This window comes from Dipteris shenzhenensis, chromosome 2, assembly GCF_047967505.1.
Source record: "Dipteris shenzhenensis isolate YYH24624 ecotype China chromosome 2, Dip_SZ_1.0, whole genome shotgun sequence".
In the NCBI taxonomy this organism is placed as follows: domain Eukaryota; kingdom Viridiplantae; phylum Streptophyta; class Polypodiopsida; order Gleicheniales; family Dipteridaceae; genus Dipteris; species Dipteris shenzhenensis.
Window position 1 is genome coordinate 3,334,168 of NC_141597.1, and position 144,179 is coordinate 3,478,346.

The 144,179-nt window shown below is 44.6% G+C and overlaps 2 protein-coding genes across 2 annotated transcripts in view; both read right to left on the reverse strand.

Annotated features, from left to right (window-relative positions):
* Positions 1 to 18,451: 18,451 nt before the first annotated feature.
* LOC147904243 (elongation factor P (EF-P) family protein) lies at positions 18,452 to 87,560 on the reverse strand. The gene is made up of 7 exons (XM_087393689.1): positions 87,385 to 87,560; positions 86,794 to 86,871; positions 86,441 to 86,547; positions 62,285 to 62,362; positions 25,346 to 25,447; positions 19,102 to 19,183; positions 18,452 to 18,980 (listed from the first exon to the last, which is right to left on the reverse strand). The coding sequence occupies exons 1-7, from the start codon at positions 87,509 to 87,511 to the stop codon at positions 18,862 to 18,864; spliced, it is 693 nt and encodes a 230-aa protein (XP_087249815.1). The 5' UTR covers positions 87,512 to 87,560; the 3' UTR covers positions 18,452 to 18,861.
* Positions 87,561 to 111,030: 23,470 nt separating this feature from the next.
* LOC147904244 (ABC transporter E family member 2) overlaps positions 111,031 to 144,179 on the reverse strand; it is a 33,624-nt gene continuing 475 nt past the window's right edge. Inside the window, exons 2-11 of the mRNA XM_087385462.1 lie at positions 143,295 to 143,380; positions 143,065 to 143,162; positions 142,616 to 142,733; positions 142,392 to 142,481; positions 141,930 to 142,234; positions 135,898 to 136,093; positions 135,594 to 135,779; positions 135,111 to 135,380; positions 134,726 to 134,971; positions 111,031 to 111,777 (exon numbers count right to left, since the gene is read on the reverse strand). Of these exons, the coding sequence (XP_087241588.1) occupies positions 111,658 to 111,777; positions 134,726 to 134,971; positions 135,111 to 135,380; positions 135,594 to 135,779; positions 135,898 to 136,093; positions 141,930 to 142,234; positions 142,392 to 142,481; positions 142,616 to 142,733; positions 143,065 to 143,162; positions 143,295 to 143,380 (1,715 nt within the window). The 3' untranslated portion in view covers positions 111,031 to 111,657. The remainder of the gene's footprint in view (positions 111,778 to 134,725; positions 134,972 to 135,110; positions 135,381 to 135,593; positions 135,780 to 135,897; positions 136,094 to 141,929; positions 142,235 to 142,391; positions 142,482 to 142,615; positions 142,734 to 143,064; positions 143,163 to 143,294; positions 143,381 to 144,179) is intronic.

The following is a 144,179-nucleotide window of genomic DNA, read 5'->3' on the forward strand; positions in this document are numbered from 1 at the left end:
GCGCTTGTCCTTTCCCATGTAGATGTGTTGCACCTTTGCAAACCATCCTTTCTTCCCAAGCTTGAACTTCATGATGCGGCCCTTCCATTCATGCAAAAGATCACCTCTCTTGCTCTTGGGAAGCTTATGTGGACCCCTCGCAGATCCTCTCATGACTATCCAATCATTCAAGATGTAGGTGCAAGGGAGTGCATCTTTGCTCATGTTGGACACAGTGGACATGTATGGTCTCCTCACCATGCTTGTACAGAGGTCACAATAGCAACAGTGGACCTGAAAGTGCAGCTTGGAGGGAGAGAGCAGCTCCGATAGAGGGAGAGAGAGGGGGGGAAGGTATAGAGGGTGCATTGAAGGTGGAGAGAAGCTCTAAGAGGTGTTGTAGCTAGGAATGGAGGGAGAAAGAGCAGAGGGGGATGAGCACCTGCTCCAAGAGGTGTTGTAGCTAGGAATGGAGGGAGAAAGAGAAAAGGGGGCCCATTATAGGAGGTACTGTATAGCTAAGAATGGAGGGAGAAAGAGCAGAGGGTGCTGTAGCTAGGAATGGAGAGAGAATGAGCAACTGCTACAAGAAGTACTGGAGAGGGAGAAAGACAATGGACCAGAGCAGGAGGGTGCAGAGAAGCTGCCAAATGAGTTCCCATATTTGAAAAATGGAGGGAGAATGGAGCTGGACTAGAGAAGAGGAGGGGGCAAGCCTACAACAAGCTAAGAGGGGGGGGGGGAATTTCGCCCAGAAAGGCCCACCACCTCTTGAATGACTTGTAAGATTGCTCGGGGGAGGTGCATATGGGAGGAGGGTCATGGGTTGGGGTGGAGTAGGGGGGGGGGGGCGGGGATGTTTTGAGTGGTCCCCGATGTAAGAGTAGTAGTCAATAGGCCCACCCTCGACCTCCACCTCAACATGGCATTGCCCCACAAAAAGGATGTGAAAATCCTTGATCTTTAATTTCCATCCATGATAGTTTTCCTTTCTGAGCTTCTTGCCTATAATTGAACTTACATTTGCACTCTTCGACAACATGTTTCACCAAGCGACATGCAACAAAAAATGAGTAGAGTATTCCTAGCGAAAGAGGCAAAAACCTCTATGATGGCCATGATTACGTTGTTAATTTTGATGTTGATATCCAATTCTTTGAAATGATCTAACTTTGCCTTTACCTTTCTTTCATGCTTGCTCAATGAATTTCTTGCTTTTGTGGCTTACAAATTGAGTTCTTACCAAGTAAGACTAATTGCATATCATCAAATGATGGAATTTGATTTTGCATAGCAATATTTTGGACTAGCCTCTTATATCCTTCATTAATTCCATTGAGAAGGACTTGAACTATCTTGACTGGCTCCATAGTCTTTCTTGGGGGGCTGCTAGTTGATTATTGATGTCCTTAATTCTAGGTACATAGACACGACCAAATTCATTGCTATTGTGGAAACTTCGATTTTTTGAGTGTCAAAATTTTGGAAGTATTCTTGGAATCACAGAGTAGAGGACGTATTCCATAACGCCTTTGATGGTTTGACTATGTTCAATTTTCCAAGCATGACATCCTAAAAATTTTGTTGATTAAGTGATAGGCTTACTTGTCTTTCTTATCCCATGTTGCTTGTTCTTGGGCAACGTCAAGATCCATTGTGGGGTTGCCAGATGGTCTAAGTGTAGACCCATCTACAAACTCCAATGTATCTTGAAAAATAAGTATGGTCTCCAACTAGCATGCTTCCAAGTACCATAGTTGGGGTCTGAGTGACATCACGCCGACATTGAGTCCCACCGTAGTAGGGGATACTCATTGGTAGAGCCCATTTATGCTTCCTCGAATGTTTTCATGTGCGAGAGAAAGAAAATGCCTTGATCAATGGTATCACAACCGATGGTGCTCCCAAGCCCTTGCATCTTGTCAAGGCACTAAGCCCTCTTTCCATGAGGCATCCACCATCTCCGAGCAAGAGATTTATGAAGTTCATCTTGTGTGAAAGAGTTTCCAAAAGAGAGAGAGAGAGAGCAAGTACTTGCTCTATCAAGGCGACAAGCCCTTGTTTGTGAGGCATCTTCCTCTCTTTTTGAGTTCTTCGTGTAGAGCTCATTCTTCTCTCCAAATTGCATTAAAAAGCTCGTCATTTCAAGCTATGGAGAGAGATGGTCATTTCAGTCTTGAGGTCCATTTCTGTGTCTTGTAAGGTCCATTGTCTTCAAGATTTTTAATAAGAGAGAGTATTGTCGAGGTCTTAGTCCAGTCATCTCCAGTTACTGTGTAGAGTTGTCCTCTCTAGTACCTCTCACAAGCTGAGAGTACAGAAGCTAAAATCTAGCGCGACTCTCCAACCTGCAAAGACCTCTACGGCTTCAAGCGGCCTCTATCTACAGTGCAATAGCCACTGCTAAAGCGATCCCCAAAGCCTTCATCAACAAAGTAGGCGACCGAACTATTGCAGCAGTGCCTTTAACAACTTCTCAGTGCATTTCAGTGCTAGCTAGCTGCCTTGTGTGTCTGGGGCTTTTGGAGACACGCTCGTAGATGCTTCTCTGCATGCGTGCCTATCCGCTCCAGGAGTAGCGCCATGGCCCCATCTCAACCAAACGACCTTACAGCCAATGCAGCTCGACTATCCATAGACAACGCCTCCTCAACGCATGACAGACGCGCGACCAAGTGACAGCGTCTCGACAAGCGAGGGATCCACCGATGCCAGACCCAAGGCTCCGACCAACATTCCGATGGATTGCACTCAAGCACATACCATTCTTCGTCAATCGCAGTAATCGCCCTGATCCAGGATCAGTTTCCAGAGCTGTAGGGGTGGAAAAAGATCTAGCGGTAACCTTGGAGTATTGGGATTATGGCTTGACTGACGCTCCAGCCTCCACGACCAGAAACTACAGTGCCGACCGACAACCAGCAAAGCTCATGCCAACGTCAAAGCAAACGGCTTCACCCTTCAACGCCGTCGACGAATGCCTCAGCTTCTCCAATAAGCCGCCGTGCACAGACTACGCAAAGAAGCCTCCGACTGCAGCTACGCTCGCCTTCCACGAACATCTCCTAATGCAAGGGACTGCTACAGCTATAGGCACATGGAGCTAGCAACCTAAAGCACATGGCGGCATCTGCAACCTGCAACCAACAGCCATCAACTGACTTGCTCTCAAGCAACTAAAGCGACAGCCACGCTAGATGACTACAGGCGCACCTCCAATGCCGAAGCCATTCGAACAATGAGCTAGACTGTAACTACAATGCTCTAATAGTCGCCACAGCAAACTGGCTCACAGAGCTCCAGATCCACACGCAGCAAGTGAAACTCCAAACCAAACATACAGCGGCGAAATCGACGGAGCAATCAACTAAATCTTGAGAGATTCTGATTGAATCTTCTCAAGATTTCGATAACCTTATCTTCAAGGTGATCACGAGGTTACCATGTGGCACCACATAATTCTAGCACATGACATCCCGTCCATACTACCATGTCATCAGGGCCGGCCCCTCTTGCCATGTCACGAAGGAAGCCTTATCTCCACATTACCATCTTGACATGTCATCACTCTTGCTTGTGCCACGTCAGCAAACCTTCTTCCATCTACAATGTAGGCCTTGTATGCCACACCATCATGTTGTGTGCCACATGGAACCTCTACCAATCATCAAAAGTGCCATCTCATTAGTCACATTAGCTAACACATGAGGAATTGCCACATCAACTAGCATCGACTGACATGTCAGTAGCTATTTGCCACATCATCACTATCAATGCCATGTCATCAGCATGCCAGGCCTCAACATACCATGTCATTAGTGCCTCCTAAGCACAGTGTATCACACAAGCACAATTTTTCATTATGCATGTGACCTCCCACTGCCACATCACCCTCCATCTAGCTCATCATATTGATCACTCTCTTGGGATCAAAGTTTGGCCATTATTTAGGGAGCCATAACGATCCAAGTGGAATTTGGAGGTGATCCAGAAAGCAAAAATGATCGCCAGATTCTGCTTTACATGATGAGCACCTCATACGTATAGTTTGACTTATCCAGAGGTCAGAAACTTAAATCCTCTTCATCGGAACCACATCTTGATCCATTTTAGCCCATCCAACACATAAAATGAATGAATTAAAATTCATTTTGCTATGTTTGATGCTTCGATGTGTAGTCTAGCACTAGCATAGCCATTCTAAGATCTAACTCCACCAAGCCAAGTAATCCATTTTTGTATCACCTGATTAGTTCCCACCGGCGTCAATCCCTTTGGATCTATCATCGATTTACACATTCACACATTTGACACCAGTTTAGTACATTTAATAGTTTGGCATTTTTTCACATTAGGGAACACTTGGTAGTGATCTTCCTCGGATTCAGGATTAACATTCTTCTTGCACACATACACGCCACCCATGTACAATCATATTTATTGACTATTTTTTTGCATAGGTTCCTACACATACACATCATATTTTTACATCCTCTTGCGGCTACTCTCGACACACAGTTGTCACCATTATGTTACAGGATTGATCGTTGGCATACACACGTTGTTCCATCACATGACTTGGTTTTTTACCATTCAGTGTAAGCCCCCAACAGTAGCTTGAGCATAAGCCCCACAGTGGCAACTCTCACATGGTGTTATCATGAGTAGACACTCTCACCGGTACACAGGTAAGCCTCTAGCACAGAGCACCAGACTGCCTCCAGCATGGAATTATCTACATCACACAATTGATGATATACCATCATGACTCTGTATGAGATCTGTGAGTGGAAAGAGAACCTACTTAGACCATTCATTTCCACACGGTATGTATCAATCTATGACGGAGACTCAAGCCTCATTGGTAGAAATCAGATGCGGATGTACCACATGTTAGCATGCATCAGCACATACTTTTTTATCATGCACATTAGATGGTAAGCCCTCAACATGAGGCAGTCCCATCTACATCAACACAGCCTAACTCTAGTGATGTATAGCCATCACATACATGCATGGATTTGACTCCATCAACTATCACTTCAAATGCAAATACACAGCAGGAGTTCAGTGATCATGCAGTTATTCAGCAGGTAAGTCCTCAATACAGTGCACTCACATCTCCAGAGGTTTGAATACATATGGAGATATATGCCACAATGTATTCAGCTCTTCAGGTGATTCCATTCTAGCATCCATCACTAATGCTTTCACCTCTAACACAGAGCATGCCTTGGACATAGTTTCCACGAGCAGTATAGATCAGCACATCAATCTTTAAGACATCTCAGTTAGGACATCTCAGCATTGGCTCAGTTATGCCACATTGTACCACCCTTGGGTCCAATTATCATGACCTCTTTTGATCAATCGGATCATCCCTCAGTGTGAGGATATTTATGCATCAGTACAATCTTGCCCCAGAGCAGTGGACATCATCAAGTTTAAACATAGTGCAACCTGGGGAGACTCAATGTTTCAGCATGCACTTATGGTTATTGTATACAGTCCATACTTGATGAAGATTAGCAGTTGGATCCATGATTACAAATCTATCCCAACATCAGCATTCGGCACCTCCTATGCCTCAAGGATATCTTATGCATTTTTTGGCTTTATTCCAGGCTTCTAGGCCTTTATACTCTCCTTGACGATCCTATGGCACATGCTAAATCCCATGCCGATGGATGTTTAGCCATGCACATAGCAGACAACCTTCAGCTCATGACAATTGTGAGCATACAGGTTTGACAGGTTGTCATATCTTGTCAGTTTTATGGGCTTCTTCATGAGTAGAGCAGTGTATCACACTTGGACCTTCGGCGCTAGCTTTTATTCAACCCCTGGATCACTCTGTCCACATTGACTATGTGGCTTTCTTTGACCCCGCATCATTTGATAGAGATTATAGTTCTATTGTAGCATACCTCTACCATTGTTCTTGTTTTTGGGTTGGTGACACTCTTGACCTATGGGATTCTTTCTCCATAGCTACACTGACTAGCCTCAGATCCAGGTGCCTCTTCTACAAAGCAGATGCATATCCCAAGGTGACTCATGACATGTTTAGCTTTGACATGTTGGCATGCAGCCATACATATCCTTCTTCATGTAGCCATCTTTTGACTGACTAGTCTTTGATCCAGGCGAGCATCTTATTTTTTGGATTTCCTTCCTCTTCCCTTCGACCTATGTTCAGGGTTTAATTCCAAAAGATGAAGGATAACCCTCAACTTAAGAGGGGGAAATGCACATTATGTACAGGATCTCATAAGTTGTACTCATTGTATATGCTTCCGCTGTGTAGTAATTGTGCTCGCATATGCACATACTACTTTGATTCTTTTCTATTTTCCTTTTTCAGTTTTGGATGCATCAAATGCACCAAATGAAATCCATAAAAAGACCTTGTACATGCACCCTCTACTTACCCAGTACAATTTAAGAGGGGATGTTGAGGATGGTGTAAATTGAGGATGTAGATAGGGCATTATGGGCGAACCCTAACCCTAACCCTAAGGGTACTCAGGTATCTATTCATGTTTGTGTTCAATACAACATAGTGTATAGGTAGCTATATCGTGTGCACACCTCTCTCTCTCTCTCTCTCTCTCTCTCTCTCCCCCCCTCCCCCACTTCATCAATAAATGCACGTAGATCTATCTCTATATATGCTAACAATGATGGATTTGAGTTTAGACCAAAAAGGTGGTTGAGGAGCAACATGCCACTGTAGCACACTCTCCACCCATAGTTTTGGCCATTCTTTTGCTCCACTAGTTGGCATTTAATATTTTCCATTTAGTCTACTAAGTCATCTTTTTGACAGTGCATGACTACCTCGACGGTAGATATTAACTTTTTTGTACATCTGCACATTATATATATAATAGAAATTAGAATGGTTACTATATAGTATACTTAGTGTGGGCATTGCATAGGATACATAAGATGGATTTTAAAATGATTCAAGTGTATACGTAATGTGATTGACAAGCACACATACAAAGTAGTGCTAAAGCAGCGAGACCCGCAAAGTACTCCATGTGATTTGTGGGTCTCACTGCTTTAGCACTACTTTGTATGTGTGCTTGTCAATCCTTAGCAGTGCTTTGTGATTGCTTTACCACTACTTTCTCTTGTAAAACTACTTTCCATGTAAACTTCTTTGCCACTGCTTTCTCTTTTAAAACTGCTTTGTGTGTTCTCTGTTAGGTACCATGTGTTCTCTAGTAGTTAGCATTTATTGTCTGCTATTTATAATATATTTTCTACCTATTAGCTTTTTTGTGTGTCAAGCAACATTTGTTCTATGCTAGCGATATGCTAACTAGCAAGGCTCCAATATCTAGAGGTAAGTCTTTAGAATAGAGATAAAAATTATGCTCCTTTCTAGAGATAAACAATGGTCAATATGGCCCTTGCCCCTAAAGGGGACTCCTCAAGGGCCATGTTGACAAACAAATTTATCTCTAGAGTCTTTTCTAGAGATAAATTTGTTTGTCTCTAGAAAAGACTCTAGAGATAAATTTGTTTGTCAACATGGCCCTTGAGGAGTCCCCTTTAGGGGCAAGGGCCATATTGACAACGATACTGACATTGCTCCCTTAAGACATTGCTTTTGCACTGCTTGTGAGTGGTTTGGTAGTGCTTTGGCATTGCTTTCCAACTGCTTGATTTTGTCAGTGCTTTTGTGACTGGTTTGGCAATGCTTAAGCACTGGGTTTAGATTTTTGTTTACATTCCTTCTACTTTTGGACTTCTTTGCATATGCTTTGCATGGGATGTGATCATGTGCTTTGTGACGGTTTTCAAGGAGTGCTTTGTATATTTATTGGTAGTGCTACATGGCTGGATATATGACTGTGGCTGTATGAGTGTGTAGCATTGTGTGCACCACTTACACGATGACGGTATGTATAGCATGTGTGCACCATCCATATGATTTTATTCATGTGTAGCATCAGGTCCACCATGAGATGGTATGTGTTGCATGTTTGCACCATTCATCTGTGATTTATTGATTTCACGCTGCTATAATACTGAAAGGTTGATTGAAAAAAGTGATTAATTCCAAGGTTATCTTATGCTTGAAATATTTCATTACTATTGATTATGTGAATCCAGGGGAAGAGTAATTGATCGGGCGATGCCATCTAGCAAGCATGATCCGCCATATTTTGGGTGCGTAGGCGCAACTCTAGTGATGTGGGGATGAATAAGGCTTATGCCTAATTTTTTATATTACAAAAGTTTATGTACATATTGGAATTTTGGAATATTAGTGGCTTGGCTAAGTGAATAAACTAAAGTTACAAAAAGCTTTATTTTTAGAAAAAGCCAGCTATTCTAGAAGGTGGATGGGCTTTTTGTAAAAGAATGTATAGAGGAAAGCACAGAGGCTTTTTATATGATTTTTGCTCAAAAGCTTTTTTGAGAAATATACATAAATACATAGGATGTGGAAGGAGAGCACCACTCCTATGGGGGGAGATTGTACCTAGCACGCTTGTTCTGTCTCTTCTGTTTGTGAGTTTGGAGAGTTTGTGTGTATTTTCAAAGAGTGTTGCTATGTTTTTCAAGGATTTGTAGGTTCCACGAGTGTTTTCCATCGTAGTGGTATCAGAGCCAAGGTTTCGTCGTCCATAGCACTGGAAGCACACACACCCGCATCCTCGAACAAGAAACCGCAGCACGCATCAGATTGTGGACACCGTGTATAAGAGCACAACGAAGTTCGAAGCAGCAGAAGCGAACAATGCAGAACGGCTCGCAGGCAGAAAAACATACAGCGAAGAAACAAATCGCAGCAAAAGAAGTCGACCGTATGCAGACAGGTCGAAGCTTGCGAACGCACACCCGCGCCCTAGCTCCTTCAAGCGTACGATAAAGGCAGCGACCAAGGCATAGTCCTTGGCATACCTGGCACCGAAGGCACCATTGGCTGCGTGCGAGGAAGCCTTGGGAGATTGCTCTTAAGACTTCCCAGGAGATCCCCCATCCCGATACTGTTCTAGCTCAAGTCCGCTTAACAATTGGTGACTATCCACTAGATCAAGTCACTTTGGTGCTCTATTCTTTGAATTTCCTAGTCATAAAGATATCCTTCAAGGCAAAAGTGCAAACCAGGGAGCAACCCAACGGATTTTGGAATAGGAGAATCTCAAAAGCAAGTGTTCACAAGAGCAGGAGGCAGTCTTCTACAAGTGCTATCGGACACGAGCTTTGCTTTGTACCTTGCAACGTGGATTCACTTGTTGGAATCGTGTAACTTCAAGAGCCCACAGAGATACTATTCGACAAATAGCCGCTTTCAAAGCTAGGAAACTGAATTCAGATAAGTCTTGTGTTTGTGTGTATCTCCTTTCATAGTGATTTCTTCTTTGCACCGTGCACATACTTAACTATGTCTGGAAGGCGTATGCCATCAGAGATAGGTTATCTTGAATATCTACATCATGATGAGGATGTGGAAAATGATCACCATCGATCAAGAAGAAGTTCAACACCAATGACACTTACTGAGGAAGAATGGCGAGAACGCTATCAGCATGAGAAGCAACAATGTCAAGATATTGAAGATGCTCTACGCCAAGTGACGACAACTTGGAAGCCAAATATATCAATTGAGGACGAGGAACCTATGCATGCATTAGATTCCTTGGATGCACGAAAACATCATGCATGAGACCTTGAGCAGGAACTTGAGTACATGCGCAACATGTGTGACATGCATAAAGCCAACGGATAACGTGCAAATCGAGTGTTAAAAGAGATGACTGAAGTCACAAAGAAGCATATGAAGGACAAAGAGGATGAAAAAAGGGAAAACAGCAAATCATCAGACACCAGTGATAGTGAGTGTGGAAGAAGCAAGACGAGACATCAAAGGAAGAAGAAGCGACATGTGAAGACTTCACTACGATGACATTATGACACTACTCCTTCACATGAGTTCAGCGATGAAGACAACATGGAAAAGGTCATCTTGAAAGCACTCAAGCTTTGTGATAAGAAAAAGTTTGGTAAGATTAATCGCAAAACTTTTTCTTTTCCAAAATTTGATGGTAAAAGAGATGGACAAGCTTTACTTGCATGAATTAGTTCTTTCAATCAATACTTTTTGGGAGAACAGTACAAAGAGATCGAGAAGGTAAAACTTGCTGCAAGTCACATGACAGGCAATGCACAATTATGGTGGAGTGTGGTTGCTAAAAGCACTCATGTTCCAAAGACATGGGAAGCATTCAAAGATAAAATCAAGAAGCGCTTCCTACCTACACAATTTGAAGAGGATTTGAAGAGGATACTCGCAGGCAATGGCAAAGATTGAGGCAGTTGGATAATGAGAGTGTGGACACATACACCAAGAAATATCTTTCCTCTCTACTTCAATTGCAAACTATTGAGAGAGTGTCCCAAAAGGAGCAATGTCGTACCTTTGTTGAGGGTTTACGCCTTACTATTCGTGCTGATGTACATATGCTTTGACCATCTACAACTTCTGATCCTATGGATTTGACATTATAGTTAGAAAGAAAGCAGGGAAGAAGCTTTGCTACTCGCACCCCTCAAGCAAAGAAGCATACTTCATACTGCAAGCAAGAGGGTGTAAGAGGTAAAGTTGGTAGATATGATGGCAAGTCTAATTGGAAACCTACTAAGTCACGTATTAATCGAACGGTAATAGTCAGCGCAACAACTCCGCACGGATTAACTACATTGATGATGGATCCCATGATAAATCTTTCAAGCAAGAGGGCGAGGATGAGGAGAATGACACTGAAGATGCCGACTACACCCCTTCAGGTAAGTGTTATTCAGGTAAAAGTGCATCTTATTTTCGTACTTCTTTGTTACATATGACTGCACTATTGCACGAAAAAGAACATAGTGTCTTATTTGATGATGGAAGCACCCATGATTTCATTTCGCAACGTTTAGTTGAAAAGTTAGGGCTCGCAACCATCAAAACAAAATATAAAGTCAAATCAACTTTTCAAGGATCGAATTATAATTGTTTGCAAATGGTTAAGGATCTTGAGGTGACTTTAGGGCCATTAGTTGAGAGCCGTGATTTCTTAGTCGCTCCTTTGCATGAGCAAGATCTCATTCTAGGGATGCCTTGGCACGTCGATCATAATGCCAAACCTGATTATCTTGAATGCACCATTACTGTGACTCAAGGCACTGAGACTATGACTCTAGAATGCGACAAGAATCTTCCCTCTTGGCCTATATTGTCACATACCCAAGCTAAAAGAGCTTTGTGCAAACGTGAGAAGACATATCTGTTATGGTCAATAAGATTGAGACTAGTCTTGAGACTAAGAAAACTAAGCAAGAGCCTTTGGATCTTTTTCTAGCTACCTATGATGACTACTTTATGGAAGACTTACCCCCTAGCCTACCTCAATATAGACCTAAGGATCATAAGATTGACCTTATTCCAGGTAGCGCACCACCATGTATATCACCATATAGACACAATCCTACTGAGCAGCAAGAGATTCAATCCCAAATAGAAGATCTTTTGGCTAGAGGCAAATTCGACCTAGTAGCTCACCATTTGGCGAACCCGTTCTCCTTGTCAAGAAGAAAAATGGAACTTTTCGAATGTGCATCGATTATCATGCCTTAAATAAAATCACAGTGAAAAATTGATACCCCATTCCGAGAGTTGATGATCTACTTGACAAGTTGAAAGGATCCACAATCTTTAGCAAGATCGATCTTAAGTCAGGATATCATCAAGTGAGAGTGATCAAGCCCGATATTTTCAAGACTGCTTTTAGAACCCAAACTAGTCTCTATGAATTTCTTGTTGTGCCTTTTGGATTGACCAATGCACCTGCCACATTTAGTCGGATGATGAATTGTATCTTCCTCCCCTATTGAGACTTTGTGGTAGTTTTCTTTGATGATATGATTTATAGCAAGAATCAAGAGGAACATGAGAAACACTTGGATCTTGTTTTCTCTCTCTTACGTGAGAACCAACTATATGCCAACCCAAAGAAAAGTTCTTTTTTTCAGCCTGAAATTGAATATCTTGGACACATTGTTTCAGCTAAAGGCATTCGAGTAGATCCCAAGAAGGTAGAAGTGATAGTAAACTGGCCACAGCCTAAAGATAACCATGAGTTATGATCTTTTCTAGGTCTATGTAGTTTCTATCGCAGATTTGTTAGAAATTTTGCACACAAGGCACATCCATTGACCGAACTACTGCGTAAGACTTGTGCTTTCTCTTGGGCTGAGCAGCACACTTTAGCTTTTCAACAACTTAAGGGTGCAATGATGCACACATGAGTTTTGACCATGCCAGACTTTACAAGACCCTTCTTTGTCATGGTTACTGATGCTAGTGGACAGGGTTTTGGGGCTGTGCTCATGCAAGATAACCATCCAGTTGCATTTGAGTCACGTAAATTAAAACCAGCTGAGCTAAACTATTCCACGTATGATAAAGAATTAGCCATTGTGGTGCATGCCCTTAAACTCTGGAAACACTATCTTCTGGGTTCCAAGTTACTCATTAAGACTGATCACCAGAGTCTTAGACATCTCCTTACTCAGCCGGTGATCTCGAATCGGCACATTAAATGGGCTACCTTTATTGATAGCTTTAAATCGATGATTCAATATCAACCAGGCAAAGACAATGTAGTTGCTGATGCACTGAGCCGTCGACCTAGCATAAATAATATCTCAGTCATCGAGGGGACCCTTTCGAGCTTATGAAGGCCCACTATCCTACTGATCGAGACTTTTCAGAAATCTGGCATAAGATTAAGCAAGCTAATAGTATCCCTATGGCCTTGTATTCCATTCATAATGACTATCTATTCTACGAACAGCACTTGTGTGTCAGTGCACCATTTTGACGCTTGGTACTAGAGGAGGTACATCAGCCACCCTACATGGGACATAGAGGCATTACTACTACGTATCAGACTGTAATTCAAGATTTTTTCTAGCCTAAGCATGAAGTTGATGCTGCAACTTTTAATGCACAATGTCTTATTTGTCAAAAAGTCAAGAGCTACAAGGGCAAATATCAAGGTTTACTTATGCCTTTACCAATTCCTGATGGCCCATGGGAGAAGATTTCTATGGATTTTATTACTGGATTTCCTACAACTAGCTCAGGTTTTGATATGATTTGGACCATCATTGATAGATTTAGCAAATAGGCTTACTTTATTCCTTGTAAGAAGACATTGACTGCAATTCAGGCTACTCATTTGTTTATCAAGCACATCTTTATACACCATGGCCTTCCAAAAGTAATCATGTCAGACTGGGATAGTAAATTTTGTAGTAACTTCTGGACCACACTCTTTGACAATCTTGGTACGAAGTTAGATTTTTCCATTGCTTTTCATCCCAAGTCTAATTGACCCGCCTTAAGCACCAAGTAGAGGCTGTTGATCAATTAACTGAAGATTTCTCTAGCATTTTGGCTATTGTCAAAAAGAATATCGAGCATGCTCAACCTGTGTATACTGCATGTGCAAACAAGGGTAGAAAGAAAGTTGTATTTGCTGAAGGTGACCTAGTCATGTTATGTATTGAGAAGCGCAGACCTAAGAGTATTGAGACAGACCCTGTAGTTAAGTTTGCCCCTAAATCCTATGGTCCCTTTAAAGTTTTTGAGCGCATTAATGACAATGCCTATCAGCTCCAATTACCACCCAATTGGAAAATTCATAATTCTTTTCATGTGCACCTCCTGAAACCTTTCCATGGAGACCCACCAATTCGACCTATTTTAGACGATGCACCATTGCTTCAAGGAGAGACCTAGCTCTTAGAGCTAGACTAGCTCATTGATCAACAAATCACTCAAATGAGATGTGGAAACTCATATCCTATTTATCTTCTTACATTTAAGAACCACCCCGTTGAGGATGCTAAGTGGATGCCCGAGCGATATTTTCGCCAGTACCTTGATTTATTGACTACTTTTTTGTCGCGCAATTGAGGGCAATTGCGATTTCAAGCAAGAGGGATGTTACGAGAATTGGAATTATCTAGCATTTTTGTCGCGCAACTGATGCATGTGTGCTCGCTGTTCCGTAGTGATGCATGTGTGCTCCTACATGGCTAGATATACGGCTGCGGCTGTATGAGTGTGTAGCATTGTGTGCACCACTTACACGATGACGGTATGTGTAGCATGTTCAAGGATTTGCAGGTTCCGCAAGCGTTTCCCGTCGCACTTGTAGCTAACCTGAAAGCAAGAATGCACTGCCCACGGGCCCACAAGAGATTATAATTTTTAGATTTGGAATCTGGGTTTACCCCATGTAATTAAATGCCATCTTAATCAAGTCATTGGTATTGTGATGTCTCTTATTGTAGTCTAAATGTCCTCCAGCTATTATGCATGCTCTCCATCTGAACAAAGATCATAAACCTTAAAGTAATTTGATTATCATACATTAATCTTACACTGTCCTACATTTGAGGTTTGTCCTATTAAGCATTCCTCAAGGAGCATTGAGGCTTTTTACAGGAGCGTCGGCTTCTTATTTGTTGCATTGAAGCTTGGAGCCATCAGTGAGTCATTGGTCGATGCTTGGTGAAATGCTTTCAGTGCATCTGGTCTCTTGATTGTGGAAGCTCATTGCGTGCTTGAAGAGGCTGGGTCTGCCTCGTTTGATACACTGTGTTGAGTGCCCGAGTTGAAGGAGTCACACTATAGGTGGGAGTGTCATTGGTTGGTTGAGTCACGGGCCGTTACTAGAGTTGAGGAGCCAAGTAGGCTTGCCTTGTGGCTGGAGGTCATCTACAATACATTGGAGTTGCTTGCAATGGTCGATGGCTTCTCCGTTGCTTTTCGTGTTTAGATCAGCCATTGAGGGAGGTTGTTGTCATGCAGTGCCGTTTGTACTGTTGGTCATTGTAGTGCACTAGGGAGTTGTGTTGCTATCCACATTAAGTGTTAGAGTAGGTTTGCAGGGTTGAGTCGCTCATAGGAGCTTGTGAGTGTCACCACTTGGTTGTAGGGAAGGTCATGGCTATGTAGACTCTCTTTCTCAATGGAAGTTTGATGTGCCGACCACCTTAATCTTAGAGCTTGGTTGGATGCCTCTATGGAGAGGGTAGTAGAGGTGGTCGATGGAGCTCGTTGGGAGTTCTCTCTCATGGGCGGTTGTTGTAGATGGACCAATCGTTGTGTGAAGGAATTGCCTTGATTGCTTGATGAAGGTCAATTTCTTCTTGAGGAGGCCATTGCGGAGCTTGTTGTAGTAGTAGCTTTAGATCCTGTAGGGATATCTTAGTCATAGGCTACTATAGATAGCATCGTAGGAGCCACTTGTTGTTGTTGTAATAAGGATTCAAATTGTGTGCAACTTGTAGCTAAGATAAAATTCCTTCTCTAAGAAGATATCTATCTAAAAGAAGATACTGAGCAGAGCTTGTTGAAAGCCTTGAGCTGCTTCACAAAGACTAGAACCAGAATAAGCTACAGGACCAGAACTAGCTCAAGACGTGGAAGAAACCTAAAATGGCTTCATGAATTCAACCTTACAAAACCTCATAAAATCTTACAAACTTCATGTAGAATGACCTTAACATCTTGCATAAAGGCTTATGAATACTATATACAATGATATTTACTTGAACTCAATCGTTCGCTGTTATTGTCCCAACTAAAATGTGTAGATCTTTCAACTCTCTTGCCTTAATAAGATGTTGAGTACTAGAAGTCCACATTTGGATCCCCCTCCCTCTTGGCCTGCACATGGTTTACTTCATTCCTTGGTACCACGGGCTCACTGTGGAGGACATGGACTTGATGCACCACGTGCCCCCCTTCACAGTCTAAAGCAAATCACGATGCACCCCGTACTAATGACAACTGCTCACTCTCTTTCTTCAATGAAACATGATAAATAATATCCCATTATCTAGGCTTCTCTTGTACCTTTCGTACAGCCATATCCCATCTCAAACTATACCCACACTGAAGTTGTTTTCAAGGCATTCCTTTTGACCCTACAAATTCTTGTGACCCTACAAAGTTGTTTTCAAGGCATTCCTTATGACCCTACAAATTCTTTTTGAAGATAAGTCCTTGTTAGATTAAAATATGATATCCCACAGCCTCCCACTATGAGCAAGAGCACTGAGGCTTCACAGGATCAGAATGTGATCACAAATGCGAGAGCTCAAAACATATTCCCCTACATGAGCCCCCATAGGTGTTCCAAGAGAACACACTATGGGCTTTAGGTTCGGTCAACAAGCCCCTAGCTCATACACAAATCTTCCCACGTATCCCACCGAACTCTGATATTGACTTAATTGGGTGATGTTATCGTCACTACCTTTCGTTAAATTCCAATCCCCTCTTAGAACCCAATGACTATGCAACATCTTGGAACTTAAAAACTTCGAGCACTCTGCTCTTTGCTCGGACCCATTAGGTGTGTAAACACTCCCTACACTAAATCAAAACCATCAACACACACGGAGATTGCAATGAGCCACCCCCCTTAATGCCAAAACAACTTTCCAAGCACCATCGAGCACAGCAGTTGCACCTTTCCCTCGATAGGAGCAATTTGTAAAAACTTCATAATTGATCTGACAGAGTGCAAACCCAAAATTGTCATCCACACCCCACACTTAAGTTCTTTAGCAAAATGATCAGAGGATTCACACCACAATTTGTAAAAACTTCATAATTGATCTGACGGAGTGCAAACCCAAAATTGTCATCCACACCCCACACTTAAGTTCTTTAGCAAAATGATCAGAGCATTCACATCACGTAACATTGCTAGACTACTTTCTTACTCAGATTTGTCACAACATCCCCTCAAATTCCACAACAGAACCAAGATCAAAAAATCTTCTCAACCCCTTGCACACCCAAATCATCATTATTGCGAGGACACATTATAGGTATCTTTCGATAAATTAAGCCTATTCTCCTTACTTGAGCCCGTATCTCAAGCTACATCCTTGATGAGTTTTAAAACCCCTTAACTAGCGAGATCTTCTCCTATGACTTTTCTTCATGAGCCCTCTTATAATGATATGCTACTGGCATTTCTTTTTCACCATTGTCTTCATGGGAGAGACAAGATTGTCGTGAGACAACTTCCTTGCGTTCTGCATTTGACTGCACTTCAACATCCTGCGACATCTAGACTCGATCCACTTCATCACTCCTACCCAAGGTCATGGGATCTTTTTCTTGCCTTGAATCCGTCCATCATCAACCTTCATGGTGGCCTTCGCCTTCTTCCAGTTCTTCTCTAGATTGCTTGTCAATCTTTTCCTCGACTACCATCGGACACTTCTCATTTCGAACTGGTTTGAACCACCAATGGACCTTGAACGTCATATGCAAGGGCATTATCATGCTTTGGGACCTCTTTTGATACTTTCTTTGTGCTAATAATCTTTTCCGCACACACCAGGGCCATTTTGTGAGTCTCTCTGGACCTATTTTCCTATAGAAAAAACATGTGTCCAAGAAAGGACCTAAACAAACCTACTCAAAAATGACAAATCCATCCCCAAATATGATCTCAATATACTTGGCACCTCCTACTTGCAATCCCATGAGATCTATGCCTTTTTGAGCCAACACAGAGAACGATTAGGTTGTGGAATAAGCAAAACTTTTCCTAGTGAAGCAATGATCATTATAGAACAATCAGCTGATCCATATTTATAAAGTTTTTTCTGTGGAGAGCTACTGGAAGCGCTTGCTAAGATCCAAGAAAATAAGTTTAATTTGCTCCCGGGAAGTTTGAAAACATATCAATGAAGTGCACTTTGAGTGAAGTGTGTTTGCAAAAGGGGCTTTTTATTTTCATCGATGGAAGGCTGAGATAGAGACTATTTGTGAGACTTCCTTTTGGATCTAAAAATAACTTTGGCAATGCATCAAGTTTATATTTGTAAATTGGTGTTTATGAATGGATACATTTTTTCAAGGCAAAAGCGGGAGGATATTCATCACTATTTAAAGAGCAAGATTCAATGTACAAATATTTTCATGCAGCACATAAACTTAAGACATTAATCAAATCAAGTTCCGCCGCAGCAATCATGATTTCACCCGTAAGAATGATGTAGATTGAAATTTCGGGCATCATATTTATGCAACCCTCTCCTATGTTGAGGTTATCAGCCCCTAGGGGGCACGAAGGTAGTACTGGGAGGTGGGGCAAGAAGGGCGTTGCAATCCCTTAGTCCCGCGTGGGTGGGAGAGGCTACACGATGGGCTGAGACAGGAGGTGTAAGGTCTAGAGAATTCTACCAGGAGAGTTGGAAAGATAACACTTAAACTATTAAAAATGCTATTGTACCATTATAAAAATGTGACTGCAGGTAACCTTAGGGACTTAAAACCAGCCTGCCTTGGGAAGAAAGGAGGGGGGGGGGGATGGGATTGCACAGAGAGAGAGAGAGAGAGAGAGAGAGAGAGAGAGAGTGGTTGATAAACTATAACTCAAAACAGGCTGCATTATATTACAAGTTCCATCTCCCTGCTCACCTGAATCAAAATCATCTGCAGGTATCCACATGTGGATATCATGGAGTTTCATTCAACAGCATGATGCAATAATATATCCCCAAGATTGAACATTATGATATCGCTAATTGCTGCAGTCTAACACATTATTTTTATAATGAGGGGATACTCTGTAGAATGGAGAGGACTGTGTTGTGCCCTCAGTCCTCTCTGAAGATCAATAAGAGTGCCGACATTCCTCAGGAAAACTGGCTTTCCGAGCTTCTGAAAGCATGGAAAGGGCTCATATCTCTAATTACTTCCGTGGAGGAGAATCCATACTAAATGGGTAAATGTGAAAAGAAGACCTGGCATAACTGAGATTTCCATGCCTCACACTATCCACGACTCATGTAAGCACCTGTCCTTGTATCCACAATAATCGTATCTCCTGTGCTGACAAACAAAGGAACATTTACAACAGCTCCAGTAGAGAGAGTTGCAGGTTTTGTACCTCCTGCACCAAAGAACGCATTAACTCAAGTTGCACAAAAAGTAAACAGAAATCGATTGCAAGTGACCACTGGAATACAACCCTTGAAATTAACATTCAGGAGTAAAAAGAAGTTTTGCATTACCTTGAGCTGTGTCACCTTTTAGACCTGGGTCGGTTTGAACTACCTCCAGCTTAACTGTAATTGGTAATTCTACATCTATCACCTGTAAGCAAAAGAAACGCTTAATGCTAATTGTCAAAAAAATGCTAACAAAAAGCGTGCACAATTTTAAACTACAAATGACAAAATAAAAGCATCATTGATTAATTATTGGGAAACTAACTCTTAACAGATGTACCAATAGGCTGTGTATTTTTTCCGAGGGGTTTTGTTTTCATTTTACAGTGTTCGTATCACATGTCATAGAGTGTGCTAGACACCTCAAATTCCATTTCATGGGGTGTATGAGCATGATGTAATTAATACTTTGGTCTCATATGCCTTTTTGGTCTTTCACAAATGTGTAGTCTGTACGGTGACTCACATGTCATGGGGATCTTGAAGGAATGCCAATGGAGCCTCCACTCCAAGCTACTCCTTGTGAGAGCAATGCAAAGCACGCGCCGTCCGCAAGTGTCACTGAAGCAGCTCCCGGATTGTTGCAATGTGTTTTCACAAGAGAAAGAGGGAAAGGGGAGATGGGAGAAGGGAGAGAGAAGGGGAGAAGAAGAGGAGAATGAATGGGGGTGGAGTGGCAAATACAAAGGCACTACAAAGGAAACAAGAGAACACCCAAAGACACTCTTGAAAGAGAAGAGGAAGCTTGCATTCCAAACTTGTGCATACAACAATGAAAACCAAAGTCAACCACTTGGTCTTTTATACATGTCTCTTTATACCACTCTCTCTTCTCATTCTTTTGCCATCCTCTTAGGCCCATCTAGCTCCAAGACACAATCTTGGCTCTACAGACTCGCCACTGTCCATCAAATCACATCACTAATCAGCGATGGCATATTGTTAACCAATCGGTTGACAACAGGCGCTAATAACTCTCTCTCTCTCTCTCTCTCTCTCTCTCTCTCTCTCTCTCACCGTGACTTTTCTCCACAAAGTTTGGGCCATACCTTAGTGGAGATTACCGAGACTAGCATTGGAGTCATCCCAACAACTGGCAGAGAGAGGCTTTGATATAGTATGGTATGCGCAGGTGCCCACATGGTTTGATAGCCACAGTATCCAGATGGATAGGCTCCCTCCCTTTCAGTACAGCATGGATGCACCACTGGAGCTCATTCCACATGATGAGATCAACCGTATCATACGGTTAGACCTTCTCCATCTCCACGCATCTCAGGCTTGGGGGAGGTATCAAGAGTTCCCCACTAAGACCCAGCTCTACTATGACCACTTTCTGAGGATATCGGAGCATGGTCTCATCATCAGGCCCCAATACCTCGAGGATAGGAGAGTCTCACACGTCTTGCAGATTGCTATCGGACAGATACGAGTCTCATCCCACCAGTTGCGGATTGAGGAAGGGAGAGCGACAGGCATACCTAGAGAGCAACGGGTCTGTAGACTATGCACGATGGGGAAGGTCGAGACAGAGGAGCATTTTCTATGTGTCTTTCCGGCCTACTATGAGATCCGAGAGCAATGCCACGGTCTCTTTCAGGAGGGGCTCGGCTTCGGACCACTCACACGGCTAATACATTCGGCTCTACCTGATCGAGATGCAGAGACACAGAGATTCCCTTGTGTGGCAGGAAAGAGATCAGCTATAGTTGATGCCTCAAGACACCAAGCTAGACCAAGCGCAGACACGCGTTACTAATTTTTACACATCCGAGCCAGCAACAAATAAAATCATGTACTTGAAGCTCTGGTTCTGAGCAGTAATTGATTGCTCTTTTCCTACTGTTTTGTACTAGCTTTTTGCATTTTTAGCACTTCGCACTCAGCAAGGGCCTTAATGAGCCCTTTGCTTCAGCCCACAGTGGCTTGTATGGGTTACATATATTATGTACCTTGTCTCACCGCAAGGTCTCTCAAAGACGTTAATACATTATTCTTTCTTTCTTTCTTTTTATCTAAAAGGATATAGCAATATGGGACGAAAGGAGCAATGAAACTCAAGTGGAATGCAAGGAGGCAAACAACAATTGAGGGATCGAAGAGTAGTTGCAAATGGATAATAAAGAAAGTACAAGTGTGGCCAATATATGACCCCAAAGTCAACTATTGACCAAGGCTAGGACCAAATGTAGCCTAAAAGGTAGTACCAAGGCTGAGTGGTAACAAACCCCCCTTCATGGTATGGCTGAAGTGTCCTGGATATGGCTTAGGTATATCTAGATTCTATATCATGGTTGCAAATTTTCATCCAAGATGGATATAGTAGTACATGGAGATCAACATCACATAATAAATAGTGCCAAGAGAAAGGCATGTCAAAAGCCTCAAACTTGGTCCGTCGTGAATCTCCGTAAGAACATTTGGAAAATGTGTATCTCCAGCTAACAGGCACTCTCGAAGATAATGATAGTGCACCTCAATGTGCTTGGAAGTTGGTACACGCATGAAAGACAGGATTACACACAACGGCCAAAGCACTCTAGTTGTACTCTAGATCATGGTAAAAGAGATCTGGCGGACATCAAGATCTGAAAGTAACTTACGAAGCCAAATACACTCTAAGGTGGCTGTGAAGGCTGCCTTGTAGTCAGCTCCAAAACTCGAAGTAGAAACTGTAGGCTGCTTCTGGCTGAACCAACGAATGCATGAAGAGCCAAGCAGGAAACAGTTGCCACTATAAGACAGCCTCATGTCAAAACAGCCTGCCCAATCACTGTCCGTGAATGCATGCAAATCCAGTGAAGACAGATCACTATAGAAAAGTCCCAAATGCTACATGGCCTTTAAACAACGTAAGACACACTTCATTGCCTGCCAATACTGTGTGCTAGGCTTGGGCATACTTGTTTAACTAGGAAACGGCATATTGCAAATCAAGCCGCGTATGACATAAGTATATAAGGCAGGCCACAGCTGGATGATAAAGAGCAGCAAATGGGGCACTCCCATCTTCGGATGTTGGAACAAAAAACCTTGATATCATAGCATGTGTGTTAAGTAATCTAATCTATGAGCCAGATGGTATGATTGAGAGAATCAAGGAGTGATCAAGGAGTGAATTGTGAAGCTACATTATGATGTACTTCCAAAGCATGAGCAATGCAATGAAACAATGGTCATTTGATTTCTCTCTTGTCTGGGATCTACTTCTTCATATGAGACTATGTCATTGCTTAGCTTCATTTGCTACGAGCCTCCTTGAATCCTAAAGTCTAACATGGTATCAAAGCGGGCTGTTGCTGCCATAGCCTTCGTGATACTAGTGACCAAGCTCCTTCGTCACCATCTGCTACCTATGTGTTGAGTTCTACCAACAAGCGTGATCTTATTGTCAATTTTTCTGGATTTGCCTGCTATCTAAATGATTTTCACATACACTATGAAGTGACAACAATAGGCAGCCAAAATCTTTTCAACAATTGGATTATGTTTCCTGCAGAGCAATTCGTAGTAAAAGATTCAAAGCTCATGTCTGGAGCTGTGTGCTGCTATTCGCGATTGTCTATGAGATGGTGTGGGAATTGGAACTCAGATCTAGCATCCCCATAGACTTCAATTTGAGAGGCTAGTGAGGGAGATTGTGCAAGGCTTCTCTAAGGAGAGAGGGTTCCTCCAGAGGCTTTGACTTTTCAACTAAAGCGGGTATTTCTATTCGTGATGTTGAGCCGATTGAGTTTCTTTAAGGGAACTACATTTTCTAATTCTCTTTGTGCTTTAAATCTTTATTCCATATGCAACGCCAAGATACTCCCTCAAATTCTTCTTGTCTAAAGATATATATGACTGCCTTACGCTCCTGTTGTGTGGCAACGTGTCATTTCTCAAAGTTTGCCATTGTTTTGAAGACTTGCACCATCTTCAAGGTAGGCCACGCTAGGTAGGCTAGGGGGGGCTGTAGGTAGGCTGAGAGCAGGCGGGGAGGCTAGGAGGGGTGTCGCGACAGGGAGGGGGTGGCTGGAAAGCAGGCGAGGGTGGCTGAGGGGTAGCGGGAGTAGCTGAGGGGTGGCGAGGGGGTGGCTGAGGGGTGGCGAGGGGGTGGCTGAGGGGTGGCGGGGGGGCTGTAGGTAGGCTGAGAGCAGGCGAGGGGGCTAGGAGGGGTGTCGCGACTAGGACGTGATCTACCCGGAAGCCTACCTACCATGCCCCATGGCTCTGAATCCCCGAAGCTCTGCAACCAAGCTAACCTCTACCTCAAGTATTGATGCGTAGATCTTGGACATAACATGTCCAATCATAATGGTCCTGTAGTTTTCCAAACTCATGGGATCTCCTACATTGTGTATGGGTGTGATGGTGTTAAGGGTCCAGGTGTGTGGGAAGCCAGTGCAAACTACTTTATTGAAGAGTTTTGCTAGGATCGGGGCCAAGGTCTCTATCCCATATGCAATGAATACGGTCCATATCCCCTCCTAAAATTTTGCTCGACCATTGTGACGCTCCGGGGCTGCGTGTTTGACACCACTGGCAATGAAAAGCGTGCACGAAGTGAGGCGCGGTACTTACGAGAGATTAGGTGTTGGTTGATTAGGAACATCGTACAATGTGTGTGCGTAGGAGTACTAAGTTTGGTGTCTGTGAGAGGGGAAGGAACTCTCCGTTCCTCAGTGTCTATGAGAGGGGAAGGAACTCTCCGTTCGAGGAACCTCCGCCAAAAAATTTAGAGTTGTTAGTGAATAGAATGTTTAGTAACTCCTCTTCGTTACGGTAGACTTCTTCGGGCAAACCAACGGCAGTACTCACGTATCGTTTCTGCTTCTCTCGGAAGGTGATGCTTAGCCTCGAGTAGGAGTCGTCTGAGTGTATGGCGGCCTCATGGAGAGATCATGTGCCAGCATCCTTGCTTGGAACATATGGGTAGCCCGCTACAATTTGGTGATGGAAGGTCACCCAATCTCCCCGGTAGCCACTCTTATCGCCATCTAGCAAGATATTATTTACACACAATGCACACAATCTGGGAGCGCGGGACGTCAAATTCTAGAGCGACCACCGAAAGGCAAGAAAGTTTCCACAAGGCTTGGCTTGCATGCATTTTTATGTCCTCGCCACGACAAGTAGTCGTGGGATGTATAGTCCACCACCTTGGTCGTTAGCCCCTGTTCCATAGATTCCCTAAGCAGTGAGTTGGGTTCTCCAAAAACAAGCTGGCTTCTTTCTGACAACGAAGTTTATTTCTCATGACTAGCACCTTTCAGATTGCTTATTTGTATGGTGGGTTTTTGAAGCATTAATAGAAGTTTCTTTTCTCTATAAAAAAGAAAAGAAGCTGAAATGCTAGTGACAGTGTGTTGGAACACATTCCGAGAATGCCGGAACCCCCTAGAATTCCAAACTAGGTAAACGTTCCAAATGTTTTGGGACACCTGAACCCACATTACCCCCTACAAGATGGGGAAATGTTATTCGTTGGTTTAAAGTGTTGGAATATAAGGCCACGAGGTATTCAATCGAAAGCCTTCTCTATGTCACCAAGGGGAATGGTCGAGTATGAAACATGCATGTCCTTGTCCCTACACTCATTCTATCTCAGATGAACCCTAAAACATCTCCATGATGGTCCAATAGCTACACCACTGTCATGATGGTCCAATAGCAGCTACACAATTTATCAAACTTGGCTTTATGCATTGTTAGCCAATGTTTACATTCCAAGCTGTTTAAAGGTCCACCTATGTGACCTCTTAAAAGAGCCATGCTATCAAGCTATATACAAGGAGACTCCACCTACAAATCCTCAATCCTACATCAATCATAATCAAAATCTAGCAACTAAGATTTTCCTGATATCTCTTGCTTTCATCCAAAGTGACAAATGCAAGTCATTCAAGACAATTGCGTGTTTCCACAAGGCTAACAAAGAAGCTAGTAGTCTTCTCACAAAAGCTTGGTTTTATAAATCCCAATGACTCGTTAACTTTAAACCCTTTTTTCCTTTTATTCCTAATGTGCCCCCTAGCACTATTAGCCCAACCCTTAGCTTGGCCTAACTTTCTCCTTTATTACGTCGGCTACTAGTTCAACAGCTACTAGAACTTGGTAAGGAGTGCAACACAGCATCGCCAAAATACGTCAAGTTTATCCCAAGTAAAGGTTTCTTAACTCATACATGCTTAAAAACTAGAATTTCACAATAAAAAGAAAACATCTTAACATGTACTTGGATATTACACATATATGCACCACCTTGCAGTCCTCCTGATGTGTAAAGTTATCTAAGATATGAAGAAAATTGGTCTAGAGCACATACCTTTCCATTCCAAGAAAGAACATTGCACTCCATTCCTTCCTTTAACCATTTGTTCTTATCACCAATGTCTGCCTCGTTAAGTCTTGATTCTTCATATGAAACCTAAGGAAGGACAAGTTAGAAAGATATTTTACCACAACTAGTCGATGTAACATATCATATTACTCCATAACTGAAAGCAAGAAGTTAGGAAAGACTCAAAGTAGCATTTTCATAGAAAGTGTAGGAAATAGCTATCAATTGTACAACAAGTGACTTGATATTCCATAACTTACAACAAAGAGATCAAGTGTACAACAAGGGACTTAATATGCTTACAACAAGTGACTTGATATTCCATAGCTTACAAAAAGTGACTTAATATTCCATAGCTTCCAACAAAGAGGTCAAATGTAAGATTTTCTTGATTGAATGGAGCAACAATCGAGTTTTTTAAGTTTGAATGTCTTTAGCATCCTACCATGCACAAATGAAGATTAAGTTTCAAGCAGATTAGAACTTTGGCAGCATGAGACATATTCACAGAGGAATGACAACTTTCCTCATTGGGGTGGTCTCTCCAATACATGATACATAATATGAGAGGTACTCGTGTGGATATCCAAGACTCAATCCCTCCCTCTCACCAAAGACTTGTGTTCTCTCTAGGGGAAAGCGTCTAGGAGACAGCGGCAAGCATAACAGCCTGGAATATATATATAGTGCATTGTAGTATAGTGGATTGCAAGGTATGGCTTGTAGGCACTTTTTACATTCTTACAGATTGAGGAATCCACTGGTTGCATAGCTCCCCACATTCGTTGTTGGCACATGTTTCTAGGACTCTCTATGCTGTCACCATTTGATACTTCTCCCAAGAAAGAAGAATCTTTATTAGATTGTGACTCCGGTCAAAGAATGTTGACTTTAATTAACTAGAATAAGTTTTTGTTACTTTTTCTTTGCATTGGTAAAAGAGAATTGTGGGGCACCCACAAGGGACCAGGATTAGTCTAAGAACTACGAATGCATACATTTGACAAACCTTTAATGAATTAAAGTGTTGCTGTTTGTTTAATTAATGTGTAGGACTTGGAAGAGTGCAAAAAGGCTCACAATTAATGGAGCAAGTGCCAGAAAGCAGGTCCCACAAGGTAAAAAAGCACAAAAAGTGCTAGAAAATGGTGCCTATTAATGAGGGCCCCACGAGGTTCTAAAAAGGCCATTAAAGCTGCCCTAAAGTGGGCAAAGCTGGAAAGCTAAGCTATTTGTAAAAAATAGCTTTAGAAAGCAGGCCTAGCTTTTTGCGAGGCCAAGTTTATAAAAGAAGAGCCTTGGAGCTCCAAGATCATTCAAGAGTTGTACTCAGCTTCATGCCCTTCTCAGAGCCAATTGTACAAAGTTATTTTCTATTGCAATAAAGACCTTCAGGAGGGGGGGGGGGGGGGGGGGGGGGGGGAAGCCCTTCTTTCTAGACCCTTGTGCTGTGTATTGTCTCTCTTCCCCTTTCTCCCAGCTCTCTTTCATTGCTGCAGATCTAGTCTACTGTCCCTGCTCAGTTCCCAGATGGTTGTACCGCTGATTCTAGCACCATAACCCCAATCACTTAGCACGTGCTTGCTGTCAGAGGGAGAGAGAGTCTCCCGCGAACTGTATTGAAGTCACCAAGGGGGCACCCTATCTACTGCGATTTGGATTTCCAGCCCTCCAGGCCTGCTGTGAATTGTTCCAAGAGGAGGAACGTCTACCCATTAGCCCTCTACAAGCTGCAATTTTATTGCACGCAGAGTTTTTGAGGCCTCTGGAACTGTTTTCAGTGGTATCAAAGCCAAGGTTGCTTGGCAGCAATGTGTTCAAGAAGGCACATTCCATCAACTATTCAGCACAAGGCAAGTTTATCCACGCACAGCCCCAGCTATGACTACAGAGGAAGGCAGCTCAGCCACCAGATGACCACGTAAGAGTCATCCTATTGGACTCGATGAAGATCTTGATGAAGAAATTGAATACGAAAGAATCCAGGAGTACCAGTTCATGAAGTACATGCGTCGATTTTTGCACTTGTTCATGGAGATGATAACTAAGCAAGTTTCTTCTTCCCCCAAAGACAGAATTGGTCGCAAGCATTCGCCTGGTTCTAAACAATCTCCTCGGCACCGCCATGCTTCAAGCAAGAATCCCTAAAGTTCTCCTTCAGTTCAAAATATGCTAGTTCAAAGAAAAGAGGAAGGAGTCTAAAGCCCCATAGAAGATGGAGCAGAAAGCACAGAGGGAGATCTCCCAGCTCCATTCCATCTTCTTCCGGTTCTGGTTCTGCTTCTTCTTCTTCTTCTTCTTCTACATCTAGAGAGTGTTGTACTCATGGACACAAAAGGCAAAGATGGAGATCAAAAAAAGGGAATTTAAAGGAGGAGGAAAGTCCATCAAATTTACTACTTTTGATAGAAAGTGTGGGGCAAGTGAGAAAGCTTTGAACTTCATCCGATAGTTCAATATAGCTTTTCAGACAAGTCACTATCGTGAAAAGTCAAAATTGAAGATTGTAGGCCTCCACCTTACAAACCGTGCCAATGCATGATAGGGAGCTCTTCTTGTGGCAGATGAAGCACCTAAGAGGTGGAAGGACTTCAAGAAACAGTTTTTCGAGCAGTCCTTGCAAAAGAAATTTATGATGATGTCCATGTAGCTTGGGAAAGCGTGTCCATTACAACCTCAAAGACCCAATTCCTAGCCTTGATGCAGAGCATGCTTTTGAAGAGATCCAGCATTTACAGAAAGAAGTTTATGTTACCCACCATTTGCAGGAAGAAGTCTATGTTACCCAACCTCCTGGCTTTGAGGTTGAAGGTTCTAAAAGCAAGGTATTCCGCTTCTATGGATTAAAGTAGGCACCCCGGGCTTGGTATTCCCAGATATATGCTTGTTTGCTTAGTCTTGGCTTTCAGAACAGCCCTACTGAGGCTACCCTCTACATCCGTAAGAGGGGGACAGATTTGCTGATTTTAGTATTCTATGTGGGATGACATGCTTGTGACTGGGAGTCTCGGACACATGGTGAGCAAATTGCAGCTTTTAAGCTTGACTTGCAGAAGGCATTTGCTATGTCTAATCTTGGTCTTTTGCATTACTATCTAGGCATTCAATTTGCTAACAGTGAGGGGGGGTATTTTGATGTCACAATCCAAGTATATTGGACAGCTTTCGCAGCGTTTTCAGTTTGAGAATTGCAAGCCAGTATCCACACTATTTTGATGTCACAATCCAAGTATATTGGACAGCTTTTGCAGCGTTTTCAGTTTGAGGATTGCAAGCCAATATCCACACCATTAGAGCCTAGTTTTCACTTCTCATCTGAGGAGGGCAGCGATGCATGTGATGTTACTCTCTATCAGTAGGCAGTTGGTTGTTTGATTTATTTATGCCAAACTAGACCCAATCTTCAATATGTTGTCTCACAGTTGAGCAGATATATGCATAGCCCCTCTACTCACCATTGAAAGGCCGTGAAGCGTGTCTTCAGGTATCTCAAAGGCACTCAGCATTCGGGTCTCCTCTATGAGGCTGAGTCTTCAGTTGTTATGCATGGATTCACTGATAGTGATTGGGCTGGCTGTTCGGACACACATGTGTCACATAGTAGCAACTGCTTCAAGCTTGGTACTTCATGCATCTCTTGCTTCAGCAAAAGCAAACTACAGTTGCTACTTCTAGCTGTGAAGCTGAGTACAGAGCAGCTTTTACAGCTACAGTGGAGTGTGCTTGGCTCCGGAACAGTTATCTTTTTTTTTTCATGAAAGAGACTTCTATTAAGTATGAAAAAAAAAAAAGCGTGAGCAAGCTTGATGCAGAAATACATCATGCTGGACACGAGAAAAAACGCTCTAGAAGAGTAAGCAAAAACTCAAAAGGAGCTGAAGAGAAACCAAGGTTGAGGCTGAAAATGCCACCTCAACCTTGATGTAGTCTCTGAGAAAAAAGGAGAGCCCCTCCATTCTGTAAGGAATATAATCCTCCTGGAAGAGGCTTCCCTGGAGGACCCTTGCATGCTCGCCCAACTGCCCACCAGAGTGTGAATGGTATCAGCCCAAATATTAGCCAAGGTATGAGAAGGCCCAAATATTAGCCAAGGTATGAGAAGGGTGGACCTGTGATCCATTAATGGCCTCTGTGCATCTAGCCCTCTAGATTTTTCGAGCAGTAATACTAGCCAGTATCTCCCAAGCAGAATCCACAAAAGCATGCACTGGTCTATATTGGGAGATAGGCACATCCTCCAAAGAACAAGGCTCAACTAGGTGTAGTCGAATAGAAATGGCCCAAGAAGCATCCTGCCACTCGTAGAAAATCTGAGGACCTTATAAAGAGAGCCAAGCCACTGATCCCCACGTCATGAAGAAATGAGAGGGGGAAAAAGTGCTGAGAATCTTGGCAGCCCCTACCCAAATGACTCTCGCATGTCTGCAGTCCTATAAGCAATGATGAATTGACTCCTCTAAAGATGAGCACCTCGGACAAGTCGAATCTGCCCCAAATTTGGATCTCCACCTATTCACAGCAATCCCTCCATGTATAGAAAGCCAAAAAAATTAAGTAATCTTTCTATTTCTTCGTGATTTCTAGAGCCTTCTCCAAAAGACTCTCTCCAAGTCAACTGAAACCCGATAGCCCTCCCAATGAGGCGATCTGGAAGGTTTCCAACCTCTATAATTGATCTGGAACCTTCTAGCATTACTGACCGTGTAACCAAAGAAAGAAAGACTTCTCTCTTGGTTCCCTGCAATAATCCATTCTCACTCTCCGGGGTCCCAATGAAGATACTTTATGGGAACTCCTCCATAGAGCCACAACCATCATGAACCCAAAATAGAGAGACGAGGGCTCGGATCTATATGCCAAGAAGAATCCTTTGACTCTTCCACAAATGGCATGCCCACAAGAATATCATCTCAAAAAAAAGACAACATGCCACCTGACTGCACATCAAAAACCAAGGCATCCCCCTGTGCCCCCAAGAAAGCAATGACTTCAAGAGGAATACTTGTCCTAGAGAAAGCCCCCATCCAAAGTGAGCAAACCATAGGTCTATCATCTGTAACCACCCAATCATGGGGTAGGGCTGCATCTATCTGAAGTATCATCCCTGCACTTCCTCTGAGGTGACTGATCAACTGTTGTTGACGATCTTCTAGAAGCCTTTTGAAGGCTTTCCAAGAGCCAACCGAAGCGGCTGACCCTCTCTCCCATTTGGACCACTGCATATAAAAAGACAAACCAAGTTGCCTACCATGCTCATCAAGTATGCAATCATTCCCCTCGATAGACTTCCTGTCAATCTCTTAGAGAGAGGAGGGGTAACTCTCCGAAGGGTACTTCTAAAGCTTGACCAAGCTTTCAGAATAGCAACCAAAAGTAGGGAGGATAGAGATCTGAGACAAGTAAAGATCCATCTGGTGTTGTCTCTCCAATCTACACCTGAGGAGGGTCTGCATGTCCGAATGCCCTGAACGAATAAATTTTTCCAAACCACAAACTTGCAAAGCAGGGCCTTGCATTGCAAATCTGCATCTATAATTTTGAGACACCCCTCCTAGTGGGAAGGATCAAGGTCTCCCAAGCCACCCTGGCAATAATCTAGCCTACTTCATAAAAAATTCCTTATATGTCTTATGAGTTGAGTGATGCAATCCCTAGAGCTGCACCAACAAGAGCAAACCTACCAAGCCGTGGCCAACAGAACCTGGTTGACGACCACCACCCTAGATGCAAGGTCTAATCTGGCTGAACTCCAGAAAAGAAGTTTCCTTCTGATACTCTCCAACACCAGAGCAAACTGCTGCGAAGAAGAGATACTCAAACCGACCTGGCATCCTAAGTACCTAACTGACACACCCCTCTGAGTCCAAGTAAAGCCCAAATAAGGACCCCAGGCTAGAGTGTCATCATCACTGACCCAAAAGCCATTGGACTTGTTCCAGTTAATATGAGCACCTGCTGCCGTACAAAACAAGTCCAAGGCTATCCAGAAAGAGGTGAGAGTGTGAGGGGAGGCCTCCAAGAAAAAGCAATGTCATCTGCTAGCTTGCAATCGACGAGGTCCTCTTCCTGTCGGAGCGGTAATCTAAGCCCAAAAATGTCAGCTCGAATATGATAAAAATGCTCATAGCCTCAGCCACAAAAAGAAAGAGAAAAGGGGCAAGAGGGCATCCCTGACGGACTGATCTGGGAATCTGATACTTTTTCCCCTGACACCTCCTATAAGTACCTAGCTGTGGGCAGATCTATACAAAGTTGAAAACTCCTCTAATCCATGCATCTAACAACCCAAAATGATCAAGGGTGCTCTCCAAGAAATCCCAATCTACCCTTTCATATGCTTTTTCAAAGTCCAGGAGAAGAATGGCTATCTTTTGTCCACTGTGCATGGCCCACTCTGAAGCTTCCCAAAAAGAGAATATATTTTAAAAAATGCTTCTGCCATGTACAAATCCCATCTGCGTATCATGAATAAGATCTGAAAGTATGGGATGCAAACGCAAGCTGATTGCATTTGCCAAGATTTTATAGCAAGTGCGCAATAAAGTGATAGGTCTCCACTATGACACTAAATTTCTGCACCCTCCTTTTGGGGTTAGATGTATGAGACCCTCTATAATGTTTGAGATATCATAGCCAAAGAGTGTGTTGGTGTGATGTGTTGGTGTGTAGTACTAGGTGATCTAGTACCAGTTCATGTGTGAGTGCCACGTGTCATTATGGTACTTATCCCATATGCACTGGGTGCTAGTGTGTGAGTGAGTAGCCTATATAAGGCTTGTACTTCACTTATCTTGTCATACTTGATGAATGAATGAAAGCCTTCTTCATGTCTTCATTTGAGCATCATTTCCTCACACCCTAACCTTCTCTCTCTCTCTCTCTCTCTCTCTCTCTCTCTCTCTCTCTCTACACCATGTTTCTAATATGGTATCAGAGCCAGGTTCCAGAGCTGCCACGTCACCCTAGTCCTAACCCTAATTTGAAACCCTAATCCAGTTTTAGCCTCCATCTCCATCTCACCTCAGCCCTGCCTCATTCTACTTCTACCTACAGCCTTTAGTCTCTGTTTTCTGCCTCCTTCACAGCCAGCCACCGCCTCATCTCCTGCTGCCTCCTTTGTCCTCTCCGTGCGAGTATTTTTGGTGTTCATTTTCCTCTCCTTGCTTGCTGGTCGGCAGCTTTCGCGCTTTGAAGGCTAGCTGGTTGGCACTTTCTTCTGCACGTGAGGGTTTCCAAGGCTATTTTGAGGCTGTTTCAGAGCTTTTCGACAACCAAGGCAGCCTCAACTTGCTGCTGCTGCATACCAGACCACCTGCAAGCAGCTCCAGCGCCATAGTCGCCACCACCTCCGAGCAGTTTCCATGCCTCCAAGTGCTGCGTACTGGTCTGGCTCTGCATTTCGGAGAATTCTCTTGCCGCTGTGTGTATTTCAGAGTACACAAGACCTCCGAATATCTGATGCAGACGTCTACAACACATCTACAACAGCCGCCTTTTGCTTTGGTAACCTTCTGCAACAATTCGGACCCATCCTGTTGAACCACCTTCCATATTTCGGACCTATCTCTGCATTTTAAAGCCACTCAGCCCATCAACCAGCAGCTGGAAACGCCGTCTTGCATACGTGGAATTTGATGTTCCATTTCAAAGCCCTAGACCAGCCGACACACTTGCTGGTGGTTTATTTCAGCTGCTGCCCGCCTTCACGAAAGCCTCTTCCATCATGACTTCCTTGTCTTCAAGTTCCCTGCTCGTGGAGAAGTTCAAGGGGGAAGGCTTTCCCACGTGGCAAACCATGATGCAATTGCTGCTTATGCGTGAAGGAGTTCGGGATGTTGTTGAGGATGACCAGGTTGAGTTACTTGATCAACACCACCAAAGGATTTAGAAGCAGCAGAATGCTAAGGCCATTGCCCTCATTGGTCTTTGCTAAGCCGACTCTCTTATCCATCATGTGGATAAGTTTCGAGTCAACAGCTAAGCAGATTTGGAATCACCTCGAGACCTTGTTTGGTAATAAAATCACCAACTCTAAAGTCTTTTTGAAGCTCAAGTTTTATGATTTGAAAATGGAAGAGAGCGATGAGTTCCATGATCATCTAGCCCGGTTTCAATCTCTTGTTCAATAACTTTCAAGTTTGGAGAGCCCACCTAATGATAAATATAAGATGGCTGTCCTTATGAAGAGTATGCATGGAATTTGTCACTTTGAGCACACTCTTGAAGTCCTTCACCTTGCCACTACCACGTTTGATGATTTTGTGGCACTCCTCATTGAGAAGGACCATCGCAATAAGGAAGCCGCTCTTGTCTCTCGTGGTGATCAAGCATTTGCTTCCACAAGCAAATGGAAGACCAACAAGAACATTATTTGCAGGTTTTGCAAGAGGAAAGGACACATTGAATCCTATTGCTTCAAGAAGAAGGAACAGGAACAAGAGAAGCATCATGCCAATCTCTTGGCTGAAGAACAGCTGAACCTGAAGAGCCCCCGGAGGAGATACATGCAGCTACAGGCCTCTCTCTTGAGGACGATGATCCTTTCGACCAAGGTTGGGCTTTCTAGGCCCCTATGCTATGTGTGTTTGTGTTGAGTCAATAAAGGTTCTCAGCCTTGAGTTGTCCCTAGAAACTGCATGTATTTGGAGTCAATAAGATCTGCCCTGGGTTGTCCCCCAAAAATTAACTTATTGTCTTTTACTTTGGTTTGATAGTATTAACCACCCAGTTCAGAGTGAGGGGGAGTGACGAGTGATGGTCTACCCTTGCCGGTTGCAAGTTGACTGAGAAGTCGCTATCACACAGGAGGTGTTGGATAGTTGGACTTGCTCTTTGCAGTATTGCGGTGGATGGGGGATCGGTCTACTCTCGATCCCTACTCTTTGAGCGTTGGGTCTCATACTCTTGTTCTGAAGGGGGGTGTTGGAGATATCATAGCCAACAGGTGATCTATTACTAGTTCATGTGTGTCATGTGTGTCATGTGTGAGTGCCACGTGTCATTATGGGACTTATCCCATATGCACTAGGTGAGGGGGTGTGTGTGAGTAGCCTATATAAGGCTTGTACTTCACTTATCTTGTCATACTCATGAATGAATGAAAGCCTTCTTCATGTCTTCATTTGAGCATCATTTCGTCACACCCTAACCTTCTCTCTCTCTCTCTCTCTCTCTCTCTCTCTCTCTCTCTCTCTCTCCACGATGTCTCTAACATGTAAGTGAGTCAAGCGTCACCGGAGTCCCAAACACCCTGCACCGATGAGGTAATGTGATCCCCAATCATATCCCAAAAGATTAGAAAAAAAGAGGGTGTAAGTCCGTCTGAACGTGGGCACTTCCCCTTATGAAGGCTAAGAAGCGTAGACTTAAACTCTATGTTGGTGAAAGGTGCATCAAGAGAGAACCTCGTAACAGGTTTCACCAACCTAGAAATACACTACCAAATGGACTGCTTAGCATCATCAATGGCCTCGCTACCAGGATCTGCTGAGAGAAGGGAGGCATAGAAATCTGTAGCTACGCGCACGACGGCATCCGGATCTAACTGTCAAACCATGTCTGGAGTTAATGAGATGAGAAACAATATGTCTGGGGCCATGAGTAGAGAAAAAAAGCTTATTGACCCTACCTCCCATCTGGATCCAAAAGGATGCTGGTGCATGAAAGGCATAATCTGCTCTCTGATCTAACAAAATCTACTGATGAGCCCTTGCTGCAGCAACGCACTCCTGAATCCAAGCATCAAGTGGCCTCTTCTACTCTTCCCTCTGGAAGGCTGCCAACTGCTGGTGAACACCAATCTCTTGTCTAAGAATCTCACGTCTCCCGGTACTCGCAAGTAGATGGTAAAAGTCACTAATATCGAGGAGATGGCGCGTGCCAAATGTGGCGAGGAAGGCACCCCACCCTACAAGTGAGAAACCCAGATCTACAAAGCTACATCTATGAGGTCCTCCTCTGCATAAAGGGCATCATGAATCCTAATACTGGCGAACCGATCTCTCAAGTGCGGTTCAAAAATCATCACAACACTACCAGAAAGTGATCCGAAGTAGAAACACCAGGGGCAATGCAAACTGAGCCCCCTTTATCCAAGGCCCAATCGTCAACATAGAAACGGTCAATCCGTGCATGGATACGCATCTGTGGTCTCTTGCTCGAGCAAGAAAACAGAAGTGAGTGTGACTGAGTGTGAAAGGTATCATCAAACCAAGCATCTCTGCCACTGAAACTGAAGAGGAATGCATCCCAAGCTGCCCTCTCCTAGGAGTGAAGGCCACCCTCTCTGCCTCCTTTTTTGTCTGAGGGCAACTCCTCCATGTTGAAGTCTCCTCCAATGACCCACGAATCTACAATGGGGGCCCAGGAGAGTAACTCCTTCCAGAACAGGACACGATCCCCTCTATTACTGGGGGCTAGAGGTTGAGGAATCCAACCTTACATCCTCTATTAAAAGAAGAATCCACTGGGCTCTAGAGGGGAAGATAACTCCATGTCCAACAACCAAGGGGAGAAAAGAGTCTGACATTGAAATGCATGTACCTCCCCTAGTGCCCAAAGAAGGTGTCCAAAAAGTGTGGCCTGAAAGCATTTTACCTTACTTTATGCAATCTCTGTCATCCAGCTTGTGCTTCTGAATGAATATGACATCAATGGAGCCACCACTAAGACCTGGATGAAGCCGATTCATGATCAGCTGTCCACGAGAGCGATGAGGGACGCCACCATGTCCCTGTATGTTCCAACTAGCAATCCTCATTGACAGGAGGAAGTAGCATGGAACATCTTACTTGACCTAGTCGCGGAAATAAACCCCTCAATGGGGAAAGACCTCTTGCTCAAAGAGCAAGGGAGGAAGCCGAGTGGGGGATACTTCAGCCCCCCACACCATGGAGGGGGGTTTGTAGGCCATTCTATGGGCTATCCATAGGTGCCACTCATTCCTTGGTATGTGCCTTGTAGGCCTAGTTACAGTAAATTAGGTCCGTTGGTACAGTTAGTACACACACCACTTAGGACACTTAGGACACTTAGTCCAGTTAACACACTTTGCCCTAGGGTTCTATTGTATTGGCTCTCTCTTGTATTTTCACTCAGTTTTGCAACAACTCATTACAATAGCTCGTTTTTGCCTCCATTCCTTGCATTCTTGAGCTTTCTTTGCTTCCCCTAGCCTACAACTGAATGCTGCATCTAACTGCAGAGGAGATGCCCCAAGCTTAGCCCGGATGATCTAATGAGGGACAGATGGCTTGCTACATATCATCCGTGAGAGTAGGAGAACCTGTAATCTCTCCACTCAAGTTCACTCTGTGTCGGTCTGGTCCCCAACAAGTGCTACCATACATGCCCACAGGTCAGACCAAGGAGTCGAAAAGGAGAACCTTGGTCTGCGGGTCCTGAAAGTGCGAGTGGAAGCATTGTCTCTCCAATTGGTGGACCAGGGAAGCGTAACCTCTACTCAGGCAGGCTTGCATCGCCAGTCTCATCGTGAAGAAAACAAAACTTCCAAGTATGTGTATGATGAAGCGATCTCAATTGGTGCCCCATCAAATATAAATTGCTCTCTGTGTGCGGCTGCTCTAGAGGTGTTGAAGATCATAACCTTGGTCTTACCCAGGTTGACCCTCAAGTCATGAGACTCACAAAAAACCAGTAGTGCATCTAGTTGTCTCTGGAGCCCCTTAGCGGACGAGGATAAGAGCACCACATCATCAGCGTACAAAAGGATCCGTACAAAAGGATCTGAAGCAAGTAACAAGTGAGAGAACAACCAGCACCTCATAGTGTCCTCATAAAAGACTCAAGCTCGTCTATGTAGAGGCCAAACAAGGTCGACCTTGCTTGACCCCAGTGGTGCTCAGGATCTCATCTACCCATCTGCCCCCCATCCAAACCCTACCAGAAACCCTCTCATAAAGTGCCATAACAGCCCAAACTATCTCTGGCCCATATCCCAGCTCCTGTAACCTCCTGATGAGGCGTGCTTGAGGTACTGTATCAAAGGCTTTTGGTAAAATCCACAAAGCAGCAATATACCCTCTGTCTCAATGTCCTGGCCTCCTCTATGATGCTCCTAAGTGTCAGGATCTGATCCATGTCCCATGGTCACATCGAAAGCCTGCCTGTCCATCTGCTCTAAGTCCCTGCATCGCTACATAGCAACTAAACTCCATATCTAGCACCAAAGCATATAGCTTGGACATGACATGCTCGATCATAATGGTCCTGTAGTTTCTTTGGAATTATTACTGAAAAGAATGTTCAGTAATTCATCCTCGTTTCGGCGAACAAAGTTCCATTCCTTTTGGCGAACTAGACGATGATACTCGCGTGTCTGATTCACTTGGTAGGCCATGTTGGGATTCAAGTCAGAGTTGTTGGCAAAGAGCCTTACACTCATCATAGTACCACCTATTACATGGCATGGAACCTAAAGGCAGTGGATGGTTAGAACGTGTGGTGTATGGGAATGCGTGAAGGGCGACTTCGTGCAATGTTCAACTAATCAACGCGGTCCTCTAGGAGGGGTATGTGGTTAATATAGGTGAGAAAAGTGTAGATCCGTGCAGAGTATATGGGTGAGAGGCATGGTCGAAGTGTATGTCGTGATAGGTAGTGTAGGTGGGTGGTGTGGTGTGTAATGAAGGGAAAAAAAAGGCCAAGTTTAGGTGGAATATGTGGAGGGACTATATAAGTCTCCATCCACCCCCTACTCTTATCTACTCTCCCTTCCTCCTTCTTGCCAACGCTCACACTCTCTCTCTCCTCCCTCTCTCTATCTCTATCTCCTCATCCTTCTCTCTCTTCCTCTCTCCTTTCCCTTCTCCTCTCTTCTCTTCCCTTCCTTCTGCTATTCTCTCCCCATCTCCAAATCCGCCCCTTTCCCCTTCACTACATTGGTATCAGAGCGCCTTCCTAGGACCCTAAGCCTTTCTTCTCATTCCAAGATGAATCTCTGGAGTTGCTAGCAGTACTATGACGACAATAGCACTGAATAGCTACAGCAAGACCAAAGGAACACCATCGTACAACCGTTGAAGAAGCTAGACACCATCGTACAACCGTTGAAGAAGCTAGACCTCACCCTTTTTGTTTAGCATGCATATGGAATGCTTGGACGTGATGTAGCTTCTAGCAAGCTCTCCCAAATCAACCAAGGCTTTCTGCTGCCAGTCTTCCGTCCGTTGAGCCTGTCAGAGTCTTCCATCCGCTGAGCCACATGAGGCCGTTTGCCTTTCGTCTGCCGAAGACTTGTCTATTGTCCACCCTTCTGTCTGCTGCCGTCCATGCGCTCCCGTCGTTGCTGCTGTTGTTGCTCTTGTGAGGCTGTTCGCTCCCGTCGTTGCTACTCATCCATGCCACGCCACGTCCTGGCGCCAGCCCATCGCGGGTCTCCTACAAGCGCCATCTCCGTAGCCAAGCCCGCCTTGCCATTTCAGTTACCCACGCTGCTACCGTGTCGCCGTCGCAGTCACCCCAGCGAGCCCTTGGTCCATGGATCCTAAAAGTGCGAGCGGAAGCATTGTCTCTCTAGTCTGGCCAATGAAGCGTATCCCCTATCCAAGCGGGCTTGCATCGCAGGTCTCATAGTGAAGATGGGTCCGGAGAAGACAATCCCCAGATACGTGTATGATGAAACTATCTCAACAGGTGACCCATCAAACGTGAACTGCTCCTGGTACATGATGGCTCAAGATGTGTTGAAGACCATAACCTTGGTTTGACCAAGGTTGACCTTCAAATCATGAGACTCACAAAAGGAGTGTAGTGCGTCAAGGTGTCTCTGGAGCCCCTCTACTGAGGGAGACAAAAGGGCCATGTCATCTGGATACATCAATATTTAGATCAGAGTACTAGCAAACACCCCAATAGTACTCATGATCTCGTCTGTCTACCCTGACCCTGCCCAGACTCTGCCTGAGACTCTCTCATAAAGTGCCATGACAGCCAAAATGATCTCTTGGCCATAACCAAATCCTGTAGGCGGCAGAGGAGGCGGGCTCTCGGGACCGTATCAAATGCCTTGCGGAAGTCCACAAAGCAACAGTAAACCCTCTGCTTCCGTGCCCTCGCCTCCTCGATGATACACCTTAGCGTGAGAATGTGATCCATGGTCCCATGATCCCGCCGAAATTCAGCCTGTCCTGCTACTCTAAGTCCTCGACACTCTGCGAATCGACTAATCTCAGAATCAAACACTGATGCACAAATCTTGAACATGAAATGTCCAATCGTAATGGTCATGTAGTTCTTCGGGCTCATGGGATCCCCTGTCTTGTGGATGGGTGAGATCGTCTTAATGATCCAGGTGCGTGGAAACCCCAAGCAAACCGCTTCATTAAAAAGCTTTGCTAAAATCGGGGCTAGGAGATTAATCCCACATGCAATGAGCTCAGTGCATAGCCCCTCGCCATTAAGAAGTTTCATTACGGCATCCGTCACTCCCCAATAGTAAAGAGGGTGCAGGAAGTGGGACGTGGTATATGTGAGAGGTCAGGGGCTGGCTAATTTGGGATGTCATATAGTGTGTGTACATAATTATGCCAAACCTGGGTTCTCAGTGAGAGGTGAGTGAGACGTCCCCCTAGAAATCTCCACCAAAAGTCATTAGAGTTGTTACTAAACAAAATGTTCAGTAGTTCCTCCTTGTTCCGACGAACGAAATCTAGTTTCTTCCTACGTACCAATCGACAATACTAGCATAGCGTCTTTGGTTCACTCGAAAGATTATTTTTTGCTATGAATCTGAGCTGACGGCGTAAAGCCTTATACTCATCATCGTACCAACTATTACAAGGTACGGTCCCAGGTGGCGGTGGACAAGTAGAGCAAGTGGTGTGAGGAAAAGCGTGAAGCGCAGCCTCGTGTAGGTGATCAGGGCAACACGATCCTTTAATAGGGGTATGAAATCAATATAAGCGAGAAGTATCTACAGACGGCCTGAGTAAATAAGTGAGTAATCGCGGTCAAAGTGTATGTCATGATATGTGGAGTAAGAAATCAATCGGGTGGAGGGTGTTGTGCAACGGGGAATGGAAATACTAAAGAATAAGTAGGTATGATCAGCTCCTAGGGGGAGAGGTGCTACAGTGAAATCAATGATGCGAGATGTGAAGGCAGGGGATCCCATGATATAATCAACAACGCTAGAGCCTCCCCCATGTGGGAAGCATGTGAGACTACCAGAGGCAGGCCATCTATAAAGACCATTATAGATGACGGAAACATGCATCCTGCCGAGATCTAGAAGGGCTTGCCCATAAGATGTGATCGGCGTCTATCAGCCGAAACACGTAGCATACATGCACCCTCAAGGTCAATGTCTAGCAATAGAATGGAATCATCCCTGAAATCAAGGAGTGGTACCTGGCGGGCGTTTGTCCTCGCGTTGAAGTCCCCAACTAGGAGGACTTCTTCACGACTCAAGAAATCAACAATGGACTGCTAGAGGGCTGCAAATGGAGATGTCTCAATCTCATCTTGGATATCTATAGCAAAGTGAGAGGTCTCGGGCATAGTTAGGTCCGTACGCGTACAGATATTTTTTCCATATGGTATTCCGTACGGCCTTCCATACGAGGTTTTTTTTTTTTAGAGTTTTTTTTTTTTCCCCCCTATACTATCTCCTCGAAGGCTCTCACCCCTGAACCCCTGCCAGGGGGGCCAGCTGGGGCCCCAAGGCCCCAACAAGAATAAGAGGCTTTCACACAATGACCTTTCTACCATCAACGATCTCATTGATAGACCTCATCTGACATGCAAGTCAGGATCCATCCAGTGTCCCGAGCTCACACATGGCTTCTCCTCATATGGGGGCCTTATAACTTGAGCACCTTGGACCACTGGTGGTTACCAGGAGGGTGGGGCATTGAGCATATCTAACACCCCCCCTCAATGTCCACTCGTAGGTGAACTACCTTCTCGACGCAATGCCAAGTCTCTGAAGATGACCGTGAAGCTGATCCTTCGAAAATGCATTTTTTAGCACTATTCCGTACGCTGCTAATCCGTACTCCGTACATTGTTGGCCGACTTTTGCTCTGGTTGGCCTCAAGGATGGTCTTAAGGAGGAGGAGGATGGCACTGATGCAGATGATGATGAGGATGAGGATGAGCAAGAGAATGAGGATGAGGATGCAGCTTGAGGCTTGAGCCTCATCGGTTGTGAATTGTGATGCATTTCAATTTTCAATTTTATTTCCGCGTTGTGGGAGCCTTTTCTTATATGATGTTTTGCCTTTGATGTTTTGGTGTAGTACCTACTTTCAAGTTTCTACTGCCTACTACCTTTGATCATGATGTTTGGTGTAGTATTGATCTATCATTGACACTATGTATCAGAATCCAGATTCCAGATGACTCTGGTCTCTGAAGGCTAGACTCTTTGAACTTCCATGAATCATGATTCATGACTTTAATATTAATACAAGTTTCAAGTTGAAAGTTTTGTAGCTCTATGTCAATGTAATGTATATTTTTCAATATGTTTTTGGGTAAAATTAGGGTCACGTATGTTTCAGCCCTAGGGGCTGAACCATACTCCAATCATCTTCCATACTCGTATGACGTATGCGTATGGTAACGTATGCAAAAAACTATGGGCTCGGGAGGGAAGTAGCATACTGCGACAAACAGATCCCGACTGTCCATGTGTTAGATCCGGATCCAAAGAAACCTGGAATGTGCATCTCTCTGCTCTACTGAAATGGTCCCCAAAAGGTCGGATATATAAAGAACTACTGTAATGAAGGGGAAAAAGGGCCAAGTTAGAGGTCCTTTAGGTGGAAAATGTGGAGGGACTATATAAGTCTCCATCCACCACCTACTATGTACTTTTTGATGTGACATCTAATCCTATCTACTCTCCCTTCCTCCTTCCTGCCTACGCTCGACTAGGCACAGTGTGACGTCAGAGGCCAATCATCCATCGCAGGGTTTTTTCGACCTCCCATTTGATGGGCCCTCTATGATTGGCCTCTGACGATCACCACAGGCATATATATATATTTGTATCTCCCCCCTTCTGCTCCATTTTTTTGTGCCATTTTTTGTATCATCTGGAGATAGATACACATTTTTTGCACCAGGACTAGACACACCGTCCTTCATAACTTTTTTGAAGAAACGGTTGGCCGGACCGTTTTGAGACCGCCACCGTTATGCTCATTGTACTAGTTATCTTTAGTCTCATAGACCTTCATGGTCTCCCGAAGACTTTAATAAAATTTCTTTCTCTCTCTCTCTCTCTCTCTCTCTCTCTCCCCCTAGCCTCTCTCTCTCTCTCTCTCTCTCTCTCTCTCAGCTCCCCCCCGCCTAGCCTCTCAGCCCTCCCGCCTAGCCCTGCCACCTCTCAGCCAAGCCTCTCCGCTCCCCCCCCCTGACTAGCCTCTCTACCTCTGCCTACCGTCTAGCCTCGTGGCCCCTTAGCCTCTCTCTCCGCCTCTTCTCCGGCTCTGCTCCCCCTGTGCGCTGCGCGCTGCCCTGCCCCTGCTCCACTGCTCCGCCTCTCCCACTGACCCGCTGCCTCTCGCTGCTCCGCCTTGCCCCGCCTGCTTGCGCTGGAGCTAGCACCAGCAGCAGCCGCCTGGTACGCGCAGGGCCACCAGCAGCAGCCGCCTGGTACGCGCAGGGCCACCAACAGCAGCCAGCAACACTCAGCAACACCAGCAGTAGCCGCACCATCCAAACCCGCCCCCCCCCCCCCCCCAACCAATTCAGCTCCGCTTCACCCCAGGGCTCCCATCACTTCCTGACATACAGCCCCAACCATGTCAGTGAATGCCAGGAAAAAAACAAAATGCCAGAAATGCAGAAATGAAGAAGAAGATATGACAGCATGTAAGTCAATTTATTTTCTGCCTTCACAATAAAATACAAAACAGGGATTATAGTTGCAGCTATCATCATGCCGACACGAGGTTGTGTCGAAGACAAATGGGGAAAACAGGCCTTGGACAGCGCTATGCAGACATATTCATCTGGCACAACTTATAAGACAGCAGCAAATGTCCTAGCTAGCCTCAGTAAAATCTGCACTACTCTTATTGAGAAAATAGATGAACTAGAAGCAACTAATGTGGCCCTACTTAGTGAAAAGTCAGTCGTGGATAAAGTGCTAAACAAGGTGAAGAAACACAGCGGGAAACTCCATGAAGAATGGAGAAGAGAAAAATCTAAGAGAGACGAATGGGAGATAGAGAAAACATGCCTCACAGATAAGATGCAAGTAATGGAGTTGGAAATACAGCAGCTCAAAGAATTGAAAGGGATTCCTCGAGACACATGCAATGCAATGGATGAGCTGAAAAATGAGAATGCCAATCTCCGCAAAGACATAGCGGCTCTGCAGTCTGCTATGCAAGGGAAGCACACTGAATTAAAACTGCAAATCAGCAAAGGGGAAGCCAAAATGTTAGAATGGAAGGACGTGGTGAAGAAAAGCACAGCCGCCCCTAAAAAAGAGATCATCTCAGATGCCCATTGGGTGACACCCCTATGGATGATGCAAAATCTCTGTTTACCAAAATGGGAGTCAATATCACATGCGAGGCTGCTTGGAGGGTAGGCAAAGCAGATGCCCCCACAAGGCTGCTAGTGATCAAGTTCCGAACTAAAGGAGACAGGTCCACTTTCATGAGCATGGGAGCTACGCTGAAGGGCAGGAGGACCTTCCTAGACGATGATCTCACCATACTACAGCAGGAACATCGTAGGGAGGGTATGGTGAAGGTAATGGCAGCAAGACAGGAAGGGAAATGGGCGGTCTACAAAGATGGGAAAGTAATCATACGCGAGAGGACAATAAGATCAGATAGAGACGATGAGGAGGATAAAGAAGAGGGGGAATTATGACGGTTCAGAAATGATGCGCTGGGCACACAGAAGTTGCTGAAATTAGCAGTTTGGAACTGTAATGGCACTCTGTGGCCTGACCCAGGAGGGTTCTTGGAGACCTACGCTGACCGCAACATGATTTTCTACACAGATACACATGAGAGCCCAGAGAGAGGGCTACCCACGGTGACAGGATACACATGGGAGTCAGCCCACCGGATGGAGATGAGAAGAGACAGCGGGGTTCAAGGCTCAGGAGGGGTGGCTGTCCTCTTCAAGACGCATCTAATACCGCTTATATCGGTGGCATGGAAAGAGGAACATGCCCGACATGTGGATACGGATCCAGCTACCAGACTCCCGTCCTCTCTTCATTGCAGTCTGTTACTTCCCTCCCATGACGTCGACGTATGCATGTGAGGTCTCCACAAAGGGGAACAGCCCATTTGAGATGATTCACGAGGACATCATTGAGTTCTCTTGATTGGGTGACACACTCCTCTTGGGAGACTTCAATGCACGGACACGAGATAGACAGGTGGGCCTCCTAGACTTCGCACATGAGGGGGAGCCCCACCTAGTTCCAAAGCTCGATGCAGAGGAGCTTGGGATATTGAGGCACTCAGCAGAGACTAGACCTATGACAAGATATGGACAGCACCTGCTAGAGTTGGGCGCAGTAGTACACGTTTTGATCATCTACAATGGCCGGACAAGATCAGGGAATAGACAGCATGGTCACTTTCTTGAGTTTGCACTCCTTGCTACAGCTTGTCATGAAGAGCCTTTGTGCCATAAAGATGCTTTTGACAGCAAAGAGTGGATGGATGCAATGAAAGCTGAGTTACAATCTATTTGATCATCTACAATGGCCAGACAAGATCAGGGAATAGACAGCATGGTCACTTTCTTGAGTTTGCACTCCTTGCTACAGCTTGCCATGAAGAGCCTTTGTGCCATAAAGCTGCTTTTGACAGCAAAGAGTGGATGGATGCAATGAAAGCTGAGTTACAATCTATTGCCAAAAAATGACACATGGGAATTAGTAGATCTCCCACCTGGCAAGCATGCCATTGGAACGCGGTGGGTCTACAAATTAAAAAGGAAATCTGATGGCAGCATAGATCGATACAAAGCCCGTCTTGTTGCAAAAGGGTATGCCCAACAACAAGGCATTGACTTTGAGGAGACATTTGCTCCCACATCCAGGATTACTACCATTCGATGTGTCATTGCCATTGCAGCCCATCATCATTGGCAAGTGCACCAACTTGACATCAAGACCGCTTTTCTTCATGGGGATCTGCAGGAAGAAGGTGGAGGATCGAGCATTGTAGACTATATACTAGGGCCACTGGCCTTTGCGCCGAGGATAGTCGACTTTACAGTGCCTCTGCCCCCAATTGGAAGGCACAGGATCATGAAGGACTACGGACAGAGCATTTCTCACATGGGCATGAGGTCCTAGCCCCGATTTTGGCACGGATGTTCAATCACACAGTATGCCACGGTTTTCCACCTACCCGGAGCACCACCACCATCGTACCGATACACAAGGCAGGGAACCCCATGGATACCAGAAACTACCGCACCCTCATGATTGGTCATACTTTGGCCAAGATCTATGAATCAGTGCTGGAGAGGGAACTTAGCAGCCACACGGAGCTTCAAGGGCAGCGAGCACTAGGACAGGCAGGCTTCCGGAGACAGCACTCTACTTTGGATCACATCTTCACTCTGCAGACTATCATTGAGGAGGCTAGGTCCATACATCAGAAAGTCTACACATGCTTTGTAGACTTTCGGAAGGCCTTCGATACCATCCCGCAATCTCGTCTTATCACGAGACTTCGTGAGCTACATGTCTCGGACTCCAAGATCTAGGGAGTCATGAGTCTATACGAGTCTGTTCGAGGGAGAGTTCGAGCCCCAGCATTGGGTGGACAGTACTATAGGGGTGAAGCAAGGCTGCCCCCTCTCCCTGACGCTCTTTGGACTCTACATTGATGAGATCACATCTTTCTAAGACCATCTGGGGGGGGGAGGGTTCGCCACTGGCTGATCTCATGATAGAGATATTGTTATATGCAGATGACATAGTACTCATATCATCATCAGCAGAGGGCTTACAGAGACATCTAGATGCCTTGGAGGTGTTCTGTAGAGAGAGGGACTTGACAATCAACCTTGGAAAAACCAAGGTTATGATCTTCAACACCTCATGGGCGGTGCTTCACCGACACAATTTCACATACAGAGATGCCTCAGTTGAGATAGTGAAGTCCTACACATATTTGGGTGCGGTTTTCTCAGGACCCCTCTTCATGATGACCCACGCCGCTAGAGCACGGCTCACACGGGGACGGGGCGCATTGGCCCGTCCGGAGAGAGAGAGTTTCCAGGCCCACTTCCAAGACCCTCCGACGAAGGGTTGGCTTTTTACACCCTTGTCCGACCAACAGCCATGTATGCTGCACCCTTTTGGAGGTGTGACCTCCCGATAGCAGAATGGAGGACATTTGAGAGGCTGCAGGTTCTCATGGGCTCCAGGATATTCGGAGCAAGCCCTCAATCCCACATGAGATGAAACAGGCAGAGTTCACGATTACACCCCTTCAAATTGATGCCATCTTCCAAACAGTGACATACATCCACAGAGTTTGGGCCCTACCTCACTGGAGACTACCGAGAGTGGCCTTATAGGCTGCCATACGCTTGGCAAAGAGCGGCGCAAACATGCGGTATGGACGCATAGGCACATGGCTAGCGAGGCATGGTATTCAACTAGATAGGCTCCCCCCTTTTTAGTACAATATGGATGCACCCCAGAGCGACTCCCACGCGATGAGATCAACCGTATCATATGGCTAGATCTCTTGCAGCTTCACACATCACAGATATGGGGGAGGGGGACCAAGCGCTCCCCACTAAGATGCAATTCTACTGTGACCACTTCCTGAGAGTATCGAAAGATGGGATTATCATCAGGCCACTTTACCTTGAGGACAGAAGGGTCTCCCACGCACTCAGGATCACCATTGGGCAGATGCGAATCTCCTCCCACCAAGTCAAGATTGAGGCCGAACGTGCCGCACGCATACCCAGAGAGCAGAGGATATGTATGATATGTGATATGGAGACAGTTGAGACTGAGGAGCACTTTCTGTGCATCTGTCCGGCCTACTATGAGATACATGGACGCTACCACTACCTATATCAGGAGGGGACTGTGGATTTGGCCCACTCTCGCAACTTATACATTTTCCAAGACCAAGTGTTCATAGGGCTCTACTTGATGGAGATGCGCCAACACAGGGAGACCTTACTGAGGCAGCTTCGAGCACGGCAGACACCAGATGGGTCACAGGTTGTAGGGGCAGACCCCACCCAAAGGCAGGTCACGAATTTTTATACATTTGAGTCAGCCCCAGGACACAGTGGGATTGAGGAGGAGGAGATAGCTGATACGAGGACAGCATGGCTCAGCCACCGACGACCACACACGATGCGTATAGCTGCCAGACCACGCATCATTGAGATCCGACCCATTGCTGCCCTCCTAAGAGGGGACCGCCAGAGGTGTGGGATCACAGTAGATATAGCCCGTCGGGTCCTCAGATCGAGACGATCGTGTCCACCGCTGCCACGCGAGACTACTCGACAGATACAGATCCGCGACATCTTCACGACCCACAGGAGGGACGCTCTGATACCAGGCGCCGGATCTTGATACCGGGCCCCAGCTTGAGCTTCAACTCAGTTGGAGAATTTGAGCTTGAGTTCTCAGTCCGAGCTAGGAGTTCTGTTTAGCTTAGTTTTCAGCAAAGGGCCCCAGCGTGGCCCTTTGCATCAGCCCTTAGTGGCATGTATGAGTTTCTTTTTTATGATGCTGTATCACTCTCTCCCATATGCCCGCGAGGTCTTCCGTGGACGTTGATATATCTTTCTTTCTTTCTTTCTTTCTCCTACTCCCCTATCTCTCTCCCATAGTGCCCAAAAACGGCGTTTCTGGGCACCCGAAATGGTTCACCGTTTCTGAAACCAAAAGCGGCATTTCAGACATGTCTTTTTTGTTTTTTTGGGTGGGGGGGTGGGGGAGGCTTTTGAAGTGCCTCTGAAATTTAAACAAGGAAACGTATATATAGAGCAGCAATAAAAGAGCTTGTAGACACCAATGCTCAGCTATAGAAGCAAAAGTACAAGAACACACACACACTCATCTTAACCACCGAGTAAAAAGTTAGAACCCCGTCGGCGGGTAGGGCAGTTTTGGCTCTCCCTCTCCAGCCTCTCTTCTTACTCTCCTCTCATCCTACAACCCTCCTCTCAGCCCGCTGCCCCTCCTCTTGCTCTCCTCAGCCCTTGCCCTCTCCTCTCCTCTCCTCCTTGCTCTCCTCAGCCGTTGCCCTCTTCTCCTTGCTCTCCTCAGCCCTTGCCCTCTCCTCTCCTCCGTGTTGTCCTCTCAAGCCTTGTTGTATGACATATGTATTAAAACAATTTACATATATAATATATATTTTATTAACCTTAAAAACTGAAACCCCATTTCCGCCATTTCTTCTGGTGCCCGAAACTCCAAAACACCGTTTCCCACTGGTTTCCGTTTCCTCGTTCCTGGGAACTATGCTCTCTCCCCTTCTCCTAGTCTATCCCCCTTTCTCCAAATCTGCCCCTACCCCAAGCACTTTGTGTTCCTTCAGCTTGTTGTCTTACTCCCTGCACTCCACTCCCATTCCATTGCTTACCGCAACCAACCGTGGTATGAAAAGAAGGTTCTCTTGCTCCTAACTGCCTCCCCTCGTGCTCAGCCATTGCTCCTAACTTCCATTTTGCTCCAGCTCAGTCTAGTGCGTCATTTCATCGCAAAAAACCTGTTTTTTGAATAGAAAAACAGTCCAACGGCTGTTTTTAGGCTTTTTCAGCTCCAATTTCAACTTTTTTTGAAATTTTCGAGCTGTTTTCATTAAAACGACACCTTCTCGTATCATTTCGACGCCGTCCGTACAATTGTATGGACAGGCGTGCAGCGCTGCCAGGAGTCCGTACGAACTGTCTATTAGAGAAGAGAGTGTGAGAGCAAAAGAGCTGAACGTAGTGCTTGCAATAGAAGAAGTAACTGAATACAAGAAGTGGGAAAGGTTTTGTCTAAGTGACAAAACCTTATCCTTCACTAACCGTAGTTAGTGAACTAACTATGGTTAGGGGGCAAAACCTCTAAGGAGGGAAAAGTGCCCCTAGCCTACTTATTACATTACATTGGTCACTGCTACATTATAATAATAATTCTAACACCCCCCTGCAGTGCCAATGTCATGTACAAGGAAATGATCAATCACCAAAAGGAGATAAGTTCACGGCACTGCAAAATGCCTCAAACTTTTCACGTGGAAGTGCTTTGGTGAAGATGTCTGCAACATTGTCATGTGTTGACACATAGATCATACTGATCTCTCCTGCATGCAACTTCTCTCTGACATAGTGATAGTGAACCTCAATGTGTTTCGTGCGAGCATGAAACACTGGATTCTTTGCCACTGCTATAGCACTCTGACTATCAGTGAGAATCGGAGAAGGACCCTCCAATGAAAGATGAAGATCAGCAAATAAACGACACAGCCAAACACATTCAACTGTCGCTATGAAAGCTGCCCTGTACTCAACTTCACATGAGGAGGTAGCCACTGTAGACTGTTTCTTGCTCAACCAAGAAATGCAAGTATGTCCTAGAAAGAAACAATTCCCACTGGTGGACTGGCTAGTATCATAGTCTCCAGCCCAATCTGAGTCACTATAAGCATGCATCTGCAAGTCCCCCCCCGGGAAACATCAAGCCAAAAGACTTAATACCTTGCAAGTAACGGAAGATGCGTTTTACAGCCTGCCAATGCATAATCTTTGGGCTGTACATATACCTGCTCACCTGAGAAACTGAAAACTGAATTTCAGGTCGTGTATTGCAGAGATAAATGAGGCATCCAACAGCCTGACTATAGAGTGTGACATCAATTGATTCACCCGCATCATGCATTGTAAGCTTCAGCCCCGGCTCCATGGGAGTGGACATAGGCTTGCAATCATGCATGTTCAATATGTCCAAGAACTTTTGAACATACTTGGACTGAGACATAACAATGCCACGTTTCTCTTGAATAAACTGGATCCCCAAAAAGAAATGTAACAAGCCCAAGTCTGACATATCAAATGTAGCTTTCAATTGGACTTTGAAATCTGCAATTACTTCCTCATTTGATCTGGTGAACAGCATGTCATCTACATAAAGAATGATGACCAAAATATCCCCCCCCTCCTTCTTGATGTAGAGGGTGCTCTCAGTTGGACTATTGTGCAACCCCTTGCTGGTTAGAAAGGCATCAATTTTGGCATACCATGCACGTGAGGCTTGTTTCAGCCCATACAAAGCTTTATTCAGCTTGCATACCTGAAGTGCATTTCTTGAAATTTCAAAGCCCGGAGGTTGTTTGACATAAACCTCTTCCAACAAGTCTCCATTAAGGAAAGCTATTTTAATGTCCAATTGATGAACATTCCATTCAAAATTTGCAGCCATGGCTATAACTGACCTGATGGTGGTCATCCTGGATGTAGGAGCAAAAGTCTCCTCATAATCTATGCCTTTTTTTTTAGCATATCCTTTTGCAACCAGCCTTGCCTTGCCTTACCTTGTACCGATCAATGGACCCATCTGGCTTTCTTTTGACTTTGAAAACCCACAGTGTACCTATGGAATTCTTACCTGGTGGCAAATCCACAACATCCCAAGTCTGATTTTTATGAATGGACTGCAACTCATCGTGCATGGCATTCATCCAATGCACATCATTTTTTGCTTCTTCAAATGTCTTAGGCTCCTCCTCATCAAGAAGAGTACCTGCATAAGCTGATTCAACTGAATGAGCTCCCTCCATGTGCCTTACTGCACTACGAGTTCTGTCAAGCAATGGAGCTTCAAGCCCTACTCTCCCTGAGAGTCTGAAGCAACCAATGCGGGACTGTTTTGGCTGCGTGTATCTCTTCAATTTCTTGCCTGACAACTTCATCCACACCCTGAGGTTGTACCAATTCAGCTCGGGGATGAATCTGTACTTGTGGAGCTGGCGGAGGTTGCTGTAAATTCTGAGTTTCAGCGGGGGAACCAAATGCTATAGGAAGCATCCCCCAAAAAAATCATCTAAAGAGGTCGGAATCTGAAATTCAGCATGTGTATGTGCAGAATTTTCAGAGAATATAGCATCTCTAGCAAGATTGTAGAGACGATAGCCTTTGCTTTGTGAACTATATCCCGCACAAATGCATTTTAGTGCCTTATCAACAACCTGTGTCTGAACTCCACAGGAACGTGGGCATATGCTACACAACCAAAAACTCTGAAGTGGTCCACTGAAGGCTTTCTCCCCATGAAAAATCGGCTCCTGCAAATGCTCCCACCCCCCCCGCTCCCGTCTACCTCCCTCGCGCTGCGCGGCCCCCTCCCCCCTTCCCCTCCTCCCTCTCCGCCGCCTCTCCGCTTGCAGCCGCCATGCCTCCCTCCGTCCCCCTCTCCTCCTTCTCCGCCCGCCATCCGCCCCCCCTCTCCTTCCTTCTCCGCCCCTCCATCCTTCCTCGCCTCCCCCCCCTCGCGTTGCGCTACCACCCCCCGCCCCTTTCCTCCCCCTTCCCCACCTTTGCGCCACGCTGCCACCCCCCGTCCCCTCCCTCCTCTCCTCCTTGCTTCCCCGCCCTCCCTCGCGCCGCGGTGCCACACCCTCGCCTCTCCTCCCTCCCCTTCCCCATCCTGCGCCGCGCTGCCACCCCCCCCTCCCTCCTCCTTTCCTCCCCTCCCTCACCATTCTCTCCCCACTCTACCGCCTCTCCTCCCCCCGCTTCCTTGTACATCTCCATCCCTCCCTCTTTCCTCCCCCGCCTCCGCCCCATTCCTCCCTCCCTCGCCTCTGCCACTTCCTTTCCCCCGCCTTTTGGAGCTTTCGCAATTTGTCGGTGCGGTATGGCAGCCGTAAGTCCGGAACCGGTGGCCCAAACGGACCCCCCCCTCCTTCAGCCTATTGCATAACACTGACAGAGCATCAGGTCTCCTTGGTGAAGCAGGCCGCCACTGACTTTTCCCAGACATCCGTTTATTGGAGAGTCATTGGCTACGCCCCTTCACAAGCAGACATCAGGCACTGGTTGCAGTCCACCCTTTACCTTGAGGACAGCCACATTGAGGAGGTCGCACTCATAGGACGTGGTATCTTCTGGCTCAAGCTCTCCTCAGCACAGGCTGCGAGCGATATGGTCAGAGGACAAGCAGGGATGAGATTCTTTCGCTGGAACTGTTCATCTTTGTGATCAGTGGACGAGACCCTTGGAGAAAGGCAAAGTTTACTCGGCTTCAAGCTGTCATCTCTCTTTTATTGACATCATATGAGTGTCGATAATTTCTTGTAATAGAAACAGGATGTGGTGCAGGAGGAGATGTATTGTATGCTTGTAATCTCTCTTCTATGACTTCTTACTTACTAGTACTTTTCCATATTTGGGCTTTCTTCTCTGTTGATACAAGCTTGAGTTTGAGTTCTTTAATCTCTTGCGGCAAGTAAAAAATCTTCTCTTGCTTTCCCGAGATGCTTGTGTTCTTGTCATACCATCTTTGGTCTGTCTTCTCAAATAGGAATGGTGTAGGGGATGAAGCAATGAATGAGTATGAGTATTTGCCTATGGGCGTCGAGGCAGTAAAGACCTTCATTTTAGAATGCTCAATTGTTTCCACACGTGTCCTTCTCAGGTTCCCCCCTATAGCTAGAGAGTAACCCATGAGTTGGGCTAGGGGCTCATCCCAACTTATGAACGCATTTTTTGGGAAAAGAAAACTTATGGATGGGCAAAAATGCCCAGGTGAGGATGGGCTCTTTAGAGCTTTCTTCACCACCTTTTGGAAGCAGATCCACTAGCCCTTGCTCGCAGCCTTCCAGCATATCTTCTCCAGCGGATAGATGCCAGAGAGCCTTGCGACAAGCTTGATTTGCCTTATCCCCAAAGGGGGGGACCGTCAGGAGATCAGACAGTGACGCCCTATCACCCTCCTCTCGACTGCCTATAAAATCCTCGCCAAGATGATCAGTAGCCACATCCGACCCTTGCTACATGACTTGATCCATGACACCCAGACTGGTTTTGTCCAAGATCGCAGCATTTTGGACAACATCTTCACATTCTCAGAGGCGACGGAGTGGGCCCAGCATACTAGCCAGCACCTTGCCATACTCCTTCTTGACTTTGAGAAGGTGTACGACAGGGTAGACTGGTCCTTCTTGGAGGGCACACTTTCTCGGTTCGGTTTCCCGGACGAGTGGATCAGAGGTATTGCTAGCCTCTACAGATCGGCCTCCAGCCAGGTTATCATTAGTGGCAGGATGGGGAAGAGATTCACCCTCGAGCGCTCGATACGTCAGGGCTGCCCGCTTGCGCCCTACCTCTTCCTATTTTTTGCGAAGGACGACTCACTTCCTACGAGCCCGCACCACTGGTCTTCGAGGGATGTGCCTCGCTATTCGGGACGATGCAGAACTTCTGGACTCCGAGTATGCAGACGCCACGGCCCTGTATATGCAAGATGATATCGAGTCACTAGAGCGAGTGAGACTATCTTTAGAGGTTTTTTGCCTAGCCGCTGGGGCGAAAATCAACTAGCGTAAGTCAATTGGTTTTCTTACGGATCCGGGAGCCAGCTCACAGTGGGGTATTTTCTTGGGGTTTCGCTGGATCCCTAGAGGACAGACAACATGTTACCTGGGATTCCAGGTAGGGCTGGATATCACGCCGGCTCAACAGTTCCTATTGGTCCTAGTTTCCATACGACGGAAGCTAGCCTTCTAGAGCACGGCTCGGCTATCTCTGGCAGGTAGGGCCATTGTGGTCAATCAGGTCCTTCTAGCCACCGCTTGGTACGAGGCATCTTGCTGGTGTTTCTCGAGATCGTGCCTAGCCCAGCTGAGGAGACTGGTGCGGAACTTTCTGTGGTCAGGCTCAGATGGTTCCGGCACCACCAGAGCCTGGGTCGCCTAGCAGACGGTCATTCTCCCCCAGACAGAGGGCGGTCTTGGCATCATAGATCCAGAACTGCAGAGTCACGCATTACTTGGCAAGTTAGTCATCCGCGGTCTGACCCCAGGAGGGCAGACGTGGAAGCTCTTGCTTCAGCATGGTCTCAACGCGTGTATCTCCTAGAGAGGGGGTGATTGGCAGCCGTCTATTCGGTGGATTTTCACTTCAGCCCCGCTCACTCAGCCCCGCTTCCCCTTCCTCCGCGGCCTCGTCTCGGTCTTGAGGAAGTTGCAGCACAGCCTCTCTCAGGTTCCCCCCAACTACCGAGAGGAGATAGACAGACAGCCCCTGATCTGGAGCAGCTAGGTGACAGATGATACAGGTCGCCAGCTTGGAGAGAGATCCCATATCCCATGGACGCTCTGGGCGCCTGGGCCTGCGCGCTCGCTCCAGGTTTGGAGGGACGTCTATAGCCAGTTGGGCCCAGGCGAGCTGGCAGCAGCAGTAGCTACGGCACGTGGGACCCACGCTCGGCGAGCGGAGATCGATGCTGCCATTCCTGCAGGTCGGAGGATTCCCATGATCACCATACAGCTCCTCCCAGGAGATGAGAGGTGGCTAGGGCAGTTCACTCCCCGCGGCATTCCTTTGGTGGTTGCAAGCCTTTTCTCGGACTCCTCGATACACTTCTTCTCCGTCGTCGATGGTAGCCGCCTCCAAAGCAGAGAGGCCGTGATTGACCCCCAACTTCCTTGGCAGCGCCTTCGCATCATAGGGCTACAAGGGAAAGCGTGGCATATAGACCCCCTAATTGTTCAGGACCAGGACTGGAGACTCTGGATTTGGGAGGGCCGCTCCTTAACAGAGGTGGAGTGGGACCCAGGGGAGTGGCGCTGGCTACCACTGGAGACCTCAGAGAACCCTACCCCCTTCTTCTCATACAGCACGCGTACCGGTAGGTGTGCTCTGGGGGCTCTCCAGTGCAAGCTACCCACCCAGGCACATAGTTGGTATGCCCAAGGGATATCTCTGGTCTTTCTTCGTACATTCTGGAAGACTCTTTGGGCAAGTTGGCGGCCGAGGAAGATCTCTTACTTTCTTTGGATGGTGGTCCACAAGGGGCTACCAGTTGGGAGATGGCTGAGGCAGATGGGGCAGGAGGGGCACTGCCAGATGTGTTTTCAGGAAGAGTCGTCCCTGAAGCACTGCCTTTGGAGCCGTTCACATGCTCAGACAGTGTAGGGAGTCATGGGGATCTTAGCGAGGGCTGCACCGAGCTAGGACCGGTCACTTGAGGAGCCGTTTGCTGGTGCAGCACCGAGATGGGACATCACTTGGCTTATGAGTTCTCTCGGCAGGATCCAGTTTTATTCATCACGCAGGCCACCTGGGCATACATGGAAAGCTTCCCTTGGCATCTAACAGAGACAGATGCAGGAGCGATGACTTGGCACCCAGTTTGGGAGATCATAGGGAGTATTGTAGGCTGGCATATCTGGACTTCTAGATGCGCGCAGACCTTAGGAGATCAGGCTTCTTCTGCTACTCAGACCCTAGCGGACATCTGGAGCACGATCATTCACACGCTCAAGGGTCAGTGGGATCAGATTCAAGGGGAGTCCCGGACAGGGAAGGAGAAGCGACAGCGCTTCCTTCGTGACTGGGACCATCAAGAGCTGTTCATCCAGCACTCTGCTCAGAGTCTTCAGTGGCATTACTCTCCCCCACCGTGGCTGTTTGTCCACACTCGGATGATTATGCCCTGAGAGGCTTGTAATTATTTTGTTACCACGGGCAATGTGCGGACTGAGCAGGTGTACGGTCAATAGTACGGTACGGCAGTCGTACAATAAGGTACATCGCAAGTACTTGTACCAAACAACGCTGCTCAAAAAACAACCAGCGTACAGCGCTTGTATGACAGTGTATGGACTGCTCGCGGGAGCAGTGTACGGATGGGCTTGTACGGACGACCTACAAGCAGAAGGTACGGACTGTACGGAAGAGCAGCAATGGTACGTGCAGGTCGTACAAACTGTACGTCGGGTGTTGAGCAAGGAGCAGGGAGCTGTTGAGCTAGGACCAGGGTCTTGCTGCTCTGATACCAAATGTTAGAGAAGAAAGTGTGAGAGCAAGAGAGCTGAACATAGTGCTTGCAATAGAAGAAGTGACTAAATACAAGAAGTAGGGAAGGTTTTGTCTAAGTGACAAAACCTTATCTTTCACCAACCGTAGTTAGTGAACTAACTGTGGTTAGGGGGGAAAACCTCTAAGGAGGGAAAAGTGCCCCTAGCCTACTTATTACATTACATTAGTCATCAGCAATTGATTTTGAGCAAGTTTTTAGCTCAGATTTTGACTTTTTCAAATTTAGGGTCACATTTGCAAAATTACAGCAAAATTTGGGGCGGCTTCACACTTGCCCTCTCAAAATTTGGGGCTTTTGTCAGATTTGCAGATATTTTGTAGTGATATTTGCTTGGAACAGCCTGATTTGGGTTCTATTTGCATTTCCCCTTTGATTGGGCTATTTGTCCTTTACAATTTGTGGCATTCAGCCAACATTTGGAACAGATTCAGCTCAGACTTGCATTGGACAGATTTGCAGACATTTGCCCTTTGTTTTGGGTTGGTCATTTGCAGGACATCTCTTTTGCAGGGGGGTCTTTTGATTAGACAGACATTTTCTTGCAGGTCATTTTTTGGAACAGCTTGTGCATTTTGCTCAGTGTTTGAGCAACCATCCATCTTGGCATTGACATTTGCTGTCATTTGGTCCAACATTTGCAGCCCACAGTCAAATACTTGGGCAACCAGCTCTTTGCTTTGTGACCTTGAGGCTGTGACACTTGTACGGCACTTTTGTTTTTAATATTTTCTTTTGGGATGCTTGTTGCTTAGGACAAGCTCAATGGGACCAATTAACCCATGTGGTTGTACTTGGTGCACCACCTGTTCGTGTCCGGAAACTTTTGAAAAATTGTATTTGGATCAGAGACTAGACATGTCGCTTCATCACACACACCTACTGCCACTTATGGTTCAATCTACCACTACTCCCTCAGTGCCTGCCGCCGACCCTCAACACAAGAAGAGATTCGTTGGGATTAGCAAGATGCACATGCACATGCAGTGATTGCCATGAATTGCAAGAGAGTTGTTATACCTCACATTCAGTCTTGCAAAACAGCCAAGGCTGCATGGGACACTTTGGCCAATCTTTATCAAATACGCAATGAGGCAGAGTTGCTTATTTGCGCAAGCAGCTTGACAATGTTAAGATGAATGAAGGGGGCAGCATAAATGCCTATTTGACACAGGTCAAGGACTTCAGAGAGCAGCTCATCAATGTTGATGAGATTGTACCACAATCACGGGTTGTGTCCACCACACTCGATGGACTGTCTGACTCATATTAGGGATTTGCTACAACACTTAGACTAGTGGCCAATAGCCATGGGTAACCCCGGCCACTATTATTTTGATCAGCTTGTTTCCCTACTCCTGCAGCAGGAAGAGCAGAGTTGTAAAACCGAGGCTGCTTCTACTCATGCAGATCAAGCCTTTGCTACTGATCATAGGGAAAAAGGGGGGGAAATTATAGCAAGCCCAGACCTACATCTCGTACCTCATTTCTTCTCCCATTGCTTCCCACATCCAACAATTCCAGCATACTACACCACAATTTTTGTGTATTGTCTCTGCCTTGCTCGAAAAATGATGCTTAGTTTCGAATCTGAGTTGGCAGCATAAAGCCTTACTCTCATTATCGTACCAGCTGTTACAGGTATTGGTCCAAGAGGCGATGGACGCCTAGAGCGAGCCGTGTGTAGAAAAGTGTGTAGAGCAATCTCATGGAGAGAGTGTGTGATCAGGGCGGCCAAATCCTCTAAGAGCAATATTCGGTCAATGTAAATGAGTAGATCGGAGAGGCGTTCAAAGTACATGTGGTGATCAAACTGTATGACGTGGTAGGTGGTGTGTGTGAGCAGTGTCGTGGAGTGGGGATATACTAAAAAACCGATTGGTGTGGTCCACTCATGGAGGTGGTGGTGAGATAGAGAAGTGAGCGATATGTGAAGTGAAGGCAAGAGATCCCATGAGATAGTCAACTACGCTAGATCCCCCCATGTGGGAAACACGTGAACGGCGGGCCTGAGGAGGGCCAGCAGTCCATACCATTATAGATGATCAGATCATGTATCCTATCCATGTCCAGTGGCACATGCCCATAAGATGTGACTAGTGCGAGTAAGAAAGAGAGATATATTAACATCTTCTAGAGGCCTCAAGGGCCTCAAGGGCCTCAGCCCATGACAATGTATACTCAACAATAGAATCTCACACAAGCCACCACGGGCTGAGGCAAAGGCTGAGTGCTATACCCAAAATCCAAAACTCAAGATTCAAATGTCTTGAGATAAAGCAGGAGATGTAGTCAACTATGATCCTAGTGCCTCAGTAGTCCTCCGATCAGATATGAGGATATGTCCTATTTGCCTATGTTGGGTCGTCTCTCACTGTGAAGGGGACGTGACATCCATGATCTCTATATGCAGTGGGCCATATCAAGAGTTATACCTCACCTCTGATGGTCCTCTCTGAGGAAAGCCAGGATAGACTGGACCTCCATCGTGCATGCTCTAGTCTGTTCTCTGCACTCGGCGTGGTCTCTGTCGCTTTGGCTCTATTGCTCCTTGTCTCCTCTTCCCGCTTATGAGCTAGCTCCTCCTCCTAACTCTTCATTATGACCTGGTTCAATTCTGAGACAGACCGGTCTAGCTCTGTCTCCCATGTCACTATCATCTTTTGCTATCTGATCTGTCTCAACAAAATCTCTCTATGTCATCGCATCTTGATCATGTAAAGGCCGATACAGACATGATTATGAAAATGGATCAACGGAGAAAGTGGCCCGAGCCCGTGCTCCGCCTAGAAAGGACGGTGATATCGTCTAGGAATCTTGTAGTAAATTGGGCATTTACAAAGCATGTCGACCTCCTCCTTGAGGTCCTCATTCAAGAATGCTTACTTGACATCCATCTCGTAGAAGGACCAATCCGCTAGAGCTGCCAATGCAATCACTGACCGAATCATTTATATTTGTGCTAGGGGAGTGGATGTTTTGTCATATTTCAGCCCTCTCATTTGTGCAAAGCCCTCTACCACCAATTGAGCCTTATACTTGGCAAGAGTTTCGTTAGACTAGTACTCAACCTTGTATATCTATTTGGTCCCTATGACCTTGTGCCGAGCCGATCTTGAAACCATATTCTAGGTCTGATTACGCTTAATGGAATCCATCTTTTTATCCATTGTTGATCCCTAATCAAGGTTGTCCTTTGCCTCTTTAAAGGTGGCTCCTTGATCAATTTACCCTGAGCCACCGATCACCGTTCATTGTAGGCATGTTCCAATGTCTCCTCAACCTTTGTACACCCTTTGAACTGGTTTCTAGAATGTTGGCTTTCCTGAAGTCTTCTAGTGTATTCATATGCTAGAGTGGCCTTCTCTTTGCCAATGCTTGTGTCTCTTTCATCCCTCAAGCATCGAAACTGTATTGAAAAGGTGGGACTCAATCCATGGCTAGTAAATATATCCAAGTAGAAGAATATTTAGGGGCCCAAGGTCTCTTATCACATTGGAAATCAATAATTTTGAATATAGTTGCTTCAAAACTAAGGGAGTTCCCTTGGTTCACAACTCTGATAGTAGTATCTCTCTCTCTCTTCAAAGGATGAGACATCCTAGCCTAAATTTCAGTTAAAGCTTTTGTTTTCTTATGTAGACAAATGCTCAAATAATTCGATCTTCACTTGTTAAAAGTTTTGTTTGCAATCTCTGCTAAGAGAGGTTGACTCTATAGCAAAGAGGTGTGCTAGTTGTTTTACACCTCAAAAGAATTTGATCTTGAACATTCAACTTTTGTAAGTCTGTTGGGTTTATTTGCATCCAAGTCTTCCGTATCTTTGTGCGGCTTGAAAGTTTCATTACAACCCTAAGAAATCTAGATTCATTGCAGCGGCTTGTAACACTTTTGGAAGATTTGAAGTCAGGAATAGAAAACCTTGTCTCACAAGTTTTCAATTACAAATATAAAAAAGGTAGATGTAAAAATTTTATGAGTTGAAAAACCAGCCTTGCAGTTTGATTTTTGTGGATAAAATTGAAAAGGTAAGACCTTGATTTGAAAAAGAAAGGGTGCACAAAAGTTGTAGATGCTAAAGATGTCCTTTGTTAGTTAACTTTCTTTTAAGGATTTTGTCCATTATTCTAGGAGAGTCTTTATTCCAAACAAAGAATTGGTATTCCAATGGGTACTATTTGTGCTGTTCTCTTAGCAACCTTCTACCTTTTTACTTATGAATTTGAGTTTATGCAACGATCAATCTCCTGTGAGACTTCTTGCAATGGAAGCACAAGGTTTTAGCCATTTTTCTAAATAGTTAGAATGTCACACGACAAAGCTGTTAGAGTTACATTTGAAATGCTCGCGTGAAATATAACTTCCATGTGGCTGAATCTCCTATAAACATATTGTTTAGGTTACTAGAAATCAAGCCATGCAAACACAATCCGGCCCAAAGAAATGTTAGAAATTACCCAACAGAGGGTACGCATAGTGGAAGACTTATAGTATTGCCCAGGAGCTCACACAGTGTGCGTGTGGGATGTGGAATCACAAACTTCTTTTCTTAATGTGCATCACATAGATGTGCAGACTCATCAATAGACAATGAACCAGCCAGATATAGAAGACACTAAAACTTATATATTTCCGTCCAAAACTATGGACACAAAACAAAAGAGATAGATCCAGAGTCCCACCAATGGTGTGGTCCTCTAATCTAACCACAAGTTTCTTCTCCTATCCGCCGGCTATCTCTAGACTCGAGCCCGCGTGCTCCACCTCGAGCGTAAGTAGACTTTCCGTCCAGTGTGTTCTTCTCCACCTTACTGCCTGTAAATCAGCCTAGGTGGGCAGCCCCTACCAAGCTTTGTCTGCAGCACACAGGTCCCTGTTTCACTGCTCCAACCTGCTTGTGAATGGCTGCTCCAGAAGGTATGATGATCTCAGCACCTTGCTGCCCTAGAAGACGGCCAAGGTCCAGCCTCTCCCTAGAGCTAAGTCTGCAGCACCTGTTGCACTCTCTCACCTCCTGTGGATAGGCCCAAAGAGTAGGCTTCCTGCTGCTCCTTTCTGCCCTGGAACTGCTGGCTGCTGGATGAATTGTGAGGCATCAAGCCTCTCCTTTTATAGGCCTAGGGGCCTGTCAAAAAAAAAGACCAGCCTGCCCTAATCTGGCCGACCAGACTGCGGCTGGTCCAGCCCTTTAAGGGCTCACATCCCGGGGCTTTTGGCCCCACACTTCTAGGGCCTTGGCCCTCCAATCTAGGCAAGGGCCCATCCCTATATAAGCCTGCCTGGCCAGCCTGTGTGGGCTATAAATATGCCCCCCAGGGTCAGTCCCTTGCAGCCCTCCTTGCTGCTGCTTCTGGACACCTGGGTGCCCACTCTCCAGCCCTAAACCAGGGCCTCCTAACAGTCCCGAAACCTGCTCCACATCTGCGCTTATCCATCCTGCCATCATTGCGCCTCTGCCAGGCTCTTCGCCAGCAGTGTACAAAGCCGTACACCCTGCAGATGTCAGCGCCATGTGATCGCCTCCTATACTGGGTCCCTTGTGCTGGCTACCGCTTCGCCTTTTGCTGCTGCAGATCCATCCTAGCTCTGGGTACTTTCCATGGTCTTTGATGTGAGGTGCTGCCCATGTGGCAGCCCCCTCTCTTTCTTCTCTCTTGGGCACATCCTGCCCTAGGTCTCCCTCCCCCACGCTCTCCTCATTTGGGGACTTACAGATGGGGAGGTGACCTTTCCAACAAGAAAAGCCTGCCATTGACATGCTGTTAACACACCTCTCTAGTTCATTTCTGTAGAAAACACATCATCCAGATATATGCAAGCACAGAATGTTGGACAACTGCCTTTTAAAGGGTATGTCAACGGTATAGTAAATTTTTTGACAGATTAATAAAATAGCATACCATGTCCATGAATACATATTGATCGGCATCTTTGTAGGTGTACTGTTTCAAATCTTTGAGCACTACAGCCTCCTCAACCTGGAGAATTGTAACAAAAGGGTTGATTATTAGAGAATCCTCCCATTATTGCATATCAAAAGAATAAGCTGGATCTACTCCATGTACATGTTGTGGGATTTCAAAATCTCATATACGATTCCTACATGGTAGCATTTACAGGAGAGCCAGAACACCACCACTGTTACCTATCAGAACCAATGCTGTGCAATGCAAATTCTCTCAGGCAGCCAAATGCAGTACGCTGGTAACAGTATAGGCAGTATTTGTGTATGAGTCACCAGAGTCAATAGAAAAGACCTCTGCAAGATCCAACTCAAGAAGGTAATAGGATCTCCATTGAGTGGAGTGGAATAGCAGAGAAGCATTTTGCACGAGCCAAACAGTTGCTAGCATCACACCAAGGCTGCATCCCTTGGTCACCAACGGCCAGAAAGGTAGCATGTATTCTAGAGCAGAGGAAAGGGGACGTTACCAACAAACTGGAGCTACTACAATCATTAGAGCAATGTTCTAAAATCAGAATCCATAAATGGGACTCCTCGTCCATAAAAAGCCTAGCAAGCAGCTTTTTCTGGACAGTTTGCTGCTTTACTTTAAGCTAGGTGAGTCATAAGTAGGTTAAGTGTTGACTCTTTCCTACTTAACTTTGTGTGATGTGATTTAAAAATACACTTCAAGAGAGAATTACAAGGGGATTGACTGACAAACCAACATTCCTATACTGATTTTCAGATATTTGAACAAATGGTGTGGGCTGGATAAACCAACTTCACCTTGCCTAAAAGTTAAAGAGATGCCTGCAAGCATATTTTATATCCTCACCGTAAGAGGCATTCGCTGGAAGTATAGTCTGCAACTTGGTTGTTAGCCCCTGTTCCAAAGATTCCCTAGGCAGTGAGCTGTGTTCTCAGGAACAGGTTGGTTTCTTTCTGACAACCAAGTTTTTGTTTTGTGTTTCCCATGATCAGGACCTTTCAGATTGCTGATCTGTATGGTTGGTTTCTTAGGCATTAATAGAAGTTCCTTTTACTAGAAAAAAAATCTCTCTCTTAGCAGAAGATGGTGAGCTTTAAGAATTTGCATCCCAAACAGCATTCACTTTGTCTTCTATTTGTGATAGTGTACAATCATGAGAAGCAGCAAGCAACTGAAAATATTGTGGCAAATTCGATTTCTCAAAATCATAGAAGGTCACAAGGTGCAGAAACAGAGACTGAATAGAGACGAAACAAGTAAGAACCTTGATGAAGATTCACATGTTGAACAGGTCTCCATAGGAACTGAATCCATAAATCTCTACGTCACTTTTTATCGATGTGCCACCCATGTTACTAGAATGCAACAGACTGGTATGGAATAGTAATATACAACTAATAGGGCACTGATGGTGAAGAAATAGAATGTGTTTGGATTTCAATCCCTAAACTTTTTGTCACAGAGCTTTCCATCTCACACAGCAAAGCCGAGTTGTAGCTCTTCATGTGAAATGACCATGGCATACTCATGCACATGATCTAGCAGGAGATGGAACTTTGGAACGATTTGGCATCAAGTCCTTCATAGACCTGATGCGCCCTTTCTGTTACTGCTTGCATCAATCTGCCATCGCAGAGCTAGAAGACTAAGGAGTAGAAGCATAGAAACATGAGCAAGCAAGCCTTAGGTGTCGTCGGGCTCTGATACCATGTTGAACGTCAAGGTGGTTTGCAAGGGATCCATGAAGGCATACGAGGAAGAGAATCACAGAGACGAGACAAGATATCTTCAATGACAAGGCTTCTCACTTTTCGTCACATCCATTACCCAAAACCATTAAATATGTAGAGCCTTTGAAAGATATCTTAGATCCACAAATCACTCTATGTATCACTTCTTCATTCTCTCAATCCACTCATATGGCTCTCCACTTGACATCATGCCTTAGATCCCTCTCACACACATCGTCACACGAACCACTCACACACATGGTGTGTCACACACAAATACACTTACACAAGCACATACTTTGACACTCATATTTGCCTTTATTCTGTTGTACTCGGATAAGGCTTGTACTCCAACACCCCCCTCAAGCGTTATCCTAGTATACACCTCCATGGATTAATCTATGCCTATGACATATTTCATTGGAGTGTAGTGACTTGGAGTAGGGTTGGTTTATGCATAGAAACAGACACAGAAACAGGTAAGACCTTGATCCCAACAGAAATTACAGAGGGGATTGCAGCTGGGAAGCAAACCAGCCACTAGAAGCCTGCAGGGAGGTGGATGGAGATGGCAAGGGTAGGGGTGAGGTTGAGCAAAGTGGTTGGGGGCTGAGCGAGGGTAGGGATGGTGGAAGGACAAGGGGCTGAGTGGAAGTGGCTACTGGTGGCTGATCGGGATGTTTAGGGGCTGAACGGAAGGACTTGTGATGCTGAGCAAAGAGATGCTTGGTGAGGCTCAGCGGGTTAGATAAAGGCTCAGCCAAGAAACTTTGGGTGGCTGAGCAGGGTAACTAGGGGCTGATGGAAGGAGCTTGGTGATGCTAGAGCCAGGCGCTTGAGGGCTGAGCGGAGAGGCTTGGTGAGGCTGAGCGGGGTGGTTGGGGCTGAGTTGAGAGCCTTGGTGAGGCTAAGCAGGTTGGCTTGAGCTTGGGGTGGCTCAGCGGGGCAGCTGGGGGCTAAGCGCAGAGAGAGGTTTTGAAAGACTTGGGCAAAGTCCAAAAAGGTCTATGAGACCAAAAATTGAATCACTCATGCTTGTACACCCTATGTAAGAGGAATTACACGTGTCTAGCACACCTCTATGGTACGTACGGAAAATAAACAATGAAAATAAAACTAGAATAGAGATGCATCCTAGAAGCCAATGAAACAACACACATGATGGTGATCGGCTGAAAACGTAGTACAGGTCGTCACAGATAATGCAAGTAACTGTCAACGCATGGGTGTACTGCTAGAGAGTGACTATCCACATATCTTTTGGACCCCCTGTGCACATAGGGATCTCCTCAATGGTTGATCTCCTCGGTGGTTGACAAGGCACAGAGCATGGTGACTTTCTTGACAAGGAAGCATAGAGCCCTTGCAATTTTTCAAGAGCAGAGCTCCCATGAGATTCTTGTCTATCTTTTTATTGTCTTGTGACGCTTGGTAAAGGTGAAGCCTAACTTAAGGCGCATGGTAGTCAGTGAAGAATGGTTGAGCTGGGATAAGTCCAACAAACCAAAGGCATGTGCCTTTGGGAACATTGTATTTGATAGTGACTTTTGGCATGCAGCTGAGAAGATTGTGGGGATTGCCCCTTTTCAGCACCCTTCGACTTGTTGATAGAAAGAAAGAAAGAAAGATATTAACGTCCGCAGGAGGCCTCGCGGGCCTATGGGACAAGATATGGAATCAAGTAGCTCATACAAACCACTGTGGGCCGAGGCAAAAGGCTCACTAAGGCCCTTGCTGAGTACTAAAATGCTATACTAGTACAAAATAGCAAAAAAGTAGCAAAATAGCATGAGGGTGGCATAAAAATATCAAGTGCTCAGAGCTAGAGTCCCAAGTGCATGAACCGGCTCCACGTATCCAGGCTCCATGGTGGCTCTCTGATGAGATGCAAAGAGCTCACGTATCTACATCTGCCGGGCTGTCTCCCGTGGTGGTGGAGGGCATGGTCTTCTCGATCTCTAGATCCAATGGGCTATGTCAAGGGTGACACCTCGCCTCGGTCCGATCTCCCCTGCAGAGAGCTGAAATGGGTCGAACCTCGATCCTCTGCGCTCCAATCGCCTGTCGCATCGTATACGGTCTTTGTGTCCCTTGTCCAACAATGTTGTGTCGGCTCTCTCCACCGATCCATATCTCTCTCATGTCAGCTAGCTCCTCCTCCTCTACCCTAGAGTGCCCTCGAGCTGAGTCAAATGCGTGCACCTTGTAGACAACAAGCGATTATGCCCTTGTGGGAAAAGAGATGGACATGGTTCCATAGGCTTATCCATGCAGTAGCACACATTTTGCATCCTCTGTGGAGGAGGGAGGACCAACTGGATGATGCTGAGTTGAATGCACAGTGGACAGGTTTCCTTGAACGGGCATATATTGCAAGATGATTTGGAGAGCCAACTACTCTCATTTAGGGACTTCTTTGGGGAGTTTGGCTCAGCTTGTGCATGTCTGCGTGAAGCTCAGTTGAGGCCTCTTACCTGGAGAAAGAAGTATGGTTGGGGCACACTTGAGTTGAAGCACATTGCCCTTTGAGTCCTTTCACAAGATGGCTCATCCAATGCCTGTGAAAAGAATTGGAGTGTGTTCTCACTTTTACACACTAAGAAACGGAATAGACTAGGTACTGGACAACTTGATAGGTAATTTGTTAATTTTGTGTGTGAGCATTCAACATAGCTATTTTCCTCGGCTACAAAAAGCATGGAGCGTGCCATGTTCATGACTGTGCGCTGTCTCCTTTCGACACGAGCATTTTGGGCGGGCGAATTGGGAGATGTGAGATGGCGTTGGATACCATGCTCGTGAAGGAAATGAGTGAATTCATGGGAAATGAATTCACCACCATTATCACTACGAGCAATCCCAATAGGCTTCCCTGTTTGATTCATGACCAATCGAGCCCAAGTAGCAAAGAAGGAAAAAGTGTCAGATTTCTCTTTCATGAAGAACACCCATTGATATCGAGAGTAATCATCCACAATTAAGAAGAAATATTGTGAGCCATTTAATGAAGGAACAGGAGATTTGCCACTAATGTCAAGGTGGATTAGACGCAATATCTCAATGGCTCGAGAAGTGGAATGAGAAGGAAAAGGAGTTCTGCTTTGTTTGCCTAATTGGCATGGACGGCAAATATCTTTGGCTCATGATAATTGAGGTAGGCCATCAACCAAATGATCCCGAGACATTTCATATAAAGAGTCATAGGACAAATGTCCCAGTCGATAATGCCACAACCCTTCTGTGTCAATCAGATCTTTCAGGGTAGCAAGACCATGAAGCCGATGAAACTCAGAGCCGGTATTAGAGGGAGTCTCAAGAAATTGTGTCATGAGGTACAGACCATGAGGTTGGGCTTCGCCCTGAGCTAAAAGGAGTCTTGATGTCTCATCTATGATTTCGACATGCGTCTTTGTAAATAGCACCGCGCGACCAAGAAGGCAAAGTTGATGGACGGAAAGAAGATTGACCCCTAATTGGGGGACATAAAACACTTGATCCAACTGAGCAAGATTGGGGCCTTTGTCGGTATCAAATTTGATTGAACCAACGCCACGAATAGGAGCGACAGAGTTATTGCCACAGGGGACTCCCCCTGTTGCCGGTTGGCGAGAAATGAAGAGTCCCAACAGTGTTTGGGGCATGGAGAGACATTCCCCCAAAAAAATTTTGAAAAAAAATGGCCAGATGGCCCTAGGTGTGAGCAAGTGCGACTTTTGGCCAGACGGAGACGGGATCCCCACCAAAAGTCGCGCCTGATCACACCTAGGGCCATTTGGCCATTTTTTTTCAAATGTTTTTTGGGGGAGGGGAACAGTATTTGGGGCATGGAGAGACATTCCCCCAAAAAACATTTGAAAAAAAATGGCCAGATGGCCCTAGATGTGAGTAGGCGCGACCCTGTCTAGCCAAAAGTCGCTCCTGCTCACACCTAGGGCCATCTGGCCATTTTTTTTCAAGTTTCTTTTGGGGGAATGTCTCTCCATGCCCCAAATATTGGTTCTCAACAAATCAAGGATGCCTAATAGTTTTTTTTTTGGGGGGGGGGGGGGGGGGTCAAGATTGCCTAATATTTTTCCAAATCATCTTTTTCTCTTTTACTTATTGGGAACCACTATTTGGGGCTCAATCTTGTTGAAGCCTAGTTCAAGTGGTTGCCTTTCTTTTTTTACATAATACTTGTTCTTCTTGGCTCAACTGATTTTTTGTATAGATGTGTGGCTAACGGGGTGTTTTAGTGTTCATTATAGAGAAACTTGCTAATCACCAGGAAGGGGCTGATTAGGGGCAAGAAGTAATGTCATAAGACACAACAAAGTCCTCCTAACCAAGCATGCATTTGGGCCAAACTTACATTGTTTGATCCAATTGCACACCGACATGTACATTGAGACTAAGAGGCCTTTTTGAAATTGAGTTTTGGGTAAACTTCAAGAAGCAGCAAGAATAAGACAACAATAATAAAACAATATAGATTATGATTTTACTTTATTTCATGAGAATGATAACATTTATTTATTTTAAAATGAAATAATATCAATTACCATAGAAAGGGCAAGTACAAGCAACCTCCATTGGGGAGCCAAAATATAGTGTCTACAAAAGGACACACTATAATATAATAGGTGTTCTCTAAAGGAAAAGAACACATACAAGACACATAAATGTTGATGGGTATAGTGGTAAATGCTAAAGAATGACCACTTCCATCACGTTGAAGAAGATTCTTCCCTCTACCTTTGATTGCCTCAATGTTCTATCCATCCATGCTCAAGTTCCTTGAAATCCAATCGCGATTACTTCCACATATCACGATGAGGGGTCATATGATGACTGGCTCCACTATCCACAATCCAAGGGGCTTTATGGCCACATGGTAGAGTATGAAATGCTGATCCAGATATGGATGGGGAGGAGTCAAGCTCGGTGATAAGGATCAAGGCCTGGGAAGTGAAGTCTAGAGAATCTCCACTGGACCAGTCAGACAGGCCTTCGAGAGTGATGAAGGGAGGGGATGGGGTGAACTGATTAGTGACATGGCCCTGTGGTCTCCAAGGGCCAGCATTAGGTGGAGGAGGACCACTCCTAGGGCGCCAACGACGTGGCAGAGGAGTCGTGTTGGGGGGATGTGGGAGAATGCCTTTGGCTTTGGAGCGACATTCGTCATCAACATGCCCAACTTTCTGGCAATGCTAACAAAACCGGCTCTTTTTGGGAAGGTTGTGCCAGGCGGGTTTAATACAGGAGGAATTATTGGAGTCAGGAGTGGGAGAGGGCTTCCCGGAGCTGTGTTGATCTTTTTGAATCCCAGAGAGAAGAGCCCCCTCTGAAGCAGGAACACTATGTTTTTGGTGAACCTGAGAGTAGAGACGAGCATAACGCAAGAGTTGACATTCGAACTCATAAAAGGTAGGAAGGGAGGGTTGAGAAATAATTTGCTGCATAAAACTAAAGTATTTAGGTGGGAGTTTGTTCAAAAAGAAAGTAACTTGGTCATCCTCGGATTTGGGAGGACCAATTGTGGCAAACTCAGCAATTCACCGCCAATAGTCTGCCAGCTTTACCTTGAGATCATCATCAGCAATGATCTATTTTTGACTATTTTTGATCGCTCCACTGCAAACCCTATCGTTTCTCTATATGGTATCAGAGCCATGGTGATCTAAACACCCCAGATCTCTAGTGATCTAAAGATTCTGCTTCTTCATGGAGGCCATAAGTACGAGGAGCATCACTCCTATGAACATATCAGTTTCCTCTTCATTCTGCTGCGCACTACGGGAGAGAACTCCATCTTCTACTCCCATCCCTCCCCCCCTTTCTTACCTCCATCTTCTACTCCCATCCCTCCCTCCCTTTCTAACCTCCATCTTCTACTCCCATCCCTCCCTCCCTTTTCGGTTTCAGGCTTGACCCTCCCCATTCCTTCGAACAAGGAGGTCATGATCCTTCACCTCTACCACCATCGGCATCGACTTCCAGGATCTACAAGTTCTTCCTAGGCGGGACCTTTCTGTTCAGATGTGTCTTGATGACTGTTGTTTTGAATCTTGTCCAGCATGGAGGTGGGGTAGACTCCTCTCTCCCGAGGTCCAAGATCGGGCACACACTGGCTCACTGTTCAGCTACGACCTCTTCCTTTGGCGGAATCCCACCATCTTTGGATTATCAGTGCTGCTACGAGATATTTGTTCTTTACCTTTGCTTTTCCCTCCACCTTTCGGCGGTGAGAGGGGGTGGCTTATTCTCTCGAGCTTCACACTGTTCTTATTTTTGCTGATCATACGTGTAACTCAGGCACTTGAGGAAGTGAACAATTCCCTTGCAAGGGCACTCCTCTTGTGACCTTCTCTGCATTTTTGCATTGCATCTCTTGGGCATTTCGCAAGGATAGCCACCGTCGACATCTCTACACGAAGCTCCAAGCACACAATGTCTGCCCCTCCAAATTGGCAATTGAGAGGGGGTGTTAAGCAACTACAATACCCAATTTAGGGGCAAACAAACCAGCAGCCAGCAGGGCCATGCTGTCGGCCATAATCAGGCCAACCAGCTGGTAGCTGGTCTGGCCGACCCAGAACTGGCCGACTAGTTGGCCGACCAGCTGGCCAGCCCACCGACCAACTGGCCGACCTCCTGGGTCAGGCCTATAAAAGACTCCCTACCCCCTCACTCTCAGTGGATTGGACCTGCAGCTGCTCCTCACCTCCTCCATCCTTTGCTGCAGCCCCTCCTGCCGAAACTCCTCTGTCTCTCTATTCCTCTCCTTCAGATCAAGCCCCGGACCTCCATGCTCCAGATCTACTCCTGACTGCTGCCTCTCGAGCTACTGGGAGGACTGTGTTTCGCTCCCTCTGCTACTATCTTTTCTATAGTTCCTCTACATGGAATCATATTTCCGATTCGCCTCAGCCACGGTCCTTGAGACACGACGGCTTGAGGTTCTTGTATTCAGTTTTTTATATTACCGACAGGCACTATGTTTTCTGAGTTCCATTCTTCAATTGTGTCTGAGTATCGTCTATTTTTTATCACTCCACTACTGCAAACCCTATCGAAGACTCCCTACCCCCTCACTCTCAGTGGAGTGGACCTGCAGCTGCTCCTCACCTCCTCCATCCTTTGCTGCAGCCCCTCCTGCTCCAGATCTACTCCTCTGCTCCAGTTCTACCCCAACTCCTCTGTCTCTCTATTCCTCTCCTTCAGATCTAGCCCTGGATCTCCAGCTGCTGCTCCAGATCTGCTCGTGACTACTGCCTGACAAGCTTCCACATTTCTCCTCTTCATCTGCTGCCATCCTCTCCTACCTCTAGGGCAGCTCCAGCCCTTCATCATCTTCGTCATCATCGAGCTACTCGGAGGACTGCGTTTCGCTCCCTCTGGTGCTATCTTTTCTACAGTTTCTCTACATGGAATCATCTTTCTGATTCGCCTCAGCCACGGTCCTTGAGACACGACGGCTTGAGGTTCTTGTATTCAGTTTTTCATATTACCGACAGGCACTATGTTTTTTGAGTTCCGTTCTTCAGTTGTGTCTGAGTATCGTCTATTCTTAATCGCTCCACTGCAAACCCTATCGTTTCTATATAGAAACGATAGGGTTTGCAGTGGAGCGATCAAGAATAGACAATACATATAGAAACGATAGGGTTTGCAGTGGAGAGATCAAAAATAGACGATACTCAGACACAACTGAAGAACGGAACTCAGAAAACATAGTGCCTGTCGGTAATATGAAAAACTGAATACAAGAACCTCACGCCGTCGTCTCTCAAGGACCGTGGCTGAGGCGAATAAGAAAGATGATTCCATGTAGAGAAACTGTAGAAAAAATAGCAACAGAGGGAGCGAAATGCAATCCTCCGAGTAGCTCGATGATGACGAAGATGATGAAGGGCTAGAGCTGCCCTAGAGGTAGGAGAGGATGGCAGCAGATGAAGAGGATAAATGTGGAAGCTTGTCAAGCAGCAATCAGGAGCCGATCTGGAGCAGCAGCTAGAGGTCGAGGGCTAGATCTGAAGGAGAGGAATAGAGAGACTAAGGAGTTGGGGTAAAACTGGAGCAGAGGAGTAGATCTAGAGCAAAAGGGGCTGCAGCAAAGGATGGAGGAGGTGAGGAGCAGCTGCAGGTCCAGTCCACTGAGAGTGAGGGGGTAGGGAGTCTTTTATAGGCCTGACCCAGGAGGTCGGTCAGCTGGTCGGTGGGCTGGCCAGCTGATCGGTGGGCTGGTCGGTGGGCTGGCCAGCTGGTCGACCAACTAGTTGGCCAGTTCTGGGTCGGCCAGACCAGCTACCAGCTGGTCGTCCTGATTCCGGCCGACAGCATGGCCCTGCTAGCTGCTGGTTTGTTTGCCCCTAAATTGGCGATTGTAGTTGCTTAACACCCCCTCTCAATTGCCAATTTGGAGGGGCAGACATTGTGTGCTTGGAGCTTCGTGTAGAGATGTCGACGGTGGCTATCCCTGCAAAATGCCCAAGAGATGCAATGCAAAAATGCAAAGAAGGTCACAAGAGGAGGGCCCTTGCAAGGGAATTGTTCACTTCCTCAAGTGCCTGAGTTACACGTATGATCAGCAGAAATAAGAACACTGTGAAGCTCGAGAGAATAAGCCACCCCCTCTCACCGCCGAAAGGTGAAGGGAAAAGCAAAGGTAAAGAACAAATATCTCGTAGCAGCACTGATAATCCAAAGATGGTGGGATTCCGCCAAAGGAAGAGGTCGTAGCTGAACAGTGAGCCAGTGTGTGCCCGATCTTGGACCTCGGGAGAGAGGAGTCTACCCCACCTCCATGCAAGACAAGATTCAAAACAACAGTCATCAAGACACATCTGAACATAAAGGGTCCCACCTAGGAAGAACTTATAGATCCTGGAAGTCGATGCCGATGGTGGTAGAGGTGAAGGATCATGACCTCCTTGTTCGAAGGAATGGGGAGGGTCAAGCCTGAAACCGAAAAGGGAGGGAGGGATGGGAGTAGAAGATGGAGGTAAGAAAGGGAGGGAGGGATGGGAGTAGAAGATGGAGTTCTCTCCCGTAGTGCGCAACGGAATGAAGAGGAAACTAATATGTTCATAGGAGTGATGCTCCCCGTACCTATGGCCTCCATGAAGAAGCAGGATCTTTAGATCACCAGAGATTTGGGGTCTTTAGATCACCATGGCTCTGATACCATATAGAGAAATGATAGGGTTTGCAGTGGAGCGATCAAAAATAGACGATACTCAGACACAACTGAAGAACGGAACTCAGAAAACATAGTGCCTGTCGGTAATATGAAAAACTGAATACAAGAACCTCAAGCAGTCGTGTCTCAAGGACCGTGGCTGAGGCAAATCAGAAAGATGATTCCATGTAGAGAAACTGTAGAAAAGATAGCAGCAGAGGGAGCGAAACGCAGTCCTCCGAGTAGCTCGATGATGACGAAGATGATGAAGGGCTGTAGCTGCCCTAGAGGTAGGAGAGGATGGCAGCAGATGAAGAGGAGAAATGTGGAAGCTTGTCAGGCAGCAATCAGGAGCAGATCTGAAGCAGCAGCTGGAGGTCCATGGCTAGATCTAAAGGAGAGGAATAGAGAGACAGAGGAGTTGGGGCAGAACTGGAGCAGAGGAGTAGATCTGGAGCAGAAGGGGCTGCAGCAAAGGATGGAGGAGGTGAGGAGCAGCTGCAGGTCCAGTCCACTGAGAGTGAGGGGGCAAGGAGTCTTTTATAGGCCTGACCCAGAAGGTCGGCCAGCTGGTCGGTGGGCTGGCCAGCTCGTCGGCCAGCTGGTCGATGGGCTGGCCAGCTGGTCGGCCAACTAGTCGGCCAGTTCTAGGTCAGCCAGACCAGCTACCAGCTGGTCGGCCTGATTCTGGCCGACAGCATGGCCCTGCTGGCTGCTGGTTTGTTTGCCCCTAAATTGTGGGATTGTAGTTGCTTAGCATTATTAAGTTTGGAATTTGAAGTTTAAGGGTCTACACTCTAGAGATTGTCAGATTGTCTACATAGGAGAAGTTTACTGAAAAGTTGATTTCTGTCCAATGAAATCTGATAGTTAAGGTTTACTGATTTCTGTCTACAGTTCTAAATACTTTCAAAATCAATCATCATTGGCCATTATAGGCATTCTATGAGGTTTTCCTGTGTGCTTTTAGCTAGTTTTGCACAGTTTTAGCATACTAGATGTATGCAGGGCATAAAATATGTATTTTTTAGACCAAAAAATACAAACTGGTTTTTTGAAACTCACCTGTTTTTTTAAAACTAGTTTTTTGAAACTGAAACTCCACCTGTTTTTTTGAAACGCTTCACATTTTGCCATTCTGAAACGTTTCATTGAACCATGCAACAGAGCCAGGTCAAAGGGCAGCCAATCAGGCAATTAGACAGACCACTAGGTCGGGTCCCAACAGACTGGTGGGTCTGGAAAAGTCAGCTAATTTAGGGGCTGACTGGTCGGAAATTTCAGGGTCTCTTGGCCCTATAAAAGGGAGCCCTTCAGGGCTCATTAGCTATCCATTAGTTGAGCAAATTTTGGAAGCACTTCAGCCTGGTTCAAGGTGCCATCGAAGAGGATAAAAAGGCACCACGGGAACTGGCTGAGTGCAGCATACAAGGAGCTTAGAGGTCTTCACCATCGGCTGCCCTCGTAGCAGCAAGGAAGACAGGATCACAAAGGGAACTTGGGTGAAACCGGCCTTCGGAAAATCCAAAGGGCAGTGAAGAGATAACAACCAGCAAATACTTAACTTTCAGCGATAAAGAAAAAATATCAGGCTCAATATCTAGGAGCTAGATTGCCCCTGTCTGCATAGACACAAGATTGGCAAAACTTAGCGCGCCTTTCTGTATTTCTTTATCGTTTATTCACACTCTCATGCGTCCAACCAAAAGCAACCAACTGAATAATCCGTCCACAGTCACTTTCGTCCTACTATGCAAACAGTTCTAGTCTCAAAAAGGCATCCCAGTCTAGTGCAAAATTCCATAGCAACCTTTCTTCCGTATCTGGCTGATAAGTTCTAACCCGGCAGCTCCAAGGGAGTCCTGGCAGGAGAGAAAATCAGCCAAGTCTGTCCTAGCTACTCTAGAAGAGTCGTGGTAGGATAGAGACCAGCAAAACAGCCAACCCTGGCTGTCCCTGGCTCACAGAAAGGTCAATTGCAGCAAGGCATGAGATTCTGAAGGCTTTGAGGTAGCTGTAGGGCTTCTGGGAGGCAGATAACTGATCACAGGGCTTGGGAACCCTGGAGCAGCAGCAAGCAAGTAGGCCAATTGATCTGGAGCAGTTCCCAAGAAGTTTGGCAGTCAAAATCAGTAACAACAGTCCTAGAGAAGTGAAAAACAAGAAAAAACGATTTCCTTCTGTTACCCTTCTGGCCACTTTGTAACACACAAATGGCCATGCATCAACAGAAAACCATCTCGGAGTGCATTTCCTTATCCCTTCAGATATCTGATCATATATCCTTGAAAGTCAACTGTGTCATATTGCTCTTTCATGGCATCCGATTCATCATCATGATAGGCAATAGAAACTACAGGAACCTGTGGTTTCTTTGATCCGGCATTAGGCACTGGCCTCCTAGATAGTACATCAGCAATTACATTTTTATTTCCAAGCACATGCACAATCTTAAAATGAAACATAGAGAGAAAATTGGCCCAGTGAATGTGCTTCTCAGATAATTTTCTTTGTGTGAGAAATACCGCAGCAACGAATGATCTGTTTGAACATAAAAATCAGTGCCCAACAAATAGTGTTTCCAATGAGACAAGGCATGAATTACAGCAAGCATCTCCTTTTCATAAATCTGAAAATTCATTTCAGCGGCCTACAACACCCTGCTCTCATAAGGAACTACCCTTTCGTCCTGCAGAAGAACTCCTCCAATGTTGTACCTGCATGCATCACACTGGACAGCAAGGAGTTTTCGCAAATCTAGCAAGATTAACACAAGATCAAAGCAAAGTTTTTCTTTCAACTCTTCAAAAGCTGCAATTTCCTTTGTAGTCCATCGAAAGGATATCCCCTTCTTCTGCAAAGCATGCAGAGGCGAAGCAATTTCAGTAAAGAAATGGATAAACCTCCTATAGTATGAGCATAAGCCAAGAAAGCTTCGTACTTCATGAATGTTCCTGAGTGGTGGCCAATTTCTAATTGCTTCAACCTTAGCTGAATCCATCCGAACTTGATCTTTGGAAATGATGTGCCCAGAAAGTGAATTTCGGGCATGAAGAATTCACTTTTCTTCGCATTAATGACCAGCTTGTGTTTTCTCAACTCTTCAAACACCACCACCGCCAGATGTTTTCAATGCTCCGCCTCACTTTTAGAGAACACAATGATGTCATCAAAGAATGTTCCCACAAAAGACCTGTGTTCTCGAAAAATCCTATCCATCATGCGATTGAAAGTGGCAGGAGCATTGGTCAACCCGAATGGCATCACAAGATACTCATATAACCCAAATGTGGTCCTAAAAGAAGTCTTGTGCACATCTTCTGGTCTTATGCGCATCTGGTAATACCCGCTCTTCAAATCAATGCGGCTGAAAGTGGAAGACCCCTCAAGTGTGTCCAAGATGTCATCAATTCAAGGAATAGGGAACCTGTTCTTAACTATGATCTTGTTAACTGCACGATAGTCAATGCACATTCTCCAAGATCCATCCTTTTTCTGTACCAAAAGAACTAGTGAACAATACGGGGAGAAACTCACCCGAATCAGCCCCTTCTACAACAATTCATTCACCTAGTTCAATATTTCTTCTTGTTGGGTAGCACTGACCCTGTACGCTGGTATGATCGGTGGGCAACTACCCGGAACAATATCTATGGCATGATCTTCAGGTCTTCTCTCAGGTGGGAGTTCCCCTAGTATGGATTCAAAAAAACAATCCTGAAACTCAAACATGAAATCTGTCTGTTCTTTATCCAAGCCAGATAGAGGCGACTGAACATCTTCGTTTTCTTTTTCTTTGGCAAAAATCAAACACGCAAAAATATGCTTTTTCATTAATGAAGTAATTGCGGAAGCAGATACAACTAGAATGGACTCCCATTTGAGTTTTACATTAAGTACATGAGTTTTCCCCCTGTGAGTCAGGGTAACTGTCTTATTATATGTATCAACTATAGCCCAAAGACGATGACACTATGGAATTCCCAACAGCACATCACAACCATTGTGAGACATAATATAAAACTCTTTTGTGTCAACATAGCTTTGAATGTGAAGACGGAGCTTCTAAATAATCGAAGTGATGGGCGTACTCAGCCATGTAGCAACCATGTCTGCTTCTACAAGTGAACCCATTTCTTGAGGACGTATACCGAGCTTGCCTGCTAGTTTGCTTTAGCACCCGGGTCAAAGTAAAATAAAGATGTCTGGTTACGTACTTTTCCCCATGCACTGCAAGGTTCTGTGCCATCCTCATGTTTCTTTTCATTGATCATGAGCACAAGTCCAGCAGACAGCTTTTGCTTTTTCCCTTTTCGATCAGCTTTCAATTCTCCTTTCTATTCACTCTTTTCCTCCATGGGCTGCTTTCTTTTCTTCTTATTCGGGCATTCATGCACTTGATAGCGCTTCTCTCTACAGTAAAAACAATTTTTTCCCTCTGAGGGGACTTGTTTCTCTTCTTTTGTCAACCTCGTGGGCCGTGACCTGAAAACACACCGACATCATGCAACAAAGGTAGCTTTCGAGGCCTTGCTGAACTTCTCCCTCCTTTTGAACACTTACTTCTTGTTGCCCTTAAAGCCACTTGTCTGGCCCTGTAACAACGCATAAGCTGTATTGGCATTTTCTATCAGCTGAGACATGTTTGACACCTTCAATTTCGTGCAAAATCCCGAATTTCCTTCTGCAATCCACAACAATATTTCTCTATCTGTTCAGACGCCAATAGGAACTGATTGGCAACAGTGCAAAAATTCTTATTGTATTCTTCCAGATTGCGGCAATTATCTACATCCAATTTATGCCAGGCAGTCATAATGTTGACTTCAAAGGTAGTAGTCAACCATGCAGCTGAAAACACTTGCTTGAATTCCACCCAAGTAGCAGGTGCTCTGCCTTGCAAAAGGAGATTCGTCCACCATTGTAAAGCATTACCCTTCCAAAAAGTGGCCGCTTTTCTGACTTTTGATGCATCACTCAGTGAAATTCCCACCGGAGTAGACTGCATCATTCAAGGTGTCGAATTTCACAGCTGCACGACCCTCTTTATAATCCTTCTGCTTTCCCCTGGGTGTGAGATTGTCATAGACAGGTGGCTGTATATACAAGGGCTGCATAACATTTCCGCACTCTTTCCATTGCCCATAACAGGATTAACCACTCCCAGTTCCATTGCATTCATTCCAAGCATACCAGAAAAAATTCCCATCATGCCACCCATAGCAGTCTGCATCCCTCGCTACGTGCCAAAATTACCATACATCATATTAGGCATCATATTAAGTATTCCACCAAACATCTGACCCTGATAGCCCTGTATGCCAGGCTGAAATGATCCAAGGGTGGATCTACATCACTCATGGTAGATTTGCGGAGTGTGTCATTACCATACACTGGATGACCCTCCCTAACCTGTACCTCCCAAGCTCACGAAAGATTTGCTTAGACTAGGGAAGAGAAGACACTCTTGCAGATGATCCTCAATGGATTGGGGAGGCTTGAGGCTCTGTTGTAGGGGCTGAACTGCAGACTTAAGTGATGCTCCTGAGTGATGCTGGAAGAATGAGGTTGGCCCCTTTTAAAGCCCTGAAGGATCTTGGAACTAGATGAACAAAGTTGGGAAGTTGCCTGACTAGATCTGTCTGTAACTGTAACTGGCCATATCACAGACTGGGTCAGTCTGTTTACAGACTCACCCTGATCCATGGGTTTACAGACCAGATCCATGTCAGATCTGGACCTATAAACACCCCATTCTGCCTATAGACCCTGCTGTTGATCTTCTGCAAGGGCTGGGCTTGTCCTGCCTCTCTTTGCTGCCATTCTGCACGCGCCTGCTGCTGTGGCTGCTGCTGGCCTTCCTCCCAGTCCTACTGGTCTTCCACCCACTTGGGCTGCTGAAGTCTAAAACAGCCTGTGTGCTGTCCAAAGCTCTTTCTGCCATATAGGCAATAAGCCTTGGGCTAAAAATGCCCATGACAGGTGTGGCACCAAGAAGACCAAACGGTCGTAATCACTCTGGAATCCTAGAACATTAGAATATAAGAATGAGAGGTAAGCAGGCAGAGAGACAACGGACACATTATCCAAACGCTGACGAGTGTAGCAACTCCAATACTCAAAATCATCCATATAGAATTCTTTTGTCAGCTCAGCAACTATAGAATTCTTTTGTCAGCTCAGCAACTCCAATACTCAAAATCATCCATATAGAATTCTTTTGTCAGCTCAATGACATTTCATCAACTATCCATAGTGAATGCAGGTTCTTCTTTGATAGTGAGAATAGGCTTAGAACAGCATCTGAATGCCCGAATCCAAATCATGTTTCTTTTTTATAAAACATGCCCAAATTCATCAATCAAAGCAAGTGGACAGTGCATATTTTAGTCTCCTGACAGCCACAGCCATCCACATAGAAAATATCACCACATCCTATTGGGCACTTTCTGGAACATCCCAATCGACATCATCAGCACCAAATGGTGGGTGGAAACGAGTTATCAATCCATGCTCTCACACATACGCACATATCCACACACAAACTTACACAAAGTCACATCTGAAGATTGTGCCCCCTACAAGGTTGTCAACCGACTATACTGCAGACTTTCAAGCGATCAGCAGTATGTCCCTTGCAAGAAACAAAATCAACCCCACATAAAACAAGGTTTTGGTCAAATGTTGCTTGGAAAACATCCGCTCACATTAAAAACATTGGACACTCAGTGCAAAATTTAAAAACCATCCTTGTTCTAAACAGCTAAGAGGTAGCTATGACTGTATTCGAGTTATTCATAACTTGACTGGAATCTAACTTTGAAACTTTTTTTTAATATATATATATAGCTTCAGAAACAACTTTGAGTCTTGAATTCGGCACATTTGTTTGCCTCTTTAACGAGGTTTCCACCATGTGGCAAACGAAATAGCATTTTGTGACTTCCATGAAATTCTGAACTCCCTGCCAGCAAGCTTAATTTTTTTAGCATACTTTGGTCTTGCTTCCTTTACTTAAGCTCATACGCAATTACCCCAATTACATTGTCAGTGACGACTAAGGAAAGCATGTTGAATTCAGAAGATTAGAAGATGTCCAAGCTTACAGATAAACCGTTCAAAATTGACAAAAAGGATGTCATGAAGCCAAAGAAGAGGTAATATGTATACGCACGGTAATACAACCAGATGAATTCTTTTAAAATCCGCACAGTTGTTGGGGTAAAGGCACTATGGCCACCCAAGTACAGTTAGTACACTTAGTACTTTATTTGTTAAGTACACTAAGTACACCGTACTTAGTGTTGTAACCTTATCCTTTTATATAAAAGGTTGACTGTGTGCTAGGGGAGGTACACACATACGTTTTATCCCCACCCTTCTTGTGTTTATCCTGCTTGTGTGTGTCGGTGTGCTCCCACTCTCCCCTTCCACAACTGGTATCAGAGCCATCAACACAGCCATCGCTAGGCAGCCAGCATCAGAGCCATCGCTAGGCAGTCAGCAGCACTGCCATCGCTAGGCAGCGGCGACAGCAACGGCAGCCTGCAGACAGCGCCTTCAGCTGCTAGCGCTGCCAGCGCTAGCAGCCTTCGAGGCTGTTTGTCGCCAGGGCCAAGGCCACCGGCGACGCCAACGCCAAGGCCACCAGCGACGCCAGCGCCAAGGCCACCGACGACGCCAGGGCCAAGGCCCCAGCGACGCCAGCGGCGCCACCAGCAGCAAGCCAGGCGGCACCAGCAATTCCGCCATCAGCGCCACAAGTGGCCACAGGTGCATGTCCTCGCCATCGCCATCGCCGGAGAGCTCGGAGACGTTCACGATCGTAGAGCAGCCCGCTTCACCCGTTTTTTTTTTTTTTGGTTCCTTCAGCCTTCAGTTCTTTTCAGTCCCAGCGCAATTTCTGAGCTCATACTTGAGCAGTGGGTCAGATGTATTGTCAGTGAGGTAGATCTGCAGATCTATGCCTCCTATGTGAGAGAAATTCTCATTTTCTTTGAATTGCGGAATCAAGGGGCTTTTGTAGCCACAGCCAAGCATTGGCTTATACACGCACTTGTTTGCGTATATCCTCCTGATTGGAGTTGATTTGTGCAAGGATTTGATGCATTTTATGACTTACGGGACAGTGGCAGATGCATATGAATTGGGGCTTTTGACATTGTTATGCATATCAGTGTTGGGGGAAACACCTAGATGCCTTATGTGATCAGTGGAGCTTTGGGAAAGCGGTGTATGCACTAAAATCTTCAAAAATTGGCTTCCAGTCAAGGGGCTTTTGCCTCATTCAAGTTCTAAACTGTGTAACACAGTTATAGAGGCAAGAGAAAGTCTAATTCTGACAGTTTTGGACAGTTATACAGTCAATTTCTGTTGCTGTACTAGAAAGTACAGTCGGGTACTGTCCGGAGTCAATTTTTGGACTGTAAACAGTCACTTTACTGAAGTTTAAAGTGCATAAAACAGTGCTGTTTTCACTGTTACAGCAGGGACATACATTGTGTCAAATCAAGGTACTGCTGTACTGTACTACAGAGCATCAATTAATGCATTAAGTATTTCTTTTCTGGATCTGCAGCAGGCAGGAAACAGACAGTATTTACTGTTAAGTGGGAGAAAGTTGCAGGTCCTGTGTTCCATTGCAGGAATTAACTTTTGAGCACAACTACAAGTGCATCTCTGCACTTAGTTTGCAGGGAGTCAGGCACTCAAGTGTGGGTTATATTTCTTGCTGATTGTAATGGCTTCATCCTCGGAATCTTCTCTTCTCAATATTAAAAAGTTGCAGGGTGCTGCTAACTACCCAATGTGGAAAAAGATGGTCCTGAATGTGCTAATTCTCAGGCAGTTTCATGCTCCTATTATACACAAAGGTGTGAAGCCCACTGGCACATCTGATGATGCTTGGGCACTAGCTGATCTGTCAGCAAAGTCCATAATTGAATTGTCACTCCATGAGAGTGTTGTTTGGAATGTGGATGGTGAAAAAACAGCCTGGGGTGTGGAAAAAGCTACAGGACACATATGAGCAGCAGAGTGTAGCCACAAAGATATATTGGCTGCGCAAGTTCTTCAATCTGAAGATGAAGGAAGGGACCTCCATGGATGCACATCTCAATGAGTTTAATTCAATTGTCACTCAACTTGCAAATCAAAAATATGTGGTGGATGAGGAAACCAAGGGTATGGCACTCTTGATCTCTCTTCCTGAAAGTTGGGATACATTCACCACAGCTGTAACAAATCCAAACACTTTCATAAGTTTTTCAGATATCACAGGGCTGATTTTGCAAGAAGAGCAGAAGCTGAAAGCTCAAGATGCAGTAAAGCCTAACAATGCCTTAAATGCAAGGGGGAGAAGTCAGCAAAGAGGCAAATCTCAGGAAAGGGGAAAAGGGAGGAGTAAGTCCCGCTCCAACAAAGATGTTGAGTGCTACTACTGTGGCAAAAAGGGACATACCAAAAAGCAGTGCTTTAAACTGAAAAATGATAAGAGAGACAAAGCCAAAAACACTGATGCGTCAGATGCAAAAGCAATTGTACCAGTAAGCAATGGCAAGAGCAGTGTGAAGATTGAAGAGCTTCATTCTACACACGGTTATGACAGTGAGGGAGAGGTTCTATTTCTCTCTACTTTGGATGCTCATTCTCTTCATGCAGGAGATTTTGCAGACATGCACTCTTGGATCATTGACTCAGGTGCCTCATTCCATGTTACACCTTACAAAGAATTGTTTGTAAGATATGCAGCAGGCAGTAATGGAGTCGTTTTTCTAGGGGATAATCATGCATGCAGTATTGTTGGTATTGGAGATGTCAGGCTTGTATTTGCTGATGGTACTCAGCTTATGCTTCACAATGTTAGGCATGTACCCGAAGTCAAGAAAAATCTGATTTCTACTGGCATGTTGGATGACGAAGGTTTTGTGACCAGCTTTGGTCATGGTTTCTGGAAGGTCACCAAAGGTGCCCTGGTTGTTGCCAGAGGCTCTAAGGTTGACACAATGTATACTCTTCATGCTAAAGTATGTAATCATGCTGATATTCATGCCACCGAGCTGCCAAATATTTCTATGTGGCATAGCCGGATGGGACATATGAGCATAAGTGGAATGGAGCAATTGGCTCGCCTTGGCTACTTACCGTCTGTTAAATTTTCTGATTTAAAGTTTTGTGAGCACTGCATATATGGTAGACAGTTACAGTGTCCTCATAAAAGGAGATTAGGACATAAAGATGCTCAACTTGAGCTTGTGCATACAGACGTGTGTGAGATGCCTAGTCCTTCACTTGGAGGTGCACGATACTTTGTCACATTTATAGATGATTCCACAAGGAAGGTGTGGGTGTATCCTCTTCGATTGAAGAGTGATGTCTTTCCAGTGTTCCAGAAATGGCTTGCTATGGTTGAGAACCAAACAGGCAGAACACTGAAGGCTTTGCGGTCAGATAACGGTGGGGAGTATATGTCTAATGCATTCAATGCAGTTTGTGATGCTAGAAATATTAAAAGAGAACTCACTGCTCCTTACAGTCCAACGCAAAATGGCACTGCAGAGCGTATGAATAGAACCATACAAGAAAAGTCTCGCTCTATGATGTCACATGCTGCTTTACCTCATGGATTTTGGGCTGAAGCTGTAAAAACAGCAGTACACCTCATCAATAGGTCACCAAATAAAAGACTAGATGGCAGAGTGCCAGAGGAGCTTTGGACAGGAAAACCTCCTTCCTATAAGCACTTGAGGGTCTTTGGCTGCACTGCGTACGTGCATATACGCAGAGAAGATCGCAGCAAGCTTGATCCTAAGTCTCTTAAATGCATTTTTCTTGGATATGGTGACAGTGGTGAGATGGGTTACCGCCTATGGGATCCTGTGAATAAGAAGCTAATACGCAGCAATGATGTCTTATTTGATGAGTCATGTATGTTTAAGGCAGCAGATAAGCCTTCTGATGCTTCAGAGGTTGACATTGATGACTCGGGACATCCTGTACAATTCAGGCAGGCTGCAAATCAGCCACAACAGCAGCGTAATCAGCCAATGCATGATGCTGCAGCAGGTCCAAATGGACAGCCCGCAGTGGCGGAAGATGTACTACGGGATATGCCACCTTTGGAAGACCTCCCAGGCATAATTCTGCAGCCTGATCTACTAGAACAGCAACCTGTTTTAGGTGAGCAGCAAGTTGGACAGCAAGACCAATGGGTCCGAAGGTCCACTCGACAAATGAAACCACCAGACAGATTTGTTCCAGGAGCAGATTTTATTATGCTTACAGATTGTGGAGAACCTTCCTGTTACAAGGAAGCCGTGCAAATGCATGATAAAAGGCTATGGGAACTAGCCATGAAGTCTGAAATGGACAGCCTCCATAAAAATGGTACTTGGGAATTGGTGCAGTTGCCTAAGGGCATGAAAGTACTGCCATGCAAGTGGGTGTATAGATTGAAAGTCACACTTGGAGCTAAGCCAAGGTATAAAGCCAGGTTGGTTGCCAAGGGCTTTAAGCAGGAGTATGGTGTTGATTTTGATGAGATCTTTTCTCCAGTGGTTAAGATGACCACACTCAGGATTGTACTTGCTTTGGTTGCATGTGAGAATTTGGAATTATGCCAAATGGATGTGAAGACAGCCTTTCTTCACGGTGATCTTCATGAGGAGATCTACATGCAGCAGCCAGAAGGATTTGCAGTCAAGGGCAAGAAGTCACTTGTATGCAAGCTTAAAAAGAGCCTTTACGGGCTGAAACAGGCACCAAGGGAATGGTATAAGAAATTTGATACCTTCATGAAGTCCCAAGGTTTCAGGAGAAGTGATGACGATCACTGCTTATATACCAAAAGGGCTGCAAATGGCAGCTTAATCATTCTCATTTTATATGTGGATGACATGCTTATTGCTGGTAAAGCTCGTAAGGAGCTTGATGACCTTAAGAAAAGATTGCATGAGGCCTTTGATATGAAGGACCTTGGTGATGCAAATCACATACTGGGAATGCGGATACGGAGAGACAGGGGACAGCGTTTGTTGTATTTGTCTCAGACCGAATATATTGGCAAAGTATTGCATAGGTTTTATATGGAGGGGGGGAAGACCCTTAGTTCTCCATTGCCTCCGTATGTGAAACTCAGTGCAATGGACAGCCCACACTCAGATGCTGATAGGGCTGAAATGGCCAAGATTCCGTATGCTTCAGCTTGTGGCAGTCTCATGTATGCCATGGTTGCAACCAGACCTGATATTGCGTTTGCAGTGGGAGTGGTTAGCAGGTATATGGCAAATCCAGGCAAGAAGCATTGGAATGCAGTGAAAGGTATCATGAGATACCTGAAGGGCACACAGGAGTTGTGCATAAGCTTTGGCAAGCGAGATGCAAAGGTGCATGGTTATGTGGATTCAGATTTTGCTGGTCATCCCGATAACCGGAAGTCTACTACCGGTTATGTTTATACATTCACTGGAGGTGCAGTGTCATGGATGTCAAGGATGCAGCAGTGCATAGCCTTGTCTACTACGGAAGCTGAATATATTGCAGCCACAGAGGCATGCAAGGAGGCCTTATGGTTATCTCGGCTAGTGGGAGACTTGGGCATTACAGGTGATATTCCATTGTTGCATTGTGACAGTCAGAGTGCTATTCAGTTGGCACACAATCCTGTCTTTCATGCAAAGACAAAGCACATTGATGTGAAGTATCACTTCATCAGGGAGGTGATAGATGATAAGCTGATTCAGCTTGTCAAGATTCACACAGATGATAATCCAGCAGATCTGTTGACAAAAGGCTTGCCTGCAGAGCGGTTTGCACATTGCCGACAGTTGATGGGTATAGGTTAAGCCTCATTTATTTTTACTTGAGGGCATATTGCCTTTAAGTGGGAGGTTGTTGGGGTAAAGGCACTATGGCCACCCAAGTACAGTTAGTACACTTAGTACTTTATTTGTTAAGTACACTAAGTACACCGTACTTAGTGTTGTAACCTTATCCTTTTATATAAAAGGTTGACTGTGTGCTAGGGGAGGTACACACATATGTTTTATCCCCACACTTCTTGTGTTTATCCTGCTTGTGTGTGTCGGTGTGCTCCCACTCTCCCCTTCCACAACAGTAACCTAACCAGAGGAATTCTTTTTAAATTCATCCACAGAGTTTACCATGGCCCACAAAATTTTAGCAACAAAATTTTCAACTTCCCGTATTGATGGCTTCCAAACATGGACATACCGATTCTCCGGCTCGAAATGTTTTCTCAATAGTATTACCGGTAACGTAGTTCCTCAATTTAGTTCTAACAAATGCAGCTCCTTTGCCAGGCTTGACATGTAAGAATTCTGTCAGATCCAGACAGACAACAAAGCTGAAATCGTTGTTCCTTGAATGAAGAGTCGAAACACAAGCAGAACACGTACTAGCCCGCTTGGCATAGCTATGTAGTCAATCTCCTCGTATACACATAAACATCTTCAGAAGGAAGTGAGCTCTAAGTCGCAGCATAACATTTTACAAAATACGGCCCCTAAATCCCTTCCGAGATCACCATTCAGACTTGAAATTTCTAGAAGGCTTTTGCATCACACCTTGCACACGCCATGGCGCACCGTCAAATTCGATTGCTGTTCCAGGCCTGAAATCATTAGTTGAAATTGCGAAAATACCTGTCGAGAGAGAGGCATATCAAGGATAGAATATGGCCTGAACATTTCATAAAGGTTCTGGAAAATGTGCTTTAAGATTCGGCCAACAAGATAACGCTGTTTACGATTATACGTTTCACCAGGCAGGGACGAAGCCTAGTCCAAAAACTCTTGCCGAATGCTGCAAGTCCTCCGGATGTGATAGCCTGAAGCCTCTGCTCACTGAACATTATACTGACATTCAACCAAATACTTCAATGTATGCCAGCACTGCAGAATGGAAGTGCCGAAGTCGCCCCTCGGACAATGTGCTGTGTCCGACGCATAAACATTTTTTTACAGAGAATGTCGGACGCATAAGCTTAAGGACAATACTCTCAACAAACAAGCGAAGGTGGTAATATTCCTAGACCGTCCTGAAGGGCGAGTGCAAGGGGTAATGGGGATCAAACTCGAAGCATGCAGCACGAACACCGAATGCAACGAATTGTCAAAGGAAAAATACATTGAGCAAAACCAGAAAAGGAGAAGTACCGAGGGGGCGATGTCGTAGGCGTGTGGTGGCTGGCGATGTGGTTGAGAGAGGCAAGCGAGCAAGCTTTACAAAAGCTGAGGATGGCGCAAGAGCAAGAGCAACCTGGTGGTGAAGGACAAGTACCATCTTGATGATGGTGATGAGGATGATGATTATACAAGTGTATGAATCTATTTGTCCCCTCGTACCTTGCATTATATAGTAACCTCATGCAAGGTATCTACAAGGTGTGGAGCACGTCACTCCAAGCTCTCCCTCCATGCCAGAGATTTGAATTTACCAATGCCAGCTTTTGTTCTTTTGCTTTTCCCGTTTGAAAACTCCAAGCTTTTTTGCATATCGACCCTAGGAGAAGAAATGATCCTACTTCGGGAGAGAAGATCTTCCAAACAACCAGGAAGAGGATGGAAAACGAGCTCGAAGCCCTGTCATCAATTGGATAAAGAAATCTCGTGCAAAAAGATAGGTGTAGAAGAGATGTAAGAATGTCTCTCTTGCATGAGAGCAAGTGGGACAAGTCGAAGAAGCAATGTGCCTAGAGGCCAAGAAAGATCCCACCGGTAAAGCCCCGACCAAACAGCAACATAGGAAGACTCTTTGCTTGAGAGGGAGTTTGTTACTCGAGATGCGCCGATGAGAAGTTCTACACGAAGAAAGAGACTTATTTAAGTGCCAAAAGTGATTGCCATAATCCTGAATACAAGGCTGTAGAATGAAGAAGTGATATGCCTTATTGGCAGAAAGATCTACAAATGAAAAGGAGGAGTGACCTGGAGTCTCACAATCATTTAATGAGAGAGGATCGGGATGAACACTGTTACAATGCTTCGCTGCCACAAAACCCGAGTTCTCACAGAACTGGATGCATGTCCTAGCGACCACAGACGCAGTTGAGAAGACAAGAATAAAAATGGCAGCCTATGATCCCAGGTGTCGGGCACTCTAGTCCCCTTAAACATGATCAACATCTTGAGGGAACCTGAAGATGGCCAAGGGATACGAAAAGTGAAGACAAACCTTCATTGGTTGAGGTATGTGGGTACCGTTACAGCACACCATGAGTTTTCGTCCGATTGGGGAGCTAGATTGGATAGACTTAAGACCCCCCTAGGATCCCTTAAAGCAGAGGAAGCCCCTCTAGCTGAGGTTAAGGCCCCTTCAAAAGCTAAGCCACCTCTAAAAAGCAAGGTCGTGAAGGCCAAAGGTACGGAGACCTCTCCAAAGGAGAAGCAACCCACCTTAAAAGGCTTGGAGGGTGACGAGGAAGAAGAAGCTGATTTACGCCAAGTCCCCAAGTACTTTAAAGCTTACATGGTCCAAGACCCCAAGTGAGTTATGACGGCAAAGCAAGGGAACCAATATAGTTATGATGGCCTGGCTAAGGTCAAGGAAGTGAACCTTGCCAATGAAGGCGAAGACCCTAAACCAGTCTATATAGCTGTGATGACGACTTGAACCCTGAGCAAGAACAAGCCTTACTTGCTATGTTGCATGAGTTTCAAGATTACTGTGCTTGGAAGTACACTTATATGAAGGGCATGTTGCGAGAGGCCATAACACACCATCCCTATGTTGGATGAAATTAGACCGGTGCGGTGGAGATCCTACTCGATGAATCCAAAGTATGCGATGATTTCCAAGAAAGAAATACATAAGTTAATTGACATAGGATTCATCTATGAGATTGAACATATGGAATGGGTATCCCCCATCATCATAGTGCTAAAAAAGAGTGGCAAGATCAAAGTACGCTTAGATTTAAAAAAGGTAAATGCCACGACTCTCGTAAAGACCACTACCCATTGCTACTGATGCCCTTTACGGAGCATCTTCTAGAGAGAGTCGTTGGAAAGGAAGGTTATAGCTTCTTGGTCTATCGCACTAGAGAATTAGCACAAAACCGTGTTTGCCACATGGAATGGGGGGTTTATGCTTCTAAGGTGATGCTCTTTGGGCTCACTAATGCCCCACAACATTCCAAAGGCTAATGATCACAACCTTTGGCATCAACCCCGATTTTGCGAGCCTAGAATTGGGATTTGATATTTCATGTCCATATTGATGCCTCAAAGTTCATAATAGGGTGTGTATTATGTGCAACAAGGTGAGTTTAATCTAGATGATTCGATATATTTTGCAAGCCACAAAGTGAATGACGTGAAAACAAACTATACCACGATTGAGCGGGAAGACCTTGCCATGGTATATGCAGTAAAGAAGTTTAGGCATTGCTTATTGACAAACATGTTTTTCTTCTTTGTATATCACCAAACTCTTCTCTATCTGGTTAATAAGCCATGTATGACTGGAGGCATCAATGCTCATTCTTTTAGAGTTTGATTTCATCGTCACTGTAAGGAAGGGACGTACGCATTTTATGGCTCATCACATGTCTCGCATTCCCAATGGAGAACCAACAACATGAATGGAGGATGATCTTCTAAATGCCCTTTTATTCATGGTTGACCTAGTCCTGGAATGGGCTCAAGAGATTGAACACTTCCTACCCAATGGATTCCCCCAAGATAAGGTACTTAATAAGGATAGGGCCAGGAAACTTATCAAGGATGTGGCTCCCTATTAATCAATAGCCGAACAACTCTATCAAATGGGGAAGGATGGCATAATGCACCATTGTGTTTGGGAAAATAGTTTGTGGAGGTCTTAGACGAAGCACATTCGAGCATCGTCAATGGTCATTTCGCTGAAGAGCTTATGGCTCGCAAGGTATTGCTAGTTCGATTATGGTGTCCCATGCTCTTCATAGATGCCATCGAGTTTTTTAATTGATGTGATCCCTGCCAGCGAATCTCCATACCCCATAGCCAAGATTGCATGCTTTTGACCGCAGTCCTTACAAATCAACCCTTCTAAAAGTGGGGTATTGATTTTACAATTAGTCCAGCTGCTGCTGCTAAAGTGGGCAGAAGGCACGACCACAAGGAAAGTGGATGTGAGAATGTAATATCATGCTTCGGTCTCCCACTAGAAATTGCGAGTGATTGAGGAACACACTTCGTTAATGACACAATTCGCATACAAATGAGTGAGTTCCTCATCATTCATCGAAAATCCACACCTTATTATCCTCGAGCTAATGGACAAGCCGAGATCTCGAACAAGACCTTGTGCCACACCAACATGCACGGTAGAAGCCAGTTGTAATGACTAGGAACTTAAACTCACCACCGCACTTTGGGCATACAAAATGGCATATAAGGTCGCTACCAATTGCATACCCTTTAGCCTAGCATTTGGGTAGAAGCAATCATGCCTATGGAATTCATAGCAAGCCTCATAGTTGCAGTTAGAGACCGAATATCCAATCAGATGATTCCAAAAAGGGATAAAATTTTCGATGAGAGAGCAGGTCCACGCAAAATCCAAAATTTCACCCAGGAGCATGTCGCATCGCGGCCCCAAAATGGACTCGAAAATAGTTGACCCTCTAGTGGACCAAGAAATTAGCTGAGGCATTTCATGAACTCAAGAAACAAGCTATGCTAATCAAGCTTGAAAAGCTTAACGAGACAAGGTTGAGAGCAGCTTATGGCATAAAGCTCAAAAAACTACGCCCCAAAAAGTGGTTTGAACGGAACCTCCAAAACAAGCACCTCAAATAAGGAAACCTTGCATTATTATATAGCGTAAGGAACATGATCGAGGTATGGGTCCATATCAGGTTGTGAAAATCACACCCCAAGGGTCATGTAGAATCATGACCCTTGATGGCATTTGAATGGATGGTTACATCAAAGGTAGTAAGCTCAAATGCTACTATGGCCCATTAACACTCCAAATGCTACAGGCCATCCATCAAGAAAAAGAGCTCAAGAAGAAAGTCACTCGTATGAGACGACAAGAGATAGAGGAAGGGTCGGCAAGCTAAAGCAAAAAAATTAAGGCTACTAACAATTTGCAAGGCATCCGTGGAAGGGTTAAACCCCATGGATGATCTCACAATTGCCCCACCTAGGGTACAAGCGGCCTTCCAATTGCGCAGGGAAACTATTTGCTTTGCAAAGGCCTTCATCAACCCTGGTGTAAGCAGTAACTTGATATCATATGAGATGCGCACCCAACTCCTGACATTTAAGGTAGCACTAGAACCTACACCTCTCACATGCAATGAACGGAAAAACCTCACCCGCCGCAATAGGTTGTGTGGAATTGCCCATATCAATTAATAACCATAGCGTGGCCAGTAGATGTTATGTCATGCCTGTAGGTGCAATGGACAAATAGGTAATTATCAGAAGAACTTGGTGTTGGGCAGTTAACTGCCAAATCAATTGATGGGAATGCACCGCGATATTAACCAATGATGGCCGCACCTCTGCCATCTCAATTGGCAAAGAGAACTTAGGTTCAAAAATTCATGTGATCCATAAGACCAGCAAGATGGCCACAAGACCCTTACACACGATTGAAGCTTCCTCGTCCACCATTGCTAACATCCTAATGGAAACAATATCCTCGCAACAAGATGATCCCATTGCAACACTAGAAGGAAACAACAATGGATTGATAGTAGCTCTACCGACCCCTCCAATGGCTCATACACCAAAAGGGAAGGGGCCCCACTAGCTTCCAAAAGGTACACCTCCAGCGACCTCTCAGTCTATGGAAGGTCAGACTCATTGCGTAGCTTTGCTTCCCACCTCCTACATCAACGGGGGTTCAAGCTGCTCAATCGAAGAAATCTCGATTTAGAAGATGCAAGACCGCAAACGGAATATAGAAGTACCATTTCAGGTACCTAAGTGATTGCTACAGGTGTAAGGTTTCTACGATGGCAATGACTACATATGCGTGCCTAGCGTAATATCTATGACAACTACATCCCCTTGTAAGCCTCATACTGAGACCAAGCATCCGTTGACATCATTCATGGCTAAGAGAATAGTAGTGCCACAAGAACCTACCTGTAAAAATGAGGTAGCTACACAGGGACCTATTGCTGGGACCTCAAAGCAAAATATGGCTAAGATGAAACCACCAGAGACTCCCTTCTATCCCTGAGTGATTATGTTACAAGGAACAGCTTCACAAGCGGCCCCGTAGTAGTGGCACAAGAACATATCCCTAAAAATGGGGCAATAATACAAGAACCTGCTATTTTAAAAGGAAAATGTGAAGCTCATTGGATTCCCAGTTGTCACCCACCAAGGCTTGTACTTTTGCCTCAACATTGGCAATGAACATTGGTAGCCACACAAGAAAGTGGAGCAGTCCCACAAGAACCTACCATCACTTCAACGCCACAGAAACTAGGTCAAGTAGTTCCTCAAGTCTATGCAAGCTATCCTACTACCGATCAATGAAGGTGCCCTACCTACACGATTTAACACCAATGAGCTGATAATGCCATTCATGCATACTTCCAAGGTGCACCTCTCCACTTTCTTCATAGGTGCTCTCAATAAGTACGCGGCATGGAAAGAAGACATGTGCTCTAGGTCCTAACACTCTTGAGTCCATTGTTCCTGCGTTCGGCCTAGGTGAGAATAGGCGGAAGGCATTGTAGGTGAAATTAGGAAGCTACCATGTCTAGTACATCTTTAGGTGAAAATGGCAACCCCTTGTGTCAACTGGTTGTTCTTCTATGAATATTGGTTCAGCATCAATCTAAATAGTTGATTAGGCTCCATGTGTCTGCATGCATTCCATCCGTAGGGTCCCTAGCTCAAAAGAACATAGTCTAAGTTAGCACAAGGATAAGGTCAATATTTCACTATCATAGCATCCATGTAACTCGATGCACTCACGCTCATCTAAGTGAAGTCCAAGAAGGTTATCTAGCTAATCAAATTCCAAAACAGGTCCCTTAAAATGAAGTCACTGCTTTAAGGCTAACGCAGCAAGCGACTACCTTAGTCGCGCTGTGCTAAGCTTAATGCTACGACTCCTAACCCACTGCTCTATTAACATTGACTTGTTACTATATATTACAAATCGATACTTTAGTGCTAACACAATGACTACATAACGTAACGACATGCTTTCAAGCTATGTTGTGTTAATGCTAATGCTGACCCGTTACATTAACAGGTCCACTAAATAAACAGGTAGCCTCATTCTGCAAGTTCTCACTTGGCAGTGTACCGAAACTCTGCCAAAATTTTCTTTGAAATTTCAGAGCATCCAAAAGCTCCCAACATCACTCCAGCTCACATGCCCACTTTAGGTTAGCCTCTTCTTCACGTTCTCTCAGCACCCGATATTTATTTTTCGTAGACGAGAGCTCCAACCCAAGGAACGAAGCCTCTTTAACCTTCCCACCTTCTACTATGCCCTCGTCTTCCTGATCCCTCTTCCCTCTCAAATGGAACCGGATCCATCAGCATAGCAAGCTACTCATGAGCCAGAGCCATCTACCCTCAAGAAGATATGGATCACAAACACAGAGGATGTCCAGAACTACTCCAAACATGCCATGCAAGTTGTTCAATTCTCCCTAGACCCAAATGACTGGAATGACTACAAGGAGTGGTTATCTACTCATAATATAAGTGCAATGCTAAAGATTAGAAGCTCTACTACCACAATGCTGAAGCATACTAGGCTATGCAAGATCCAAAGGTGGTACTACTAATACAAGCAATGGGCTTGCACACAATGGCCAACAATTTTCCCTACCACTAAAATCTTTGCTAGGTGATCGATTTTGTGGACAAGTTCAATAACTCCTCGAGCTACACCAGCTGGCTCAATGCAGATGGGGAGTATCATTATTACTAGTTTACTGCAGAGATGGTCTGCCAAGCTTTTGGGCTACCCCATGTCACGAAGCCATATGTGACACTACATGGAATGGACAAGCGGCTAGAAGGCCTGATGGAGTACAACACTAAGATTTAGAGGGGTGGCATAACTATCGGTATGATCAAGAATGTGACATTGGTGAAGGTAGCACAAGTGCTCACTCTCCTCAGCTCATGGAGAATCACACTGTGATCCTCCCAAATCTATTGGTGCACCTCCAAAAGCCAGAGAGAGACTAATTGTGCAAAACACTTTTATAGAGAATTTGTCTGCATGTGTACACATGGGGAAAGAAGGTTACAGTGCTACGACTAAATTGTACATTACTAATGGTTCTAACCAAAAGGTCCACTCCCAGAAAGCCCTCACCTAAGAAAAGGAGAGAGGAGTAGACAAGCTGACAAGTAGTCAAAGAAGTAGAGTCCAAAAGAAAACAAGAGCAGGATGCTCTACCATGGCGGCCGAGCTAAAAAGGCAATTGGAGGAAGAAACAAGAGTTGCACAAGACAAAGGAGGAGCCAAATAGAGTGCATGCAAAGGTTTCTTTCCCACCGACAAAATCCATGATCAATGTGGTGGAAAATTATCACTCTCAATGAGCAAGATCTGGAGTCGCAACTAAGCAAAAAGACATTAGTGATGGTGGTAACATGATCATAGCAAAGTTTGTTGAGTGCACCTTTGAAGGACGAACTGTAAAAGGAAGGCATGCAACTAGTGCTCAACCGGTAGGACCAAGTCAAGGTGTGGGCTGCAATGATGGAATGGGTCCAATAGTGGTGCCTGAGAGTGTCACCCAAACATGCGCAAAGTTATATCAACTATCAGTATCGACAAAGGGCAACTACAAAATCTTTTGGAAGATCTTAATAGACAAGCAATCCACATGTCAATGCAATAGTTACTTATACTTATTCCAAGTTTCCACCAACAAATTTGCCATCAAATTATGGGGACTGATTGTGCATGAAGTAAGGCACTATGTTTATAGGGACCATACAAGGCAATATGTGTGTAGGCACCATACACATTGTTGGTTTTCTTTATGCAGGCAAAAATCCAACTTGACAAATAAGAAGATTTGGTATGTGATGGAATAGTTTTGGTAATAACAATTAAGCTAGTAGGATAGTGTATTCGAGGTGTTTCAATAGATGGGCATCGATAGAAAATGTACTATAGCTTGGTAACCTAGGATTTGGAACCAATCATAGTGAGAATGGAATATCAAGATGTTTAGCCATTGGGGCTCATACCAGGCTTGACAATGCAAGTATTTGAAATCTCCTTCATGGTGCAAGCATTAGTTCTACATATGGAGGGTATCAAAGGAGCACATCCAATGCTATTAGGTCAACCTTAGCTTTGTCAAGCTTAGATTAAGTAGCATTGGCATGCAGATGTCATCACCATCCATTCATTAAGATAGGAAAAAGATTCCATTATCAAAATGTCTATCTATTCCAACACATCTCTGACCACAAGTTGTTTGGCACTATTAAGAAAAAGGTACAATTAGACTATGGCACATATCCATGTTGCTAAGCAAATATAGCTCAAGCACCCACAACATAAAAGCTACATTTTGTCTATTAGCCATATCTAGTAATAGAAAACCTCTAAACCAGCCTTGCCACCCATGACTTGGATCTATCATTATATCTTATTTGAGAAATAGAATACCAATGAGATCCAATCGGATGGTGCTCGACAGAAATAGTACAACCTACTTAGGATGACAATGAGGAGTTTTGAAGACAAATAATGCAACTCATTCCAAAATTGCTACCACAAGGGCCACTGTAGAATGCCATTAGGGAGCAAATGTAGGAAGTAGCCACATCTCACACAGAGCAAATCTGTGGTCCAAACACTACACTCAATAAGCTGCACAAGTCAACATTATCATTGGATCGGCTATTTCAAAGACCTATCTGCAGAACAAAACAAGTGAATGTCTGTGGCAAAGCAATATACAAAATAAAGGATAGGATGAAAATGGATGCATGAGATTCAATTGTTGACATGATATAAATATGGTGTTATAAGGGATGTGAAATAAAAAGAAAGCAATCATCTCATAGATGAAACTCCTATTATTGAATCAAATGAATGAAGAACTAGAGGATACAATTCAAGCTCTATTGCTATAAAGCACCATGGCATTGCACCAAGATCTATTTGAAGATCTTAATAGAGATGAGAATCTTGAATTCAATGGAGGCACGTGTAGATCAAAATGTTAAATGCATTACCCAATCCTAAATTTGGATAGACAAGTGGGTAAAAATGTTTCAACCTATTGAAAGAATCTTTTAAACCAAAATTTGCACTCAAAGATTCATGGAATATATAAAAATAGCAATATTATTTTCCAAATTTCAATAGTTCCCTTAGTTCTCACCAATTTCCTTTGATTATTTTAACTCATCATGGCTAGGATAATCTCTAAAGAGCTCCCCATTACTACTTTCCCTTTATTGCTCAAAGAAGACGATGGCATTATATAAGGGACCAACATCAATCTTCTCGATTATTTTCTTGTTTAGATGGTTTAGGTTAGCAAGACAGCATGTCATTACCATGATAGTATAAAGGATATCTATTTTCAAGGATCTTTTTACCCAATCACAACCTTGTTCATTGCATGTGTGCTGGGCATGAGGTAGTCAATAATGCGAGCAACTCCATAAAGTGAGCAAGATGGAAACAAAAGATGAGTGACCAAGCTATTATTTTTAGAGATGCTTGAGATTTGATGGCATAGGTGATGGTGACATAACAAGCTTACCTTGCGAGCTAGAATTTTCAAAGCAGGCACAAAGTGGAGATGATGATGTGATGTGTCCACTACAATATCAGCTCGGGATGAGTTGATGGAGCAATTGGTTCTTAACTAACTTGAAGTAGTGGAATAGGGTGCCATGCAAGTTGAGGATATCAACGTGCCATCCAAGGGTAGAGGGAGGTGATATCTATCCACCAAGTAGGTCACTAGAACCTCTCCAAAGACCATTTGTCAATATGACAACTACGAGGTGAGATTTTCTTCTTAAGTTAGGCTCCATTGATTGGGTGGGTTGTGGACTAGCTAGTTGTAGTACATTGGTTGTGGGACAACGTTCCAAATAAGCATATGAGGCTTCCATATATATGAATCAAAGTTTAAAATTGGAGCTTTACATTGGGAAATGTGGGCATGATCTAATGAAGCAATACTTTTTTTTTTTTAAACAAAGAAAAGGAACTTCTATTAATGCTTAAAATCCAACCATACAAATTGGCAAAATCGAAAAGGTGCCAATCATGGCCTAAAACAAAAACGGGTTGAAAGAAAACCCGCTTGTTGCTAGAGATCCTAGCTCACTGCCTAGGGATTCTCTGTAATAGGGGCTAACAACCATGGTGGTGGACTATGCAGCCAGTGAATCCCTCGTGGCATGAGATCATAAAATACACCTGCAGGCCAAGCCTTGCAAAAAGGTGCCTGCTTAACATCAGTAGCTTGAGAACTTGGAACGTTGTGCTCCCAAATGGATCGCATTGTATAAATGATATCTTGCCAAATGGCAACCAGTGTAGCCGTTGGAGGAACATGGTGCAAGCCCATGACCCAGCTGCAACGGGCCACCCAGATGTTCCAGGCCGTGATGCTGGCCACCATCTCCTAGACACTATCCTCTCTCGACTGAGGGGGATGGTGAGAAGGGTGGGGAGTAGCCAAGTGAAGCTCAATGCTAAGAATGCTCCGACCTTGTATCCCGGTAAGCTGGCGAGATCGTGTCTATGGAGAAGGTGTGGCCCCCCTCTATAAGCCAAGCTACCATACCCCACATGAAATATCTCTGCATGCTTTGAAGCTGTGCCACAATCTGAAGTGCTCCGAGCCAGATCCTCTGAGTTGCTAGGCAGCTCCATAAGCAGTTAGGAATAGTCTCCATAGCTCCAATTGCACATCTGTGGTAGATGCCATCCACCCGCATCTGATCTAGCCACAGGACCACTGGGAGACCACCGTATGTGGCCATCCAAAAGAAATATGATACCTACCGTGGATGCAGGCTAGACCACAGGTGGGCCCAAAATCTAGATCTAACCTCCTTGGTCAACTACTGTGCACTCCAATGTCTCTCCTACGAAGGGGTCTAGGCCATTGCATCCATCTAGATGCGACATCTTATCCACGTGGTGTACGAGAAGAAAGGCACCTCCTCCACTCTCTCTGAGAGACCTGCTCTGACTGGCCATAACCATTCTCCGGGGTCCCATTGTATCTGACTGAGAGGACATCCCTCCTAGTCTCCAATGGGGGGCATCTACATCTGTGATGCAAGAAGGGTCAATCGACCACTCCTTGCCCAAACGTCCCACTACTCTGACCCTCTACAACCCACTTGACCTAACACCCTGTCCATCTCCTAATCCCTTGTGATCCAGGGCTGTAGTAGCTCACCTGATCCCACATCATAGAACCACACGCTCGTGGGGGCTGGCGACTGTGGGCATAGCTAAATCCTCAGAGGTACACCCATCCTAGAGAACTGTCCTAGCCAGTGTGCCGAAGTGAAAACCTATAGTCCCTCCCTCCAAGAGTCTAGAATAGCTACCTCTATCTCCACCATCCTCTGGCCGGCCCCTCTAAGATGAGAAAGGACCTCCAATCATGCCTCTTCCTCTGCTAGGAGTGGGAGTCTAGACCATGTCTGTAGGGAGCGATTCGGACCGCTGTCCCACTATTACCAACCAATGTGTAGCCACCGCCCTAGCATCAAACCATTCTGGTCTCTAACCTCCAAGTGCCAGATAAGCGACTGGCGTGCAAACTCCTCTGTGTATCGGGGGTTGACTTAGATGAGACCTCCTGAGATCCATTGCTAGACCCTCAAGAGACTCCTCATCAAGGATGAGCCCTTCCCTGTGAGAGGGGCCTCCGAAATGATCCACCTGTGGGACAGCTTCCCCACTAACCACCTATGCAGGGGTTGTTCCTCAAGAGACCACGCTGCAGGAGAAGTTTCTAGGGCTCCATGCCGGGAGTGAGACCCCTGACTATCAACTTGCCCAACAGGGTTCTGTTGTGCATCTCTGGATCTATAATAACCAGGTCTCTTTGTGCCTATGGTAGTATCACTATCTGCCATGCAACTCTAGCTCTGGTGTTGCGAGTTCCATCTGATTCTGCCCAAAGGAAATTTTGCACCAAGCATCTCAATTGTCCCATGCAACCCCTGTGAAAACACCAGCAAGAGGCTATATACCAGGTTGTGGCCAACAGGACTTGGTTAGCCAACAAGGCCCTGCTTGCCAGAGAGAGTTTGGATGAACTCCAACTTGCGCCTCATGCTCTCAAGGACCAGGGCTATCGACTGCTTTGCGGAGATATCAATGCCCACATGGCATCCCAAGCACCTTGCCGACTGGCCACTTGAGATCCACCTGAAGCCTACCAATGTGCCCCACCAGTAAGTGCTCTGAGAGTGTAGTCCTTGCAAGAATGCCCATAGAACTACCTTTATGCATGGCCCAATCTCCAACGTAGTACCTATCTAGACTCTCAAGCAATCCATCATGCCAGCGCTGGCCAAAGGAGAAACCAAGATTGCAAGGGGTCCTGGAGAACTCAACCTCCCTCCAGGGGTCCTTGCCACAGACCGAAAAGATAAACTACTCCCAAGTACTCTTCTCCATTGCAGGCATCTCGAAGAAAGAAGCACCCCCTTTTTCGTCTTCTCTGAACTCAAGATTGTTAAAGTCCCCTCCAACAATCCACGAGTCTACATCTGGGAGACAATCGGTGAAGTGCCTCTAGAAGGCCAGACACTGTTGTCTACAAGCTGAGGCATACACGTTCAGGATTCCAATCTTGGAAACTCCCATTCGTAATCCCATCCAGACTGCTCTAACTGTAATGAGCTCCCCTTGGTCATACACCTCTGATGTAACTGCCTGCGAGACTGAAAGGCAAACCCCTCCACTCCTTCCCACTGCAGGAGACCCGATCTCCGAGCCTCTCCTAAGAAGGAGGTGGCATCTATGTCTGATGTCTGAGGTAGAAAATAGATGCTCCTGTACCAAAAGGAAATCCACTGCTTTGCCAACCACTACTTTCTGTAACTCCTGCCAAAGTAACAAGTGCCGCGGTTGCTGACATGCCCGATTGTGGAGTCCGTGCATGTTCCAACTCACCATGGGGAGACCGGGGGGGGGGTTGGGAAACAAGGCTCTCCTATGCGAAGGAGTCTGCACTACAACCTCTAACTTCTATGACTTCGTCGGTAGTTTGGAGGGGGAGTAGTCCAAACCCACTCGGCGCTGAACTAGTGGCGTAATTGACTCGATGCCTACCTTGGTTGCCCACTACATCAAGAAGGAGGCCTTGACTCCAAGCCTATCCATGCACTATTGGCAAGCAATAGAAGAAGCTAGGGTGCATCGAGCCAAAGCAATAAATTTAGGGCTCATTACAGTTTTGAAGGCGTCCATTGAAGGGTTAAACAACCCCATGGAAGCTCTTACCATTGCGCTCGCAAGGGTGCAAGAGGATTTTTAGTTGTGTAGGATAACGATTGGCTTAGCCGAAGCCTCCATCGATCCTGGTGCCAGCCATAACTTGATTGCATATGAGATGTGTACCCAAATTCAAGGTAACTCTTGAACCCTACGCATGTTATTGTATGTGCTGTAAATGGAAAAATCTTGCCTGCTATTGGGTAGTCAAAATTCCTCTATCAGTTAATAACCCTCGTGTGGATAGTAGATTCTATGTTATGCTAGCAGATGCTATGGATGAATAGGTTATCCTTGGAAGGACATGGTGTTGGGCAGTTAAATATAAAATTGATTGGCGGGAACACACCACAACTCTGACGAATAGTGGCCACACCTCGGTCATCACGATCGATCAAGGGATTTCTAGTCTAGTATTCCTTGTAATACAAAAGGCCAAGAAATAGCCCATGACTCCAACGGCCCCAACAAGTTCTTCATCATCTACTAGAATCACTATTTTAAAAGTAACTATAGCTATAGCTACGAAGGGCAACGGATCTGCTTTAGCTGCATCGAGTACACACAAAGGCAATAACTCCTACCTTTGTCCTACCTCCATGAAGGTTCACGTTGTGTGATTGCAGAAAGATGATTCTCGAAGATGCAAGCTGACAAAAGGGCAACCAAAGCACCACTCCAGGTGGATCCCCAAGAAATGCTGGAGGCTAAAGGATTTTACCAGGGCCACAACTCATATGGGTGCCTAAGGCTCGCAAGTCTCCTGTTGGTGCCAAGTAACCCTCAAGGTTGTCTGCGGCAAAGGATTTAGTCATGCCACAAGAACCTACCTCTAAAAATGACGTAGGCACACAAGAACCTACTATTGAGTCCTCACAAAAAAATACGACTAAAATATGACCACAAGAAACTCCCTTGTACCCTCACGTGGTCATGCTACAAGAATTAGCCACACGAGGAGTTGTGCTAGTAACACAAGAACCTTTTCCTAAACATGGGACAACAACACAAGAACCTTGTTGTGTTCAAAGGGAAAGGTGAGGCTCACTAGGTTCCAAAGTGCCCCCCATCAAACTTAGCCTCGTCGGCTTTTGCTTTAGTATCAACAATAAACACGATAGATCCACAAGAACCTACTCTTAAAAGGGAGGGATAGACCCATAAGATCCTACCATCATTTTTGTGCCATGGACATGGGAGGTCAACACCAATCCCCTCACAAGAACCTCATGGGCTCCATGGATCCTCAAGTTTATGCTGAGCTAAGCATTTTTGTCGTCAATTGAGAAAGGTTCTTGATTAAAGCAATTTGATGCCAATGAACTCATGACACCATTTATGCATGCTTCAAGGATGCAGCTCTCCATGCTCTTTACAAGTACGCTGAGCAAGTACACGACCTAGAGAGATGTTAAGTACTTTGAGTGTTAAAGTTTCTAGTCCATCATCCATTCACTCGGTCTAGGTAAGAATAGGGAGTTGGCATCCACTTCATTTTTGGATGAAAGGGAGTCCTCACCATTCATTGGAAAGTCTTCCACTCCACAAATATTCACTCCATCCCAACTAGGTGATTAGGGTCCACGCGTCCACCTGCACTCTGTTCACAAAGTCACTCACTGCCTAGTAATACTTCTAGTTTCCACCACTATATCGTCCACATCACTCCACTTAGGTGAAGTCTAGACAATCAAAATAAGAAGAGATGCAAAACCTATAATAACATCACTGTATAGTAGCAAGGATAAGGAAAGGGAAGGCATAAGAAGAGCCCTAAATCATGAATAGAATGCAGCAAACCAAAAGGCAAGGAGGCTATAACAAAACCCAACATGACTTGCAAAAAATGGACTCTAGGTAGCCCACTAACACAAGAAAAGGAGAGAATAAATAGGGTGTTAAAACAACCATCGATTAGGTCACAGAGAAGGATTTTGAGCATGTAGAGACACATGACCATAAGGCTTTAGAAAGAAACACACTCTCCAAGGGCAACATATGACAACCCCTGAAGAGTATTTCGTCGACTAGAAGAACTCTTAGCAAGGCAATATGCAACTATGAAAGTCACAACAAACGTGAAGGTCCCAAATAGGTTGCAATATAAGGTACAAGTTCAAACAACGCTAGAGGGCACCCAGAAGTCCAACACTACTATATGGCTAAGCCTTGAACAACCATTCAATCAATATAATGCCACAGCACCATAGGTTCCTTACTCATGATGATTATGTACACATAGCCAAACTTGAATAGGTATGTTCCTTTTATAGTAGACCATACCAATCCACGACAATATCTCATATACCTACATGAGTCCAGGAACATTCCAAACTCATCCTTTAAAAACACAACATAATGCAATTTCAATCTCATGATAGTCGCTCATAAGGTTGAAAACCATAAACTTCATCATGCATTGCATGGACTAGCTACTATCGGCACCCAATAGTGAGTGTAGACCATAGAATAAGCATATGCTCTCACACATACAAATCCACACACCCTAAGACATCTCCAAGTTTATATGAAGCATCCATACACCATTTCAAAATTTACAATCAACAACAGCTGGACAATTCATCAAGGTTTTAATAGTAAGAGTCTTTAAATCGCAATCCATGGTTGAAGCTTATAAAGTTTGAACATGCCGCACGTGTGACAATTCAAGCCAATTTTGATGTCTATGGCATACTTACAAAAAAGATCTGTATAAGGGGTACAACAAATTTATGTTTATCATTAGAGTACCTCATGGTTGAGATTTTAAGTATCCCTTAGGAGACACTTAATGCAACCTCCTCCTAAATATCATGGTACCATAATCACAAATCATGCATCAATCTCTTTGGACGCATATTTGAATACTTGATTTTGGTTTGTTAGAAATGAAATCGTAGAACAATTTCGTTAATTCAAAGCGTCAAGATGCACTACATACAAAATAATGCAGCCCCCAAAAATCTCGACCATGAGGTTTTCTAATGATAAACAGACATTTGTTATAACCCTTATACATATCATTTTGTAATTATGCCATAGACATCAAAATTGGATTGAATTGTCACAAGTGCGGCATGTCCACATTGTAAATTTTGAAATGGTGAATGGATGCTTTATACAAACTTGGAGATGTCTTAGGAGTTGCATGTTCAATATTGACATGACCACGATCACTCTTGGAAATCTAAACGTGCACACAAGCACAAACAACCGATCATAGGACCACCAAGAGAGGTGCATGCATGCTCACCACCCAACCATGATGCTCACCAATCCAGGACCCATAGAATCTGAGCATCCCCCTGAACCACAAGCTAGGCTGCTAGCACGAACATCTACATCCAACCAATCCTCAACCTCCTGGCATCCCATACCACCAGAAGGTGCCCATAGGACCTTAGGACTACATTGGGAATCCGGGCTATGCTAGAAAGAAGGTGCACGTCCGTAACATGATGCAAGATTCAAACAAAGAAGGAAGAGCTAGACTTGCTCTGATGTGCGTGAATGAAAACTGAACCCCAGGGCCCCTTATATAGGCTTAGGCCCAGTGCCACTAAAAATAGCTGGAACCCTAACTCATCAGTTGCCCTTACAACCCAACCTAAGAATCGCCTACCTAGCCACTAGCCTCCCCAAGCTATCAAAGCTAGTCCTGTGCGCCTAAGCACATGTCAGATACAATCTATGAACATGACATACTCCCCTTTCTCTAAGAACTCATTTCTGAGTTCAAAAGAAAGTCTAGAAACTATCTTTGAAGGTTAGTCAATGTCTCCCATGTGGAGTCCTCCTCAACACGACCCTTCCACTTAATCTTGTATTTTGTGATCGTCCTATTTCTAACTTGACATTCATGAAATCCAAGAATACTCTTAAGCTCATGCAGTATAAAGGTTAAATCTTCAACCTCTATAAGTTCTTGAGGAATAACTACCTGATTCTGAGCACCCAACACTTCTTTCAGTCTACTGACATGAAAGACTGTATGAATCTTTCCTTTAGGAGGCAAATCCAATTCATATGCAACTTGGCCAATTCTCCGGATAACCTTGAATGGACCACAATATCCAGGGGATAACTTCCTAACCTATCCAATACTAAGACTCTTGGATTCCTTGGAAATATGCAAGTATACCATCATTCTAATAGAGAACTCTCTAGGTGAACGATGTCTATTAGCATAAAATATGTTGTCCCTGTCTTGGGCACTTCTAATGGACTCCTTGGCAAACTGTAACATCTCTTGCATGTCTTGCAAAAATGTTTTTGTAGCATCATTCTTGATTCCCCTAAATTCGACCATTATTGAGGATTGAGATTGAAACCTGTATAGAAGCATAAAAGGAGTGAAACCAGTACTAGAATGCTTTGCACTCTTATAAGCAAGTTCAACCATGCATAAGTAGTCTTCCCATGATGACTATCTCTTAGACACATATGCCCGAAGCATATCCTCCAGAAGTTGGTTCACAACTTTTGCTTGACCATCAGACTAGGCATGTTCAGAAGCAACTCAAACTAAGAGTGGTATCCAACTTGTTAAAGATAAGCATCGAGAATTCACTCGTAAACTTAGAGTCCCTATCACTGACTATGTCAAACGGAAACCCATACAAACAAAACAATTGATCAACAAACTATTAAGCCAACTGAGACACTATGACTATGGATCTAGTAGGTATAAACCTAGCCATCTTCGTCAAACGGTCCACAATAACCCATATGGAGTCATGACCCTTGCGCGTTTGTGGCAATCTCGTAATAAAATCCATGGAAATACTTTCCCACTTATTGCCAAGAATGTCCAAGGGTTGTAGCAACCCCATGCTTCTAAGAAATTCTGCCTAGTTACTTGACAAGTACGGCAACCTACCACATAATCCTGAACAAATCCTCTCATCTTAGGCCAGTAAAAACTGTGTTTCACAAGAGACAGTCCTGTGTACTCCAGGATGTACCGCACTAGGTGCGTCATGACACTCTCGAAGAATCCTGGATCTAAGATCCGACAAATCTGGTACACAAATTTTTTCATTTCAAAATAGCAAGCCATTCCGAATCATCCACTGACCTCCCATCGCTTGAACCGTAAGTGGCATAATCCGTGAGTCTGGTCAATCACACCAGTACCATCTTGGACCTTCTGCCAATAATGACTGAAATGATTTGTCAATCACGCAAAGCCCTCTCAAGGATTGAAATAGGTCAAAGGATATCTCGATAAATGACATAGCATTCACCATCTTAATCTGACTTAGGGCATTAGCAACACTATTCAAAGAACACTTCCTGTACTGAATCTCAAAATTAAAATCCTACATCAACTCAGCCCATCAAGCCTTCCTGCCCCATAAATCCTCCCCTTCACACATATCGGATCGACTGATGATTAATCAACACAACAAAATCTAGAACCATATAGGCAGTGCCTCCAAACCTTGAGAGCATAAACGACTGCAAAGCCAATGATATTGAGAATCATCAATCTTTTTACTCTCAAAAGCTACAGGTCAGCCCTCATGGAATAATGTTGCTCTGATGGCATAGTCACTCACATCGACCTCCGACACAAGGTCGAGTAGGATCAAGCAATGCTAGAACAGGTACAATTTCTCGAAGTATCAAAAGCCTTGTTCAAGTGTTCATTCCAAGTAATAGGTTGTGTAGACCTATGGCCACAACCTTTCAATACGTTGGTCAAGGGGACCGTGACTTTGAAATAATCACGAATTGACTTTTTCAAAAAGAAAATGAATCCTAAGAAAGAGCGAAGTTATTTCACTATTTGAGGTATAGGCCAAGTCAAAACCTTTTGAATATGGTCTTCATTAATGCTATCACATTCACGAAGAAATCGCATTTATTAATCTTAGCACACAGTTGATTCTATCTTAATAGAATTACCACAATCCTGAGATGAGCAATATGATCCTCTAAAGTCTTGTTGTAAACTAGGATATCATTTAAGAACACAACAACTAACTTGACTAAGAACTCTTGGAACAAGTCATTCATCACCTATTGGAAGGTCGCGGGGGCAATTGGTCAATCCAAAAGGCAATACGAGAAACAATGATCATACCTAGTCCAAAACGTTGTCCTTTCTATATGTTTTACATAAATGCGAAAGTGGTGGTAGCAAGTCTGTAAGTCAGTGAAATACTTCATCCAGCCAATTTGTCTATTAAGTCATCAACACAAGGGAGATGATACTTATTCCTAACCGTGATTTTATTCAATCTTTTATAATCCACACACATTCTGCAGGTTCCATCCTTCTTCTTCCTCAAAAGAACGGGAGCACCCCAAGGTGTTTTGCTCAGGCGTATATACCCCAACTTCAAATATTCTTGAAGTTGTTGAGCTAACTCGTCCTTCTCTAACTAGCTCATTCTATAAGGTGGTATACTTATAGGCTTAGAACCAGAGACTAAATCTATACGATGGTCTACTCTGGCCATTGTGGAGGTAGGCCTACCGGTAGTTGTTCAAGAAATACGTCACTAAAATCATTCAATAACTTCTTTAATTCAATATGTTCAAACACACTTAAATCATTTGCATCAGACACCATTACAACAAATGAAGAAAATGGAATCAAAACACATTGAAACACATCATAAGAAGAAGTTTGTAATATATTTCGAACTTCAATCACATTTACAAGAGATCCCTTGGAGGGATGTATATATTTCAAACTTCAATCGCATTTACAAGAGATCCTTGGGAGGGATGTATATCATCACACTGTATCAAAAGTCAGGTATCCCCGTACAAAACAGAAAGGGTATGAGCTTCCCAATCAAATCGGACATGATGGGTTTTAAACCATTCAATGCCCAACAACAAGTCTACATGATCGAATTGCATAACATAGCTCTCCAAAATATTCTCGTAGACTTGAATCCAGACGAGTAGTCGATCCACCTTGCGATCCCAAAACTACTTCCTAGCTGGAAGCTGCACCTTGTAGGTGTGATCACTAGGTGTCGTAATCAACTATAGCTTTTGCATAAGTTTGTGGTTAACAAAGTTGTGAGAACTACTTGGGTCAAAAAGAATGTCAATCCATGTCCCTTGGATCTCACCATAAGCCCGGTAGAGATCATAGGGGCCAAACAGTGAATTATTAAAAGAATAAACACAAGAATGAGGGCGGGTGAGGACATTGACAATCAAAGTAGTCTGATCGGCTGTCTTTTGCATGTGGTCCTTTGATCTTCGGTGTAGGTCCCTGTGAAGTTCCAAGCCTCTTCGGGCAATCAGCTTGGGGGTGCCCTTGCTCCTCACAAATGAAGCATCGCCCTTCCCTCCGAAGCCGAAGAGAAAGGAGGAAGTGCTCCTTGTTGCCCTAAGCGAATTTTTGCTTCTAAGGAGGAGCATCATAAGATCTCATTTCTCAGGTGCTAGTGGCTACATTGAAGAACTTTCTCTTGTTCTTTCCTTGGGTCTCGGATGTAATCAACTTCCTGGTCGAGGCCATCGTATCATCATAAATGTGCGCGAAATATATGGCCTCCTCCAAGGTTGAGCTCCTATTGTTCTGAACCTGAAACCTGTATTGCAACCCGACCACAAAGAAACCCAAAAGGGTCACAGTATCACAGGTTTGGTCACGAAATTTCTAGAGATAGGTCTCGAAAGTTAGTCTCTGTTTGGTCACATCCAAGGCCTTAAACTTAGCCACAATGTCTTAGTCTCTGTTTGGTCACATCCAAGGCCTTAAACTTGGCCACAATGTCATAGTCATCTTCCTTTTTTAGAAACTCAATTCTATGTTTGGTCAAATCCAAGGCCTTAAACTTGGCCACACTGTCAATCATCTTCCTTTTTTTGAAACTCAGTTCTATGTTTGGTCAAATCCAAGGCCTTAACCTTGGCCACAATGTCGGTCATCTTTCTTTTTTAGAAACTCAGTTCTAAAGGCTTCTTCGAGCTCTGCCCAGGTGTATGGCTGAGGCTCAAAAGTAGAGCCTTCCCAGCAAAGTACCCAACTGCCAACTGAAAGCGCTTTCCTGTAGGTAGGGGTGAAAATTGAAGTGGACCTACCATTTATGCAACCAGGTATCCATAAACTCTTTCTTGCAATCCTTCTGCTCCCCCAAGAATTATGCTAGGGTAAAATTGGGCCCAAGAACAGAATCCATCGCACCCATGTGGGTCAAGGTCTGAAGCTGGGACTACATGGCAACAATTCGCTAGAACAACTGGCCATGGTTCGAATTTAGTAGCACGAACCTTTCATCAATCCCATGAGGAATTAGTTGAAGGCATCCTTTGTAACCATACCTCATAAACATCATAGTTGTTCCCTTCCATATCCCTTTCAAACATAGGGGAGGGTTGATTTGAAGTAGTTATATTCTGATCCACCTTAGGGAGGCTGCTTGCATCAACCTTGAGAGAAATTAAGAAAGGTATACCCAAAAGGAAAAAAGCTGTAAACTACAAGACCTAGAAGGAAATTGGAATAGAGAGTTCTTCTAGCGCACAAAATAAAATTAGATTGTTGAGCAACCACCAAACACGTCGAAACCCTGAAAACCACACAAAGTTGACTATGCCTAGTTCCGAGACGAGCTGCTGACGAACCAACGTAGGAGCTGACACTCCTTGACTCTAGCCACACAATGAATGGTACGACTGACAGCTACGAACTATACGACCAACCAGCAACGAATGGTACGACCTAGCAATAGCAACAAGGTGTAGGAAGAATGGCGAAGCAAGTGCGATGGGATGGCAGGAAACATGGAGGTTCTATGCAAGCGAAAATTCAAGACTAGAGGAGACTGGATCAACTGTGAAGCAAGGGCTACTACCAACGAATTAAAAATGCCCGAATTTGTACGCAAATCTCCTAGGCTTTAATCCAAACTGGTAAACTACCTTTTAAAAAGCAAGGCCAACCAAATCTAATGGCTTGCTTTTAGGATTTTCTTGACAAAAAAGTGGAGTTGCTTTTGTTGCCACCTCCACCAATTGACGGAGATTTCCCTCATCTCTCAAGGTAGGTGCATGCTAAGCATGCCCATGCACCTCTGAGATTTCCTAAAAGAAATCCTCACCCTGACGCTCTTCTCCCTGTCAACGCATCTCCTACCAGAGAGAAATCGACTTCCAAATGCCCCAAACAAAATTCTCATGCCCTTTTACAAATTCGCATCAAGCACTAATCTACCTCCCAATCAAGCACTAACCCAACCAAACTCATCCTCCCTCCCATGAAAAGCACAACTACCAAGTGACGAAACAGTTGGATTTCAAGCCACCCAATGCTAAAATTGAAATATGCACCTACCCGAAAGATCCACACAGAATTCGCAATTACCTCTAAAAATTCGCCATCCAAGAGTGGCTCTGATACCAACTAACATGACCACGATCACTCTTGGAAATCCGGAACTACACACAAGCACAAGCAACCGATCATAGAACCACAGAGAGGCACAGGCATGCTCATCACCCAACCGTGATGCTCACCGGTCCAAGACCCATAGAATCCGAGTATCCCCCAAGCCAAAGGCTGGGTTGTGGGCACGAACATCTCCATCCAACCAATCCTCAACCACCTGGAGTCCCATACCACCAGAAGGGATCCGAGTATCCCCCGAGCCACATGCTGGGCTGTGGGCACGAACATCTGCATCCAACCAATCCTCAACCTCCTAGGGTCCCATACCACCAAAAGGCACCCATAGGACCTCAAGACACAGGTGTGCTTCCGCAACACGATCCAAGATCCAGACCAACAAGGAAGAGCTAGACCTACTCTAACTTGCGTGAATGAAAATTGAACCCCTGATATAGGCTCTGACCCAACGCTGCTAAAAATGGCTAGAACCCTAACTCGTCCGTTGCCCTTGCAAGCCAACCTGAGAATCGCCTGCCTAGCGACAAGCCTCCCCGAGCTATCGTGTGCGCCTAAGCACACGTCAGATACAAAATGTACATGACAAGTATGATTTTATTCAAGAAAATTATGTTGTATGAGTGGCTTATTACTTACATTATATTATGTGCACGAATGTAATGAGGATCTTCCGCAACACGATCCAAGATCCAGACCAGCAAGGAAGAGCTAGACCTACTCTTACTTGCGTGAATGAAAACTGAACCCCTGGTATAGGCTCTGACCCAAAGCTGCTAAAAATAGCTGGAACCCTAACTCGTCCATTGCCCTTGCAAGCCAACCTGAGAATTGCCTGCCTAGCCACAAGCCTCCCCGAGCTATCGTGTGTGCTTGAGCACACGTCAGATACAAAATGTACGACAAGTATGATTTTATTCAAGAAAATTATGTTGTATGAGTTGCTTATTACTTTCATTATATCATGTGCACGAATGTAAAGAGGATTGTTGTAAAAGTATTCACTGTTGCCTAGAAGATAACACTTCCCTCATAACCATTTGGTTAATTCAAAGGTCAAAACTCTCCGCATACAAAATAATGCAGTCCCCAAAAATTACCAGGATCAGTTCCTTGTACCTTAGGTCTAAATGTCCATAATGGAAGTGAAATGTCTCATCTTACAGATAATGGGCCAAAAGGCAAAACAGATTCACTGTTGAAAACATCACAGACACCTCTACTTAACGTAGGTGTAATTATCCCAGCAGCAGAGCACTGCTACAAAGAGCACTTTTACACTCAATAAAATGCAACTGTATAAAACAGAATAAAACAGGGAAGGTGCCAGTTTACGGAGCAGCTGCATTTGAAAAAATCCATTGATGTAGTAATCAACAAAATCTTCAATTCATGTGGTCACTGCTTGCGGAAAGAATGATCCTTGGCTTCCAACTCCATTGACATGTTCTGCAGAAGCTTCACCGCTCAATTAAATTACTGTGTAGAAGCACTGCTTTCAAGACCAGTGGCAGAAAGCTTCAGCTGTCATACGTTTTACACAAAGGTAATTCCCTCTGATCTTCCCCAGCATCTTTCTCACATTGTGCAGCCAGAGGTTGCATTTGTAATTCTTACACAATAGTTAGTCATCTAAGTAGTAGTACGACCCGGCCGCCTTTTGCTCCCTGTCCTTTGTGGAATCAAGCTTGTTAATCCGAGGTCTGAAGTTTGTGGGATCACGCCTAAAAGTGATGTCCAGATGCTGTTCAAAATAGACAAAAAAGCACACATTACAGATACAGATGGTAAGAAACTTGTACTGTAAAACTTGACACGATCATTGAAAGTTCGATTTCTTCAACATAATGAATGCACTGCTTCATATTGTCCACTCCAAATCATGTACAAAGATACACCTTATATATAATGTATACAGGTGCATGCCATGGACATCCACAAATACCAAACTACTGAAAGGTGCACCCCACGGACATCCACAAATGCCAAACTAAAGAACTTCAAATGGCATTCCATCACATTAAACTATTTAATATTCCTTTACCTTGAAAGATTATTAACAAAGCTATGTTCCAATAAATGGGCAACTAGAGACTGATGAGCTTCATAGTTTATAACTATTGAGCTTGAAGACATCACTTTCTACTCTGCGTTCTGAGCTTGAACGACTTTCTGGATTTAGCTAGATCTGCTGTAATATAAAGTTTAAAGTGTTCAATTTCACCTCATGAATTTTTTGACAAGTTTACATCCATCTGATACATAGTTACGAGAGGGTTTGACACATGACGCACTTTGAACAATCCAATACATTTCACATGAGTTGAAGCAGTTACATTACTGTGTTTCCCACCATTTAGAAAATTAAGTGGAAGCCATTTGTTGTATCGCGCAAGTTCGTTGTTACCCAAAACCAAAAAAAACAAAAAAAAGAAGAGCCCCCCAAAAAAACCAAAAAAAAGGAGAGAAAGAAGAGGGAAGAAAAGGCAAATGATTCCACCATTCAAAAAAAATATTTCACAAAGCTTCAGAGAAACTAGCTTCAGCCTGCAGTAGCTCTTAAGGGAGCCTTCAACAAGCCCTATTGCAGCCAGTGTACGGAGTAGGGGAGGAGCCCCCTGCCCGCTCTCCACTCCATCCTTACAGGGAGGTCCACCCTTCATCTACAGTTGTATAGATGAGATTGCCATCTACTACAGAATACACTACCCTGCAGTAGCTCTTAAGGGAGCCTTCAACAAGCCCTATTGCAGCCAGTGTACGGAGTAGGGTAGGAGCCCCCTGCTCGCTCTCCACTCCATCCTTACAGGGAGGTCCACCCTTCATCTACAGTTGTATAGATCAGATTGCCATCTACTACAGAATACACTACCGCACGGTCCCACTTGCACCATCGCATGTATGCAAGCTTTTTTTCTCTTTGTAGACAATTATTGCACTTAATGATATTATAATCTGATCAGAATAGTGAGAAGTAGTTGTCTCACATGTCTGTTCGTTGGTATCAGAGCTTCAAATTTTCCCGAGCTTCTAAGGCACAGGTTAGACAGCTTCGCCCTGCTGGACACCACCTGCTACCTCGCTTCCCTTCGGAAGCCTCCTACATTCACTTCCTGCTTACCTTCTCTCTGCCCCTGTCCCCATACAAGCCCTTCAAGCTATCAACCAGCCCATTTTCTGGGCTGGTCTTCTCGCATATCCCCACCTCTGGCCAGCCCATTTTTGGGTTTTAGCAAGGCCATGCCTCCTCTAGGCACCGCCTGGAGCCAGTACATCCCCTACGTTGGCTGTTTCTGCTAGCTCGCCCCCTCTTACTAGGGTGACAAGTGACGTCATTTAGGGGGGGAAAACTTGTGTGTCTTGATTTGTATGCATGCGGCCTCTTTTCAAAGAACAGCTACATTGCTTCAAAGAATAGCTACATTGCTTCAAAACTTTCTCCTAGCATCCACCCCCCCTTCCTCTTGCAAGACACATCCCCACAAGACCAACTGCTTGTGATCAGAAAAATATCCAATCACGTTTACCACAAAAAGAAAAAGAAATGCGGCTAGGAGACAACTGCTTGTGATCAGAGAAAATATCCAAGCACGTTTACCACACGAAGAAAAAGAAATGTGGCTAGGGCATAACCTTGATACATTGCACAAATCCCCCACACCCATTGGTTCAAAAAGCCCAATTTATGCATTGTGCCGTTCAACAAAGTCCAATTCACCTTGTCACAAGCCTTCTCATAATCCAGCAGAAGAATATAGCAGGAGTTTGGAACTCCTTCCACCTCCCAAAAAGTAAAGATGTTGTCCAAGATGCTCCTCTCTTGAAAAAACATGTCTAGGTGTCATGGATGATGTTGAGGAGGTGAGGATGGAGCCATAAGCTCTGAAAGCCTTGCTAATACCTTATACACTGTGTTTAGTAATGTGATTGAGCGCCACTAGTGAATGTATGCATTGTCACCCTTTTGAAATCAAAGATCTCATAATGTGGCTGCATCTTTCACACAATCCATTCGGGCCAATCCCCAATGCAAAGATGAGTTCGAGCGGTAACCCTTGATCTGACAATCGAGGTCCAAGTTGGATATCGAAGCACACACATTGGCTAGACACAATGGGACAAGGGTCAAGCTAGATTGTTGAGGAATGGAGTAGGCTCCCCCATCAGCCGGAGGACAGGCTACCCATGCTCCCCTTGATGAGGGGAGCTAGCAGTAGGATGTAGGTGATCAATGTGACCATCTTGGAGGCATGGCATGGGGAACTTAGTCAAAATCCTAGATGCAAGGACCAGAGTCTCTCTCCAAGTTACTTCTTGCAACAGAATCATTGGCATGCTCTACCCGGTCTTCAATATTTGATTAAGCGGGTCATCACTCCAAACAACTCAATGCAAGTACATCACTCCAAACAACTCAATGCAAGTAGCCATGGATTTGAGGGGTGATGGAATCATGGGACTCAATGGAGTGATAATAGGATCAAAGTGGTTGGTCGTTTGGCCAAAACAGAGCTAGATAAATTATCCCAAATTATTCCGTATGGACATGATGATTCTTGTTGGGTCCTATATTTATGCGAGGGCGTGTCCGGCACCTAGATGTATCGGCTTAGATCCCTTCATAGGAGCGGCAGTGGCTCGAGCAACAAGTACACATGAGTTTCTTGCCAAGTGTTGGTCTTGTCTTTGGACTAGACTCTCCCCAAAGGAAGATCTCTTCTTCTGATTCGTAGCTCGTGGAGGTCTGCCCATAGAACAGTAGATGGACTTGTTATTGTTGCGCTGATGAGGCCTTGAAACAAAATATATACCTAGATGAATCCAGGAACATTCCCAAACTCATCCTCTAAAAACACAACATAGTGCAGTTTCAATCTCATGATAGTCACTCACAAGGTTGAAAACCATAAACTCCATCATGCATAGCAGGGACTAGCTACTATGACATCCCCACTGACATCATCAGCGCCCAACAGTGGGTGTAGACCATAGTATAAAAATATGCTCTCACACATACAAATCCACACACCCACACATACTTGAGCATCAATTTATACAAAGTCTTCATACTCAGTTTCTGTCGGCACTCCGGAGGTGAAGGGCAGACTCAGCCATGATGAAGGCTAGCACTAAAGGAGAAGGCTAATCAAAAGGTAGTCCAAAATCTCTTCAAAAGGCCTTGAAACAAAAGCCTATTCTCTACCTATAGAACTGCTGTTAGAGCACATAAGCATAGATGGTCTTGTCATTGCTATGTTACTGGAGACCTTGAAACAATAGCCTATCTTGTGAAGCTATCCAATGGCACAAGGATTTGGCAAGGCTCTCTCAACATTGTGATAGGTCTTCACTTGGATCTTAACACCTTAGCAAACGAAGGGGAAACACGCTTTCTTGTCTACAATTTCCATTGTTCAAGAATCCATTTTTCTTGACAAAAGAATTGAGTGTCACGACTCCTCAACGTTCAAGCAATGACCAGCCCGGCAACTATGCTATATAAGGCTAGTGGTCATATTCTACAATGGTAGACTTTGTATCACTTCTAGCGAGCAAGCATATATCTAGATAAATCCAAGAGCATGCCCAAACGCATCCTCTAAAAACACAACATAGTACGGCTTCAATCTCATGATAGTCACTCATATGGTTGAAAACCACAAACTCCACGCATAGCAAGGACTAGCTACTATGACATCCCCAATGACATGATCAGCACCCAACGGTGGGTGTAGACCATAGTATAAACATATGCTCCATAGTAGGCGAGGAGTTTTGAAACAGGTTTCGAGCTTTCGAAAACGTTTCGAGGAAAACCTGAAACGTCTGTAAAAACTTTTCGCACATAATAGAATATTTAAATATCCATTTTTTCCAAAAAATATTAAAACATTTTAGATTATTACCACCAAAAGTCCAATACTTTTAAAAAACTCATGAGACATAGTGCACATACATTTGATGTGTCACTTAGAACTTGAAATTGGAAGCTTGAAACGTATTACTAATTTCTAAATCAAAAAATTAACAACACATCATTGTAGATTCAAGCATCAATGGTCATATTTCAGAATTGAGAAAGATACATGGAATCATGAATCATGATTCATGTCCGTTCTGCACTTGGACAGGCTAAAGGAAAATGTAGTTGAAAATCGATTTCAGCATACGGGCGACGTATGGGTGATTTGAGACGTACGGGTGGCAAAAATGCAATGCAACACCATATTTTTCAAAATCGGGACAAATTAGGGTTTTTGGAACAATGCGACTTTTTATGGGACCTCAAAACACGGGTTTCAGAACCGAAACGTTTCGTACGTTTCGGGCTGTTTCGAAACGCGTTTCGGACCTACTATGATTATTATGCTCACACATACAAATCCATACACCCACATATACTTGAGCATCCATTTATACAAAGTCTTCGTGATAAGTTTCTATCAGGTCTACAAGACACATACCAAGGAATAAGTAGCACCTATGGATAGCCCATACGCCATACAAATAGAATGCTGCAAAATTGAGTGGAGACTCAAGGGGGAGCCAACATAACAAAACCCTAGGGCTAACTGCCCTAATTGGACTAAGTATCCTAACTGACCTAGGTGGTACATGTACTAATTGTACCAGAAGTCCTAACTGACTACCAAGGAATAAGTGGCACCTATGGATAGCCCATAGAATGGCCTACAATCATGTAGCCTTGTCATGGCGGAGTTTGCCCTTCACTTCCGGAGTGCTAGTTATAATCAGTTAGGACTATTGGTACAATTAGTACATGTACCACCTAGATCAATTAGGACACTTAGTCCAATTAGGACAGTTAGCCCTAGGTTTTTCTTATGTTGACTCCCCCTTGAGCCTCCACTCTCCGTTTTGCAGCAATCTATTACAGCATCTCGTTTTTCTCCTTCTTGCTTCCATTTTTGAGCTTCCATTGCTTGCCATAGCCAACAGTGGTATCAGAGCAGGTCGGGAATCCATTCCCTCAGCCATTGACAGCTTTCCCAAGCTGTTTGGCAGCCTCCTAAGCCCTCATTCCTGCTGGTTTTGCTGATTACTACACACCCATGAGTGTTGGTGGCCTCTCCAAGCACTTCTGTTGCGAAGACCTTCATTTTGACGCGAGAGCATCCACCGCGAAGGGAGCTGCGTTTCGGAGCATCTTCCAGCCTGCTGTAGCAAATTCAACCACACGTATGAGATTATTGTTGCTGTACAGAATCCGTACAACTGTAAGGCCTGCTGTACGGAATCCATACACCTGTCCGGCCGCATTTAAGGCAGGCGCAGTGCTGCACGGAGCATTCCGAGACTGTACGGACTTGTTTCGCTCACACGTGTGGCCTGTACGGCTGATTTCCGGACTGTGCGGACGATTTCCTGCTGCTACCTTGCTGTACGGATCTGCCTCAGGGTGCGTGCCAGCTAACATAAAGCTTTCTCGACACTTTGGAGCTGTTTCGTGTAGTGTGCAAGTGTTTTTGCGCTGCCTCAAGCTGCATGCCGGCTGTTGAAGCCCTTTGGATCTTGCTGAGGTGATCTGGAGTCCACTCCTTGAGCCCATTCTTCCTCTTTTGGCATCCCTTTGCCTCGGGCTGCGAGTATCCCTCCTTTGGATCTCTTTCTTTTCATTTCTAAGTGCCCTCCTCCTCGAGGGAGCACTTTCTCTTGCTGTAATTCTCATTTCCAGCCCTCACTTGCTCGCATTCAGAGCCTTACACTGCTGTCCTTTCGGGCTACATCATTAGGTAAGCCATTGTTGCATTGGTTCTTTCCAATTTCGGCTTCATTTGCATTTTGGAAAGGCCCCGTGTTGCCTTGAAAGGCCTCGTGTTGCCTTTTCGGAATTTTTCTTGCAACAGGTACACCTTGGGACAACAGAGTCTCTTGCAGGCATAAGCATTGAAGCTTGGGCATAATTTTGTGACTTGATTTTGAGAGGTTGCCTTTCTCTCATTTGCTTTGCCAATTGGTGCATTTGTCTTGAATTTCAGCACCATGTCTAGCAGCAAGGATGATTTGTTTGGGATGCTTGGGACTTATGACAAGCTTGAAGGCACCAATTATCCCATGTGGTCATACATGATGGGACATGTTTTGGTTGCCAAGAATCTATGGCATATTGTTTCAGGTTCTGAGGCCAAGCCTACACGTAGTGCCAGTTCTGGTCCTGCACCTACTGCCTCTGGTTCTTCTTCAGGTGATGGTTCTAATGCAACTTCCAAAACACCTGCAGCTTCTACTACAGGTACTTTGCCTCTAATACCCTTGATGGGTTGCCTAATTCTTATCAAGGCTTTGCTACTACCTTGAGGTTGGTTGTAGGGGGTGACCAACTAGTTGCTCTTCTTCTTCAGGAGGAGCAAAGTCGTGCGAATCGCAATGCTTCTATGGCTAATGATCAAGCCTTTGCTACCCATCACAAACACAAAGGTAAAGGCAAGGTTTCAGCTCGAAAACCTTCTCATTCCCATGCCTCTTCTTCAAGGGATAACAAAAAGAAGAAGAGATGTAATTATTGCAGGAAACTTGGGCATGATATTTCTGAATACAAGAAGCGCATTGCATCTAAAAAGAAGAAGAAAGAGTCTGGTCTTGCAATATCTGGTTCTTCTAGTACAGAAGATCGACATGAGTCCAATAATTTCGCACAACACCAGCATTGGGCTTTCTTGGTTACATGTCATTATAATCCTGATGTTCATGATGCTTGTATGGCAGTTTTAGATGTTCATAATGCCTGGTTCTTTGACAGTGGTGCTAGCAAGCACATCACTTCTTGTCTTGTCGGAAGTTATTCAGCTCATTAGAGCATACATCTCAGGGAGGCAGTGTCGCATGTGCCAATAATGCATCCTATACCGTGAAAGATATTGGGCAAGTTGCTCTTACTTCTGTCTCTGGTGGTATTGTTACTCTAGAGCATGTGCTTTATGTTCCAGGCATTCGTAAGAACCTCATTTCTATTTCAGCCATTGCTACATGTGGCTTTCAGGTTCTTTTTTATGGTGTCAGGTGTACAGTGTATGATGCTACACATGCCTTTACCATGGTCTTGACTGGCACATTAACTAGAGGTCTTTATAGATATACCTTTGTAAGACTAGAATAAGTCCACTCATACAACTTTAGATTTTTTATTGTTCTAAAGATAAAAAATCTACACAGAAAATAAAAGAGAATATGAAAGAGAAGAAAAAAGAGGTAAACAAAAACTTTTAAGAAAAACAAAAGAAAGACATACTTAGCAAGCAAAGCAACACTTATGTCGTCATCAATGCCCAAGCATAAGCAGCTATACTGGGTTTCTAAAGACCCGCGGAGTCTCTTGGGCAAACCCAATGCTTACTAAAATACGTCAAATAAACAAAAGAGAAAAAACAAGAAATAAAGAAGAAAGGAAGCAAGTGACTAAGCAAAAATAAACAAGCAAGTCAACAAACAAAATCTTCCAAAAAACTGGAATATCGCTCTCTCTCTCTCTCTCTCTCTCTCTCTCTCTCTCTCACTCTTACTCTCACTCTCACTCTTATCCAAAACATAAAAAGCTAAATGGTCCTTTACACTTATGTATTGTTTCCTACAAAGAGTCAAAAATGCATTTCTAACTTAGAAAGCACAAGCATACTCAAACAAACTCTCTTTTGAAACTAAAAGAAAAACAGGCTATTCAGCTCCCCGCTTTTTGTTTTCAGCTTATGTTCAATCATTCTAAACATACCTAAGGCCGATACACCATAGGTAAAAGACTTCATATCTAAGATTGTGCGTACTTTTTTCATTATTTTCCTTGGATTATACCTCTTGTGCAATAGTAAAGTGATCAAATTACTACACTGAGTGATAAAAGACTCCTTAGTTGTACAAAGGCGGGAAAATCTATGGAATTGGGAAGAAATGACTCCATATTTTGCCAAATCAGAAATGTTTGAGTCAATGTGAGACATTTTTATAATGTGTAAACCACTATATTCAAGTTGTTCACATTTATCGTATATATCAACCTCTAATCCTATGGTAGATTGAGATATTCTAAGATTTAAGAAAACACAAGAATCCATCTTGAAGTGCAGTTCAGTTCACAAGAGTCACAAGGATAGATTCCTTCTCCAAAAGCACTTGCGTCTTTGTACATAAAGTTTTGAAAGTTAGGAACATCTGGTACAAATAAGTCATCTATAAAACACCTAACTTGGCTAAGCTTATGTAAAATGATAGGTCAGGTATTGATACAAATAAGACATTGCATAAACTCAAATTCATAAGTGAAAAGATAAAAGTTTGCTAAAAAAACGACACAATTAGTGCCCATGGGGATTCCTATAATTTGTTGAAACAAAGAATCACCTATTGTGATGTAAAGATTATCTAAAAGAAAATCTATCCAAGAGCAAACATCTTCCACACTTACTACCTTTGTGTATCTTTTCTTTTTAGAACCTATGTCATGATCTTTATTTTTTAGCCACAAGAAGTCAAAGCATGAGGCTGTTTTCTCAACTTTTAGCACTTTGCATCTATCTTTGTCAAATCTCATATTGAAAACTTCAGCCACTAGCTTTTTTATTCTAAACTTCAAGTCTTCCAGCTCAATCTTTGTGTAAAGCGTCGTAAAATCATAGGTTTGAAGGAGAATAGGAGACTCTTTTTCCTGAATGCTTCGAGAGGAATTAAAAAATTTTACAACAGGAATCACTCCTACAGAGTCATTTAAAATCCAACATGAGTGCGAGGAGACATCTGCCTCTTTTAATAAGTCCCTCCAAAGTTCATGGACACTAGGCAACATGGCTTTGAAGCAGTAGCTTAGCCATTTAGAGACATCCGTCAAAGTAGTCTCACAAGCAGCTGCAACAAATCTTGGCTTTTTGGGAGTTTTGTGAAACTTCCAAGAAGCACAAAGAAAAGGTATACTTGGATTGCAAACAAACCCAGAAGACTTGCAAAAACTCTGATGTTTTGAGATCAAATCCTTTTGAGAAACTAAGGCAGGGGCGTAAGTTTTGGCAAGCGAGTTCACTTCTCTCAAAAGACATTCTAAGTAAAACTTTTTGCAAATAAAAACAAAGTTATTGGAACATTTGTCCATATAATAAATGACAAAATTCCTATGGAATTTTGGAAGAAGAGTTTCATCTTCTTTAGAAAGATATTACTTTGCTTTGAGCAACTAAGCGAAGGGACTTCTTCTAGTTTCAAAGCAACTTTCTTCAAAATCTCCCCTTTCCATTCTAATAAGATATTTTGAACTCCTAAACAATGTTCTAATTGCAAAACAAACTTTGAGATTCCCTTATCGATAGCTTTTAAAAGGCAAGACTCTTTAAAAGAGTACAATCAAAATTTCGTGCCTTTCATGAAAAGGTCTCTTAAGTTACTAGAAAGAAAAATTGAGTATCAGCTGTGACTACATGTCCTAAATCAACATCAATAAAGCTTTGGAATCTCTTACTTTTACAACAACAAGGTTCTCTAAGGATAGAAGATTTTGAATGCTCTGAAAGCCTTTTACCTATCTCTCCATAGTTGAAAGCCTTTTGTCCTAAAGTTTTTACATACTTCCAAGCTACTACTAGATGCTTCCAAATTCTTCTCACAAAATGAGGGAAAGAATCCATTACTTCAGGAGACTTCAAAATTGAGTTTAAGCCTATCTTGTCAAGTGAGGGAGAAGTAAAAAAAACAAATCAAGAGTTCCTTATTTAGATAGACTTCTTTGCTTTGAAAGGAAGCTTTTACTTTTAAGAAGCGATCCGACGAAGTTTTAAGTCGTATATAATGGAGCTTATTTAGATTCAAATCCTCAAAAGAGAAGTTTTCCAAGGTGTATTGAAGTTTAAAAAGAACTTTGACATTATATTTTTCAAAAACTTATATTGAAAAAAGACCCAGAGACATTAATCTATCTAGGTAGAGTAGTCTTCTTTTATAGTCTCGAGAAGCAAAAACTCTTGGAACTGAGGAAGTTAAAGGAACTAAAGGAGGGGGAAGTGGAGGAAGAGGAAGTGAGGGAGGCAACTCACGAACATGTGAGATTACAGGAGAGCTAGGACAACCTTGTAACATAACTTTAGGTTTCCATACGATGTTAGGTGTATGATTATGTTGGTAATGAGGAATGTTAAAGGGCTTGATATGAGTTCTCCACATCAAAGGGTTCTTTTTAGAGGTTCTTTTATTTTTACGAAGAGTTGATTTTCCTTCCAAATTAAAACCTCTTGGGAAGAAAGTGTATAAAGTTCTCATCCAAAACAATTCACGAGGACGAGCAGCCTTGTAAAAATCCTTGGCGTTATTAAAATGGCCCTCTATATGCTCAATGGGAAAGCAACGAAAAGATTCGAAACCAGACTTTGCCATTGCCACATATAAGGGTTTTGAATTCTCAATTAAGGAATTCTTCCTATGAACTTTTCTAGCTTCCCTAACATGTTCTTGAAAACGAATAAAAGCTGTCCTATAGGTTTGTCCTACATAAAGCATATTACTACTATGTATGTTATAGACAACATAAATTACTTGCGTGGCATGAATAGGACTAATAGAAACAGAAGTCTTGAGATGCTTGTTTCTAAGACGTCTTAGTTTATTAAGAATTCTTATGTTATTATTAGTATAATGAGTGCGAACTAATAAAGCCTTAAAGAGATTATTCATGTTTGACCTAGCTAAAAAGTTAAACCTTTCTCTATATATGTTTCTTCTAACTTTTTTGTTTTGATTTACCGAGCTAGACCCAACTAAATCACCTACCAAAGAGACAAGACCATCACTAGTATTTCCAATGTTGTTCGGTGAAGTCAAACGATCCAACATTCGGGAACTTGCTTGCACTCTCCCTGCCCATCCCAAGGCAGTCTCTCCCTTGCTATATCTCCTAATTCTAGCAGTAGCAGGACTAGCATTTAGGGAGGGGCTTGCTTGCACAGTCGTTACTCGTCCCAAGGTAACTCCTCCCTTGCTACTACAAGGGAATGTCACAGGAACTAGATGACATCCTAGGAGATCGCCCTGTTGGTTCCCAAAAGGCATTATGACAGATGTTTGGATGATGATGTTGCACTTGCAGATGCACATGTCTTAAGCTTGATTCTACCATGGCAGATACCCATTTGTGGCATGAGAGGTTTGGACACCTCAATTTTGGAGCCTTGGTGAAGTTATATAAGGAGGGTATGGTTGTTGATCTTCCCAAAATGCATATGCCTACAAAGCATGTTTGTGAACCATGCTTGCTTGGTAAGATGCACCGTGCTATGTTTCCCAAGGATGGGAGAGTTGGTGCTTCACGCAAGCTTTATCTGGTTCATAGTGATGTTTGTGGACCCATGAGGGTGGCAGCTCTTGGGGGGTTCTATTATTTTGTCACTTTTATTTATGACTTCACCAAGTACACTTGAATTTTCACCTTGGAATCCAAATCTAAAGTTTCTTCATGCTTCAAACACATTATTGCCATGGCTGAGAATGAGAGTGGGCTGCACATTGCTCACCTTAATACAGACAGGGGGGTGAATACATGTCAAAGGAGTTTGCTGTTTTTTTGGCTTCCCGTGGCATACATCATCGATGCACAGTGCCTTGTACACCTCAACAAAATCCCGTGGCTGAACGAAAAAATAGGTCGGTGATGGAGATGGCCAAGTGCATGTTGAAAGGAAAACATTTGCCTAACAAGTTGTGGTTGGATGCGGTCATGTGTGCTAATTACATCTTGAACAAATGTCCCCCAAAGGCATTGTAGACTATCACACCTTATGAGGCTTTGACAGGTCGTAAGCCTCGCATTTCTCACATGAGGAATTTCGGATGCTTAGTTTATGTTCATGTGCCTTCACAGACACGCACTAAGTTGGATGATAAAGCTGTGAAGTGCATTTTTATTGAGTATAGTTCAGAGAGCAAAGGCTATAAGCTATATCAACCCCACATAGGCAAGTGTTTTGTCAGTCGAGATGTTGTGTTTGCTTAATCTTCCACTGCCTTTGCTGGACCGTCAAAAACAACCCGTTGTTGATGCCCTGATAGCTTGATGCCTTCGTTTCCATCCGATGCTCGGGATGATGTTCCATCTGACTATGTACCTCCTCCATCTGTTGCCACATGTGCAGCTACATATTCAGCCTGTTATGCCTCTCATTGATCCGGACCATTTGCACAGGGCTCTTGACCAAGAAAGAGCTGAAATCCACGAGCCCAAAAAGGTATCCCGTTGGCTCCTTGACACATTAAAAGACAGCAAACAAGATACTCCTCTGCCAGCCCGTACTAGAGCAGCTGTCCGGAAAGAGCATGCTAGTTTTGTTGCTTATGCTTTGGTTGCTACAACATGCAATGAAGAGCCTCTATGAAACCTCAATCGTAAAAGTACAGCAGAGACACTCTCATTTGCTCTCCCTTTCTCAACAGATACACTAGGGCCCAGGACAACAGTCGGGCTGGAGACCCCTGAAGGATTTTACTACTTGAGAGAAGAAGGAATACATGAGTTCAGCGTAGAAGCTGCCCATACATAATTCAAACGTAAAAATGAATCATTACATGAGCTCTTAGGCTCCCTTTCTTGGCAACAAGCCACTTGTCAAATTCTACATTATTTTCCTAATTACATGCCACTAAGGGCAACTTTGGAGTCTTCGAAGCACTTGGTCACGTGAACTACCTCCTAGACTCTTGTTAGGCTCCATTGCACTTAGGAAAATCACTCTTCCTAGTACCTGCAACAATTAATTAAAGTGCACCACCATGGTACGCATTAATTGTTAGCGCTTTGCATGCAAATAACACATTGTGGACTAATTCTAGTCACAGTGGGCATCCCCACTGAACACATGTGCATACATAACAAATATAAAAATATATATTTATTCTCTGGTTGACCGAAGTCAATGCTCTTGATCATAATTAAGGGGCTTTGACCAAGGGTCGAGGCGCCTTAATTATAGTCAAGTCTCTCCAACCGAAGTTGGCACAACTCTCCAACTGAAGTTGGCACATCTTAGTTAACCGTAGTTAATTCTCTTCGCACATGCCAAGTCTCGTTGACCGAAGTCAACACTCTCTGACCATACTCAGCTCTGTAGTTCTCTAGTTAACCGTAGTTAACCCTCTTGGTAATAAACCAAGTCTCCTCGACCGAAGTCAGGCTTACTTGACCAGAGTCAAGTATCTTTAACTGTAGTCAATTCTTTGACCATAATTAACACAAATGGAAAACTCTTTGATTATGATCAAATAAAAGGTCAACTGTACTTTGACTTAGGATATTTGCATTGTGGTGACATCGCCTCGGCTTCTATTCAGTTGACCTCAACTGAAAAGCTTACTTGTAAACATCCAAAAGCTGTGGATGATCGGACAACATGTCTTCATCCATCCACTTGGCATCTAATGCCGTATAATTCTTGAATTTTACAAGGTATTTGTAAAATTCTTTGCCTAAGGGACCTTTGCGTACGGTATGGTACACAATCTACTCTCGCTGAAGGATCTCCTCCGGCTCATCCACTTCTAGTGGATCTTTTGATAATGGCTCTGTAGGCTCTGGCCCCTGAAATTTCTTTAGAAGACTCACATGGAATGCATTGTGAATCCTCCAATGCTCTGGCAATGCCAACTTGTATGCAACCTCATTTATTCTTTCTCTAACCCTGAAAGGATCATAATATCTGGAAGATAACTTTGCATACAATTTCTATTTGCCTTTAAACTTACGGAGCCTAGCTTTCTCGAACTTCAAAAGTACCCAGTCCCCTTTCTTGAGATCTAGATGTCTCCTATGCTTATCTGCAGCTCTTTTATGCTTCTCTTGAGACCTTTCAATTGCTGTCCAAACTTGGCTGTAAGCTGTCTGAAGGTCTCTCACAAACTGATCAGCTGCAAATATTTCATCCTTGGTCCTCAGGATAGGTGGCAAAATCACCTTCCCTCAAAGGGGGCTTTCCCTGTACAGCTGTGTACTGTATTATTGTAAGCAAACTCTACCAATGGTAGGTACTTTTCCCAGTCTGAACCTTGGTTACCCACGTAGCATTTCAGCATATCCAATGCTGTAGAATTTGCTACTTCACTTTGACCATCTGTCTGGGGATAGAAAGAAGAAGAAAAATTCAGATTCGTCCCCATGTTATCAAATAAAGCTCTCCAAAATAGACTGATCATTCTGGGATCTCGATCACTGACAATGGACTTAGGCATACCATGGTGCTTAAAGATCTGTGCCATGAAAAGCTTAGCCATATGATCTGCCTTTATGGTTTTGCGAACCGAAATGAAATGAGCTTGCTTGCTGAATCTATCAATGATAGTCCAAATCCCATCATTCCCTGACTTTGATCTTGGCAAATAAAAAATGAAGTCCATTGTAATACTTTCCCATGGTGCCTGAGGCATGGGAAGAGGCATAAGTAGGCTAGGTGCCTTCCATCTATCATACTTCACTTTCTGACATGTAAGGCATTCAGTAACAAAATGATGTATATCTTTTCGCATTCCTGGCCAAAAGAAATACCTCTCTAGTGCTAGAGTTGTTGCTGTAATTCCTCTATGTCCAGCTTAGGGAGGTGCATGGCATTCCTCCAAAATCTTTTTCCTCATCTCCTGGGTGATGCATAGGCAGTCATCTTTCATTAGATACCCATCTTTCAAGGAATAGTGTCTGGTGGACTGCCCCTCTTGCATTTGCTGTAAAATCTCACCAAAATCTGCATCATTAGCATATTGCTCTCTCATGCCTTCCAGGTCCTGATGATAAGCAATAGTCACATGATTGGCCTAGGGTCTTCGGGACAAGGCATCTGCCACTCTGTTCCGAATTCCTGGGGTATGGACAATCTGAAAATGATACATTGACAGCTTATTTGCCCATTTCATATGCTTCTCGGAAAGTTTTGTCTGAGTTAGAAAATATCTCAGACTTTGGTGATCTGTTTTAACTGTAAAATCTGCACCCAAAAGATAATTCTTCCATGTATGGATGGCATGGATTACAGCCAATAACTCTTTCTCATAGATTCACATATATCTCTGCATCCCAGAGTCTCCTCCTCTCATAGGCCACTACATGACCATTCTGATGCAATGCAGCCCCAACACATTTCCCACAAGCATCACAATCCACATCAAATGGCTGATACAAATCTGGAACGATTAAGATTGGCTCTGTAGTCAACCTCTCCTTGAGTGTGGTGAAGGCTGTCTTTTGAGGAATTCCCCATCTAAAAGTTGCATTTTTCTTAGTAAGATCGTAGAGTAAAGCGGCTATATCCGTAAAATGCCTAATAAATCTTCTGTAGTAAGAACACAGGCCAATGAAACTTCGTACTTCATGCAAGTTGCATTTTTCTTAGTAAGATCGTGGAGTGGAGCGGCTATATCCGCAAAAAGGCCTAATAAATCTTCTAAGAACACAGGCCAAGGAAACTTCGAACTTCATGCACAATTTTCAGCTCTGGCTATTCGTGAATGGCACGAATCTTTGCCGGATCCATCTGTATCCCATCTTTGGATATTATATGCCCCAAGTAATGGATTTCTTCCAGGAAGAATTCACTTTTCTTGCTGTTTGCATAGAGCTGATGATTTATCAGCTCTTGAAACACTATAGCAAGATGTTCCTTGTGCTCTTCTTCGGACTTAGAAAAGACAATTATGTCATCGAAGAAGGTACCAGTGAACTGTCTGTAGGGTCAGAAGATACGATCCATCATCCTATTGAAGGTAGCTGGGGCATTTGTCAATCCAAAAGGCATCACCAAATATTCATACAACCCAAAAGTAGTTCGGAACGCTGTCTTGTGCACATCCTAACGATATATGCTCACTTGGTGATAGCCGCTCTTTAAGTCTATCCTGCTGAAAACTGAAGCTCCATTTAGCTGGTCCAGCACATCATCAATGCGCGAAATAGGGAATCTATTCTTGATAGTCATTTTCTTCAGTGCGCGGTAATCGATGCACATACGGAATGAGCCATCTTTCTTTTGTACTAGCAGAACAAAGGAACAAAAAGGAGAAGAGCTGGGCTGAATCAACCCCTTGGACAACAAGTCATGTTCCCCTCTATTCCTAGCAACCACACGATATACTTTGCCCCTATGTACAAACTCCAGCACTCTTTCAAGAAGAGTCAACTTCACTGCCTTGCGATGAAACCAAGGCATTCCCAAGACTACATCATGATGTTTCAGTGGAGAAATGAAGAAGTCTTCCTGATCCACATAATTTTGTACATGAAGACGGAGCTTCCCTATCAAGGGAGGGACTGGCACAGGGTTCCTACAGAACATCTGATCGGCATCCAAAGCCCTACCCAACTCCTCCGTCTTTATTCCCAGTCTCAGGGCTAGGTCCTCTAATATGAAATTATCAGTAGCCCTTGGATCAAATAAAATCAGCGTTTGCTGGTCTCTGACTTTGCCCCATGATAGCAGCAATTCTCATTCTTATGGGTTTGAAACATGACCCAGTATGTCAGGAATTCCTCCTGCCATTAGCTTTTGCGGTCCCCATGGCTTCTCTGCCTCTTTTCCCTTCGAAGTTAGAGGCTTTTCTGGGCACTGGGCAGAACCATGCCCCTCTTTCCCACATTTAAAGCATTTCCCATCTCTAAGAAATTCAGCTATCTTTTCAGGAGTGAATGGGGATTTGCCTTTATATGACTTTGAAAACTGAGTACCCCTTGGCTTCTAAGGCTGAAACCCTTTCTTTTCAACCTTGGGTACTCTTTCTTTTCTGATTTTGAAAAATCAGTTTTCTTCCTTTCACCACATCCTGCATGCAAGGATAGTACTGTAGATGGATCTTGTAACAGCACAAGACTAGCTACTGAAGCTAAATGCATAAGGTCTTGAATGTTCTTTGCCCCCAAAGCATTCACTACTGCCTCGATTCTTGGACTGAGACCTGCTCTATACTTTCTCAAGCATATTTTATCAGAGGACATGGCCATAACTCTTTTGTCCCAGTTATCCTCTCAGTATTGGGACTTCTATTCATCCTTGATTACCAGTGGTAGGATGAATGAGTTGACCTGAGAGGAATTGGTCCCCATGGCGCTTGACCAAGAGGAGGGCTTCGTCGATCATACCTATGACAGTCAACCTGAGGCTTTGAGAGCTGATCAGAAAAGCAGAAAGCAGTTGATAACTGAGGAACAAGAAGTTCTTAAGGCATCCCGTATGTGTAACCGATGTGGCCAAATTGCTGCAAATACTCTTGGACTATACCAGTCTGCGACAATGCATAAAATTTATGCCAAGTACTAATCCAAGATGAGTGGGGATACAAAGGTAGTGACCATAATTTCTTTAAAACCCCTCCATGTGGTTGGCCTTTGAGGTGGATCCCTCATATACCGCCACCAAGTATGTGCATAGTCTTGCATGTGCATACCCGCAAAGATTATGCGGTCCTCATCTTGCTTTGGGTAAAAGCGAAAATAATCTTCCAACTTCTTAAGCCACTCCTCCAGCTCATTAGGTGTACGAGTGTCCCCTTGGAACTTATGCACTGTGAGTTTGTCCTTGACATCCTTGGCTGCATAATTTCAGTGTGCGTAACCCCCAGAAGTGCGAGTATCACACTTGAGGTTCACATAATCGGAGAAAGACATCTCAAGTTTGATGGCCTCAGGTAGGAAACGCAAGGAATCTACTAGCATCTCATCAAAAGTGGCTTGCTGCCAACCACTAACCCCCTGCTGCGTAGTAGCTGCTGCTATCTGATGCACTGGCTGTGTCTAGCTATATGTGCTCACTCTCTGTAACTCAAACAAATCTTGTTTGAGATTGGCCTTTGAATGTTTCAACCAGACTCCCAATAAAGATTCTAGGATCTGCCAATTTTCTGCTGCTGTCAGCTTCACGTTGAGGTGGTGAAAGTATTCAAAACCCAAAGCTCTACCCATTTAGCCAATGGCTTTTTCATTCTTTGCTTCCCATGCTGGGCTTTTGTCGGCATCATGCGACCTCTACTTCGGTCTTTTCTCTGTCCCAGCAGCAAACCACACTCCATAAGTTCTTTTGCATGAATAAAAGACGGGGTGCCAGCTGCCAACAAGGAAAGTTTCTGCCGTTAAACGTCAGAAGTATCCCACCAGCCTTTTCATTCTCCATAATCACTGATTTAATATCCCTTTTCCTGAGCATAAAGGCATGCATTCCTTTACTTGTGCAAATTTCTCATTTCTGCTGCTTCTTTTTTTCTGTTTTTTTTTTTCTGACAGTAAATACTCTCTCAGATAAGTGGAAACTGCTAGCAGAAACAGTCTCTGCAACTGTCTTTTTTTTTTTGGTACAGTAACTAGATGAGGTAACTGACTGGTTACTCTAACCAGACTATCTGGTCTGGTTTGGTTGGCTCCCAACTGAATTCAACCCACTGTAGTCTAGTTAACCAACTATGGTCTGGTTAACTACAGCCAAGGTTAGTTGGTCAAACCTAGTTTGTCTAACCAATCTGCCTTGGTTAGACCAACTAACTGAACTTCTAACCAGGGTGAACAAACCAAAGTTAACTGAACCACTGGTTTGCCACATCAACAGTCCAGCTGGCTGCCACATCAGCAGCTGACCTGTCTGCCACGTGTCAGTGCCATGTCAGCTTCCTGTCAGCCCTGCCACATCAGCACCACACGTGTGTGCCACGTCATCTGCTGACCTGCCACATCATCTGCTGCCTGGCTAGGCCGTGATCCTTGTCAAGATCTATCGATTTGCATCTCAAGAATTTATGAAGGGATTTCTAGAACCAAGATTAAATCTTTTTGCAAAACCTCACAGAAGAGCTATCATAGCATGCTGAGTAGGAGAGGCATGATGCTTGGACTATTGGGTAGATGGGGATCAACAGCAAGAGTAAAAGGCAAGTGATTCAGGAGATTGAGTAGGTCGTAGTAGGAAGAGACAATCAACAATGATTTCTTACAACTAGAGTGGCTTGCACTAAAGAATCAACATCCGAAATTGGGTTGTTGACATACGCATCTAGAATTAGCAGCAGAAGCTTCCATATAGCCAAAACGGGGCCCTTGGTGAAATGCAATTTGTGTAAATGATGGAGGTTGGGGAGCTGTTGGCGGCTCCAAAAACGAGCTGCATTTTAAATCGAAGGTGATGAGACTTGGAAGAAGGGGTGGGTGACAAGAGTGATGACAGTTTGAGACAGGGACGGGGGACAGAGGGGGCGTAAGGAAAGAGAGAATGGGATTAGAAGGAGAAGGAATGCAACAAGAAAGAAGGAGAGAACAGATTAGAAGACAAAAGGGGGGAGGAGAGCAAGTGATTAGGCAAGGGGGGGCCAAGAGACAAAGCGAGAGGAGTCGTCCTTTTGTAGTTGTTTCAACCTGTAGAAGGAAGTCGATTTGCTGCTTCTCACCTCTCCAAGACTGTTGCAGATGATTTCGCCTGCCAGGTTGCTTTTTGCCCTGTTGGCCTCCTTCAACAAGATTTGGTTGGGCCAAAGATTGCCGGATACTAGGTATTTGTGAGAGAAGTGCACGGAAGAGAGACATAGAGAGAGAGCGCGCAACACACGCGCGCGGAGAAGGAGAGAAAGGCACAGGCGAACTGCAAGTGATCTCTGGAAAAAACCCCACTACAACTGGGGGAAAACCTCGGAAACAACGAGCTGCTCGAGAGCTCAGAACAGACAGCTAAACAACCAAGTGAACTGGGAGCACGAGGGAGAGGTGCAAGGCTGGGCTGGATCTGCTCCTCTGCCAGGCCCAGGGATGAACTGATCTGCTGCTCCACAAGATAAATGAAACACCAAGGAGGGGGGCCTATAAACAGGCCCAGCCTCTCCCTGGTCGATCAGCAAGAAGGGGAGCCGACCAGCTAATCTCCCTGGCCGACTCATATGGAGGGGGGCTGACACCCCTCTCCCCTCTATAGAGGGCTGGCTGGCAGCCCTACTGCACCCCCTACTTTTTTTTCTTTTTTCTTTTTTTTTTGGGGGGTGGGGGGGGGGGAAGGGGTGCACGTGCGCGCCGACTAGCAAGTCGGTCCACTCCCACTCTGCCCTGACTGTCCTAGCCTGGAAACTGACCGGCCATATGGGCCCCTCAGCCTGGCCCAATGTAGGGGCTGCCAGCGTGGCATACAGGCCCCAAACGCACCCTAAACAGGGCCGTACTGACCCACAGCCCTCTTGGGATCTCCCACAGCCAGCGTGACAGCAAGCAGGCCCTAAAGGGCGCAATACAGATCTGCCTGACGGAGCTGGACCCACCACAAGATTATCCCCTCCTACTCTGTACTCACAAGGGGCGGGCACAGCCACAACAAGGCCCTCTCTCATCTACCCTATCCTCACACTGGGCAGGCACACCCACAAGCAAGGCCCTCTCTCTCTCAGGTGACATCAGAGATGTTGATCTCCAACAGTATTTTGGTTGTTGGATGTCCTACTCTTGCCTGAGATTGCCCGCAGGTTTTTGCCAAGATGGCCATGGAATTTGTATTGGGTTTTCAGCCGTGGTAAGGCTGCTTGAGTATTCAGTTGATTGATCTCTCAGGTGTTGTGCAAAGTCAAGGCTTTGCTGTATTTTGATCTCACTGAATATATTTAAAGAAATACCGCAAGGGTGCCAATGATTTTGGGGCCAATCTGGTGTCTGGTGCGGACCAATGGCATTCTAGCTCTTGTATTGTGTGTTGGAAGTTCATTTGTTTGCTGTCTTGAATTTTCGAACTGGCTATAATCAAGTGATTTGCTCATTATTTTGGATTTACCTCCCTTGGGAGAACCCGAAGGCTGGTGACAGTATCTATGAGACCAGAGGGGGCTCGTCGCTGGAGAAACTTTCACCAACAGTCCTTAGGGTAGTTACTAAATAGAATGTTTATTAACTCCTTGTTTTGGCGGCCGAAAGCTTGCTTTTTCCAATAGACCAGCGGCGATACATATCACTCACGTATCGCCTTGTGCCTCACTTGGAAGATGATAGTTAATCGACGGCATGGAGCTTCACACTCATCATCGTAGCAGCTATTGCAAGATACTGAGCCAAGAGACGGCAGGAAAGTGGAGAGGGTGATGTGTGTGAAGGACAGCCTCATGAAGGGCGTGGGTGATCAAAGCAACTCAATCTTCTAAGAGAGGAATGTCCTCAAGATCCGTGAGTAAAGTAGAACGGCGTGCAAGGTACTCAAGTGAGAGGCTATGATCAAAGTGGATATAATAATATGTACTGTATCATCTCCATGTCCAAGAAAGCGTGCCCCGTAAGATGTGATCGGACTTTATACATTAATAATTATGCATATAGTATAAACATATACCTTTGTAAGACTATAATACATCCAATCGTACAAATTCAATTTGTGTTTTCTAAAGGCCAAATTTCTACACTGAAACTTTATATATTATAGACATAGTATTTTATATACTTTATATAATATGTATTTCTAATGTATAGCTATAGCACATTTCTAGGCAAAGCTCCATCAAAATCTCAAAACGTTTTTAAACGAGTGCTTGTATCAATAGGAAGGTCCAGTGCTTAGAAGGTTAGCCCTCCTAACGTGCTTAAGAGAAATAGTGTTGTCTCATGCTGTCTAACAATACCTTGGAGACAACAGCTAGCAATATTAGTAAATCTATTGTAGTAAGAGTGCATTATAATTCACTGATCAAGGGTTTGCTCATAAGGTATTTAAAATCTTAAGCACCCTAGGAGGGCAAATCTTTCTACCATGCTACAAGTGCTTTGCCCCCTAAGGTGCTTAAGAGAAGTTAAGTGATGTCTAATATACCTTGGAGATGACAGCTAGCAATGACCGGGACTAAGCGCTTATACCTAGATGAATTCCCAAAATCATCCTCTAAAATGATAGTCACTCATAAGATTGAAAATCATAAACTCCATCACGCATAGCAAGGACTAGCTACTATGACATCCCCACTGACGTCATCAACACCCAACAGTGGGTGTAGACCATAGTATAAATATATGCTCTCAGACATACAAATCCACACACCCACACATACTTGAGCAGCCATTTATACAAAGTCTTTGTACTGAGTATATGTCGGCACTCCAGACGTGAAGGGCAAACTCAGCCATGACGAAGGCTAGCACTAAAGGAGAAGGTTAATCAAAAAGTAGACAAATCTCTTCATTCAAGCTACAACTGCTTGTGAAGTCTAAAGAATTTCATTTTAGTCTCTCCCAAACGAGCATAGCTAATAGGGCAACGCACCATTTAAGATAGAAAGAATTATTGCAATACCAACAGACCGCAACTTGGACGAAAACTTCACAAGGTGAAATTTGCATGTCCGCTAATACGGCAGAAGCATATACCTAGATGAATCCAGGAACAATCATCCTCTAAAAACGCAACATAGTGCAGTCTCAATCTCATGATAGTCACTCATAAGATTGAAACCATAATCGCAATGACTGGGACTAAGCGCTTTGCTGAAGCTGTGGTGTAACGGACACGTGAGCCAACTACTTCTCTCACTAGTCTGCACAGAATATTTATAGTACAAAAGAGTAACTGTAACTCAAGAAGAAACACAAGTGCTTGCATAAACAGGATAAAACAATAAAGCTATACTTGTTGTCAATGGCAATGTTAACAGACACATGATAGCATGCAAAACAATACAAAAAAAAAACTCCTTCAGGTTCTTTTTGTCATAAATAGGAAAAATGACGATTGGGCAAAGTTGTTTACCGAGAGAAACAAATTCATTCCCGTTAAAAGACTTTGTGGTGTGTTAGCGACACAATCAACTGATGGCTTCCCCTCATATACGATAACCCGGTCTGCCAAATATGCCGCCATGATGAAATCATGCTCCACTACAAAAGCAGTCTTTTTTGCATGCAATATAAACCGCTTTATCACCTTCGCAGCAACAATACGCTGCTCGGAATCAAGGTAAGCACTGGGCTCATCAATAAGGTATATATCTGCAGGCTGTCCGATGGCACAATAAAGATCTATCAAATTAAACTGTCTGAAAGAGGAACGGATTTACGGTTACCAGCATGTAAGGGTAGGGAAAACCTTAGAACAACTGCATAGAGGAAAAGAAACATTGTAGAAAGTAGTTCACCTTCCCTAGACACAGACATAAAGCAACCCTTTGCAGCTCTCCACCAGACAAATTTACCACCTCCTGGTCCATGAGTGCCTCAATTTGCAGCGGCTTCATAACATCTGTGTTGAACTGCGGGTGCATGTATGAATCGCGAATTTTCGAATGCAAAAGACTTCTTACACTGCTCTGAAATTTGGGGCTAATTTTCTGAGGCTTATAGGAGACATTAAACTCAGGAATTTCTACCTCACCATCCTCCACGGTATCTGGTTTCAGCAAACCAGCCTGCAACAAAATAACAAGTGCAAACCAATAAATGAACGTTATCAGCAATGTGGATTCCATATTCACTGAGAGCATTAACAGCTCCTAAACAAAATAGCACACATCAAAAGCAGTCCAAATATAAACACTCCAGTCCATGATTTTATAGACAACAAGGAAATAAGATAGAGTGCATTGTTTCATGAGACAATTTTTAAGGAAGGGGGTCCACACCAGCATTCGTATAAATGTGGTCTTTCCAGTGCCGTTCTCCCCTAACATGACAATAATCTGAGAGTCCGTAAATTCCCCCTCTTTCACTTCCAACTTGAAATTTCCTTGAGTCTTGGACATTGTTGGGTACTTGTAGCGTGCATAGGTCCTGATCTCTTCAGCACTCTCCTGAGGAGTCTCTGCAACCTATAATCAGTGAAAACAGATAAATGTAAGCAGATTCTATAGAGCCCCAAAATTAACAGATGTGAGAATTTACCACAAATATATAGCTCTTGCATACATTATTTTTCTATGAAGATACCTTGAAGGTAAGAGACTCATCCCGAAACCGAAGATTCTCTGTAGGCACAAACCCAGCTAGAAATATATTGATACCCTCCCTAACTGAAAAGGGAAGAGTCACCACTCCATAGGCACCAGGCTTTCCATATAAGCAGCAAATGAAGTCGGATAAGTAATCCAAGACACTCAAGTCATGCTCCACAACTATCACATAACTGCAAATATGACGAGGTAAAACCAGTATTCGTTTAGTGATCTAACATGAGAATTCATGGAAAGAATAATTTACATTTATGTATACTTTCTCAAACCATTTTTTTCCAATATTCTTTCAGAGCTTTGCATTCCTACATACTTTCTCAAAACCATTTTTTTCAATATTCTTTCAGAGCTTTGCATTCCTACACTCTTTAAAACCTATCTTTTACAGCTCTCTCTTTTACTGATTGAAGAGAGCTTTTCATGATTGAAGGGAGCATTTCATGATTCAATCACTTCCATTGTCACCCATCTGGTTTATGAAATTGCAACTGCTTCAATGGACACCTCTCAACCTATACACAAAATCTGATGCATTTCTTGACTTGATGGTTGGTGGCAACTCCAGGGCAAACTCCATCGTAATGCACTCAAAATGTTTGTTTGTGGCTGCTCTAGGACAAACTCCATCCTTATGTACTTAAAGGGTTCGTTCAGAATCTCAAGTGACTCGAATAAACCCGACAACATTACTTGAGGGAACTTGATTACTTGAGGGCCATTTAGCTTTTTATGTTTTAAATAAGAGAGAGAGAGAGAGAGAGAGAGAGAAAGAAAGAAAGAAATTTTATTAGAGTCTTCAGAAGACCGATGGGTCTATGAGACTGAAACAAAACCTGATACAAATCACAGTAAGGGTGGAGCTACTGAAACGAGCATCATCACCCATGCTGAATCCTAAGTCTGATCATACATAGTCAAATCAAATACATCTGGATGTAACAATGAAAAGAAAAGGAGCGGAATCCTCCGTATGTAGCTGGTGCATAGCCAGTGATGGGACGCGGGTGCCCGTCAAGGGGTGCTGAGCGTCTCGGTCTCCTGGACGAGGCTCAACGCAAGACCAGAGCCACCATGACTCCCGAGGGACGTATCCCGGGTCTAAACAATGAGAGGTCTCCCAGAGTGATCTGTGTCCCCTCGATGTCTTGTGTGTCGTGCTGTGATCGTCAGGTTGGGGTCTCTCACGTCTGCGGCTAGAGACTGCACGATCAATGTCACTCGATGGGAAGAACTCTATGATCTTGCTCTGAGAGGTGTCTGATGATGTGGCCAAGCCCCATCGCCTAAGTAAGTACTCTCTGTGTCGGACCCCCTCGTGAATGAAGGACGCAAGGCATCTCTAATCTCGATAGGCGAGGATTCTGGAAGATCCTCTCGAATGACCTAGTTGGCGTGTGGCTTGATCGGGATGGTGGGTGGGAGTACCGGACAGGCATCTAAACCGTACTGAAAAGGAGGTATTCTCTCGATGTGGAACCCTAGTCTCACAAACCATCTGTGAGTCCGTGCATACCAGCATCGCTCGTCTCCCTCTGCTGCCAACCTCATGGAGGAATCGAGAGACAACCATGGCAACCTCTGTCTCCCTGATGTGCACTCCCGATATGACCTAACCCAATGCAAATATATAATGGTCTGAAAGGCTGCATCTAGCTGGAGTGGAGAAGCACCAAACTCAGCCTGAATGATGTGATATGGTACATACGGTTTCCCCTGGATCATCCGTGAGAGCATGAGGATCTGCAGGTGCTCCACCTGTGTCCACTCTATCTCTAACATGTCAGACCCCGAACAAGGGCTGCCATACATACCGACTGGTCGGACCAAGGAGTCGAAGAGAATAGCCTTGGTCCAAGGGTCCTGGAAGTGGGAGTGGAAGCATTGTCTCTCTAGTCGAGCCAGTGAGGCGTATCCCCTGCTCAATCTGGCCTGCATCGCTGGTCTCATCGTGAAGATCCGACTGGAGAAGATGAACCCCAAGTAAGTATATGAGGATACGATCTCAACTCGTGACCCACCGAAAGTAAAAGTAAACTGCTTTCGTTGCATGTTTGCTCGAGAGGTGTTAAAGATCATGACCCTGGTCTTGCCAAGGTTGACCTCCAAATCATGGGATAAACAAAAAGCCTGCAGTGCATCCAGATGTCGCTGGAGCCCCTCGGGTGTGGACGACAAGAGTGCCATGTCATCTGTATAAAGAAGAATCATGATGATGATCCCGGTAAGTAAGCAACCGGTGCCTCCGAACGCCCCCATGAAAGACTCAAGCTCATCGATGTAGAGGCCAAACAGGGTCGGTGATAAGGGACAACCCTGTTTGACTCCTATGGTACTCAAGATCTCATCTGTCCAACCTGCGCCTGTTCGAACTCCGCCTGAGACTCTCATACAGTGCCATGACTGCCCAGATGATCTCCTGATCAAATCCCAGTGTCTGTAGGCATGTGATGAGACGAGCTCGAGGTACTGAGTCAAAGGCTTTGGGGAAATCCACAAAGTAACAATATACCCTCTCCTTCCGTGATCTAGCCTCCTCAATGATACTCTTGAGTGTGAGTATGTGATCCATAGTCCCATGGTCTGGCCTGAAACCGGGCTGACCGTCTGCTATGAGTCCTCTCATCTCTGCGAACAGGCTGACCGACGCATCCAATACAGCTGCATAGATCTTGGACATCACATGTCCAATCATGATAGTCATGTAGTTACTCGGGTCCATGGGATCCCCTGCCTTGTGGATGGGGGTGATGGTGTTGAGTATCGAGGTGCGAGGGAAGCCAAGGCAAACAGCATCATTGAATAGCTTTGCTAGGATCGGGGCTAACATGTCGATCCCATATGCAATAAACTCAATGCATAGCCCCTCGTGATCCTTAGCTCGGCCATTGTGCAGTTTCAATGTCGCGTCCTTGACTCCCCCTCTGGTGAACAACGTGCAAGTGGTGGGGCGACGTGTGTGAGATCTGGAGTGGGCTATTGTGGGACATCATAAAGATGGTGTGCATGCGTGTGCCAGACTCTCGTGTCGGTGAGGGGTGATGGAGACCTATGTTCGAGGAATCTCCGCCCAAAATCCTTAGAGTTGTTGCTGTACAAGATGTGCAGCAGCAGCTCCTCATTTTGACGAAAAAATGCCTGCTTCTTCTGACGTACGAGACGTCGATACTTACGTACCGTGTCTGGTGTGTTCGGGAGGTGACATTTGGTTTCAAGTCGGAGCTGTTGGCGATAAGCCTTGCACTCCGCATCGTACCAATTGTTGCAAGGTACAGAACCAAGAGGTGGTGGTCTAATGGACCGTGTGGTGTGGGGAAAGATTTGGAGGGCAACTTCGTGGAGTATGCGACTAATCAAGGCAGCAAGGTCCTCTATGAGTGGTATGTGATCGATGTAGGTTAGGTGTTTGTTTAGGCGTTCAAAGTAGGCAGATGAGAGGCTGTGATCAAAGTGTATGTCGTGGTAGGTATCGTGCTTCCTATGTGGTGTGTGTGGTGTGGCTAAGCGTGGGGTGGCGATAGTGAAGAATAGGTATGTGTGATCAGCTCTTGGAGGGAGTGGTGCTACGGTGAAGGTGATACATGAAGTGAAGGTAGGGGATCCCATGATATATACCTAGATGAATCCAAGAACATTCCCAAACTCATCCTCTAAAAGCACAACATAGTGTAGTTTCAATCTCACGATAGTCACTCATAAGATTGAAAACCATAAACTCCATCACGCATAGCAGGGACTAGCTACTATGACATCCCCACTGACGTCATCAGCGCCCAACAGTGGGTGTAAACCATAGTATAAAAGTATGCTCTCACACATACAAATCCACACACCCACACATACTTGAGCATCGATTTATACAAAGTCTTCGTACTGAGTTTCTAACGGCACTCCGGAGGTGAAAGGCAAACTCAGCCATGACGAAGGCTAGCACTAAAGGGGATCCCATGATGTAATCTACTACACTAGTGCCCCCCCGTGTGGGAAGCAAGTAAAGCCACCTAAGGAGGGCCATAGGTCAAGCCCGTTGTAGATGATGAGATCATGCATCCTGCCCTGATCAAGGAGCGCGTGTCCATATGCTGTAACAGGCCCGTGTCGGTCCGATGAGGTCATGGTCATACCTGCTCCGTCTAGGTCCATGTCTGGTAGCATGATAGAGTCGTCTCGGAAGTCCAAGAGTGGTGCCTCGCGCATGCTCGTCCTGGTGTTCAAGTCCCCAACAAGGAGAACTTTCCCGCGGGCTGAAATGTCTAAGATATCCTGATGTGGCCCTCTGCTGCTGCTCCTGTATGGCAGCTAAAACAGTTGCCTTTGCGGGCTCCCGTTTCTCCACGTCCACCCATCTAGTCCTCTCTGCTATAGTCGACTATATCGTGGCTATCTGTGTCTCCATCTCTATGACTGGGGTCCCTCCAGGCGCTGCTCTGAGGGTCCCAAGCTCCTCTCGAAGCTGTGTGATGTCGTGCCTGAGTCCCTAGATAAGGGTGTCCCGCTCGTGTATAATGCGGACCTGCTCCTGGGTGTATCAGGCATGCTTTGCCTGACAGGCCCGGATGTTGTGTATCTCAACCAATAGGGAGTCCCAAGCATTTGGTAGAGACCTAAGATGTCCTGGTCTAAGTGGGAACTGGATCTCGAGAATGAAGGTGGGCTGCTGAGGTTGTAGAGGGTGGGGATAGCATGATCTAGGCGAGAGAGTGGTATGTAGGAGTAGCGAGGCCGGACGAGGTGATGAAGGGTGGCTGACTGAGAGGTAGAGGTGATACGAGGGGAAAGTACTGTGGAGCCGTGGCCGGTGGGACCAATGGTGAGGCTACTGGAGAGGAAAGCTGTGATGATGATGCAAGAGAGGGGGAGGAGAGAGGTGGCATAGATGATGAGGCGGATGATGGTGGTGAAATAGTGGTGGTAACCATAGAGGTTGAGAATGTGGTGAGCGGCATGGGCTTTGGGTGGGCCCCTTTCTTCTGGGCCGCGATGCTGTCCACTGTCAAACCGCTCCGGTTGCTGCCTTTGTTGAAGTCCTCCAGATTGAGTTGCTTTTGTGTTTTCGCCTTGTCACCGTTCCCCTTCCCCATCTCCACGCGTATGCAAATTTGGACCGAAGGGTCTCCCGCGTGGTCTCCTGTCCTCATCCCCATGTTCCCTTCATTATGGGGGAGGCAGCAGCAGGCAAAGAAGGGATTGCAGTAGGTCGGAGCTGTTGGAGAACCCCCGCTTGCAGCTCCGACCTTTTTTTTTTTTTAAACAAGAGGGGGGTGGCTGAGCGAGGGAGCGAGGGGGTAGCAAAGGGGTAGCGGGTAGGGTAGCGGGGGTAGCGGAGGGGGTAGCGGGGGTAGCGGAGGGGGTAGCACAGGGGTAGCGAGAGAGTAGCGGGGGGAGTGAGGGGGTACGAAGGGGGTAGCAAAGGGGTAGCGGAGGAGGTAGCGAGGGGGTACAGAGGGGTACCGAGGGGGTAGCAGAGAGAGCAGGGGGTAGCGAGAGAGCAGGGGGTAGCATGGGGGTACAGAGGGGTAGCGGAGGGGGTAGCAAGGGGATAGCAAGGGGGTAGCAGAGAGAGCAGGGGGTAGCGCGAGAGAGAGCAGGGGGTAGCGCAGGGAGAGAGCAGGGAAAGCAGGGGGTAGCGGGAGAGAGAGAGAGAGAGAGAGAGAGAGAGAGAGAGCAGGGGGTAGCACAGGGGGGGTAGCGGGGGTAGCGGAGGGGGTAAAGCATCTGTAAAGCTATTCATTACAATTGCAAAATAAAACACAATGACACACAAGAAAATGACTGACACCAAAACAGCATATCACCTGAGACAGGATTGATATTAAAAATAACATATTCCTAAGTAACTCAATTTCCTCCTTACCCATTACCAAGGTGACTCTCCAATATGTTGAAATGAGCTAAAAAGCATAATGGATAATTTAAACATCTCATGTTTTTAATGCATCTCCTAACCATGACTCGTACAGAACAAAAACATAAACATATGCGTGCAGCAAGACACAGCACAGAGGTGCAAACCTGTTGGGCCGAAGAAGAGACCTCACAACTTGTGCTGCTTTCAGCCTTTGTTTTACATCAAGATAACTAGAAGGTTCATCGAACATGTAAATTTCAGCATGTTGAATAGCAACAACCGCTATCGCAAAGCGTTGCAACTCCCCACCTGACAAATCACCTACATCACGATCCAAGACTTGATTCAAGTCAAGGTCGTGACAAAGATCTTCCTTCATACTCCGTTCATCCTTTTGTGAAAGAACTTCTCCAACATTTCCTTTCACTGCCTTGGGAATATGATCAACATACTGAGGCTTGATAATTGCCTGTCACAAATATGTCATTAATTTGCAATCAAACAAATAAGACAACATGAAGGCAAATACATACGTGAAATTACCACAAATAACAACAGCATAGCAGAAGAAACAGCACAGGCAAAAACACAATTACACCATGAAACAACCTGCACTGTGAGCATACCTTAAGATTATCTTCCAATATACGTGTGAAGTAATTCTGAAGCTCTGATCCTCGGAAGTATGTTAATATTTCTTGCCAATCTGGCGGATTCTGCAAAATTAATATTTCTTCAGCCACAAACTTTTACCCAAGGATGTTGGAAAGCCCAAGGTTGCAATATTTGCACCTGTATAAACAGAGCAGTGACAAAATTTGGATCAAATGAGTTTTAAAATATGGCTTACATCAAATCTACCAAGATTCGGTTTCAATTTCCCAGCCAAGACCTTCAAAGCAGTGGATTTACCAATGCCATTGGTTCCAACCAACCCTAGGACTTGACCTGGCCTTGGAACAGGCAACCTGCATTAAAAAACAGATTCCCGTTAGCATCCCTGGCAGTATTTTTTTAATATATAATTGGAATCACTAATCTTATCTAGGACTCACTTCCAATAGTTTATGGAACAAACAATAAAAAATAACATGCTCGAGGACAAGCAGATGACTGTTGGAATTAATCCGTGACTTTTTTTGTTCTCAGTAGAATATTGCTCTACATTGCTAAGCGTGGAACAGCTTTACATAAAACCACAAGGTTTTAGGTGTTCCAACTTGTAGACTTTAAGCAAAAGAAGCACCTCGATTTGCAAATCATTGAACTCATACATAACAAGAAAACAAATCTACTTGCCTATGTAGCTTGAACGTGTTTGGCCCATAGCGGTGTGTAGTATCCTTGTCCAAATCTTTTGGCAAATTAATAATCTGGATAGCTTCGAAAGGGCATTTCTGCAATCACAACCCAAATAGCTCACCTTTCAATGCAGAAAACCTCTGCAAAATACACTACACGGTTAATTCAAATCATGTTTATTGACATGGCTAGTCCTTGAGCCCTGAGAGAGAGACATTCATTCATACCTTAACGCAAATACCACAGCCAATGCAAAGTTCCTCGGATATGAAAGCTATTTTTGAGGCTGGAGAGACCTCGATACACAATTTCCCTGCATGAGAAACAAGTAGATGTGTCTTATGCATGGCCAGAAAAAACTGAGTCAGCTATTATAACTTCAGTCGTACATAAATACTAAGGCAATAGCCAAGTGCAATTTCCAATATGATGCATGCCAAAAAGAGAAGCCCAACTCAAATTTTTGCAACAATACAAAGGAAGGCGTTAAAATATCCTTCCATGCAACTCAAGCACACATGCATGTACACACGCAACTACAAAAATACATGACATAAATCCTTCCTTCTATGGCCACCCAAGCCAAAGAGGCTCACGCCAACAGACAAGGAAGAGGAGGATCCAATAATCCAAGTTAAGGAAATATGATACCACTAAACAAAGCATTCTACAGACACAAGGGTTGCAAACACGCTGTGAACCGCTGGGGCTAATAGATCCTTCGTATACCCATCTAGGTTCAGCCAACTCCATCATAATCGCAGCTTCACCTCACAAGTTCCTGATCTAGGCTCCGGATCTTGCAATGCATATAGCAACAAAGCATGTTCCTTGGGAAATCTCTTTTGCATTAAACTATCTGAAATCAATTCCGTTCCCCTAATAAATAAAATATGATACCCTCTTGTTTAATTCAGAAACGCTCTCCCCTGAGAAAACAGATGTTACATATTGACTCATCTTCCAAAAATGACACGTTACCACTGCTAAAAAACGAAATCGAGCTCAAATGTCAATTCCTCACAAGCAGCCTCAAGTGCTTCAACTTGCTACAAAGCGGCTGGTCGAAATGATTATTTTGGACGTCTATTCTCCACTATATAGTTAGCCAT

Excerpts from the sequence above, each read along its gene's own strand:
- LOC147904243 (XM_087393689.1), bottom strand. The coding sequence starts at position 87,511 with ATGGTACTTGTCCTTCACCACCAGGTTGCTCTTGCTCTTGCGCCATCC. Across the intron at positions 86,872-87,384 it reads CCTACGACATCGCCCCCTCG|GTATTTTCGCAATTTCAACT; the intron begins GTACTTCTCCTT and ends CTCTCTCGACAG. Across the intron at positions 19,184-25,345 it reads TTCTTTCTTGGAATGGAAAG|GTGATAGATGTAGAATTACC; the intron begins GTATGTGCTCTA and ends TTTTGCTTACAG.